This window comes from Chamaea fasciata, unplaced genomic scaffold (assembly GCF_029207755.1).
Source record: "Chamaea fasciata isolate MVZ Bird 193981 ecotype frontalis unplaced genomic scaffold, bChaFas1.0.hap1 SCAF_2, whole genome shotgun sequence".
Classification (NCBI taxonomy): Eukaryota; Metazoa; Chordata; class Aves; order Passeriformes; family Sylviidae; genus Chamaea; species Chamaea fasciata.
The window spans coordinates 2830227-2972362 of NW_027094087.1; the positions used below are offsets into that span (position 1 = coordinate 2830227).

The window sequence follows — 142136 nt, forward strand, 5'->3', positions numbered from 1 at the left end:
CTACCTGTGTTGGGAACTCCAATCTCACTGCCAGCTGCCTGGCAAACCGGGCCAGCGGGTCCATCCCTGATTCTGCACGTCTGCAGGAGGGTGCTCATGCACAGAAACTGCACAGCTCTGCCCAGAACCACCCAGAGAGGCTGAGACAGTGGAGCCCCAGCGCTGTAATAGCTCTGTGTGCTGTTAGACCAGGAGAAGGCAACCTTGATTTTCATATTGAATAGTAATGCTCCAAGCTCAACATATTGCTTTGAATCAAAGCAGCTCAAACTTGAAAGCGTTTATAAAGTGGAAACAGGTGTAGTCAGCTGTTTAAATACTTTGCAAGTTGTTTGACACATTACCACAGTAGTTTGAGTCACATTTGAAAGTTAGGCATTTGCATAAGCAGAGTGAGATCATAAATCATTTTGGACAGCGTATTATTATTGTGTTAGTTCCTGGGGACTGATGGAAACAAGTAGCTGGAACAAAGCAATGCAAGCCTGTTCTGGACATGTATATACATGTTTATGATTAGCATTAAAGCAAAGAAAGTAATAGAAAATAATTTTTCATAAATAATACAAATCAGATGAGTGTTTTGTTTTATTCAGCTGCATTATTTTTGTGCCTCCTTTCAGTGAGTTTGGAGTTGCTGAGTGGAAGCAGCTCAAATGACTGTTTAAATAAAATGTCAATCAGGCATCTAAATTCCGTGTCAAAGGGAGCTCAGGCATTGTATTTGCAGGATTGAATTCCAGATGCTTCAGAGCACTCCAGATCATGCGCTATCTGCTGCTCCTTGTTGTCTTTTGAATAATTGTTGCATGCCACGACCCGTGATCCTTGTCTCCCTAGAAGTTCCTACTACTCCATATTTTATGACATGCTGCAAAACGGATGGAAATATTAATCTTCTAAAAAGAAGTTAATTTAATAGAGGAAGAAGGGAGAGAGCCAGGCCTTATGTTACGCTTGTTTGATGAATGTTCTATATTTCATCTTCATGCACTGGGAGCCAAGAGAGAGTGACTTGTCTCTTTGCATAAACATATGGTGGCTTTGTTTTGAGGCAGATCTGTGACAGCAGTGAGTGAGCGACTTCCCAGGCTCTGACAGTTGTCATATTCCTGGGTAGCAGAGCTGCCAAAGAGCATGAATATTAACACAGCAATTCAAATTCCCTGTAACGCCAGAGCACTGGATTCACAAACTGCTTCTCCTAAGAAGTTGAGTGTTACTACGTTTGTTTGCTCAGGGGGGGTTCTGTTCGTTTGTTTGGGGCTTTTTGCTTGTTATTTTTACAGCTTTTCAAAGTCTTTATTTTGGAGCCAACATATACAATAGAAACTGATTGCCTTTGATCTAAAGTAGTCAAAGATACTGGATTTCAGCAACTGCTGTCTCTTTCTGGGGAATAGATCTGTTTGTGTTGTTTAATGATGGGAAGTGACTGGTGTGTTTCCTCAATAGACAATAAATATGGGACGCTGTGAAATGGAAAGCAAAAGAAACATCATCTCTGTCTTCCCCTTGACAAAGGCCATCTGACAGATCCACTCTGAAAGTAGGCAAGAAAGGGAAAATAAGGAAGAAAACAGTCATGAAAAACAAATTCATACTAAAGATTTTAGCGATAAGGCTATAAGAGTGTAGATAAGGGACTTAAAAGACCATGGCGTGCTGTGCTGAGAAACATTTATTCAAACACGTTAAAGGAAAACCAGAATGTTTTATTATTAAACAATTCATGTTTTGTAGCCAGTAAAACAATCGGGCAGTTGAGGTCAGATCTAAAGAAAACCGACTCCTCCATTTCTTGAAAACCATCAAAATTTTTCAAAGAGATACACCATCAGGATCAGAGCAGCTTTATTATACTGAAAAGGAAGAGGGGAAAGGGCACACAGATAAAAATTTGTCTTTCTGTGCTCACTTAAGTTCCCCGCTTGACATTGGCAGTGCCAAGAGCCACCAGCCAGAGAGACACAGCAGCTCCAATTTGATTATTACTCTCAAACTTGCTAGTTATGTTTCAAAATAGATGATTTCCCAGGAAAGTGGTCAGTAAAACAAAGAAAGTCAGCTAGCTCTTATATGTGTTGACTGTTCATAAGTGTTATCTGCTGAAATGTTGATGCTGTCTACCCAAAATCCAATTTTTTTTCCACACGACATGACGATTGGATGTGTGGGGCAAAATTCTCTGCTTCTAATCTCCATGCATCAAATCTTATTTAAATGCAAATAGTAACCTTAAATTCTTTCTCCCAATTTAGTTTTGCAACCCAAGAACACCAAAAGGTCTCACTGAAGTGAATTTTTTTCTATCAGCCTGACATTTGTAGAACCAGATCCAAATCAACTGCGTAATAAATAATAAACTGAGCATTTTTGTGTAATATAAATATCATTGAACATATAAATTAGCAAGCTGGTAGAGAAGCCAAATGTGATAGCAAAAGATGGCAAAAACCTCTGCTGTCATATTTCAGATTATTTCGCTCCCAATGTGATGAGGTTATTATAACCCAAAGCTGACAATGAAGCTGTCCAAGGAAAGCACAAAAAGATCATGTTTTGTGTTATATAAATATGTAGACGTTGAGTCAAAAGTGGAAGGAGCAGTCGGTGACAAAGTTTTAATTTCTGGATGTACTTCCACAAACTCTTCAAGTCCTTGATGTATTTAGAAAGCAGCCAACTGTTAATTCCTAATTTTATGGGGAGAAAGTGCACTGTGGAAAACAAAACAAAAATATAATTCTTACTTTTGATACAGCAAACCACTTAAGCACGTGTTCCATCTCATAATCGGGTTAGCAAAGCATTGAGGCATTTATTTCAGTGTTCCCTATAGTACTACTTAAAAATTAATTCAACAAGCTGTTGAGCAATCTTGCTTCATCCAGTAAAACACTCAAGCATGAGCAAAGTAAAATTCTGTTACAGATTTTTATTGTCCCAGTCATTTTTCCCAGCCCATTTTTATGCATAAACTTGCTCTTTGCCCGGCATCTCAGAGGATGGATTTGCTTTGGTATTAATTGCAAACTTTATCCTGAAATATGGAGTGAAATGATCAATAAGAATCACATGTGAATGAGGAATAGCAGCGGAAGTGATGAAGTTTTTATTTCAGGTAAAATTTGGGCTCATATTCAGACTGACATGAGATCAGCTCCTCAGTTGATAACTTTCTTCTTGGTACAACCATGTAAAGAATATTGTTCTTGTTTCCAGTTTCTTGAGTTGTTACTTTTTCAATAATCCATATTTCTGATATATTGTCCATTTTTTTCTGATGAGGATTTGGGGTTGAATATAGGGACATACACTAAATTATGGGAGCAGAGTGCTTTGGATAGCACTGGATAGTTCCAAATTGTACTGTCACTAAACAAAAGTAACGTTGCTGAATGGAAATTCACTTTGTCTTATCAGGATGTTTTAGAGGCCAAAACCATAAATAGGATCAAAAAAAGGATTAGGCAAACCCACAAAGGAGTCATGAGCTATTAAACACAGTATTTCAGCAGGTCATTGAGCGGAATTCCTATTCTGCTCTTCAAGGATGAGATAAGGAACACTACATTTGCTTTGATTATTCAATATTTCCCTTGAGTGTTCACTGATGATCATCATGACAGGAAGGATGGGTTTCTGTGTTGCATCTCTTCTCCTGATACACTCTGATGTCTTCACAGGAAAACCTGGCAGATCTCACCAATGGAAAAGCAATTTATTTTCTTTCCATTTGTGATTGTGGAGAAATAATTTGCCAGGGGTAAGAGGATGGAGAAGTCTTTTTGAAGAATCTAGAGAAGACACAGAAACATTCTCTAGATCATGTTCTGTTTGTGTTCTTCTCATCCAAAACATTTTACTTAACGTTTTGCATCTCCTACTTTTGATTTTCTCAGCCGGTTCCCCAAACTGGATGGCTGCTCTAATAGAGTCACACCTCCACAGGTGATACCTGAAATGGGGCAATGTGCGTGTCAGTCTGTTATTTCTTCTGGAGGAAACGGTCTTGTACTTGCTTGCAGGCAGTTTTATTCCTTATTTTAATTAATGATTTCCCAAACAATTAAACAAAATAGAGATCCAGGAATAAATAAGAAAGTCTGGTTTAGATGTTTCTTCCTCTTAGCCAAAGGCCAAATGTGTTTCACATTAGAAAATAACTTCCACTTTCCTTTCTAAACAAAAGGAGGATGAAGGGCTCCTTCTTCTGCAGCCACAGCCAGGCAATACAGTCATTATTCTCTTATTTTCGCCACTGAAAAATAAAATTAACATTTTTTCCCTACAAATCTATTTCCTAGTGAAAAACAGAAATAGATTCCTCTGGAAACTTACAGTTTTTCGTTTGCAACAGGGATACTGGGGGTCTGCGGTTTGATTCAGGTTGCATGTGTTGCCTGACCCTCACACAGGCAGTAACTGCAGTCACTGGGCAGTGACTCCCTGGCCATTATTTCCCGTGCTGTGTGAGCTGAGTTGTGTCATCTGAGACAGAAGACCCACAAAATTTCTAGTGAAGGTCCTCCTTTCCACAGCAGCCATCGGGGAGGGCATGGCCATGAAGAGCAGCTCTGATACGAGAGGTTGTAGGCACTCTGCACTGGGAGTTCAAACACTCAGGGATCTGGTGGGAAAACCAGCTCTTTAAACATCCTAAATTTGATTGACCCTCCACAAAGGACTGTCTTGCTAGCACAAAAGTTATCCACAGTGCTTTGAGGGCCAGAGGAGGAGAAGGCAGATCTCTCTAAAACAATGCTTATTATCATCTCTAGTTTGCGGGAAGAGTTTTCCCTGTTCCTTTGAGAAGTTCAATTATGTGAAGATTGCAGAAGTAGCTGTTGGATTTATTCTCAAGTGTCTTTGGTAATAATTCAAGGAGGAATGAGTGAAAAAATAATTTGAAGTCTGACATTAATCTTTGAATTTGTAGAAGAGCAATTGTTAGAAAATTCCCTACTGGTTTATTTTCCCAGTTCAATTCAGAATAGTTTTGAACAGGAGGTTATTCAGCACAGAGTTAGTACTTCTTTTCTGTACAGCTGGCATAAAATATTGCTGTCAAGAGTCAGTTTGGGTTGGTAAATATTTTTCTCCTGCAGTCTTCCAGTATGTTTTTAAAACTGACAGAGCAGGCTGAAAAGCTGAATCTTGGAAAAAGAACCATTCCGTGAACTTTGATTAACATCACTTGGTTGATGGATCAAAACCAGAATCTGAAATCAAACTTCTTTTTTCTTTAATACAGTGAAGCTAAAAGTTAAGTCTGTTTATAATGGTTTTTGACTTTAAAATGAGAGTGTTATATTCCATCTGTGTTTGCTAAAAGCCTTATGAAAGAAACTCAGTTTACAACAAGTTTACTCAGATCAAGATCATCAAGTTCCATCTGCATGGCCTGATCTCAGAATTATTCTATTTTAGGTTACTGTCTATGTGACAATAGCATTCAGATCTAGTGCTCGTGAACCTGACCCAAAACTAAACTATATCCTTAGGCAATCTCGGATCGTGAGCACTGAATCTTTCCTAACTGCAAATTATGTTTCCTCCATTAATTTCTAGAATTTCCCAAGTTATCAATTACACAAAGCCAAACGTTCAGTGTTGAAAAAGCCCAGTAGATTTGGATTTTAATTTCTCTTAGCTCTTTGTCATTGCTCAGTGATAGTGCATATGTGATTTACAGATGCTCAAAAATCCCAGGAAGCTCTCAGGATACTGGGAATCACTCTTCCACCCTTTACATGAAAGGCAAGGTGAGCACAAGGCTGAAACAAATGTGTGCTCTACTCTGACCAAGACAAGCAGCAACAGCTCAGGACAATACAAGAAATGTATTTTTCTCTGCTTTTCCAGATTAAATGAGTCTGTGTGTACGAGCTGGGACAAAGAGGTTCCTTTAGTTCAGCTACTTTTAATGTTACGCAGTTGCCATGCCGTGCAATGGGGAAAACCAGATTTCTATTTCCAATTACAAAATAAGAGGCAAAAGGGCAGGCACACACAGAGCCTGGCTAGGACACGTGGCAGAATACCACTTGCCTTGCTCTTAAACCCGTGTTCCCAACAAGGCTTCCCATCAGAACCAAGATCTCTTTGAAGGCTTGGAAAATTTCCTGCTAGGTTTGATGAAAAACAGAGCTTTCGCATGAGTTATTTTCACAAGCAGAGCACAGGGCACAAGTCAAATTATTGGGCTCCCCTGGGGATGCTGAGACAATTGGGCTGCTGCATTCAGGGTGTCCTCAATGCTGTGGGAAGGGCTCAGGCTCAGTTTGCTGATGCCACTGTCCTGTCCCCACGGAGCTTTTTGGCTTTTCCCTCCGGAGGGTAAGTGAAGGGGAGAATAACAAATCTCAGCACATTTGCTACTTGACATTTGAGCACCAAAATTTAAACAGAAAGGCGGAGCTACTGCTACCATCGTCTTGGCAAAACGTTTGAACTCCACTTAGTTCACTCAGAGGGTGCAAATGCCTGTGGTGCCCTTGTTGTGCCTTCAGCCTTTGGGTCAGGACTTTTTTCGGATTGGGAAGGTCCTCTTGGCATATTAAAGGAGGCACAAGGTCACTGCTTTGTACCTGTGTGGCTAAATGGAAACAAAGGCTGCACACTGTCTTTCTGGATGCTCTGCCTAAACATTTTTCCATTTTTTTTTTTCCTGGTTTTAATTACTCCCCTTTTGGGATGCAAAGTGTGCTTAGCACAAGTGGTTTCCATTAGAAGGCATTTTGCCAGGAGTGCCCACGCAGGTGCTTTTAAATAACATCTAAGGGATCTTTGCAGAGAACCCTGCAGACCTTCAAACTTGCCAGAGCATTATGGCAACAAATGCTGGGAATCTAAATAAAAGGTTTTGTCACATTAGGGAAAAAGAAGGGATTTATTCTGGAATCTTGAGGAAAGTTCAGATGTGCATTTCCACGGTTTTACTGGGGGTAGAGGGGTCAGGTTTGCTTTTTACCTAGTGCTTGCAACCACTTATGTACAATTAACCAGCAATATTTGCACAATCCTTTCTAGAGGTAATTATAAATGTTACTTTCATGGTGAAATGACACAGAACAGTCTCTGATCTACTCATGCTAAGTAACATTTTACTTGACAAATTGTCCTACTGAACTGTGAGGGAAAAAGTTGATTGAATACTAAGGTTTTGGAATCCGACCATAAATAAATGGTGACTTTTTTTTTAAATTTTTTTTTCTTCCAATTTCTTATCTCTGAAGTTTCCTGGGGTAGATTCAAGATGTCCAGAATTAAGATCATTGCTCCTCAGTGTAAATTAAAAGCGAAATTAATTATGTCTGAATTTATTTCCCACAACTTTAATGCTTTCAAGATGGTTTGCTCCACCTCAGCCTGAGCTTCACCAAAGTCAGTGGAATCAGGCCAGTGGTAAATATTGTCTAAGATTCCAAGAGGGAAACTTCCTGCACAGAGGATGACTGCTGCAGTTTTTAATTTAAGCTGCAGTTTTTCAAGACAGGGAGATATTTAGAGAGTCAAAGGCACATCTGGGAATATTTTATAAACTGTAGTATTCTCCCAATGAAAATGTAAAGCTTGTCTTGTGTTATATCCAAACTTTCATCTTAATTAGGGTTTGCATTCCCTACATGCAGCCATATTTTATGTTTGTTTTGACATCAGAGACATGGCATTAATTAAATGCCAGAAAAAGTAAAGGTGGCGGAGAAAGAGAGTGACATAAAATATGTACATATGAAAATATGTATATGTATGTGTGTGCATGTGAAGTTAAATGGTTCACTTTGCTGTAAGAGTCAGCATTGGGATCATTCTGAGGTTTTATTCCTTCCTAGACTTCACTGGGGAAAATTTACCTTGGGAGTTTAATGGAAGGGCAAATGAGATGAACTGATGAGAAGGTTTGTTGGTTTTGGTTTTGGTTTTTTTTTTTTTTTTTACTCAGCCTCTGGTAACCAACTTTTCAGTTTTCATTCCGAAGGTGCACTCTGATCACTCCTTCTGTTTGTAGTATGAGGCCTACAGGGATGTCTTCATGCATGTTTGGTTTGAGGGGGGTTGTTATTTAGTTATTTAGTTATTTATTCATTATTAGCTTCAGTTATCCTTAACCCAGCTGTCAGGAGCATAAGGACAAGATGCAGCAGCTGTGACTTGAGCTCTTGTTGTGGTTTTAGATTAGTGTGGTCTGAAGCTTGCAGATACAACCACTCCAAGCTTCTCAGCTGCAGCTAAATCTGAGTTAGAAGTCAAGATGGGAGCAAGAATTGGCTGGTTTTAACCATACATTGAATGTGGTCTATAATAATGGTGTGACAGGACACACAGTACTCAACTCTGCAAATGTTTATCAAATTCTTGGTGATGTCTTTACCTCCTTACATAAAATGCTCACTGTGCACTGAGCCCCATGTGGAAACTGTGTGTGTTAGTCCTGAAGGCTTTTCTAGATCCCTCCTGACCTGCAAGGATCACAGAGATGGAGTTGAACTCATTTGTTGAGTGCTGGTCCAGAAGACACTTGGTCCACTGGAGTTTCTCACACTTTTCCATGCATGACTTCTTGTTTATCCCTTTGTTGCCAATATATTGGTCCAAGTTATGCTCCAACATGTGAAGAATATTATTTTCCTTGTCCTCTGGCATTACAGAGACTTCTCTGACAGCAAATCTACTCCTCCTCCCCAATACATACTTGTTTTCTTATACCAGCTTGCAGTTTAGAGGGAGTAATAATTCCCTCTTGGAGAGGGAAAACAGTATCCCACTTGTCCAGCCATGTTATCGTCTGCTGAGTTATTTAATACTCCACACATTTATTTTCTGCCATTAATCACTGGAGCTGGATGACACACAGATTTTTAAGGTAGGGGAAACATCCTGCCAGAATCAAACCATGGGGTTTTTATAGAAGGTTTTTTTTTTTGGTGGGGTTTTTTTTTTTTTTTTTTTGGCCTGTGTCTGTATCCTGAGAAGGGAGACAGGCAAGTTCACTGCAGTATTTCAAATAATCTGATCTTGAGAATGCAAAAATCACAACAGACATCGTACTCAGCACCAGATAAGATCTGAGTGAAAAATTAAATTTAGGAACGGGGTCCTGTTCCAAACCCGTCAGGAGACTGCTCTGGATACCTGAGGAGCTGCTTCCCTCTACAGGAGCGTGCCTGACCATGACAGCTGTGGAATAACAGAAAGATTGGAGGAATGATTTTTTTTCAATTACTTCAAAGGCAGAATACGTGTTGCACTCAAATTATATTGATCTTTTGCAATTCTCTGCTTTAGATGGCTGTCCTAGAGTAAATCTCTGTGTAAAAATCTGTGTGGTACTCCTTGAGAAACCTGTTGGTAGTTTTCAAAACTTGTCCCCTCAAAGAAAATTTGCTCAGCTCCTCATTCTCTCTTCCTTGCCCGTAGGTGGAATTAAACTGTAAGGGAATTGTATTAAGAACAGGGTAAGAAGTGCTCTTAGGAAAGAACAGCACCTTCAGTTTAAAAATGGGGATAATCTTGATGTCATTGGGGTCTGAAAAATCTCTTTTGCCTGTAAACTTCACAGTGCTTTGCCAAACAGTAATGAGGCCAGTAAAAGAGTTGGATGTGTGAACTAACTTTGGATTAAATGATGGATGGTTAACTCTTGCTCAGCTGAAATTTCAGAAGTTAATAAATAGCAGAGTACCCTTTTGAGAAAGGCAAACTTCAGCAGGCTAAATGATGTGAAGTTTGGATTAATATTTGACATTCTAATATTGGATGAGCCAGAATATCTTTAATTATCCCACAGCTGTGATCCACGTGAGATTGTGGAGCTGCAAGAAGAATTTTATCTCCATATTCTTAAATCCAAAATCAATATGTGTAAAGAAAAAGTCGTTGAAGTCTGACTCAGAGTTTTTGCATTGTGTAATACACAGAAATTGTGTATTACAATAGGTAAGAAAAGGCTTTTCAGCCATATAAATAAAGAAGTAAGAGGAGATACTTTCAAGCTCCAGTGTCAGCATGGTGTTGCTTTAGATGTGGTACTAAAAAATATCTCAAAAGAAAACAAAAAAACCCGACAACATTTTGTCTTGTCTTTCCCCCACTCCAAAAACACAAAAGAGATATTTAAACAGGAGAGAGAAAAATGACTCATGTATTTATATATACATATCTACAGTACTGAAGGATCAAAAATAAAAATTGAAGTAAGCGTGGAACACATCGGAATAAACAGAAAATGTCTTTTGTTATAGCACAGCTGTAGATCAAACAAGATTAGTCACTCTGATAAATTCATACAGACATATATCCTTTGTCTAGCACAGTGCATCAGCCTGATATTCACACATTTCACTCATGAACATGAGCAAAAAATTGGAAAAGGCATGTTTAATATGAGAATTGCAAGATTTTAATGTAAATGAAGCATAAACAGATGATATAATGACAGGCACTGATGAAAAGTGGATTACAGTGCAGATTAGAGATGAACTCTGGATTAATTTGGGGATGGATCTTGTTTGCTGTTTTGACAGGAGCTATTCTGGCTGTCTGTTATTTCATTTGCTTTAAAACCACGAGGGAAAAAGCCTCTGTAGGGTGAAAGATCAATGCACAAAAAGGAATAGAAAAAACTGTCTGTAATTATATTTTGACTGAAAACAATAAAAGCAGTAAAATTATGCAGTACTTTCCAGCAGAAGTACTGAGACCAAACCAGAGATGTATTACTGCTAAAATAAATAGATGTCTGCATCAATAAGCTTGATCTTTTAATCTCTAATTGGTTTTAATGAAGGACAGAGGGTTTTTTGTAATATAAATAGACTGAAAGAAGAATTCAAACTGCTTGCAATGAAAGCAATGCAGGACTATGTTTGAAACAGCAAGGATACAGGAAAATATCAAATATTCAATCCTCGAAGACACCTTTGGCCTGTGCAATCATATGGGTGGTATCCTATTAGGGGAGAAAATTGAGTATATAATTACAGACTGTATCATAATGCAAATATTGGGGGGGTGAGGGTGCTGATTCAACATTTCAAAGGGCAAATGTAATTCAGATATTTTGCTTTTAGTTTTAATGCTGTAATGGTAGGTTTGGTTTTTAGGGTTGGTTCTTTTTTTTTATATGCCTGCATGTACAGTTCCTATCTGCGTTAAGACAGAACACCCAGCAGTGCTTTGATAAAACACTAAATAATTACTACAGGTTGAAAGTGTTAATTCGAGGATTATCCATCCAAAACAGTAGAAGTGATAAAAATTCCACCATTCCTTCTTTTGGTTTTGCTTTTTTTTTTTTTTCCCATTTTTTCCCCAACCTGGCAAATATTAGCTTTCTAAGTCAAAAATCACCAAGCAAATTTCCAAGCATTCCTCAATCTGTCCACACTCACCGAGCTCCAGGAAACAGAAAAGGCTGATACAGCTGCTCGTAGGAATTGGAAAATCTTGAAATCTTTTTCAGTAGCAAAAAAAAAAAGATCTTGAACCAGAAGTTTTCCACAGAAAAAAAAAATTTATCGGTGTAGAAGTTTCCACTCTCTTTAGAAGTCAAAGTGGCAGAAAAAGTTTTTAGATCTTTAAGAAGGACATAGAAAACATCCAAATATTTATAAATTTATAAAAACGTGCTTTTGTGTAGTAGATGTTAAAGAACAGCTCGACAAGAAATGCTCTGCAGTGAAAGGATCAACATTAATTTCTGTCATTTATCCTCGTAGAGATTTTTATGACTCTGGAGCCTGTTGCTTGCAGAAACTGCTGCAGCAAAATCATCCTCACTAAATTTCAGAGAGGATAAATAATCAGCAAGTGCTTGTCCCCCATTAAGCCACTGAAAATAAATTAGAGGAAAAAATGAGCCTCAGAATTCATGATCTCAATGCATCTCTCACGTTCTCTCATATAAATGGTAATAGGTATTGTGGGGTGGTATGATTTTTGCAATTCTTCTCTCAAAAATTTCCTACCAAAGCAGGAAATGTCCTGAAAGTACTTGCAGATTACAGCCACAAGTTGTCCTATTGGATTTCCAAATTGTCACTTAGCCACCCTAATTTCACATGGACTTTAGAAACTGCTCATAATCTCCTCTGACAGTCACTCCCCAAGAGATGTCTTGCAATTAAAAACAGCAGAAAACTGCACCTTTCAGTTAGAAATTTTGAATTTATGCTGTTTTCTTGTTGGGAAGCCAGCAAAACAAACAAATCTCAGAAGGGAGCTCTTCATACGTGCTGGAAATAATTGAAATCAGGCCGTGGCTACTACAGAAACAGAAACGTTCTTTACTTGATGAATGACAACTTCACAAAATCATCAGCTTCTCAGTAAATCTCTGAGGGACTTAATTTTCTGCTGAAATCTGTACAACAGTAACAAACAAACACTTTCACGCTCCTTGCTTGGTCCCCCTGCTGTCCCCGGGGTTTGTACATCATAAAAATTAATTTAGCAATGCCTCCTCTGTTTTGCCAAATATTACATTTTTATTGCGTTGTGAGCTTGGCTCACAACCCTCCTAATTAAAAAGGGGGAAAAAAGAGCATTCCTAATTTTTCATTTCTAATCCCAACATAGGTCCACTAGCCCAGACCATAAGGAAACAAATGTTGCCTGTCAGAAGTGATGTTCTTCAAGATAACAAGGAAAATGCCTTGCTCTACCTAAGGAAAACCTGATCAGTTCAAGATACATTTTCCGGGGCAGGACCTTTATTTTTCATTTTCATTTTCACCTTGCATGCCCTTAATTGATACAAGCTTCCTTGCTGAAGCCCCCAGTTATTAATTTTGCCTGTACTGAGGTATTTATTTGCCAGGTAACCCAGAAATGGTGCATGAGAGGTCTCCCTAAATTTGAAGGTTGACTTTGCCACATGCAAGAGTCAAAAATGTGTAAAACTTCATCTAGGAGCTCAGTGTAAAAATAGATCCTTGAAAGAGTTCCAATTAAAATATAATTACACTGTCGTAATTAAGAAACTGATTCTTGGATGAGTGCAAGGCTGAGCTAAATATTTTTATTTAGTTCAAGATTTCTAACGAAAAGCAAACAAGTTTAAAAGGGTATCATGAGGAGAATTTTTTTGTTTTTGTCATAAATGCTTGGAAACTGCTCAAAAAGAATGCTGGAACACCATGATATTGTATCTACTTCCCTAACTTATCCACAAAACCAGTGATCCTTGGAGGTTCCAAGTCCAGAAATGGATAGGAGAAAGGGATATAGTATTTCTAAAAGATATTAAATATGGAGTAACTCACACAAGCTGGGAATGCCTTAGGAAGGTGGACTTGTCACAGGAATGGGACATTCCCCATGGGAATTTTCTTTGCTAGAGAAGCTGGCCTGTGGATTTCAGATCCAGTGGTGGGGTTTTCTGACTTTTAAACTGTGTCAGGACTTGAGATGTGCTGTTCTGGAATGTTGGAAATATCCCTCTTTAGAGAAACCCTGCAGAACTGTTGGGATAGGAGAGACAATTGCTTAAAGTGTTGTCAATGGATTAAAAAACCCCAACAAAATAGGTGGGGAGAAAAAGGCACAAAAATCCTCAAAACTTCCAGTGAATATATTCAGCTACCACGATGGGAAGCTCAGAGATAAGAGATAAGCAAGCCAGAACCAGTTTGTTTTTTCCCATCAAGAAAGTCAGTGCAGATTTCCCATCCCATGAATGCAGATTAATTAATAGGAAGGAATTCATTAATGTGAGGGTGTTGAGGCTCTGGAACAGAAGTTGTGGAGTTCCCATCCCTGGAAGTGTCCAAGGGCAGATTGGATTGGGCTTGGAGCAAGCTGGGCAAGAGGAAGATGTCCCTGCCTGTGACAGTGGGGTTGGAACTAAATCTTTAAAGTCCCCTCCAACCCAAATCATTTAGGATTGTATTTATTCTTCTGATGAGGATGCTAATAAGTCTTCTATCTATCTATTTAACTAAATTTACTACTGTATTGTGCACTTTTGGCATGGCCTTCAGATTCCCTGTATCCCTGGCACAGCTTGATGGAACTGTCTGGTGGATGCTAAAAGCACTGAACAAATACTCAGCTTAAAACAAACCATACAGCAGAGGAAACTTAACATGATTTAGTCTCGGGATAAGCCTTGGCTGAAGCTCACTATGTGTTCTTAAGCCTTATAACCAGAGGAATTTTAGGTTACAGACAGAAAAAATTATGGATAGCATTTGCTATCAAAGGGACTTAGTAAAAACATCTTTAGTTCATCAGAAACAGAAAAAAATAATGTGGTTAAACTTTCTTAAAAAAATACCTAAATTGGAAAAAAAATCAGCTTTGGGGGAGTTTTTTCTCTGCTTCTTGCTTTTAAGGGCATCCAGAAACAGCAGGACAAGAAGAGCCACACAGTTTCTGGATAATTTTGCTGTTTCCAAATTCCTCTCTTCTCCTTCCACCTTTATTATCCTTCCTTTCTCCCACAAGTACCTTTTAGAAGCCTCTACCCTGTTCCCTTGAGCCTGGTACCTCTGGGCATGGATTTCTAGGGCTATGATGATGGAAAATAATTTTTATCCTGTAGAGGAAGCCTGAGGAAGATGATGCCTTGCAGAAGCTGTTGCACAGGATGCTGAGCTGAGTTTTAGGCAGCAGGCAGGAACTGTCCATCCTGTGAAGGTCCACAGCCTTTTTAGCAAAGAAAATTCATGAGCACAGTCCTCCAGTCCAGTTCTTTGCAGTAATGTTTCTTTTTTTCAAAGCTGAAGGGGACGTGGGTGAATGAGATGAATAATTCCTGAGAGAATCCTGTAATATCTTCCACGAATGATTAGAAATGTAAACATGTTGGGAAGGGATTCGAGGGACCAGGATTTGGAGGTGTGAGGGACATACGTTAGCCTTTAGTTCGTAAATCTGAAAAAGTTTAAAAAATTGCTAAATAAACTAGATGTAGGTGCAACTGCTTGGTTTGGGATTTTTATTTTAGGTTGTTTTTTTTTTTTCTGGGTGCAGAAGCTGCTGGTACTTCCAGCCTCCTTCTGGAAGAGCAAGGCAGAAGAGCAAACTCTTTCCATCAGGCCACAGATCAGGCAGCAGATGGCAACTTTGGACAGCCTCCGACCAGGCTGGCTCCAATTAGAGATGAGCCCCTTCCCCTTCCAAGTGAGCACAATGCTAGGCTGAACTGGGAATTGGATCATGTCTAAACATTGTGTCTGGACTCAGGATGCAGCAGAGTTTTTGCTGTACCTGATCCAAGGGCTCGACTCGAGCCAAGTTCTAATTAGGGCTCGTACCTTAACAGAGAAATGCTCAGCGTGCTGCCAACGGTAGCTCTGTGTTACCTATCTGCTCTGCTGAGGCTTTAGGAAAGATAAACTCTCTCCAGGGCACAGCTGGTCTCTGAGGGCTGCTCAAAGCAGTCTGTTTAACACCTGAAAGGCAAAAAGAAAAAAAAAAAACCAACCCACAACTCGTTATCTGATTTGGTAACTTGTTTTCCTTACCAAGCCCGCTGGACTTAGGAGACGCGTCTCTGAATGCTCTCCTAAAAATGAAGCCAGGTAACCTCTGAAGTAATCAGCAGCCTTTAAGTAGTTGTTTGCAGATCAGGAGCAACGTTGTGTGAAGATGAAAAGAGGCAATAACTTGATTATTAACTTCAGAACAGCAAAAGGCAAAGCCTGGGAAACAATTTTGAGGGCAGTTGTTAATAATGTGGATGACAAAAACCAGAGGAGCCTCTCTAATTGGTTTTCCGAGTCCCTCGTTCTCAGGCTGGCTGATTGGAGTTGTGCTGCCTAATGTTACTTCCCACTCTGTAATCCCTCGCTGTGCAGAGAAGGGGAGAAAGCGTTGTGGGGCTGCAGCAGAGGCAGCCCTGCTTTCTCCTTCCTGACAGCCCATGTGCTCTTGTGATAATAGCTGAGGTTTATTAAATGGTTCTGGTGTCTGCATCCCCTGGTAGGCAATCCTTCTTCACGTGACTCCTTGCTGTGGAGCCGAGCTCAGCTGCAAAAGGATCTCAGCACCTCATTCTTTTTAGAGCTCACCCTGCCAAAGCCCTGCACCAGGAACAGAGGTGAGGTCCTCCCTGGCCTGCAGCATGGAGAGAGGCACAGAAGGGCTGAGTCTGTGCAGTACACTCAGGGTAACATCAATCTGCCCTTATGTAGGTGTGTGTTGTCTCCCTCTCCTTCGTTTTCCTCTAGGAGCTATTGTTTCATGGGAAAAAAAAAAACCCAATTTTATTCTGTGCACATGCTCATAACTTACGTTACAAGCTAAGAGGACGTGGACGTCTCACGCTGTAGATTGTTTTATGATATGCTGTATGATTGTTGGGATTTATTTATGCCAAGGGCAGGTCTCAGCCATGCTCTACCCCGGTGCTGTGCTCCCCAGCCTGCCCTGGGAAGGGGATTCTGTCTTCCCCAGCTCCGTGTGCTGGGGAAATCACTCTGGGGGAAGCTGAAGGACAGAAACAAAGCTTCCTCATCCCCATAATACCCAGAGAGAAGCCAAACCCCACAAGGTCTGTGGGTCCTGACTCTCTGCCCATGAGGCCAAAAGAACAATCTCACATTTAGTGCGAATTTATGGGTTAATATCTTGAGTCTGACATAGCAGAGGCCGTGCAATACTTCAGGCTGCTTTAGCATGCACATCTTGTTAACATGCCAGCCTAATTCCACTCTTTTGCTTCCCAGACAAGCACCACTTTATTAGCCACAAATCCATTATCTTCTCATTTGAAAGGCTCTGAATAGCTTATGGCAACATTCTGCTTTTGTAATACAACAAGTCTTTTCACATCGGTTAAAAATACTTTAAGAAATGAAAAATAAAAATTCAACAGTGACAGGCATTCCAGTCGTGCCTTTCATCCTCCCTGTGTGAGCCAGCAGGTGCAACTTGACATTCTTTAAACAAACCTTCCCCCTGCTTTGTGGCTGAATAAAGGCCTTGACAAATGCTTATCCTTTGATATGATGTGTACTTGACAAAATTCACAGGGAGATCTGAACTGCTGCTTTGAAGCAAATACTTATTAGAACACTGGAGGACTAAAGTGCACTGTGATTTGGCTCGGTTGCTAGTAAGACATCAAGTAAAATGTGCCCATTATGTCAATTCAAAGCCAAATCTAAACACTGACTTCTGAGAAATCTGAAGAGAATTTGGGGCTGTGCAGCTCTCCTGCTTTATTGCATATCTAATTTGCATTTCCTCCTCTGTCTGTCAGTTCCCCTCTGCGTTTCTAGCCGAGCAGTTGGTGAATCATCTGGAATTCATTAAATATTTTCCATTACTTTATTTTGCTTTCCACTTTCAAGCCTTCTCCCCCTCTCCCCCAAAATGCAATGCACTTCCAGCTGGACAGGAAAGGGGATGGAGACTCGTCTCCCTTTCACAGCTTCAGGGCCGTTCCAGATTTGTGCTTCATCTATGCAGGTATTCGGTGTGGAATATTTGGTCTAGATTACTTGGAAAGGTGCCACGAAGAATGGACCAGCAGAGGGTCAAAAAAAGACTCAAGTTGGAGCCCAGTAAGGATTTGTAGGTGAAATGAAATTAATTCGTCTCTTTCTGCCCAGAAGCAAAGACTTCTGGAACGCCTTTCATCCTTTCTCTCTGTTAATGTCTTGAACAACGCTGGGAAAAGTCACAGTTCATTGCAAAAATCTTCTTTCTTTGTTGCATGTTAGTAACCCCGAGCCTGCTTTTAGCTGTCTGGGCACAAGCAGGCAGCTTCAGACATGATTCTCCAGGTCTAGAGAGCACTTAAAAAATGCCTGACCTGCCTCTTCCAGAGCAGGTGGCAGGTAATGCCATCCTGGTGGAGGATCTCTCTCTGATCCTAACAAGCTGTCTAGTTTAGCAGAGGTATTTCAAGATGCGGCTTCAGAGAGCTTAGGAAATTCAGGTTCAAATCTGAAATTTTGGTGTGAGTTTTAAATACTGATTATAAGTAACTACCAGGACAGCCTCCCTGCGCGTGTCATTTACTCACTTTACCTTGATATATTTATGGCAAGTCTTGATAACTTTTTAACAGATTTTCTGTAGTCTAATGACCTCAAGCAGAAAGATTTTTCTCACAGTTCGGGCTGAATAAATAAATGCATCACATAGCAGCAAGCAAGGAGAAAGGTGCTCCAGGTTTTTGTTTCCCCTGCTGTCACAGAAAGAGTGCTTGGAATTCTTGATTTGTTGATGTGTTCAAGTGGGAAATGACACTCATTTCTTTTTCTGAAATCTACCGTGTAAGCACAACAAATTTTATGTTTTGCTTCGAACATACAGGTTACACCCTAAATATTACACATTACAGCATGTGTAACCTCAGATATAAATACACAGAAAAAAGAATAATCCAATTGGAAGGCTTGCTGCCCTGGGGATTGGTTTTGGAGGAAACGAGCAAGGGGTCCGCAGGGCTTTCCATGGCTGGATGGGGATTGGGCCATTCAGACTTGGCACTGGCCTGGCCTCAGGTGTATTCAGCCTGCTCAGCCACAAGTGGAACTAATTTTAGGAGAGAGCTGTAGGTAACTTTCAGGTAATCCTGCTGCAGAGAGTGCAGTGCAGGCTGAGGTTCACGCACAGGGCTTGTTTCTGTTTTTCTGCCTAGACAACCCCAAGGGCTGAATCCCTTAGAAGCAGTGAGGGTTGCAAACACAGCAGCTGTCAGCAAGCCTGGCCCTCTGACACTGGAGGGAGCAGGTGCCACTCATGTCCCCTGGAGCCAGCAGCTTCCAGGTGATGCCTCAAGTTTATCTTTCCTGTTTTTCACATTCTGTGCTGCCCAGGGGTGCAGTTCTGAGCCTCACATTCGGTGTCAGTCAGCTCTGCACAGAGCAGGGAGACAAAACAAATCCTTTTCCTGATGAAGACCAAGGACAACTTTCAGGCCCAACAGCACAGACATTGGACTGAAGGGAGGAACAGGAAGGATGGGACCTCACAACCTCAAGCTGTAATTGGACAATTAAACCCCAATATGCAAATAGAACAAAACTTATAAAAATGTAAGACCTCGTGACCGCTCAGCCATTCTGTGACCATTTTGGGTCCACCTTGGGTGTAGCCCTGGCCAGGTCCTGTCCTGCCCCAGGTGGACCCTGGAGGCCTTTCAATAAATTCCTGCTTTATTCTCTAGCTCTGTGCAGTCTCTGTTCCAGGTCAGCCTTCCCAAGGCATCCCAGGGAGCACCAGCTGAGCTGTCAGGGTTTGTTAACCTCCTGCCATCCGCACACCCAACTACACGTGTTCAGCAAGAAGCCAGGAGCCCTTTGCCTGAGCTCAGCAGGACCAGAGTGCTGAGCCAGGGAGCTGGGCTGGGCTTTATCTCAGCAGGCAGAAGCTCAGAGCCAGTCCCGGTGCTGGCACCGGGCTAAGGAGGCAGACTTGCTGATGCTGCTGCTCTCAGATTTTGACTCTGTCCTGGTTTAGGGCAAATTTGAGAGGAAACCTCCGAATGGGGTCCCTCTGGGAAGCAAACCCAAACAGCCCCAGGGAAAAAACAGGTCCAGGAAAATATCTCCTCAGAGAAAAGTGGAAAAAACGATTTATTTAACAAACGAAATGCCCATAAACATAAAAAATGAATAATATGAAGCAATAAAACCTCTCATGGCTCTGAGGTGAGATGGCCAGGCCTTGGTGGGCCCCAGGTGTGAGATCCTGGTGTCTCTCTGGGTTTTTCAGTCCAGGACAGGTTTAAACAATCCCAAGAAAACAGAAAAAAAAAAAAAAAAAAAACAGTCCAGGGAGATTCTTTGCCTCAGCTAGCTAAAACTGACTGAAAGCACAGGAGATTTCTGTCCCACTGTCTGTCTGTGCTGCAGACAACACAGTCCAGGAGTGGAATGTGGAGGGGTGAGAGCAGTTTCTGAAAACAACTCTTTCTCACTTCTTCTTTCCCCCACTTTGCTCTCAGAACCAGTCTTAGAGGTAGAGCTTAATATCCAGCATAAACAGAACAGACAAATGGGGATACAAGCACCACAGAGTCACCCCAGGACAGGCTCCTGGACACGGGGCCAGAGCTCCGGAGACGCCGAGGCTGTGATATGACAGCACCTAAAAAAGGCTTGGCATCACCTCCTGCAGCCAGAGCTGCCCTGCTAATCACCACAGGGGCTCAGCAGAGGAACTATTAATTAGTGGTGCTAAGCCAGGGACGGCAGAGAGTCCTGCAAAATTCATATCGGTGTCAGCCCTGGAAGAGTTTTGCCTCTATTAAGGAGATTAATGGGCAAGGTGGAAATCCTGCTGCTGCATCTCTGCTTTGGCTGCACCCCTCGGTCTTCCATGTGATGGTGTAAGAGCTGTCATCCCTCTGGCAAGGGCTAAAGGAGGCTGCTTTGCCCTTTTTGTACATAACTTTGTTTCTTTCAGAGAACCTCTCCTTGCAACTGAAATAGATGCAGCTCCTGAATTCGCATGACACAAGGGGTGTAGCAGAGCATCCAGGGGAAAAGAGTGCATGAGGCTAAATCTGGAAGCCCTCAGAGAAATTCACTGAGAGGTTGGAGTAAAAGGAAAAAAAAAAAAAAAAGAGGAGCTGCTCTATCCATGTTTTAGTAAGTTTTTTTTTTTTTTTTTAATGTACGCCAGTGAGACTCTCCCATTTTCTTCCATGGGAAATACTGGAAAGAACCAAACTGAAATATGATTATATTCCTCAAACTAGCTGTTTGTAAGTAAAATGTATTTCATCTTCTCCAATGGAAACCAGGGGAGTAGGTAAGGTGATTTCTTTTCCTGCCATTTTCCACAAGTTTCACTCTCTTCCCACGTCTGGTAAATGTTTCTAGGAGTCTGTAAAAAGACATCTGGGAGGCTCCCAGGCTCCCAATATTCAATTAGCATTTAGTACTACACTCCTTTCTTTGCAAATTAAAAACTCTGCAGTTACCATGGCAACCTAAACAAGATAAGAATCTGAGTGAAGACAAGCTGATTTAAGGGAAGATAAACAGACAGCAGTGAAGATGTTTCAAATGAGTCTGGGTCTTTCTTGACTAGTTGTGGTTTTTGTTTGTTTGTGAGGGGTTTTGCTGTTTTTTGTGGGGTCTTTGGTGTTTTTTTTCTTTCCTTTTCTCAAGGTGTATTTGGAACAATAAACTGTAATCCTCACTTGAAACATCTCTGGTAATGACTGGGCAGCAAGAGACACTGGCTTTGGTACAGAAAATACATCCAGCACAAAACCATGTTCTTTCACAAAGTTCCTTGAGCTCTGCTTTTAAGGCTGGTTTTGTTTAGACAATGAGAAGTAGGTGCAGCCATCTCCCTGTTTTGTTTGGTTTTGTTTTTGTTTTTTTTTTTTTTAATTAGGGGCTGGGAGAGTGTGCAGAGACTTGCTGTGGGCAGGGAGCGCTGAGTTTTGTTAGGTAAGCAGGTGGGTTTATGCAGTGTGACATTTAAATTGCAGTCGATAACAAGTTTGCACAGTGCTCGGATCAATGCATGTCCCTTTGGACATGGGCAGATCACGATTAACATTTGGTTGGTTCTGCAGATGGAGCCTCAGAGATACAAACACACCTTCTGTAGTAGTTTCGTGAAGATCAACCACAGGTATGAACCTGAAATTAGAGAATTTTCCCCCAAAATTATGGCGCTTTGCTCCCCTTTGTCAGAGTGGTGCCCTTGAGCTTGAGGTGAATGGGACACTTCTAAGCCACAAAAAAACCCCCACAGAACAGTCCATAGAAACTTTCTGGCCTTTAAGAATAGTATTTCTCATGGTTTCTAAGGATTTCTCTTTTCAAATGAGGGTGAGGAGAGGGAACTAATTCCAAACTCCCATCCTTCCAGCGTGCAGTGTTTGCCTGCAGTGTGCTCCTCCACATCACCCTCCCTATCACCCTCAAGCTGAAGCTTCAGGGTCTGTCTGAGCACTGACTCTTCTCTGCCAACCATCCTGCTCCCTGTTGCTGTTTAGTGAGAATTTAACCCTGTGTTTGGAGCCCCTCATCAAAGTTTTGGCCCCAGTTAGCCTAGGCAGTGCTTGTGCAGCTCACTGCCAGTACCAAAATTACCAGTGGGGTAACAAGCTCAGGAAGATGTCACTTATGCTCAGCTCATGTTAGTGCAGAACAAATGTACCTGTAAGAGGTGATTCTCTGCCCTGCATCAGGTTGATTGAGGCAATTTTTTTTTTGCCGTGGCGACAATAAAAATTAAGGCAAAATATATTGCAATATTTTATGGACATTTGTGTTAATACACCACTAGGACAAGGTCCTGTGTGAGATTCTATATGGTGTGGATAATGAGACAAATTAGGTGTTCCAGCTGCAAAAACACAGTGTGCAGGGGATGATGTGCAGTTCAGCTGCAAAAATACGGCATTTTTGTGACATTATGTTCAGCCCTCTTCCCCTGAGACGTCTCCTTCCAGGTCAGTGTGGACAAGACATTGCCAAAATGATGGAGTTCAGTTGCTTGGCAGTCAGGAAATTTGCCTTTCTGCAGTGGCCAGTTTTGTGCTCCTAGCAAATATCAAAGTCAAATGAAGAAAATCGGATTGTCCAAATCTCTGTTAGCAGAGATAGACACAGTTTGATTGGGATGGGGAGGATTTTGTTAGAGAGAGAGTGAAAATATCTATGTTTTGAACATACTTAGTTCCCATTAAAGAGGCAATTTCACGGCTTAGAACATTTCAATAAGGGTCTTTCCGTTTGTGTCCCTTTCAAGTTAAAGTGTATCTTTTGTTGGGCTTTATTTATTTCCATAATTGTCATCACCATCTCCACCTTTCATCCTGGCAGGTTCACTGAGTGGTCCCTGTCAGAGAATTTCATTGATCCAACCCTGATTTTTCAGGTGTGTGTGTATAAAACTGTGCATTACACACTTGCACCACTTAGAGGTGAGCAGCAACTCAAAATTCCTGTGGGAACCACCTCTCGGATTTCTGTTTCTTATCATGCTCCCATGCTGGTATCATCATGGTGGCTGGATGCTTTAACAACTGTTTAAAAATGGGAGCTCATAAATGACAGGAATATTCAAGAATTGTTTAAGTTCAGTCAAGGTTTATGAGATTTTAAATTCTTATTATATAATTATAAAAACAGCTTTAAAGATGCACACTCAGAAAGTCTCAGCTGGTAGGATCAGGGGAAAAAAAGTCCTTTTGCAGCAAATCTACTGAAAGAAACAACTGAGATTTTGTGTAGTCTAAGTTTTCCCTAATCCAATACATCCTGTGTTCCAGCCAAAGCATCTTTCACAGTGTGACTCTCAGCTAGTGTGCATAATTCATTAACTAATGCAAATTGAATGGCCCAAGAAATAACTCTTGTTTAAGAAAAAAGAAAGAAAAGAAAAAGAAAAGAAAAACCTCTCTTGAAGGAAAACTAAACTTTCTTTGCTGAACAGTGAAATTCAGAGCTTTGTACTTTCTGTGCTTGTTTTTCTTCCATGCACATCAGCCTATTGCAAACCCCTTGGGGATATTTTATAGCCTGAGGTTGAGGTGATTTGGGAAAACCCCAAACTGGATGAGCTGCAAACTGGAGATGCTAAACAGATCCCCCAAGAGCCGATTTAGGTTATGGACCATGTACCGGTGGGACAGGCAGAGGGCAGAAAGGAGTGGTCCATTCAGAAATTCAGATTTTCAAGAGTCTTGGATCACAGTGACTGCTTTGATACTGAAACTCGGAGGGATGAGCGAAGTCGGTGAGTCTGGCATCTGCAAACATGTAAACACGCAAAAAGTGTGTTTTTAAGATGTTGAAAAATGGTGTGAATTGTGCCATCCTTAGTGCTGGATGTGGCAACTTGATGCAGCATCGATGAGATTTGTGTTTGTTTTTTTGGTTTCGTTTGTTTTGTTTTTCATTTCCCCGCTTTCCAGTGGGTCTGTTGCAGCTGCAATAGTTAATGAAGTGCTGAGAATGGAGCTGTTATTCAGCGCAGGGGGAAAAGCCTTCCCTCTGCCGGCTCCCCACAGGCTGCAGGAGTCCCTGGGATGGGTCAAGGGGAGGACTTGGCCGTGAGCTCAGGCAGCAGAGCCCGATGAGCCAAGCTGGGGAGTTTGACAAACAAACATCTGGGCAGCTGCATCCCACCCAGGCTGGGACGGGAGGACGAACTGCGAGGTGTGGCTGGGGCTCCCCTGGGCTCCTGGGCTCCTGCCTCTGCTCTGCACAAGTGGGGCCGCAGGCATTCTCCTGCGGGCAAAAAAAAAGGGACTTTCAGCTTAGGATAAAGCCCTTGGTTTTGCGTTTGTCAGCCGAGGTGTTGACGCTTGTCTTCTTTTGGTTTATTTCACGTGAGGCTCAGCCACAGACATTCTCACAAATAAACAGACGTGTAAGGCTTTTGCTAGCATGTTTACTTTTCCAGCGTGAAACTAATGAGTGACATATTTCTTTAGCAGCTGCCTTGCTTGTGCAGCCCCTTCCTGCAAAGATCATGCCCTGAGAATGAGGGGAAAAGAAAAAAAAAAAAAAAAAAAAAAAAAGGGAGTTCAAAACCTGGTAGAATGATAGCAAACATGTAAGTATAGATGAACACTTAATTGAAATAATAAATGACTCACTGCAGCAAGACCCCGAGTGAATCCCAGTCCTGGACTTCCTGTGCTATGTGAAGAGCCCTGATGGTGTTTATTTAAATGGGAAACATTCTCTGCAAGGAAATGGGTAAATAGGGACCTCAGAAGTTCAAAGCTAAGGTCCTGCAGAAGAAATAGCAAAGCTCAGGGCCATGCCCTTAATTTGTGTACACCATTGGTCGCAGTTCATATCAATCAAAGATCTGTCTCAGTGCTTGTTCACGTTATTTGGTCTTATTGAGCTGGCAGAAAATGATCTTGTTTGATTTTAGCTTGTAGAAGCTTCTGTCTCTTCAAGCTTTAGTGACAGGTGAAGGTAGCATCAGATTTACGTGATCTGGACAGTGGCTGACTGGTTTTGGTTCTGTCTTGAAACAAAAAAAGGAAATGGATGTATGCAAGCATAAAAGAAATTATCCAAGCAATTAAAGGAATGCGTATTTTAAACTGCTTGTCTCATATTCTGGAAGGCTCTGGAGAAACAATTGTCCAAAGATGTTTTCTGGCTGCAGCAATCAGTGGAGGTCGACCCTTTTATTTGCCAATACCTTCTGCAGTGTTTATGTGAGTTAAGTAACTATAATCTTCTTCAGCGTGGATGTTTCCAGCATGTGTGAGACAAATTTTGCCAAACAGATGAAACAAGAAGGCATCTCCAAAACGTGCAAGTGAGGCACAACGTCACATTTACAGCAGGGACAGCTTGTCAATAGAATTGTTCCTCTCCCAGCAGTGTCTGCTGGAGCTGCAGACAGAAAATCCCAAAGTGGTGTCAGCGATGACTAAAATAACGATAAAGTTATTTTGAAGTTATTTTCTAAGGAGGTATCTTCTTCTGCCACAATAAAGCTGTCAGAGATTTGAGCAGGCAGTTGGCCCCAGAGCAGAGTGCATCAGACCTGAGTGTTTGCATAAGTCAAGTGCAGGAGTTGTAGCACAAATATCTCTGAGAACACTGGGGCTGAGAGGGTCTGCTGTGCTCATCATAAGCTGAGTGATGGAGGAAGTACTAAACCCAGTGATAAATTCAACTTTCTACCGAAATTTCCAGCTTGATCATTGCTTGGACCACCTCTCTGTAGGATACCTGGACCCCACAGCACACTGGGATGTCTCCAGAGCTGCTGTGGAAGCTGAAGGGTGTAACACGGTCTGTGCTTGAGGGCCATCCATTAAAATGCTTGGCTTTAGCTCTGCAGCAGTGTGGATAACTTCAGAGGGCACTGCATCATTAATTAATCTCCATTAGGAACGGGATGAGCCCAGGAAGACCCCTTAGATCTGTGAATGCAACTCAGTTTCTCTCCTGCCAGTTCAGGCTTGGTACCTCTCTTTCAAAATCATGTAATTCCAGAGTGTAGTGGAAAGCAGTCTGGGTATGTGTGGGGGTTTTATTTCGGGGATAGTGTGGTTTTGGTTGTTGTTACTTTATAGGCTTGTTTTGTTTTGTTTTGTTTGTTTTTTCTTGTTTTGTTGTTTGGCTTTTTTTTTTTCCCCCTCTATTTTTAACAGGAGAGATATTTTTCATCCACTGTCCGTGGATGTGTCTGGGGAAATGCACCACCACACAGACATGGTAAAATGGCTTCAATTTAGTGACAATTCAGCACCAGATTTTGGCTGTTTAGAATGACTCCCAGGGAGTTTTCAGTCCTACTTTTCCCTGGTTTAAATCCAACCCCTGTTAACCATGTCACGGGATGACATCAGTGCCCATGAGGAAGTTTGCATAACCTGCACTGGTTTTACAGTGCATGTCTAAAGTGCCTGGTTGGGTATTGTTTGACAGGACAAAAAATGCATTAAAAAAAAAAAAAAAAAAGAGGGAGGCAAAAGCCTGTGAAAAATAATTTGATGCTTACACCAGCATGAAATTTTCTCACTGTTTTGCAGTGTTGAAACGATTTTAGCCCTTGACAAATTTAGAACCTTTAAAGGGACACAGCAAATGTTAACCAAAGTGCCTCCAGGGCATTGATTTTAAACACCTCAGCTTCACTTTGGCTTTCCATTTTTAGGCAGGAAGTTTATTAGAAAGGAAAAGTACACATTGCAGGAAAGGAGAGGCCTCTGGTAGTTTCCAAGTCAGCATTTACGTGACTCAGGTTCATTTGGAGGAGAATAATTTATGGTGGTGTGAATAAATAATAGCTGTGAGTTCTAACTGTCCAAACATGATACATAATACCCTGGGAAAGCTTCCTTTGCTGCGTGCTAATGACTGATTGTTGGCTTTTATGTTATGAGTGGCTGTGGCGAGTAACTCATTGGAAAAGAACTGATGTGCTCAGGTTTGCTTAAGCAGCACTTGTCAAACTGCATCTTCAAGCCATGGTGAGACAGGAGTTCAGCTCACTGCGGCAGTCACTGTGGTCTCCTTGCCTGCCTTTGTTAGCAACCATGCAAGATCAGCTGCTGGACTTGAAATGTCAATGGTTTGGTGTGATTTGCTTTGCACACAATTGCTGTTGTATCAGCCTCCCTCCTTGTGGAAATAAATTTATCGAGACATCAGATAAGCGACCAGATCATCTGGGGAGATCATCTGTCAACTAATCCTAAAGGAAACACAAACATAGATTCTCTCATGTGTGTGTGGAGAAACATTTTCAGGCTGGTGTCAATCTCACCATGTTGGCTGCTCCTCTATCAGCATCCACGGTGGGAAACACTTCCTTTTTTTCCTATTGCAGCTTTACTGAAATGCCTCTTTTTCTATAACTTCTCTAAATCATCAAAGAGAAGAGTGTTGCATGCTTTTCTCCCTGCTTGACACTGCTTCTTGACAGAGAACCTTGAAACTTTGTCATGAAAGGAAACTGTCTAAAATGTTGCTTTGATTCTCAGTTGCGTCTCTTTGTTGTTTCTATTGAGGGACCTTTTGAAAGGCAAGGAATTTTTTTTTTTTCTCTATCTCTTGCAGAGGACATAAAATCTTTGGGTAAGGAGATAACTGGACAATTCCAATTTTTTCCCAGCATGTTGAAGCCTACATTTTTTGTGCTTTCTGCATAAGCAGTTTTCTGAGCTGTTTCCAGGGAGAAAAACAAACAAACAAACAAAAATAGTGCAAAGGGTAGCCCCACACCTTACAGGAGCAATAAAAATTTCTGCCACCTTTCTCATCCCAGGTGACAACACATCCGTGGCATTTGTCCTTGGCCATCCTCCTTGTAATATCCAGGCACAGAGTTCACTATTAGAGCTGTTTGGTAAGGAAGTCTTGGCCTTCTTAATCTCAGGCCTTTGACAAGGACACGACTGCTTTCAATGTCACAAATAAGACTTAGGGTTTTTTTCGTGTCTTCCAGCCCTCTGAGAGCGCAGGTTTGGGTTCTTAATTGCTCAATGGGAACAACTGTTCTTAATTGGATTAAGAACATAAAGGCAGGAGGGTACCAAAACCTCACCCATGTATTGTGATGGCCGTGGGTCACCACGGGTTTGAAGCCAGTCTTGAGGTGGCGACATGGATTTCAAAGCTTTCATCTCTTATTTAGAGAGTTCATTGTGCCTGCCTGTTCCACTGCTCAGCAGTCACCTTAGTCAGATCAGCTCTTCTGGCCTTTTTTATTCCTCTTTTCCTCTCTTTCGCATGTATTCGTGGCAAGATAAACCTGTCCAGTGAATGATAGGGTGAAACCACCCCACTGATAGTGGATAGGTAGGTGGGTGTACCACTGAACCTGGTTTTAGCAGGCTTTAATTTCTCACAAAATATTTGTATTATTTTTAACAGGTTTTTTACCGGGGGGAAGTTGTTCCCTGCCTGCATTTGTGCTCAGTTCTGTTTGCTTTGGATCCAGTGCACTCATCTGAATTTAGCATTCAGTGAGCAATTCTCTGTGGCAGTCACATGCATAACTTCTCACCATCTGGCATCACTATGGCTACTACTGGCCCAGTGCAGTTGCCATGGTAGTCAATGGAAATTTCTGAGGGTGACTTCACAAATCCAACACAGGAAAGAAAACCTGTCAACCCAGAAAAGAGCTGAGCACTGAAGCAGACTCTTATCTTTTCCCTTTGCCCTATTCTTGTTTTGTGGAAAGTGTAATCCCCATCTGACAGGTGGGGACCACTGTCTCCTGATTCATCCAGTGTTTCTACAGGGGTGGAGGACTGTGAAAATAGGCCCAAGAATTGTAAAATTATGTCTTCCAAGAGCCAGGTGAGCAGCCTAACTCTGGTGCCATCCTTGGGAAAACAGCTGTGGAAGGAAAGCATAAAGGTAGGGGGGAAAATCAGCTATCACAGCATCGCATCCACGGATCTGGAAGCAGATCTTTGCTGTTACCAAGAAGAAAAAAAAAAAAAAAAAGAAAAAAAATCCCTCTAAATCCTTCCATGGTTAAGTTTGTTTTAACAAAGGTACGAGTGTGTTTGACATCTGATTAATGCAAGTCCTCCATTGTTGCTTTGGCTTTCTCAAGAAAAAGAGAATTAAAAGGTTACACTGAACAAGGTTCTTAAATTAGTTGAATGACTGTAATCAAGACCAGGATTTGGCCGATATCTTGGTTTTATTGATGTCATCTACTTCATGTGTCTCTAATACAATGGAAATACGAGAGTAGTTTCAGTCCCTGTGACCCTCTTAAGAGTGAGACCAGAACCTCACTAGGAAAAAGAGAGCTACAATATTTCAGAGTTATTTTCGTGCAGACTTTCTTACTGTTATCTTTTTCTCCTTTCTTCAGTGTATTCTTTTTCTGTCTATTAAAAACCACTTTCCCTCCTCTGGAGAGACTTTCCCTATCCCATGCCCTCCCTACTCCCAGCTTCCTTGACCCTCTTTTTACCTTTCTTTTCACACGATACACAATTTGGGTTGTTTTCAAACAAACGTGAACTCTTGCTTTGTTCTGGTTTTATTTGCGGCCTGAAAAACAAAGCACATTAACTTGAAACAGACACTGAATTGCCTATGGGGGTAACTTGCAAAGTACTGGTGCTTGGAAAGCTCCCAAAAGAAAACAAAGCCCAGCAGTCTTGCCTTGTTTGTAGAGCCGATGGAGATCATTGACTCCTAAACCTTTGCCATCTCCTTCCAACCAGCCCCCTAAAATAACAAATACATGGGTTATGTCAAACAGTTATGGTCTTCTGGATGGCGAGCCAGACATGAGAGTGACATCGGCACTCTTCCTGCACATAAACACGAGTAGCTCGTTTTGGGGGCAGCTCTGTCTGAGCTGTTTACTCCCAACGGGAATCTGGCCGGTCCAGGGAGAGCAATCCAAGTGATGGGTCTGGAAAACGAAGCTCCCTCCATGTGGCGTCAAGCGCCTCCGCAGGGTTTTTGTTCGTGGCGCGCCGATGATGTGCTCGGTGCTCTGCGAGCGCAGAAGTCGGTGCTGGAAGCCCCAAATCTAACCGAGAAAGCAAAGCTGGCAGGGAGTGTTCCAGGCAGGGAAACCCAAGGCCAGGCTAAGGGGGGGCAGTGGGATTTGTGGCTGTGGTGTGCCCGCACCTCAGTGGCTCAGAGCATGTGTGATTTAAATCAGCTTGTGGGGGAAATGCAGGCCAATCATGACACGCCAGCATTTATTCAGCTGACTTAAATATTCTTCTCTGCCTGTGTGAAAATAAGAGAATTAACACGGGCAGGTGCTGTAGTCTAAGAGTTATTTAAGACAGCTCGGAAGAAAGCAATTGCTCTCTCCAAATTAAAAATTTGACAGCAAAATTTCACTTCATTGCTAAAGAAGTTTAGCATTTTACACGTAGTAGAAAAATGTCATTCTTTATTGATGCCACGCTGTTCATGTAGTTCCAAAATTTAAACAAGGGAAACTTTGCAGCCGTAAGGGTGGACCCCAGCTAGAACTTGCACACGGAAACAGAGAAGGAAGAGGATACCCCTACATACAACTTTGTCTAAAGGCACAAAGGTAGGAGTTATTTTCCTGCTCAAATGGGAACAAAAAAAGGTATAAGAATTTCTTTCTGCTCTAAGAAATGCCATTTGTTTCTACTTCTGTTTGGGAAACGGCAGTGGTAAAATGCAGAGGCACAGCTTCTGCATTAAAAAAAAAAAAGAAAAAGGTGATAGTATGGATTCTTGCCGCTTTCTGTAGGATTTGCCACAGGCTGAATGTGTGTTTGCTTCCGAGGCTTGGTTGCCTTACCTTGATCCAGGAGAATGATTCCTGCTTTATCACAGAGCTCTGTGCAGCCGCAGTGTGCTGTGCCCCCCGTGCTGAGCCCTCAGATGGCAAAGGTTCCTCTGCAAAGTCTGCCATGTGTTTGAAGGGCTGCATGCCAGACTTACAGGGCACATTAATGTAATCTGTCCCATGAATTAATGGGGATATTGATCACGGAATACTTCCCTTATTGATTTTCCCCTCATATTTTCCTAAGGTATGTTTCTTCTTTTTGCTTGGGTTTCCTTGTGCTTCCTTCTTTCCCTGTCGCTTTTGCTTTCCTATGTTTTGGACATGATAGGTCCAACTATATAAACACCCATCTAACAAAACCAGCATGTGATAGACAGGCATCGTAAAAGAAAGATTGGGTTATTATCTCTCACTTCTTATACACAATAGATGACTTTGGTAAGGAGTGGGATGCTGAAAACCTCATTTCTCTCTCTCATGGCTCTCTGGAGTGACTCTAGAGCAAGCAATGGAGTCACCCTCCTTTAAACACTGACAGGAGACACCAGCCCAGAGAACTTCCTCTCACAGCGCTCTCTCTTCCACTGCATTATGCAAATATATTAGTTGTGTTCACTGCATTTCTTTTTCAGGCCCCATTTAGGCAGAATTACTGGAGTCATCTAGGTAATAACCTGTAAATAAACAGACTCATTCAGCGACAGATTTTGAAATTGCAATTGGCCCTTGAAATGTGGGTGAAGTCAGGGACAGGTAAGAGATGGTGGCGGTGGCTAATCCTTCAGCCTATTATTTTACCACATGGGGGTCTGAGCCACAGATTTTCATGCTGAAAATAAAGGAGAAATTAATCACTGCATGACAATGTATTGGTTAAATAGTGCAGTGATGTTTGCCTCCACCCAGAAACCATATGCAAGGAACTGGGCTCCAAAAAAAGAGTAAGACTGCTTTTTGTTGACTGACATCACACGACTTCAGAGGGAAAAGAGCTCCACCATTTAGTTTATACAGAAAAAATTAATTTTCTGGCTATGTTAAGGAGTCTGTGAAAGGAAACCTACATGAAAACACCCCATGGACTCTAATAGGAAATGATACCTTCTCTGTGGAATTGAACTGGGAATTACATCACATGCATAGGACTCTGTAGGATGGTTAAAACCAGAAATTATTTCATTCTGTGTTATTTGTCAGTCTCTTAGCTGGCCTTTCTTCGCTGAGGGTAGAAGTGCTTTGGTTGCTGCAGGCCTTTATAAGTAAACTCTATTCAACTCTAGTAAACTTCTACAGATATATCTATTAAATGTTTATTACATTTTGCAAGGTTTTTCTACAAAAGAAACACACAAAGGGCACTTCTGTCTGCTCTGTTTCTCTGTAAATGCCTCCTTAAGATGCTGTCAAGGTGAGGTTGTTTTTCCATTGGTCATCCAGAACTAAGGTACTAAACTTCCAGGTAACTTTCCTGCTGCCTTGACTCTTGTTAACTCTGGTAAGGAGAAGGACCGGCTCCAAAACACTCCTCTCTCTATCTGACTGCCAGAATGTGTTCCAGAACCCACTCTAGACAAAGAAGGCTTGATTTTAGAAACAGATGTTGGGAAATACGGGTTCACGACTAGAGAGAAGGTGGAACACAGCTTGAGCCTGCAGCAAATCCCACAGCCCTGCCCATGCATTGGCATACAGAGAGAGACTTAGAAGAGGTCAGGACGTGGGCCAGTGCTCTATAAATATAAATAACTTTCATCAGTGGGTTTTGGAGGTGCATGCCTATGTATGGGAGCAGGAGCATTAGGAAAGTTGGAGGTCAAAAACAAGCCATGGAATTTTGGGGGGCTAAAGAAAACAGGGGTGAAAGTTGCATCTCTGAAAAACAGTTTCCCTTTGTAGTCCCGATTTAATTTTTTGCAGAAAGGGCTTTTTCCTCTGTGTGTGTGTGTGTGTGCAGAAGGAAATAAATATGCACAATTTGCTGATGCATTTCACACATGAAGTGCTGACAGAGTTATTGGAGGTATCGATCACAATTTACAGTGCTGCACCGGGCCTCAGTGAACAGGTCCCCCCAGAACTTCTCCTGTGTCTCTACATCCAAAGAATAAAAATCACCACTAAAAAAGAAAGGGAATTAGTCAAGCCTTATAAAATTGTTGCTCAGATTAGCCTGATGTTGTGGTTAGGGGTTCAAACAGCCCTGGCTATATCTTCTTTTTATTTAACTTCCTTTAATACTGACCCCAGTGTAACCCAGGGTGTTTGATCAGATTTTTTTGTTACTAATGAAGGTGTAGACCAGGCCTCTGACACTGTCTTTCAAACCAAGAGGTGCAAGTGACTAGAACCTTAACATTACTCTGATTGAAATCGTTTGTAACAGAAATCCTAAGATTAATCTGAGGAGTTTTTTAGTGTTTCTTTTGTTTTTTCTTGCATCCCCCAGATTAATGTTTTCCTCATTTGGCATTTCTTGAACTTCTGTGTTACCTCTAGTCCTTTACAAACATCAGCAGAGACTTTGTGAATTCAGGTAGTGAAGTCGGTATTTAGTATATTTTAATACTAATGAAGCTCTGGTCTTGACAAAGAAATATGAAATACAAGCTTTAGTTTCGATAAAAATTGTAGTTAAAAGACATCATCTTTTCAGTACTCATCAATCAGATTTTATGGACAGACAGTTAACTGCTTCAATGCATAATATCAAACAGAGAGTCTGATCTGCTCGTCATACTGGTGATGTCTTTTCTTTCCCAATGGAACACTCACACGGTAATGGGATTAATTCCCTTGGATTTTTTTGAAGGGCTTGATTGTACGAACTTGAGAAAGTGTCCACACCAAACCTTTCCCCTGGTTCCTAGAGAGCAGGAAGGAAGGAAAGAATGTGTTCCCTCAAGAGGAGAGTCATATTTTGCTCACATTTCACTGTGAGCCTGCCCGTTGCGTTTGTGAAACACACTGAGGAGGCGAAAGCCGAAATTACAGTTTATCACCCAGCCAGACTGATTCATGGTTTATCTGCAGCTAATTGCCGACTACTTAACCTACTTTTAGCTGCATCCCCATATGCAGCCTGTTTCAGTCTTTAAATGCCTTCAAGTCAGTTGAGGAATATAATTTTGTTCCTCAGCACAGAAGGGTTCCTCAGCCCAATTGTTGGGTCAGCTGTTAAGAAAGGGAAAATAGTCATTAGCACCAGGCAGCTTGCTTTCTTCCATTTGATCAAATTACAAATGATTGATCAGAACTAAAGGCTCCCTACAAGCAGGCAGTTCCATGTTTGAGGAGAGTCCACGCTTTCCAGCTCAATGCATGCCTTTTGTGAGGCGTCAGTTGCCATTATTTTGTATTATTTATCCAGTAGCAGCCCCTGGATGAATTAATTTATATTCTGCTTTAACTTGTACCGTCAGAGCAAATAGTTCAAACAAGAACACACAGCCCCTGTGTTATTTAGGTAAGGGAAGTTTATTACTTCGCATTTATAGAGCCTTGGTTCTCCTGTGCCTTATAATCACAGAGGTCCTTTACTAGCACGACCAGGAAATGAACTCACATCCATTTCTTCTAAAAAAATTCAGACTTACAGATTGAACATGAAATCACAGATTCTCCGGCTCTGTGAGCATATATTGTGACTTTCATACTGTTGCCCTACAGTGTGTTTTAAAGCTGTTCCGGACAGTTTGATAGCTGTAAGAAATCGGTGTATCACTCTCAAAGCCAAGTGAGCTTCACTTGTTCACAGAGTGCACCGAGGACTTGGCCTCTTCCAGTTCCTCCAGAGCACGAAATTCGATGTGCTGCCTGATTTTGGAGCTGCCTGAGGTGGCAAATTTGTGCTCCTGAGATGCTCCATCGACTCCTATATTAAAAATGGATAAAGGAAATTAAAGAGCCAGGCTGTGCTTGTTTTTATCATGGCCAAAGTAGAATAGTCATGTTGCCAATTTTGGATGGACCTCAGTGACATTTAGAGGACAGGCCCATTACAGATGACCTGGTTGCTCTCTACAGAATCTCTGTGCTTGGAAACTCAGGTTTTCCTTCTCCTCGTGGGCAAACAAGCTCCAATGTTTCAGGAATTCTGCTTCCCATCGGTGAGGCACCTCCATCTCGATGGAGTCCCTTGACTGCAGCCCTCTGGGAAACTTTGCTTAGTTGAAAGTTCAAATACCTCTCAGGAATTCGATGTGGGCAAGTAATATGCAAAATTTCTCTACAGAAATGCAAGCCACAGGGCAAAGGCTTAAAATTCTCCTCCTCAGTGATTGTGCACGGGCACAATCAACACTTGTTCTTAATGAGGCTGGAGCTGGCCTGGAGAGAGGAATCCTGCTGGGTGGAAAGCCCAGCATCAGCACTCCCACCGAGCCCTGGAGCTGGCCTTGCACATCTCCACCCTCCAGAGAGTGTGCTGTAAAAGCCCACAGTCCTTCAGGGGCTCTGACCCAGGCGGTGTGAAAAGGAAAGATGGATTTTCTGAGCGCGGGATTGCCCTCAGAGGAACACGAGGGGCAGCTCCACGGGGCTGTGTGCAGCTACTCCAGTAAATCAGAATGGTTTCCGAGGGTCTCCAGCTGTGTTGCAGCCCTTCTGCTGCTGCCCCTGCAATACAACCACAGAGAAAAGCGGCAGCTTACACAAGGGCTGTGATCCTGGAAATGCTGCAGCTCAGAAGGCACCCACATGGAAGCATTTTTCAAGGAGGGAGCTGTGGTTTCTGCATCAGTAACCAAAATTGTAGAAGATGGGAAGAATGAAGGCTCCACTGCAGGCTGGTCTGGCTTCTGAGAAGAAATTCTGGCTGGCCACACAGGTCTTGCTCTCATCCAGCTGGAGTTTGTCACATTGCCTCTGCTGAGTGGCTTCATCAGTTTCACAGCATGGACTGAAATCTGCTTTTCACCTGAGTTTTTTATTGAAAAAGGGTTTTTGCCCCCCACCACTGGATTTTGAAATACGTGAATTTTGTATACTGTGAGTGCAGGTGGGCAAATGAAAAAAAACCCCATGCAATTACTGATTTTAGGCCTCCTTTTTAGCATTGCTCAGGAATTTTGAGGCTGGACATATAGCTCAGGGGTTTTAAAATGCTTTGAGATGCTGGTGGCGCATCTTTGGAACCTCTGATACATCACTGGTGAAAAAGGAAGACATGATCCTGCCCTTTGCGCGTGCCCTGTGTTATCTGGAGCCATACTGTGGAAGGGAAAGGGATTGCTTCTGCTGAGCAGGAGGTGTTCTTCTGGCCTCTGGCTTTGGGAGAGAGAGTTCCCGAACTCAAATTTCCTTTCTGTCAGCTCATGTAACCATAATTACCAGGCACTGGTCCCTCTCATCCCAGTCCCCTGTCTGACATCTGTGCAGAACTCTGAAATCCCAAACACACTGGTGTGAATCTGTGTGAGTAGTCTGGTTGTGGGAATTCTTTTTTTATTTCTTTCTCTTTTTTTTTTTTTTTTTTTTTTTTAATTTGAAGGATTTATTTCTCTTTTTCTGATCAGGTGCACAGCACACTCCTGGTTCCCACACCAGAAAGGAAGCAGCTTCTTGCTGCACACTCTCCTGGGCAGTAATTACAACTTCTCAGGAACCAAGTTTAGTTTGTAATTCAACATTTCCCCATAGCACAATTGTGTAGCACCTACACAAATATTTGTTCCTGTTAAATGCTTAGGGAAAAAAAAAAAACCCCGACACTATAGCAGAAGTCAGAATAGGTGTAAGGTAGTCACAGGAACAAAACCTTTTATCTCCCTGTCCTTGAATCTTGTACAACATTTATTAAGATTGTAATACTTCCATTGACTTCTGTAAGAATAATTCTTACATATTTGTAGTTCCTGGTGGATTCTGGATTGATATGCTTTAATCTATTTATACATTCAGTTGGCATTCAGAGGCACAACAGAACTGTCACCATTGCCTGGGTATAAATCTTAAGGAGCAGCAGCTGAGCATCAGCAGGGACCCCAATTCCTGTGCTCCTCCAGTCCTGGAGGATTACAAGTCTGATAAAGGAACGAAAGTAATTTTTTTCTGATTAACTTTGTACTCAATCTTCTTCTGGTGTCAGGCTAGTACAGGTTATACCATCTTTTATTCTGTGTCAAGCAGTCACAGAGGAGAGGGTAGCATGACAGATAAAGCTGTGGTGGCTACCGATTTTTAGTCTTTTTTTAACTCCTTAAGGATGAGCGTTTAGAGCAAAACAAAATCTGTGAGATCCGGAGGTTGCCACCCAGGATTTCTTGTGGTTATTGAATAGTTTTAGTATTATGCAAGTCCACAGCAAAAGAGAGAGAAAAAGGGAATGTACAGCAAGCAACTATGACTTTTCCCACATTTATATTTTAGTTTCACATGGAAGGAAAAAAGGCCAGGATAAAAAATATTTTAGAAAATTAATTTTTAAAAAATTGAATATTCATAGCCTGCTGGTGAGAAATGCTGGGATTATTAAAATATGTGTTTCTGTCATGTGGAAATAAGGCCATCAGATGTCTGTCCCCATCACAAAGAAATGCAACTGATATGACTGTCAAAGTATTTACATAGTGGTGGCTCTTATTTAAGCTGTCACCCTTAACACCCTGCAGCAGTACCCCCCCTCTGCCTGCATCGTGGGGCCCCCACACAGGCAGAGGTGCAGACTCAAAGATGGTTTTTGAAAAAGCAAACTTTCATGGGGACTGCGGAATTTTTGCCTGTGTTTGGGTCGGGCTGTGTGAACTATTTGAAATATTGCATTTTGGTGAGTGATGTTTCAATATCTCGAATCTATTTGAGTGGGGGGAAAAAAATCCCTCTGTGGTTTTTTTTGGGGGGAGGGTGTGTTTTTTGAGCACCTAATCGTTTGTATGAAATCTTAGTTTTGTGAGAGGGTCTCCTTTTTATTTTCACCATGTGGGGTAGGAGGCAACCTTAGCTATCCAGACGAAGCGACAAAATTGTTTTATCTCGTTGTGTTGGATGACAAGGGGCTCAGGAGCAATGAATTCATGATCACAATGTCACAGAATGGTTTGGGTTGGGAGGGAGTGTAAAGTTCATCCATTCTCACCCTCTGCCATGGGCAGAGACACCTTCCACTATCCCAGGGTGCTCCAAGCCCCGTCCAGCCTGGCCTTGGACACTTCCAGGGATCCAGGGGCAGCCACAGCTTCTCTGGGCACCCTGTGCCAGGGCTCAACCCCCTCACAGGCAAGAATTTATTCCTAAAATCCAAGATAAACCCGTTTTCTTTCCGTTTGAAGCCATTCCCCCTTGTCCTGTCACTATGTGCTCCCTCCTTTGGTTGACTTCTGAACCGGAGATTGTCCACGGGGTTCCAAGTAAAACAAAAATTGAGATTCATTTTAGCTTTTTACAGTGCAGCTGCAACTTCATGCTTTTGTGTCCAAAGAGGCCTAAAGGTAATGGCATGTGAAATTGTTCCTCTGCAGCACTTTGGGTCTGTGGGAGATGATCCACAATCCTTTATCTCTGCAGATCTTGCAGCAAGGGGAAGAAATTAGTTGTAGGAAGGTAAGTTTTGGTGAACTTCAACTGGAAAAAGAAGTCGGTAAAAAATAAGAACGTCCTCAAGTGCTCACTACTCAAAAGTTAGTCACAAAAAGTTCGGAAATCAAAGCCAAAGCAGAAATCTTAGCGAAATAAAAAGAGCTGCTCTCAATTTGAATTCCAGTGCTAAGCTATTAAGCAGCACATTTCCAAGTTTTTTTTCAACAACACTGAGGGTGAGATGGCAAATGTATATTTTACTGTGCTTTGATAGTAATTGTATTTCTGCAAAAGAGATTTGTTCTAGGTTATCTGTTGAAATGCAGCCAGGTCTTTGCTGGAAAAACCCCTGCCTTTTGTCTGTGTTTCACCTCTGCATCATCAGCCAGACTGTTTCCGTATAAAAAACGTGACTGGAATTTGCAGGTATGTTAGTTATTGGTGATTTCACACCTGCTGAGAAGCCAGACCTTTGACAGCTATAAACAGATGCCTCTGTAACACATTTGGTTCCGCTCAGAAAGTGGAAATGTTGTTTTAGTCTCTATTAAAATAATGATAGTGAAACCATTGCTTTACCCCGAGTAGTAAAACTTATGTATTCACAGTCAGGAAAAACACTCTTCATGACAAAAGTATTCATATGTTCATTCAGAAGAAATATTTTTGGCTTAGATTAACTTTTTAACTGCACTTTATCTGGCACAAACGTTCAGCAGAAGCGAAGTTGGACTGAGGATGTTAAATCCGTGATTATTCATCAAGCATGATCTTCACCTGGAGTTTCAGAACCAAATCCAGTGTGTCTGAAGGCAAAGATTGCATTACCTGAGAAATATTGTTTTTCCATCCTTTAGGTGTGAAACAAGAGGTCAGATATTCCATCTAATAATCCCTGGTTAGAGCATTTTAGCTTCTGAAAATTGTTGTGCTGTAGCAATAGAGAATATAGACACAGATGAGCCTCCAAATTGAAAATGACCCAGACACAGCCCCTGAGGCCTCAGTTAACTACAATCTTAATTAAAGCTCGACTGTGGGCAGAAAAAGAAAAAAAAAAGTTCTTAAAAAATGCTTAGAGGTTGTCACAGTGGCTGGTAATGCTTTGCAAAAATGTGTGTGCCTTTTCAGTAATAAATGGATTGCATAAATGGTAGATGTGGAAGCTCCCATAACCTGATGAGTTCATTATGGAATTAGATCTTTAACTCACGTGCAACACTAATCATAGAGGAAGAATGTTCGTCCTGAAGCTGGTTGAAAAGAATGGTTGCTTTAAAAGCTTTGGAAGACATCAAAAATCTTTAAAAATCAAGTTACACAGGTAACAAGGCCAGAATGTGCAGGGAAATCTAAGTTATGATTTATTTATTTTTAATTAGTGAGTGCTCTGTGCAGTGCAGTGAAACCAACCTTGTCTGCCGGTGTTTCCCCACTTAATGTACTTTATGAGAAAAGCCCACATCCTGAAACATTTAAATCTAATTGCCTCTGACGTGCCTATGTCTATTTTTATATTTTTAAATTCTATTTTATGTATTTCTCTTCTTGGTATCCAGTTCTTCCTTGATGTCTGTTCTCTCTCACTTTCATGTGACCTTTCTTACTGTTTTCAGCTTCCTTTTCCTTTCATCAGCGGGGATGTCAATGGGGGGGGGGGGGGCACTAAAACCTATAAAACCTCCTTTTGGGCGGGATGTTCTGCTGTGCTGTCGTTTTGAGGATGCCTGTTATCCTCTACTCTCAATACAAACAGGTATCTGCACACCTTCAGGTTCGGGTTGTCTTCACACCTTGTCTAAATCCTGCAGCAGCTTCCCCTCTCCTCCGCCCGGGCGAGCCCTCTGCCCTGGGAGAGCTTTTGGTTGTGATCTGGATTCACACTTCACGTGAGTGTGGAGATTAATTAAGTGAGGGACGGATACCCAAGACATTTATAATTAACGCCTTAAGTAAGTCATAAAGCAGGGCTCTGAAGATGAAAGCTCCTTGCTTGGCTGATTTACTGGATCACACATTCCCCCTTGACCACTGTTTTAAGGGCACAGTCTTTGCCAGCTCCGTGCACGTGCTTTGAGAATTATTCACTTCAGAGCTTCCTGCACTATCAACAGCTCAGGATTTTTATTTTTTTTTTCCCAAGCATCTTAAATCCTTTGAACCTGCGTGGCTTCATGAGAGCTGATTAAACCTTTTAGAGCTGCGAGTGGATGTTTTGCATGTTGAAGGACTTCATCTCAGCCTTGAATCTTGCTGGCTCACGGGGTTCCCCACATGAAAGGTGAGCTCCCTCAGCTTTGCAGATGCTTCTGTTTTCATCCTGGAAAACTGTGATGACTCTAAGAGGGAGCAAGTTACTTTGAACCTTATTTTCTGCTACAGGGTGGGCACAGTTTTCAGTTTCACTGAAAAATCACTATAAAAATAAATAATAATTCTGGCCTCTTTCATAGAGTTGCATACTTTTTTTTTTTTTTTTTTTTTTTTTTTTTTTTTTTTTAGAGAGAGTGTTTGGGGTCTAGTCCAACCCTCCTGAAGTCTAAGAGGACCAGGGACAAGAAGGGAAGCCAGCATGGGTAAAAGCAAACTAAGGAGGTTATTAGAAGTATAAAAGACACTCTTCAATAAGTGGAGTCCAAATGGAGATTGCAGAAAAGATAATAAACCTTCTGGCAAGCAGAATGTGAAGCCATAACAAAGCTGGCCAAAAATGACTTTGAGGAGGAAGGGTTCAAAATTTAACAATAAAACCTTTTTTTTTTTTTTTAATGCATCAAAAGCAGGAAATTTGCCAGCTAGTTGATGGGGACAATATATTACTGAAAAGTAGAAAGACCATTCTAGAAGGACAAGTCCACAACAAGAAAAGCTGGAAAGTACCACAAGGGGTGAATGCTCATGAAGGAGGGTTTCCCTGTTGGAGCCAGTTGCTGGGGGCTGTCCTGAGGAACTGCTGGTACTGGGGCAGTTGGATTGTAAAGTGGGTTAGAATAAATCAACACAGCAAAAGGGCTAAGGGCCATGTTGTACCAGTGCAAATTTTGCAAGAACTCTAAAGAAACTGAAGGAGCGGTCATCTTTCATGGCACCTCACCCCTTCAGTCAGCCTTGGTTGAGAGATTTACGGTATTTTGTGTCTGACTCTGCTTTTCCAAAAGACTTCAGGACAGCCAGGCAATGACAAACATGTGTCTGACTTTGATAGTTCCAAACTGATCTAATACTCCTTTCTTACAGTCAAAACAGCAACAAAAAAACCCCAACCGAAGCCCATGCCTATTGCAGAGCAAAACAACTCAGATTTCCAGCCTCAGTTCTCTTGCATGAATAATTGCTCCAAACCCAGTTGAAAGGTAATATTGGGATTTTATCCTTGCTGGATTTTGACTGGAGACCACTTTCTGTTCCAGCTTGAAGTCCCACCAGCTCCTTCAGTCTGATTCAGGCTCATGCACTGCCCTGCTGGGGAGTGGAGAGGGAGAAACAATTCCACCTGAAAATCAAACAGGGGCTGAGAGACATTTGGTGGTTCATATTTATGGGAGAAAAGCTTGGTGTTCCCACTTCCATGTGTATCAGTGTGGCTGGTTGGAAGGGCTGGCCTCAGCTCTGTTCCCTGTCCCCAGTGCTCAGGGGGAAAATAGGGATTTAAGTGATATTTTGGGTTAAGACACACAAGAGCCACCTGGTCCCTGCCTGATCGCCAGCGTAAGTCAGAAGAGGCAGTTCATATCCAATTTCCTCTGGTCCCTCTGGAGCTCTGGAAAGCAAGGAAAAATCCTAGAGATCTGCACTTCATCTCTTTCCCTGAGATGAATGCTGCCATCTGCATGGAGGACTGAAGTACACTTGAGGATAAAAATCCATTTTGCCCACCTTGTACCTGCTAAGCTTCTGCGCAGAAAATGACTTTATCCGGCCCTTTTTTTTGCCCTCTGTTTTTTACAGTCAGTGCCATAAACAGGCTGTACATAAACTTTCCTAGGAGTCGTGAGCAGGTAAGGGCTGTGCTCAGTAATAGCACAAAGCTCCCACTTCCGTGCAGTAAAACTCTCCCTGCCTGTGTGGTGCAGGGCTGGGACATTTTGTGTGTGGAGATGAACCCCGAATGCCTGTTGATATAAACCAGACGGGCTCATTCCAGCCCAGTGAATACAGAGAAATACAGACGATGTTGGTGGTGGTAATGTGTGGGCTTGCTACTTTCTGTTTAGGTCGAGGTTTAATTTTACTTTCCAGTTTTACTTTTGAGAAACAGGGTGGTCGCTCCTAGCTGGAAAACTTTGACAAATCTACCTGAGTATAAAGATGAGCTTTACCAAAAATGGGGAATTGGAACCCAGCTGGACTTAAGAGGATCTTTAACGCTGACTTCTGATCCCTAAACACATCTCACTTGTTTATTTGTTTGTTTTTTTGAGGCTTTGTTTTGGTTTTCCTCTTGTCATGAATGGCACAAGGAGACCGTAGCTGTAAATGAGCATCTCCAGGTGCTTGTTGCATTTGTTATATTTTGAGCTACTGGCTTTGGTCCTCTTTACTGTCAGACCCAAAACTTTTTGGGTGCTGTGGTGCTGGAATTTCCTGCAAAAACCTTCAGGAATGAGCAGGCCTTTCAGAGACACTTGAACACATAACTGGAAAGGATCACTTGTTTACCTGAGAATGCCTTCAGAGTATATTGCTGATAGTTTTTTGTGAAATATTTTGGGTTAGCTAAAAAGAGAGAAGTAAGTAGTTTCTCTCTAATATACTTCAAATATATCTTTTTTTTTTTAATTTATGATGATCATAGCTGTCTGCACTAATGAGTTTTTGATTTTATCTTTGATTGCAATTCATAGAGTGAGGGTATTTTTAATTTTAGGAAACTTGCATAATTACGAATTTTGTAATTTTTCAGGCTGAGACAGAACCATCTTAATTCCCTTTAATTCACAGACAACATGACCTGTGGAAGGGAGGATGAATTTAGTGAGATTTACTTCAGGTGTGCTACAGTTACTTCATGAAATCTTCACATGCCATTTCAGACGTTCATCTACACTAAACCTCCACCTTTTACACAGGTGGAGGAAAGTCCTCTTTGCCCATCAACCGAAATAGAATAAAAAAGTCATGTCTGTGTGTACAGAACTTCACAAGTCTGCAAAAGGCAGGACTCGGTTAATTTGTACCACAGCTCTTCCCGAGGATCACTTTGTGTTCAGTTTCCCCAGGCGGTGTTTCTGCCAAAAAAAAATTTACAAAATTAAAAAAAGCAGAAATGACCATTTTCGGACTGGTCTTTTTCTTGCTTAAAACACCGTGAGGGTTGTAGCTGCCCTGGGCGCTGCGGGAGAGGAGGATGAGAATGAGGAGGAGAGTGAGGGTGAGAGTGAGGATGAGGATGAAGGATGAAGGATGTGGATGTGGATGAGGATGAGGATGGGGACGAGGGTGGGGACCAGGACGAGGACAAGGATGAGGATGTGGATGAGGACAAGGATGCAGATGAAGATGAGGATGAGGATGAGGATGCAGATGAGGACGAGGATGAGGATGAGGATGAGGATGAGGATGAGGATGAGGATGAGGATGAGGATGAGGATGAGGACGCGGCGCTCTCCCGGTGCCGCAGCGCCACCGCGCGTCCCCTCCTGTCCCCGCTGCGCTCGTTCATCCCTGGGCGCGTGTCCGGGAGCGCATCCGCGAGCCCCGGCATTCCCAGCCCGGAGGGAGCGGGGACACAAACACCTTTAGACCGCCTAAAGAGCCTCGCAGAGGTGTTGGAGTTGGGCTTGAGCAGCTCTCGGTGCACGAAGCTGCGCTCTCTGTCCCGCTGGCGGGCTGGTCCCTTCCCTCTTTCAGCCGGAGCTGCCCGGGGATGTCCGGGATGAGGGACGAGCACCGTGTGTGCTGAGTTGATAGGAAACAAAGTGATGCTGCTGCCTCTGAGCTCCACAGCAGTGCCGGTGCCCCTGGGCCATCCCAGCACGGGCATTCCTGCATTGCCCGCCCGGGAAATTCCGTGCCCGAGCAGCCCCAGAGAGGTTTTTCGCAGATAGCAATACATGCAGATGGATTTACCCTACAGCAAATCTTACCTTTAAAGACCTAAAAATCTCACCTAAAACAAAACAAAACAAAACAAAAACCTTTTAAAGGCGACCTTACTCCTGAAAAAAACCACGATTTATGGAACAGCAAATGGATGGATAGATGATCCCCAGGGGGAATATCCATCACTGGGAAGCATGTGGAAAGATCAGCAAATTCCGAGGTGATGTTACTGGGCCGATAACATTATTAGCGAATGTTTTACATAAGCCTAGTTTGTGTGTTTGCAGGTAGCTGTGCCGGGTTTAACAGCTCATATGAACATAACGAGGTCTGGTGTATCGCATTGTATCAAAGCACTGAGCGACGAACTGGCAATTGCTTATCCAAAATAACGTAGTTTGACATGAAAGGATTCTTGCTAGCCAAGGTAGAAATTCTCCACTGGGGGGGTGATGTGTTTTGTCCCTAAAATACGGGATTCTCCACAAACACAGGCTCCACTTCTGTAGTCAGCCATGTGAGAAACATCCCTTTCTCGTTGATTTTGGTATCTTAATTAAACACAGTTGCCCAAGGAGGCAGAGGTAGAGTGTCTGAGTGGTCACCCCACCGTGGCTGGTGTCAGCAGACACATGGCACATACATTTTAATGCGGGCCATCCCCTTTTGTCGTGTGAGCAGGGGCTCCCCTGCCCCACAATTCAGAGTGCTCTGTAAGGGATTTCTTATTTGTGCTGTCTCAAACATCGAGTGTTTGTGTTCCTTTTCGGATGAACTTTGGTTCTGACCCTGCTGAGGGTGCATTGCTTGTTTTGGAAACACTCGCAATATCCCCGGACTGTTTGTTTTCCACCCCAATATGCTGCTACATTCCTGCAAGCTTTCTCTGGTTGTAATGCAATGTTTGGCTGGGAAACAGAGAATACAAATGAAAAACAGTGCCCCAGTCTTAGGGAAATGTAGTGAAACTGTGACAGAAAGTGTTTTACTGGAAACGAGACAAAGATTTCCAGAGAATTAATAAACAAGCAGCTGCTCAGCATCTCTGCAAGACCATCAACTCCAGATGTGTATTTCCTGGAAGGACCAGAGTATTTTGTTTAACTCTCTTCCTCTGCCCTCAGCAGGTAGGAGAAACAGAGGTCAGGTCTGGTGCTTATGTTCCAGAGGAGATAATTAGATCTTTAATAAGTGTAGCAACAGTACAATTTGCATGACCAGCTAACCATCTACAGATTTTTCCCCAGTAATAGATCCAAACCACTGACTTTCTCCAGGTATTTGTTGAAGACCAGCACTTAACAGCACATAAAGAGTCAGGCTCCAAAGGGGCAGCAGCACGAAAACGTTTCTCCCCTGCAGAGCTAAGCGGGATCTGTCTAATGTCGATGTTGGGTCTCTTTTGCCAGGGCAGTGGAGTTTTGGAAGGGTCAGGAGCTGTGTTTTCTGAAACAAGGGTCCAACTCCTCCACAGAGAAACCGGAGTTTCAAAAACAGTGATGGAGAACATGAAAGCAGACCCTGGTCCCCAGGAAGTCACAGCACCATCAGCTTCTTGCACTGGGAGAGACCGAAGTTCATCTCCTGAGGTGAGGCCAGGTACTGAATTCAACAGCAGCTGGTCATGTCCCTTCAGAGGGCCAGAAATGAGTTCTGCTGCCCTGTCTTCACCCTGACAGTGCCAAAAATCCAGGTTCTCCATGAGAGCTAACACCTTTCCCTTCAAAACTATGTCCCAAAAGGATACAACATCCCAGCACAACCCTAGAAGCAGATATTCCCTGTGGAGAGACCACAGACTGGCCCAGGGGAACAGCGAGGGACTCTTCTCCCAGAAGTACAACTTGAAGAGCTATCGAACCAAAGTATTAAGACCAAAATACTGAAACTGTTTGGATGCTTCGAATCCCAACAACAGGAGCAGAAAAATAAGTGTGAAGCAAATCAGGAGATTTGGAGATTTTGGAGCTGAGAAAAACTGAGTGGAAGAGATGAGATTTTGCAAAAGTTGAGAAAGGGGTAAAGTCCTATATGACCAACCCAGTTTCTTTCCTGGTTTTTGAAACAGCAAGAGAATTGGTAATTAAATATCAGTGGTGGGCTCTGCAGGACAGATGTGGCTGAGCCTGGCAGAACCCAGCATGCTTTTTACACTGCAAACAAAGCTCTTTTATTGCTAAGCTAAGCAGGTCAGGCACAGACACTCCCAGGGATCTCAAAAAGCTTCGTTTGCACTCAGGTGAATTTCTGTGGGAGCACTCAGTGAGCAGCAGGACATGCAGGAATCTGCTTTCTCTGGAGTGGCTGATGAATGGGTCACCTCAGACATAAAAGGAGGGGACTGACAGAGAGAATTTCAGTGTTTGAACAAACCTTTTCTTGAAAAGTAAGAGAGTCAGGAGGCAGGACTGGCTTTTGCCCTGTGACAAAAACTGGCATTGCACTCAAAGTGAAAAAGTGAACCTTGTGGCCAGCAGCACAAAGTCTTTGGGCAGACAAACCCTTGCAGGTAATGTGGGGACTCGGAATTCCCGTAAGTACATTTGCAGATCATCACATGAACGTTGCAGTGTCTGTGGAGACAAAGGACGGGGACAGGACAGCTCCAGAGCTACCTGGGCTTTCTCACCCCAGAACAAAGCAGCACAAATGGGCCGGCGGTGCCAAATAAACCCAGCTGCACTTTGCAAAAGGCATTGGTGTCATTGCAGCTTCCTTCATCTTCAGGAACTGAAAGTCTGGATAGAAAGTTCCCGGTGGGAGTTTAAACTTGGTATTGCTGCAGAAAGCCAGCATGGCTTCTGTTCAACACTTTAAAAGGTTTTATACTGTGCATTTATATATAGCAAAATGTACAGCAGACATGGGAAGTCATCAGATTTCTGGCTTGTCTGGAAAGTTGCTTTCTCACTCTCTGTATACATCATGCAGCAGGGACAGCTTGAAGCTGGTTGTCCCCCTGTAGGACTGCCACAAACACGTTTCATTTTTGTTTGAAGCCAGAGAATCTTTGGACTTCTTGCCTTTCTCCTCTGACTGCAAACATAAACCTCTGCAATTGCATCCAGGCAGGTCTTTGTTCTGGTGAAGAACAGCACATAACCTAAATTTTGGCTTTGAGATCCTCAGTGTAAGAAGATAGATTTCCAGAGGCATGGAGGGTGGTGGGGTGGTTGACTTTCAACAGCAAGGGGATGCCTAAATTCCTTCTGTGCCCTTGGAGATCATTCCTTTGTGTGTTCTGCCACTTGCCTAGAAAAACAGTTTCTGCAGTTTAGGAGTTAAACCCAGCATTAGCAGCAGAAAAATCAGTGCACATAAGGAAGAAAACCCATTTGGGTCTGGGCAGAGGCACAAGGAGCCTTGAGGCTCTGTTTAATATTCACTGTGCAAACTTCTGAGAAATTAATGTCCACTTTTTAAGTTTCACTGGTTGCTTTTTGTTTGTTTGTTGGGTTTTTGGGTGGGGTGGAGGGACGGAGGATTCTTTTTATATCAAGACCTACAACTGGGTGTAGAGTAAAACTGATTAAATCCATTTCATCCTTCATTAGCAATGATCTCTCCAGGCTCCTGGTAGCAGCTCGACATTTCAGGTATTGGCAAAGTTTGTTCTTACTTTCTTGTAGACGAGCTAAACTACATTTTCACCCCTTGAGATCATAGATCACAGCTCTGGTTCACCAGCTTCAGCTAAGGATATCACTGACACCCAAAATAGAGCAAGGAACAGCTAAATGCATCCACTGCTGATACTGTCAGTGGAGAGGAACCTGGGACTCCTGGGATCTCCACCTTTTGATGTAAGTCCAAAGCCAATTGAGAAGGAAGGTTGTTACAGAATGCAAAAAGTTGAGAGAGTAACCCTTGAAGTTACCTGCTTGGCAGTAACTCTAAAAACCATTTTCTTTTCTGTGGGAACAAAATATGGGGAGGTGACTCACATCATTCACATCAGTGGTTGGGCTTTTCAGTGACATGTAAAGAACTCACCAATCCCTCTTACCCCAAATTATTGTGATTAGATTCTGTTCACTTGTTGGGGAAAAAAAAAAATCAGCCTGTATTTCAAATTCTCGTCAGGCTCTTTGTTGAAAGTCTTTTGTGTGTAAATAAAGTTCAGAAAATAATAGTGCAAGGCTTAAAAAAAGACTGGCAGTGTGCTCATCTTTTGTGCAGTGTTTGTTTTTATAGGTTGTGTTTTTAAAGAGGAAGACTTTTTTTTAAAAAACAGAGCATGCTTGGAAACGCTGTTCATTTATCTGTATGAAATGCTGAGTGCCTGCAAGAGCAGCCTTCTCCTGTGGGGACAGGACACCAGTCCCTCTCTGGACTGTTTGACCCGGGCTGATTTCATTTCCCCAAGCCCTGGGGTCTGAGCCCACCCCAGGGGATGCAAGGGCAGCTTGGGGCACACCCTGATGTCAGCTTGGTTCCCATCCCTGGGAAACAGCAAATGCAGCACAATGGCTTCACCGGGAGAGTTTTGTGAAGCTGCCAATGAACTACTTAGGAAACGTCTGGAAGACTGTGAGAGTATAAACCTCCAGCAAGACACAAACTCCAGCTCATCTGTGCAGCTTGGGTAGTGCCTCCATTGCCCGTGGTGCTTGTAAAAAGTCAGGAATTACAAGGTGATGGGGTTTGCCTGCTCCAGGCAAATGGGTTTGTTAAATCCACATGACCTCCTGGCCCAGAAAAAAAAAACCAAAACACAAAAACCACCTTTAAGCACAAGGCTGGATTTTGCCCAGGTTTGGAAGAGCAGATTGCTTTTCCATGGGCTGAGTTCGCAGGAGTCTGTCACCAGCTGGCGGCAATGATCAAGCACTCTGTGATAGTCTAGGGAAGAGCAAGCCTCGCTTAAATGACAGCTGTGTTTTGATGAGGGCTTTTGTGAGCTAACTTCTGGCTGATGGAAATCATACCAGAACTCAAAGACAGGAAAAGCACTGCTGGAAAGGTAAGACATTGCTGAGTGCTAGTCAGAAATACTGGTTTATAGATGAGCTACTCTTTCCTGGGGTGTGTTTTAAGCAAAGCTATTTTTATTTGGCATTGTAAGTTACCCAAAACTTAAAACAGTTCACATGTAGCTTAGTATATGTCTTATATCCTACTAATGATGTTTTACAATATTTTATTTATAATAAATATGGCCACTGATGAATTCTAGAAATATTGCTCCCCAGTTCTGTAGCCCTCACACCTGCTCAGTTTCCTCGTGCAGGGTGGCAGTGTTGCTGGTGCTTTTTTTGGTGTGTTTTGGGTTGTGGGGGGAGGTTGTTTCGAGTTTAGTGTTATTTTTGAATGGTCATTTTGGTTCCTTGCGTGTGTCACTCCCCCCCAGTGCTCAGCTAGAGTGGACAGCAGCCAGTGCGCCAAGCTGGGTTGTGTTTCTGAATTTTTTTCCTTGTTTGCTTTGATACTAAAAATTCCTTAAAAAAACCCACAAAAACTCAAAACTTTTCTTTTTAAAAGCCACGTAATTAAGTCCAGGATTACATAAAGTTGCATCAATTTGCCCCCACTCAGTTGATCCAAGTGCCTGTAAGCAACACACCATCTCCCTTACAACTTAGCTACTTGTTCACCTACTCCTACTGAAATTTAGCTGCCCCCCGAGCAGAAGGATGTGCCCAGTGTAACTGGGACTGAAAGCATTTTTTTAAAGCATGAACATCCCAGTACCTTGGTTCTTACTCAGAAAGCGGTGCCTTACTTATCCACAGGGTATTAGCTGTGATGGTTTTTCCTGTATTTTCTCTTTTATTTTGGGGCACACAACTTCTATTTCTGGCACCCAATCAGGGTGGTAATTTTGATATAAAAAGGAGGTAATAAAATACTAAGTGTGTGTGATGAATGACATTAAAGGACCAATGCCCCAGTCAGCGACAGGCAGGACTAAAATGACAAAAATGAGTGTGGCCTCCCTTTCTTTGAAGACGATCTAGAGCCAGTATCGAGCATCAAGAGCCCTCAATCCACCAGAAAACACACAGGCATCAAAGCATGTAAACTAAACTGCTGTAGTGTAATGGAGAACCCATTTCAGGACTGGGTTTCACTTTCAAGGAAATTGGGACATGTGGAGATGTAGCTCAAGTGCACAGGAGCTGAAAATGCAGAGCAGGTCCAGCTGTTCTGTATAAACCCTGAATGGCCCTTGCTGAAATGATTATGCCTCAGAATACAATGAAATACATCTGATGGAGGAGAAAAAACAGGAATTGGTCACTTGCCCTGATCTTCTTTGTTTCCATGTGTAGTTTTAAGCAAAGTCTAACTGCCTCAGGTACTCTTAAACAATTAATAGATTTAATTACCTAGGGAGTATGGATGCCTATTTGGGTAGCATATTAATTGGAGCCAGTTTTTTGATGCTGAAGATGATCACAATCTCCTGAGTAAGGCAGTACAGCACTAGGACAAGCCTTGCACAGCAAAAATGAACAAAAACATGCAAATACAACTCAAAATGAAAAGAAACTTGCAAATCCTGCTTTATTTAATTCTTAAAATAGGGAGGCACTTTTACATTAAAAAAGAAGTGCAGAGGTTTCATTATTAACTACAAAACCCTAAAATATTATTCCACGAAAAGCGAAATAGTATCTGTGTGACAAAGTGATTGGTTTTACCTTTCATTTCTATACAATTTATTACATTGAAACAAACAAGACCTTAAAAAAACCCCTAAAAAACAACAGCAAAAACCCCTTTTTGTTCATGCAGGCCAGAAGCATTTAGAACACTGATGACGCTTGGCTTTGTGCTCCTCATCTCTTACTTTCTGTGCTTGTTGTACGAGGCAGAGTCTGACCCAGGGGCTCACCAGGATTAATGGGTGCCACAGAGATAATATAAATAAAGTGATTGTGTGTTTTATTTGATGTAAAAAGTCTCAATTCAGCTCTGCTTTGCATGCAAAACCTGCTCGTTTCAGTCAAGTTATTCTTCAGCTGAGACCTGCAGGCAGAGTGTGTGTGCTGGGATGGTGGAAGGGCAGGGAAGGATGACTGCAGGGAAGGACTTCCCCTCCATGGAGTCAGAATTCCAATCTTGTTTTCCATGCTATCCTAAAAAAGTGACCCAGTAGTCATGGCAATGAGCCCCTGGGTGTCAGCTTCTTGCTGGGCAGACTGGAAGGCTGTACTGGGTGAAAAGTTGGGAGCAATTCCTGTATTCCTCTACCCAAGCGGGAAGTGAAATGACCGAGTTCAGCCAAAGCAATAATAACACTGAAAGATGGGCTCAGACCCTGCAGCACTGACCCTTGCATTTAACACTGGAAGAAATCTCACTGATGTCACTCAGAATTCCCCTGGAGAAAGGCAGTCCTCCAAAGGAATATTGTCACAAGCCACCCTTCTGGACACACATTTCCACTTCAGTGTCTCAAGTGAAGACAGCAGAGCTGGGGTCAGGAATGGTGGCAGATATATGTCTCTGTGCTTGATGGATGAGAGGATATATTTATACCTCACAGCAATTCTCTTGCTATTTATTTGGTTTGGGGTTAACAAAACCGCCAGGTGAGCTGCACAGGGAGGCTTCTGGTGCTGTGAAAATGAGCTTGGAAGTGGAAAGAACACTCAAAGGATGTTCAGGAAATATTGGAAATGCTCAAAATCAGCACACCTGAGGAAAGCAATACTTTTCTAATTACCTGGTGGTTTATTAAAGTTGGCTGAGCAGAATATGGCTTTACATTCTGATGTTACTGGCAAAATTCAGGCTTTCAACGGCAGCAGGGCTCACAAATAAATCTCTTCTGGAGCTCTCTGAAGGCAAGGTTACCCTAAATAATGGGAATATGATGGATCATCAGACTGCTTACGTTGAGCAGTGCTAGATTCGATGGAAGAAGTATATGCTACTCAGCAAATTCCAGTTTGATGTCCTGTGATTCAGAGCTCCTTCCTTCAAGCCACTTCCTCTGTTTTTCAAAATTGCCTGGGCTGTATTTTAACCCACTTTGAAAGTAAATGGCCTGTCCTGATCCAGAACTCTTTCCAAACTCTAAAGCTGGGTTCTAAAGACAAAGAAATTAAAGCTGGTCCAGTAAAAGCAAAACTGTTTTCAAAAACTGAGCTACTTTAAGAAACACTTCCATTCTGAAGTTGCTTTGCCAACATAGGTACAACCTGTAAACATATTCTCAGGGAGTTTGGGCTATAGATTCCAGGGTATTTTTTTTTCCTTTACCAAAAGCACATATTATAAAACCTGTAGAGATTTTTCTTTGCATGTTATGCTTGAAAAAGTTTAATAAGTCTCGTTTCATTTAGATTCTGATACATTAAAATGATTTGCAACTTGTAAGTTTGTGCTGATATATGAAATATAAGATGTAAAATTCTTTCTAGACGGAAATTCCTAAACTTTCTCTCCAAGCTAAATATTTCAAGGACATAGCATGAACATGGAAGATAAATCTAGCTTTAAGATTTCCCACTGATATATCAAAGAATGTTTTACAAAATTTTGATTTTGATTGTCTCTTTCCAGCTAAACAGAGAGGGTTTTTTTTTTTCCTCCACTCTGCATTAAAAGGGAGAAAACCACGCTGCTGCTTATTTCCCTGGCACATCTTGCATGAAATAATGCAAGCTCCATAATGGCATGAGACTAATTACACAAATTATATCTGAAAGGAAAAAAAAAAAGTTCAATTAAGATCCGAACAGTTACTGCATGATCAGTGGGCACGAGTGAGATCTGATGTCGTTGTGTTTGGAAATGGCTTCATCCAGATCCAGCTGTCTGCTGTTGACCTTCACCTCCATGCAGCCATTATAAAAAGCAGTCACTGGTGTAGCACCCAGAGGAACATCTGCACAGAAACACATTCAGTTTTTTAGGCCAAGGCATGCAAATTCCCGTGGACTTTTCAGATCGGTCAAAACATGGGGAATACTCCACTCCCCATCCATTATTTAGTCACGGGAGAAAAGGAGCAATTTGGCAGGAAACACTTGAGCTCCTCTCCCTTCTCTTTAAGATCAAGTCAGCAAAGCTGAGAAGGCCAGTAAAATGTTAAATATGCATTAGAAGGCTGTTCCCATCCAGAAACTGAACTCCAGGAATGTTTTCCATAGCAGCTTTTCCTGTACGAACAACAGTGAACCAGGAGTTTGTTTCCCGGAGCCCACTGCTCTTGTCCTGAGCTACAAACAGATGTTGTTGGGCTTGGAGGTCACACAAAGAACTGTCTTGCCTTTGCCAGGAAGCCACTCTAGATTCAAATTTGCAGCTTCTCACTTGGGGCACCCCTGGGAACTTCACACATTTTACTGCTTCCAGGTGAATTCTCTGTGAAAAACTCACTTTATCTGCTCCTCATTTAGGTGTTGCTTGGCTTAGGGCAGCATCAGATCATGGCTATGCGTCCAGGAAGGAATATGTTAAGTATAAAATCAAGCAGGCATTGGTCTCAAGTCTTAGGGTACAACTGGCTTCTTACAAGCCAGACCTAAGGCAATGCAAGCACCTTCAGCAATTAGAATAAGGGTGATTAGGAGCTGATCTCAAAGGAGCCCTCTCTTTTTTTGGGTGTTAATCACCCTATCCTTCCTTACAAGATGGATTTGGCTATTTTATTTTGCTGTAAGCTGAGGTATTGCACAAAGAGTCCTGTAGAATTGTTCCCTTCTCCTTTTTCCCCCCAGCGAGGAAAACACTGCTGTCACAGACCCATGGAAGTTTTGTTTAAGCTGCACTGGTTGTGCTGAAATAACAGGGGAATACTCCCACCACTGTTACTAGTTTGTAGAAAGGGGTCATCAAAAATGGGGACTTAGGGTCTTCATGAAATCCAAGGGGGTTTTTGAATACAGAGGCTCTTTTTGGGGGAGGTTGTTTGTTTTATGGTGTTAATTTGCATGTTTAAGACGCCTTTTAAAACTTATGACAGAAAACTGAGATTAAGGAGCAGCAAGTAACTAATACTTGCTTCCAATCTCTTTGAGATGCCTGAACAATGCAAAGCTCTGTGGCTCTGTCGATTTCTCTGTGGCTGAAAATGTACTAAAAAGAATCATTTAAGCATCACAAAAAGATGAAGATGCCCAAGAAACGACTTGGATCTTAGTTACAGGCTCTGTTAAACTGCTGACTCACCTATACTAAGTAAACACTGACTCATTCCTTGTCAATTCAAGACGTGTCAGTCAAATTTGTAGCATTTTCTTAGGAATTGTGATTCATTCTCCATAAAATAACAGAGGATACAGAAAATCTCTACCTGAAGCAACATTGTAACCATGGCACCATTCCTCTAGCAATTTTCAAGTTTTAATTCAGGTTTTGAATGTTTCTCACCTGGAGCAGCGCTATTTTTCCTCTTGATTCAGCCTGAAGTCAAAGTATTTATACAGAAGCATGTGCACACTTCCTGGACAAAATAATCCTTGTGATAAGGATAATGTTAACATTATGTCTCGATAATGTTAACTGGAAGCTTGCTTTGATCAAAATATTCGCTGTTTCAACACATTCTCTGTCTCATAAAGATTGACAGTCATCTCTTGTGTGGAGTTTGTTGAAACCATATTCCTGACTTCCCCTTCTGCGCCTCTGACACTTGGATTATTTACAAATGTTTGCTTTTCTGATGTTTTTGATGCAGTTCCTCAGCTGTGCCAGACGGTGGCATTTCAGAAACGTGCAATGCTCACCCAACTCAAAAACCAAGACATTTTCCAAATTCAAAACAAAGAGAGAGAGCCATGTCTTTATGTCCAAATAATTCTACTGTTGAAAAGCTGGCTGCCTCCAAAGCTGAAATGACTGGAGGAAACAAGAGGCACTTGAGGGGGAAAAAAAATCCTTTTTTTTTTTTTTTAATAATTGCAGAAACAATCAAATGAATGAAAAGAAACAGGCCTCACCTGGCAGGCCACCCAAGTAGGTGACAACATTTGCCATCATGGCTTGATGCAGAGTTGAGAGCTGCTCGGAATTGCTTCTGTCTGTGTGTGAATCAACAGCCAGTTCAAGCTCCTGTCTGGTCACTAGGAGCCCAACCTGCACTTTTCTGGGGGTACACAACTTCTTTGATTCCAGCTGTGCAACAGTGATGCTCCCAATGGTCACAGTGATTTTCTAGACGGGAAGAATGGTAGATCACCAAAGATGTCACATGTGGCTTTAATAAATCGTTATGCTTGGTTCTGGTGCACTTTGTATTTGCACGTAGAAGAAAATAGTAAATACTGGTAGCTTCAGGTGGAGAAGCTGATGTGTTAAGCATCCCTTCTGATGATGAATACCGTTCTTAAGTTTATAAGTGAGAATGTTTTGCAGGGAACAACTCTGGCTACGGTTCTGAGGTGAAATCCTGTTTCACCTAGAGTTTTAAAGGTACCCAAGTGTTCACTACAGGTTCAAATTTTGAGAAAAAGCCTGGACTAGCCACGGTGCATAATTATGCTCTATCATGGCTGATGTAGAGGGATGTAAATGGAAACGTAAGGACAACAAAAGCTGTTTATAATTTGGAACTAACACGATGCCATTACTGTACGTGCTGCTGTCATAGCTCCCTTTGTGATCTGGGCATTTGGAAGGAAAGGTTAAAGAAAACATGATGTAATGGATCTGAGCTCAGATGACATAATGTAACCTCCCTGGCATGAGTGATTAGTGCTCAGTCACTGCTGCAGCAATCATTAATAGAGATATTTTCTGCACATTATTACACGACCTAATTTTCAAAATCTTGAGGCAACCAGCTCCACTGCAAGTGTGAGTAGCCCTTTTTTTTTAGTTTGATTTTTCACCTGGCAGCCACTAGGAGAATTGTAAGATCACCTGTGAGTCAGAGGAGTTAGAGTCCACTATGGACAAGGCAAGAGGCACTGTTTCATTAGAAACCAAGGCAAACATAACACCAGTGTCTGTGGATGGGCGGATAGTCAGAGTCACATTTATTAGCCAATCTTCAGCACTGTCAACATTATCTGTTTTAAAGAGAATAATTGAAATTAGTAAATCCACCTGCTGATGAAAAATTAATATGGGGTTAAAAAATTAGTATTTAATCTCCTCTCTAGTGTGGAAAAAATTAGTGCTCATTTTTGAATTTTCAGAAAGAACTATAATTCTAAAGAAACCCAAGCAAATAAAACAAACAAAAAAAAACCCCAGATGACTTTTAATCCTGGATCTCCAATAGTGCCCAACCTTTGCAAATAAACTCCTGAAAGTAAAGCACTCCAGAAGCTGAACAGATGACACTACTGGGATCAGAATTCTCGTTCAAGCAAATTCCTAACAGAAGTTAAGGGAATCACTGGCGGATGCAGAAGTGCATAGCTTAGTTTGTGTGCCTATTTTTATTTCCTTTCTTTTAAAATTTCATCAGCTCCACCACCAATCCAACAAAAACCACAAGGACAGAAAAAAATACTTACTATAGTTTATCTGGAATGCTGCCATTCCAGTGCCAGGGTAGAAGGATCCCCTCCCCACTGCTACTAAACAGTGTTTGCTTTGTTTTTCTTGAATAACTTCGTTTACTCCTGAATGTCCCTGGTTCATCAGGTTCCAGGCCCGGATACAACCATCCAGACGAGGGTTAATCTGTAGCAGAATGACAGCATTGGGGGTTTGAGTCCAAAGTTGGCTTCAAAATGTAAATAATGAGGCATTATTTTACACATCAGCTTATTTCTGTGTAGTCAAAACCAAACTTATCAAGGCTACAGGTTACAGCAGTGATGCTGGGGGAAAACAAAGGGCAGGCATTTGGCATCTCTGGTTTAACATTTCCCACTTTGCTGCCAGGGACCTGGACAAAAAGATTGCTTCCACTTTTAAAGCTGGTGTCGTGACCTAGACAAAAGGACAGCAGATTTTCTGTAGCTGAAAGAAAATGATCACTAGCAATGCTCCTTGTTCAAAGCTTTATCTTTGTACCAAAGTACAAAGAAATTACAGGAATTGTTTTCTCTTGGATAAAGGGATGTTATTGTATTGTTCCGTAATTTTTTTCTCTGCTTTGCTTTTGAGCAGAAATTGATTTTTTTTATTTTTTTTTTCAAATAATCTAAACTCTCTGTTGAAATTGCCAATTAGTTTGATGGCTGCTGGGCTGTAAAGAAGACAGGTGCAACAACTTGACTGTACCCATCCTTGGGGCTGGGAGACTGAAAGAATCATGGGCCTTGTCCAGCCTGGGCTGTTGTGGAACCTTGTAGAAACGAAAGCTCGCTGTGCTGCCTGCACAGTGAACGCTGCACTTATCTAGAGCTTAGCAAAAGGCAGGGCCAGGACATGAATCACCCTGAAATGCACTCTCAGCAGCAGCAGTGGGGATGACTTAGGGAAGCCAAAGCTATATTAGGAAACAGGCTACAGAATCCTCAAAGATTAGACCAGAAGTGCTGTGTTTTTACAAGTGAAGCCTCACTGAAGGCAGACTGAAAAGCTTCACACGTGTTTATTTTCCAAACAGTGGTTTAATAACCACATTTTCATTTTCTAAACGGCTTCCATGCCTGGCTTGCTTCTTCTGTGACTCCCAGGAGTATAAAACTGAAGAGAGAACTATCAGTCAATATTAGTTTTATTATTATTTAATTACCTGTTTAACAAGAGCACCGCCCACTCTGCGAGGTAATCCTGCAATGTACACCTTGGTTTCCAAGAAACCCTGGGATTGTTTAAACAGAGTTCCTGGGCTGTTAATACTCATCACAGCCTCTTTAGCTATTTTTACACTGATGCTGTGTTCTAATTCTTCAACTGATATCTGGAATAAAATACAAACAATTACATATACACACACAAAAAAAAATGTAGAATATATTAAATACAAATCACATAAGCCCTACAAAGCATGACTAATGTTTCTTTAAATATCTACCTTGAGAAAGAGTTTTAGTGCAGGAACTATTTAAATTGTATTCAAACTTGATGCAGGACAGCTGTCCATATCCAGGGACATTCACAGGAAGGTAACAAACAAAATCTAACTGGCATTAAGGATTTGGTGTGCTCTATAGATTGTGTAAGTGTGACATGCTTTTCATCTTTGGTGCAAAGGCTTGAAAAGCAAGATGAAATTTTGGTCTAGCAGATGTAAAACTTGCTCTAAATAGTATCCAATAACTGTGCACTTGACCATGCAGTCAGTTTTGAATATTCTGCCACTTTCCTTTTCATTATTCAAATTAATAATTGCTAAGTTGATAGCTGGGAAGTCTTTTCTTTGATTTTTAAAAGGTAGCAGAATTTCCTGTGCATTTCTCAGCTGCTTTTTAAATCTGGGACTTGAGTGCATAATTTTAAGCCTCTCAGTAGTTGCTCAGTTTCTCCCTACTTTATTTATCAGCATCTTTCCGCAGTGAGTAAAAGGAAGGGAATGGAGAAGAAAATCCAACTTACTATATGCCACAGCCCATCATTAATGGCTTTGCCTCCGCTGGTGACTTTTGTTCCAAACTCATTCTTGAACTGGATCTCAATCTTACCATCCCGAAGAGCCAGCAGGATCCAGGCTGAGTTGTCCAGGGACTCTGCGTACAGGATAACACCTTCCGCGTCGTATGTCCGGAAATCGAACTCTGCTGTAAATCTGAGTTGTGAAGAAGGAATCTTAGTAAGAAGACAGGAAAGGTGAAATACTGCACAGCCTAGGATAACTCGTTAGTAGGGTTAGAGAAAGGTTCGCAGATGATAACTTTTGGTGTCCCTGTATCTGAGCAGTGGTGATTTTTGCACAGTCAGTCAAAAGCAGAATGGCACATAAGCCTTGTTCACCTGAATCCAGTGGGAAAGTTTCCAGGTTAACACCCTGACCTGGGATTTGAAAGAACCTTGGTGCAGTTCCCAAATCCACTCTGAGCTTTACTTGCGAAGGATATCCCACTCCTCTGAGTAAGAAGAGAGATGTAACATTCCTATTGCACTTTGTAGGGATGCAGCGCAGACAAAATAGAAGATCTATGATGTGGTTCAGTACAACTGGGTTGCCAAGTGTTGTCCTGAAAGAATTATAACCTAGAAATTCGCTCTGCCTTTTATATGCCATTCTCTCATTTGAGGATTTGTTGGCTGGATCTAGGGTGAATGTGTGTACGTAGCAAAATTAGGATTTACTGTGCAGTGGAAGAGACGAGAGTAGAGTAAAAAACAGTCTTTGGGACTAGACAAAACAGATTAAGGGTGAAAGGAGAAAGCATTTGGAAGCTGAGGTTTGCCAACGCAGCTGGAACTCAGAACTGGGGTGGCTGTCCCTTGCAGTGCTGCTCTGTGTCCCTTAGATGGGGCTGTCCCCTGCCAGACACACCGAAAACCGCTCTGTATTTACACCAGACTTCAAACATTTATCATCTCAGAAAGCTCTTCCAGGACAGCATTAGTGCCCAGTCAACTTGGAACAGCGACAGAGGACAGAGTTCTCACTATTTATGTCCATCTGTACGCTTCTGAGGCTCTGGGGATCACCAGCCCAACAGCTGCTGCCGCTGTTACCTTCCAATTGTGCGGTCACTAAGTCAGGGAACGCAGCAATTCCGGCTGCTGCGGCAAAGGAGTCCAAGAGCAGTGAAGGGGTCAGTGCCGCGGGCAGTCGCTTTGACAGCTGTAAAGCAAATCATCCAGCTGGTGCCCTAGACAGGGTACTGGGCGCTGTGGGTGTCCTTGGAACACTCTGGGTGTGAAAGAAAGCCCAGGGAGGGGCAGGGGACAGTGGCCTGGGTTTGTTGCTCAGCAGGATGGGCAGAGCAGGTCCCACCTTCCGCCCGGAGCAGGGGTGAAGCAGCACCAACATCCAAACTAAAGCCATTCCCACCTATAACTGTATATACTGTAACTATTTTCATGTAACTTCTGAATTTTATGTTGATAGTTCTAAATGCCTTCCTTTTGTTTCATTCATTCATTCATCATATAAAGGTATCTTATCCAAAGGGGAGATGGTGATATAATTCAGGCATGCAATGCATTCTTCCTAAACCCTCAGAAAATTAATGGAAACAAATGTCATTCCAATGCATACTTTTATCAACAGCAAACGCTTACCTTGTGACATTTGGCAGTTTGAACTTTAAGTAGAGAACGGGAATTCCTATAAATTGCTCTGCCAGGTAAAGCAGTTGATAATTCTTTTCAAGATTCAGTGGGATACACTCAGTAACAGACTGAAAATGGTAGAGAAGAAAAGGTTTTTTGGGTTTTTTGGAACTTGAATACCTATGTACAAATGGAACGGTGTGGTTTTGCTTTTGCTTGAAACATCCATTATTTAAACTGCTGGAGGATAAGCCAGGTTGACACACAGTACTGCTGGATTGAAACTAATAATTAAATATTTAGGTTTTGAATTAAGAATTCCAATCTTCCATCAGGCACTTTTCTTTCACCAGGGATATATGACACCCACCTTCTAGGGAACAACCAAGCTCTGTTATTAAAGTTCTGCAGAATCTAAACCTGCTCAGGTGTTAGAAGGGAACAGACCAGAGCTGTATCTTGGGAAGACTGTGTTAAAGAGAAATTAAAAAATCACAGTGCTTATGGACGAGTAGGAGTTTCAAAGTCTCTTTGGTCAGATTTGAATCCCTCAAAACATTCTGTGACTGTCTTCTACTCTGCCTTTGCTCTTCCTGATTAAATGTACAGGTGCTCTTCTTGCATTTTACGGCTGCTGGCGTCACCAGTCTTAAGATTGAACAGATTTTCAGCAGACTGAGCTTTTTTTCCCCCCAATTAAAAGGCATGAAACTAACTTCCAGACAGAGAATTAATCACTTTTGAACAACAGCACTGAAAATAAGAGCATCTTCCAGCCTCATTACATCTCACCATTTCAAGGATGAGCAAAATGAAATAGAACGACTGCCAAGTGTTGTTCATTAAATTTCAGAAAGTACAAATAAGACCTAACACACAGACGCTGGAACTTGTGTCGGATCTTGCTCCTGCAGTTTAAGCCAAATTCTGTTATACTCTGTTAGAGGTGTTTTATTGTTGTTAGAAGCGTTTTATTGTTGGCAGTTATCTGAGCTCACTTCACATAAAATCTCAGACTGCCTGAACTTTTCAAAGAACACAGAGAACCACTGACAAAAAAAATCCTTGGACTTCAATCCTTGAATCTGGATTCTCTGGAGCTCCAAACTTTCTGCCCCTAAGAAGTGTAAATTTTCAAACTGATCAAGAGCAGCCAGTTTTGGCTGCAGGATGTTCTCCAATGGGCAAGAATTACTGAGTGCTTTTCCTTAAGCTATGGCAGATGAGAACTGTGGAAAACAATCCGAGGGTTTTTTTTCAATCCAAACAGAGTAATTCCAAAATAGTGAGTGAAAACTTTTGCACAGCCTAAGGAAAGCTTGGGAACATATGGACGAAAGGAACAGTCTGTCTCTGAGTAGGCTGAACAGGAATTATTTGTTTGATAGGAGAAAGCTGAGGCTTATTTTGGAAGCAGCAGGGAATAAAGATGCCTGGCTAAAGCAAGCTGCTTTTGACAGGACTCCTGTAAATGAGCATGCATGAACTGAATGGCATCCAAATCCCTGCTGCTCTGTGAGCCAAACCATAGATCAGAATCCCCAGCATTTTCTCAGGAATTTTTAATCAGTTCTCAAATATCTTCCTATTTTCCTTAATCTAAGCTATCCTCTCATCAAGAAGGACCCAACTTGGTGATCTTCCACATGGAATTTTACATAGCACAGTTTTACCTCACAATTCTTCATGTCCTTAGAGAGCTTGAACCCTTTCTTGCCATCACAATAGCATCTGTAACTTCCTGGTGAGTTCACACAGAGTTGAGCACAAATATTTTCAGCACATTCATCAATATCTAGGGGAAATTAAAGCAGACAGATTTTTGTTTTTTTTCTTGGCACAGAGTGAAAACTAACACAAATGAATGGAATAATGGACAAGGGAGGTTCTCTGGAATCACATGAATCCAAAAGGTGATTTAGTAATCTGAAAGAGGCCTGGAGTGCAGAGCTGGAGACAATTTGGTCTGATTTCTGAGGCTGGATAGTGAGAGACCTCATAAATTGCTACCACAGATGGCACAACTCCCACTCCCGGGTTTTGTCTCTTCCCTTCCTTGTAAGATACAATGAGAGCTCAGATTATTAGAAGTATATGTGGCAAGTATGTGAAGAAAGGATGTGCTTTATTAATATAAACCCCAAATAATCTCAGGGCAAAATACCTTTTAAAAAAACATACAATGATCTCCTAATGACTAAGTTTCAGACAGCATCTACTTGTGAAGAAGAACAGTCTGATTTGAGCTGTGATTTAAGCTGAATCAACTAAAAGAACTTCATTTTGTATTTAGTAGGTTGTACAAAATAAGTATTTTAGAAATGAAAGGCCGTTTAAACCGCCAATGTACATTTTATGTTTCTAATATAGAAACAAAATCTCTCCTTGACAAGAGACTCCAATGAGGGTGATTTGGGCTTCAGATTGAAGAAACTGCAACATTTATTCTGAAGCAAACAGCCCTTCTAGTGGGCAGAAAAAAATTTGTACCAATGCAAGCGCTTAAATCTGGGGGGTTTTAAGACTAACATGCTTTTTTTTTTGATGTTGCTGGGAGGAAGAGAAGTAAGGAAAAAGATAACAAACCCTGTTCTGTTTCTTCAGTTTAATAGTATCTGTCATCATAGAGATAGCTGTGCACAAACGTATGTAAATTCAATTTTCCTAATAAGCATAATTGAGTTTAGCCACCTACAAGCAATGCGACCATGAAGGGCTCATGTCATTTAGTATTTCTGTTAAGGCTACATTCCTGTCAGGCTGCACAATCCTGTCCTTAGACAGGATTTGGTGACTCATTTAATGTGGTTACAACGAGGTCTAAAAGCTTAGCAGCATAATCCTCCTGCTAGGGAGGTAAGACTTTCCCTGCTGGAACATCGTCATCTTGCCACCTCCCGAATCCGTGCTCCAGTAGAAACACAACACTTAGGTGGGTTGCATCAAATTGAATTTATCTGAAGGAAGCCCTAAGAGGAGTAAGAATTAATTACCATGAAGTTTGTCTCACTTTGGTGCACGCAGGAACAGAAAATTGTCAGTAGTGTTTTAATCCCGTAGTAACTGGACAAAGAGCTGACACCTGGATATGTAATCACTGCCACTGTGCGGAGCTTTGTCACAAGAGACTTGCAGGAATAGCCAGGGAGCAAAAGATTCATGGCCACCAAGAAGCTGCTTTTGTGTCCTTTTGAGCAGTAATATAAGGCAGCTTTTAAAATAAAAACCAGCCACTGATAGGTTTTTCTTAAACTGACAGTGTAGAAGACTCATCTGCATTGTAAAACTCCAAGAGCTTTCCTATCTGTTTACAACTGAAATATAATTTCTGATGTGCAGCAGACAGAAACTTTAATAAGCAGAGAGAAATAAAACATATTCTAAGACAAATATGCAAATACTTTCTGCACTGGAGAAGTTATGGTCTTAGTATGAGTGGCCTCTCGCTATTTCACTGCTAGCCATCAATACTTCCAACTTTGCTATAATTGGTACAGAAGTTTGGAAACTTTTAGTTTCAGTTTTTTATTTCAGGAAAGATTCTTTTGGAGCAGCTCCTTTTTTCACAGTTCTTTTTCTGGATATTTAGGAATAGTTTTATTTGCCATTTTAAGTCTTTATAAAAAAACCTTTAAAAAATATCTTTAACGAACTTGCCACGCTGTCATGTAACACAGCCTGACAACCTAAAAACCAATTAATTCAATAAAGAATATGAAGATTAAGAAATACACCAGTAGATGAGCAGCTGAGTTTGGTATAGCAGTGGATTAGAAGAAGCAAAGGGGAAGGGAAAGATGAAAGATATGAAAAAGGGGGAGCTGGGGGCAAAGACCCACCTTCGCAGTTCTTGGAAGTTGAATTATATTTATAGCCTTCTGGACATTCACACTCGTATCTCCCCTGGGTGTTTTTACAGATGGCTGTCCCACAGATGTTTGGATGTAGCACACATTCATTTATATCTAAAAACGCAAACAAGTTATTAAAAAACAGCTTCAACTCTTGCACACCATTTTTTTTCCCAATCTTATCCAACACTGCACAAACTGAGTGAGGCTGGCAAATTTTCTTGGTAGCTCTGCCATGCTGTGCCAGCAGACTAGAGCTACAGCCAGAAAGATTTCCAGAGGGCCGTAAAAAACACTTCTGCATGCCCCCAGTGAAAAAATTCTATGCCTGCCTCTCTTTCCTATCTCTTCCTGCCTTCTGTGGGTAACAGGGAAAGGGATGCATGTCTAGGAAGGCAGAGAGAGAAACAGGCTGCAGGTTTCCCATAAACTGAACCAGACTGCACAGTAAAATTCCATCTTAGAAAAAGACATCCAGGAAGACAGGAGATAATCCAATCAGAGGTTCTTCCAAGCTACAATCAATTCATGTCAGTTCTCTTTTAATTTGCCATGCTGAGAGGTGTTCAAGTCCCTCCCTGTCTCTCTGTCCCTCAAACCGTTTTAGTGCCTATCTTCTGTCTTGTTTCCAATTTGTCAATGTCATTTTCCCACAATGCAGATGTGACAACGGGATTTAGGGTATAGTATCAATCTTACTAAGTGTCTTTGAGACAGAAAATATCAGATCCCTGCTAGTACTTCACTCCCACTCAGGAATGCAGGGATCATTCTGGTTTTCTCTGTGGCTTTGCAGCAGTTGTGGAAATGGTGCTGCTTGGAGATTCTGGATCTGGAGATTCTGTCACTGGCTTGCTTGGAGTCCTGGAACTGTAGTAAGTCAGAGCTGCCCTGAATCCAGATCACTTCTCTACAGTTAGTAAGTGTATTCGAATTCCCGGTTGTTTTAACTTTGTAGTTGCATGTAATAAAATACCTGAATGCAATTTATCAAATAATTAAACTAACACTCAAGGCATTAAGGTATATTAGTCTATTTTTATCTTTGATTCATTAATAGTTTCTTCTCCAATGAACTTTAATCTGCAGAAAGAGCAGCATGGCTAATTAGGAGTGATTCAGCCTAAATCAGTGTTTACTAGAGACAATTTCCATGGTAACAATATCAGCTACCATCATCACTTTAGATTCCTGTTTCTGTGTGCTTAAAGGACTTTGGTGAGAGACCAAAATGAGCTTTATGGAGCTCCAGTAATGAAGCAAAATCTCATCTGTAGCCATTCCCTCTTTCCTTCCTTGCTTCTTCATCTGGTTCATTATCTGGCTACCCAAATGCCTGCAGTGTGTAAGGAATGAGCAGCCAAATTAAACCAGGACTGGATCTTTCAGAGGCAATGCAAGAGCATTTCTGGAACTACTGGATCAAACCCTTCTCTCTCTCTGGTCAGCAGGCACTGTGGTGGCATGGAAAGGTGTCCCCCTGAAGCCTCCCTACCTCCACAATCCCGTTTGTTGGAATGCATGAAGTAGCCATCCTCACACAGGCAACGGAAGCTCCCAGGGAAATTGGAACAGCGCTGGCTGCAACCTCCATTCAAGTCCTCACATTCATTTATATCTAGAAAGAAAAGGGAGTAAAACTTCCTGCTGAGAAGAAGGCATCAGCTGATCAGCTCATTGAAGTCTTCACATTCATTTATATCTAGAAATAAAAGGGAGTAAAACTTCCTGCTGAGAAGGCATCAGCTGATCAGCTCATTGAAGTCTTCACATTCATTTATATCTAGAAAGAAAAGGGAATAAAACTCTCTGCTGAGAGGAAGGCATCAGCTGACCAGCTGCAAATACTATTCGACAGTAGAAATGCAATTGTGCTTCTGAGAACCAACATCACATGGAACTGAAGGCTGTACCTTCCTCACAGTTCTCTCCTCTCCATCCTGCTTTACAGACACAGGTATACTTGGCTTGTCCATCTATGCAATCCTTATATCCATCTTTATGGCATGGCAGGGGGCTGCACTGGTTTGAAATTTCTGTGGGATGGAAAACATGGAAAATCCTTGTTATTTGGGGTTATTTCTCCTCAAGAATCACTTTAGTCTTTCTTTCTTCTCTTCCTTACAGGTACCTGTCATGAAATAGGAAAGGTCTTGATGAATAACATGAAGCACCCCCACAACAATCTTGCTACTCATTCTGTCAGCAAGAATTTTTAAGTGAGTGAGTACATACAAAACCAGCAGTACTTTTTCTTTGTCAGGCAGAAAACAACTAGAAGACAAATTACTAGCAAAGCTACTCCCTGCAAGATGTGACCAGACTTGATATTATTATATTTAGAAGACATATTTCAGTTTTTAAAGAGCAGTGCTCTGCCCCCATCATACTACTACAAATTTCACTAGAAAGATCGAAGTTTCAAGATTAGAAAGTTGAGTTTCTCTGTTCAAGAGTAGTCAGACAAACTGGTAATTTATTGCATTATTACAAACTGACCTGGAAAACATGTTCAGTCATGACCATGTGCAGTGTAATTATTAAGGATTTTTTTGCCTTCCATTGCTTTCAGTGATGAAAACAGTGTCAGATGGTTAAGGAAAAGTATTCTTATTCAAACTAACTGAAAGTTTATTTGATATAACCAGGCTGTGGAAAGTTTAGAGAGATGTTTAAACTGTGACAAGTCGAAAACATGGTAAAGTGGCTTGCTATGAATTTACTAGAAGGAACGTAATTCATACTGGACCTGTGACTGTATAGGCATAAAAACCAAACATCTGAGAAACATCTCAAGTTTCATGCTTTGGGACTTTTTGTTTGGAATCAGTGACTGTGTTCCAGATAGTGTTTTGATTTTGTTTTGATCTTTTTTTGGTTGGTTGGTTGGTGGTTTTTTGGGTTTGTTTGTTGCTTTGTTGTTGAAAATTCAAAATTTTCAGCTGGTAATGTAACTGTGGGCCAAAGAGTGGTAGAAACGACAATTAACAAGAGAATCTCTCACTCTGCCTGACAGAACATGACTTGCTAGAGGCAAAGGCTTTGGCATAAGTGTTAAAAGATGTGGTAGAGTACAGAGGACACACTGGGGAATATTGCTGAGTTGGTGTAGGACATTTCTGTTTGCAGAAGAACTCTGCCTTCCATGTAGCAGTCATGTTGTATTCCTTTAACTTTATAAAGTTAAAAGCAGTCCCTTAAACTGGTTTCTCTGGAAATACTCTGTCTCACCTCACGTTTTTTGGTCAGTTTCTGGTTTTGATTATTGAGTTTGCCTGAGCTAAATGGTTATTTATCTCATTTTGTGTCCCTGTGAACTGCTTTTTAGGCACTGTGTGCTCTGATGTCAGCACTTACCCTTGACACAAGCCCTCAGGTCAGCTGGAGAGTCTGGAGTGACTGCAGCCACCCTGAACACCCCTGCTCGATGGGAGGCAAGGCAGTCTGCAAATGCAAAGCCACACAATCAGCTCAGGATCCAAACAACTCATTTACACTGAAATTACACCACTTGCTGCCTGGCACCTTCAAAGAGCCTGTTCTCACAGCCTGAATTGCAAAACTGGTCTGGGCACGTTAAGGACAGCTGATCACAGCCCAGCCTTCAGAGTGCCTCCGTGGGGATCTCAGCACACAGGACACTCTCTGCATCATAATCAGCATGGAAATCATCCCAGTGCTAGGGGCAGAAAAACTAAACCAGTATCACCCAAACGAGAGCATCACTGAATCATACACTACAGTTCTGTTTGTTTTGTTTTTTATACTTACTTAAATATTTGGGATAAAAATATTCCTGCAGAAAGAAAAGAAAAATAAAAGCTAAGAAAAATTTCAGGTAGATAAAATGACAGCAAAATACATCACTGAATATATTCTGAGGTACATTGGTATTATAACCACGAAAGAAGAAAGAAGTTACTTGGAGTGACAGAATACAGGCCTGGTTTTCTATGTGAGTGTAGTTAGGGCTAAAGCAGAAGTTTATTTAATACGGAAAAGATTCAGTGGAGAGATTAAAATACTGCAGTGAACTGGACACTTGCAAAGTGAAGGCAATGCAAAAGAACTGGGTGTCAAAATTACTTTGAAAATTATCTGTTTAAATGGGAGGATCTTGCCCAGCGCTGTTATTGGGAGCTGTGAATTCCACGTGCTTCTGTCTTTCCCTCTGCAAAGAACTACAATCTATGTCATAGATACTCATAAAATACTTACAGTTTCAGGATTATTTTCAAAGATTTCCCTGGCTTCTTCCCTATTGCATAACTCCTCAATGCATTCTCTCTCTAGATTTCCCTTCTTACTTTCTTCCATGAAAGAGTTTGCTCGGCGTTTCCTCAGCAGGAACTGAGAGGCATACTGCTGGGGCAAAACTGGGGAGAAACAAGGCAACTCTGTTATTGTTTATCTCTTTCTGCAACAGCTGAAAAATGCTGTAAACCCCGAGGAAACATGAGAACTTCACACAAAGTTCTGAGTTAAATGCTTAGTCAGCATTGTTGATGTTTGCTGTTGTTTTGAAGTAGCTTGATGTTTGTTATTGCTTTGAAAAATGCGAGCAAGAAATTCTAGGATTCTGTGTGTGAGCTGCTTCTGACCAAAAACTCCTTAATCCTTAATCTGTGCTATTAATCCCTAATAGCATCCACGCCTGAAGCATAATTTCCATGTCACACTCAGGACAAGATTTATTTTTTTAGATTACGGTTGTTACAAAGTGAGATATGTAACCAACAAGTAGATACAAAAAAGCTGATTATATTACCGGTTTCAGTGATCTGCAAGTAAATATTCTGACCCTTTTTAATTTATGTGACACCAAAATTATGCCTTACAAAGTCAGGCTACCTGTTATGTGTAATTAACACAAATGTCATTTTATTTTTCAGAACGGTGAAGAACAAGACAAAGGTGAGAATGCTATCCTGGGAATATCAAGGCAGACAATCTATAAATACATTCACATTTTACAAGGTAAAACAATCCTTGCCGGCCTTTATGTTTTAGATCCATGGGTGATTATTTAATTTTCATGTATCTGGTTATTGTCATTTTAGTGACTTTTAACAAGCGGTGAACATTGAGAAATGACACAAAAAATGAAAGATGTCTGCTCCAGTGTTCTTTGCTGAGCACATGATACTCCAGGAACAGCCTCTGAATTAGTCTGTCTGGTTTAATTTCTGGATATAGCCTGTGATCAAGAGAAAAAATGGATGAGCACAACTGGAAAAAGCCCAGCTGATTGAGTCAAAGAGTGCAGACAACAGATGTTAACTGGAGAGCACCACACACACTTCCACACCTGCCCTCCCTCCTTCCCTCAGCCTCTGCACAACTCAGCCTTTCAGAGCTGCCCGGCTGTGTGAGGGCTGTGACACCCACAGCGCAAACCAGCTGGGGTGGCCATCCCTACCCATCCCAGCTCCACAGAAAAGAGCCATCCAAGCACACAAAGTCAATCCAGGGCTGCCGGAGACAATTCCTCAAATTCCCAGGGCACCTTCATGAGCCACACCAGCAGCCAAGTGCCAGAGAAGAGCTCCCACTTTCTCTGCACTAACAGGAAAGGAAAAAAAAAACCAACAAACCAAGGAAGCTGACAAGAAAGAGCAGCTAATGAGCTTGAATGGAGACAGATTGAACATTTAACTAAAACCACACCATCCTAAACACATTCAAGGTCTCTATCAAGTGGCAGGGAACATTCTGAAGTGCTGCAACATTGAGTGATGATCTGAAGAGATCTTCCTGCTACAGACTCCTGAGTGAATTTGACATGGGCTAAAATCTATTTGCTCTCATTCTGGTAAAACTAATCATCCTGGTAAGGCAGTGAATAAGATTTCCTGAGCATAAGGTGGATGTACCACAGCTCACCTCCAAGGTTTTACAGCACACCTCTATCTCAGAGAGCAAGTTGCTTAGAAATGAAAGAAGTGTCAATTAGTTAGACTAAATGCTTTATTTCTCACTAACAAGAAAGATGCAGAAAGACCATCCCTCCTGAGGCAAAAGGAGTGGCAACGAAACCAGGAAAACTGTGTATTATAGCGGCTGGGTTTATTTCCACGGGAGATTTCTACCCCCACAAAGATAGCTGTGGCACACAGGCTCTGTGGTGTAGATGAGGCTAAATTGACAGCTGACTTTAAACCATCTTGCTCTGACTTTTAGCTACATCATTGTCATTTTCGCACGGTTTCACAGTAAATAAAAGAGAAGAATTTTTCAGTTGTTTACAAACAGATGTAACACTTTCTACTTCATGTCTTCGATGCAGTGGGGCAACGGGAACAAGTCTTTTCTCCTACATCAGAGCAGTTTATCCTTCTCCCAAGTTGATTTCCTGTAACTTCTGACTTTAAATAAAACATGCACTCAGAGCAAATTCTGTGTTTTTTTAGTGCAAATATTTCAATCCCCATGCACAGAATTAGCAGCGTGTTTATTCGTCTGTGTTTTAATCACAAAGATTATGATAGGACCTTTATTAAAAACAAAAAATCCTGACTGCTGCTGCTGCTGCCAGTCTGATTACAGGAAACTCCGGCCCGTTTCTGACCCTGCCAAACCAAGTTAACCCTTAATGCACTCGGGGTGCTTCATGTGGTGATCACTGAATCCCTGTGCAACTCCAGAGCCTGACAATTGCCAGAGGCTGGGTACAGCCGCTGTGTCATCAAGCATCTGAAAGTGATGCTACTAAAAAAGAAAAAAAAAAAAAAAGAAAAAATTAGGGAGAGGATGAGATCCAGTGGTTTCTTCCAGCTGTTCTGTTTTGCAGATGCCACCACAAACCTGCTCAAAGTGGGCCACTCAAACATAACTTAGAGCTGCTTGCCTAAGACCCCAGCCCAGGGAAGCAGCTGAATAAAACAGAGTAAAAAGTGACACCACTGTAGGAAGGGGCACAATCTTGTCTGCACAGCTCTGTAACTCCAGTGACGGGAGTATCCTGACAAGCTCCTCAGTGACATTATGCAGCCAACAAAATAAAGTTAGCCACTCGTATTTACCTGCACCTTCTGCAAAATGCGTCCCTCGCCTGATGTTTCACCAAATCCACCTGCACTGAGGCTTGCAGAGGCAACTTTGTGATTATTGAACGGAATGAGCTGCATTATAAAGGTGTTTTTTCTTCTTCCCCCTCTCTCTTGCCATTCCAGAAATCCCTGGCACTGTTCAGAGCCAGGAATAGGAAACTGGATGATATGGACCCACTAAAATTTTGGATGAGCAGGACGGCTGATTTCCTGCTGTAATGCAGTGGTATGCATAAGGTATGCAGTAAGAAGGTAAGGTATGCAGTGGAGGAGATAAATGGAACCGAAAAGGTGACAAAAACAGGAGAAAAGATCGTTATGAAATATTTATTAGAAGGTTTAGTTTTAGGACCTGCTAGAAACGTTATAAAATGAACTTTCATCTATAGATAGAGCTCCCTTCCTAAGTCAGAAACCCCAGCACCTTGCAGAATAGTAAACATTCGGTTTCTCTTCTGCCAGTTTAATCATTAGTAAAACAGGTCAGAACCAGGCTAACTTCGAGCTGCAATTCTGCTTGTTTCAGCTACGCTGTCTTCTTTCACTACTCAGCTCAAAGACTTTTGTGTCAAAGATAAATACTTTTTTTTTTTTTTTTTTTTCATCAGTATGTGACAGCAAGTAGCTCTTATCTAGGCTGAGATAACTTACAAAAAAGGGTCGGTGCCGCTTGCCTGGACTGAACAAAGCCACTTTTCTGAGCAGACCACGACCTCCGGAGGGGTGTTGTGGCAAGGGAAGCAAGCTCCCCGTGCGCACCCGCGGGCGGCTGAGCCGCGCACAGCCCCAAAGCCCCAGCGCGGCTGCCCCGCGGGAATCGCCGCCGAACCCCCGGGGCCGCGATGCCCGGAGGGCCGGGCAGGGCCGCCCGCCCCCGGCTCCGCTCCGGGCCGCCCCCCCGCCCCGCGCCTCCCCCGCCTCGCCTCACTCACAGGTCGCCGCCTGGGCCAGGGCGATGGCCAGCGCCAGCAGCGGCAGGCACCGCGGCCCCATCGCTGCCGGGGACTGCGCGGCCGCAGCGCTGCGGGGCCGGGCGAGGCTGCGGGGGCGGAGGGAGGGGCAGCGGCGCGGCGGGGGGAGGCCGGGCCGCGTCCGGGCAGAGCTGCCCCGCGGGAGCGTCACCAGGGCGCCGCGGACAGCGCCGCGGGGGCGCGGGCGGGTCGCGCCCGGCCCGCCCCGCGGTGGGAGGCGGCGGCCGCGCACAGCGGGCTCGGCGGGCAGCGCCGGCGGGAGCGGAGCGGAGCGGGGCGGGCGGGCGGCGCCCACAGCCCCCCGTGGCCGCACGGTCGCCCCCCATGGCCGCGGGCCGCCCCCACGGCCGCCGTGTTTACTCCGGGACGGCGCGGGGGGCGCGGATTCTCGCCGCTGATTGGCTGAGCCTCCGCGGGCGCCGGGCGAGTCGCCCCCTCCTATTGGTCGGCCGCGGTCACGCCCCCTGGCGTGTGCGTGCGCACCATTAAGCGTGTCCCGCGCCGGCCGCCGTCGGCCGTCTCCCGGGGTGACGGGCTCGGTGCGGTGGCGTCCCGCGGCCGCGGAGCTCCCGGAGCGGCCCCGCCCGAGCCCCTCGCCGGGAGCGGCCCAGCGCAGCCGGAGCGCGGCCGCCGCCACCGGGGCTGACGCCGGTCCCCGCCGCCGTGGCCGTGGCGGGGCCGGGCCGGGCCGCGCGTGGCGGAGCGCCCCGGGCCCCGCGCTGCCGGTGAGCTGCGGGGCCTCGGCGGAGGCAGCGGTGAGCGGGGCGGGGGAGGCGGCGGGGGTCGGCAGCCTTGAGGGCTCGCTCTCCTTCCGCGTCACAGAGGGCATTTTACAGAAAGTATTTTGCAAAAACTCTAAAAGTGTTGCGCTTTTAGAGCAAGTGACACATGCGGGAAGCGAAGCCGCGGTTTTGGAGTCGGTGCTCTCTTGGAAACGGGAAAGGAAGGTTTGGAACGTGGCCGGGAGGTGCAGGTGCTCTCTAGAACTGCTGGACTTGTAGTGGCATCTCTTTATAGAAAGCATGAGAGTCCTGAAGCTGTTCCGCACAAATATTTGAATGTTTCGGACTTTCAGGGTGTCACAGTTGTTGCACCATATTCAGCTCTCAACTACAAGTTTGGCAGAGGGGGTGGTGTTCACCAGTTTTTGCTGTATATGCTAACTTTGCTGCTACTGTTCAAAGTATCAAAGTAAAGTTGCCCTTATAATTGACATTCAGACGAGGAACATCACAGAAGGAAGTTAAAAAATTAAATTGTGTGAGGAGGGTCAGCTCTAAATGATCTGTTTAGCTGCGTTTCCAAGAACGTGAACGCTTGCTGTGACTGAAATAAATTTTTTATTGTAAAAGCCTCTGCTGAAGGTGGTGTACTAAATGTACTCTGCTCAATGGTGTGGAGGCTTCCCTGCTAAGTTTGACGGGTTTCTGGGCTTGGTTTCATTTGTCCTCAGCAAGCTGACAGATGTAACACCCGGAACAGGTTTGGGATGTCATTAGTGCAGCCTATAGAATGCCTGTCACATGTTCCATACATATTTCAGGGATCCAGTCTCTCCAAACTGGCATATCAGAATGGGATTTGCCTCCCTACCAGAATGTTTTCAGCAGTATTGAGTGTCCTTTCCTCCTAGAGTGGCTTGTTTCTGAAAATTTTTATCTGATTTGTCAATTCCTGCCCACCCCTTTTTGGGGTTTTGTATTTAAACAAAGTCCTTGTGCCAGGGCAGAGTTGCTCTCTGCTTTTCCCTCTTGATTACGTTCTGTTCATCTCATGAATCCCATCTGAATGCTCTGGGCCATATGTAGGCTCAAGAGCAATTTTGTGATGGTTTACAGAGATACTCTCTATAAAATGGGATGGGAATTGTCCTGTGGGGATGCTCAGGCGCTGAAAATGTTACATTTTTATCATTTAACTAGATGACAATGGCACAGTTTGTTCGCTGAGCTGTTATATTTTGCTTCCCAGAAATTTGTGTCGCTCTGTGCTCAAAGTGAGCTTTGTTCAGACTTGCTCGTGGGCTGAGGCACCACAGCCCACTGCATGCGGGCTTTTTTCTTTCTTTAAATGATTTGGTATTCTTCAGAGCTGGGTTTTAGTACCTGTAACAGTTGTAATCATCTTGCTTTTTTTCGGAACTTCTCTACTCTGCATCCACTCAGCTCTCCCGTGGAGAAGCTCAGGTTCTCGTGGATAATGGAATATAAATGTTTAAAGAGTGTCTGTTGTCTCTGCTTTGGATGAAACCTGACCTGTTTCTGACACTGAATGACAGCAGATCCATGCAAAGGCATAAAGGCATCCTTGAAAATGAGACTCATAAGATCAGGAGTTCAGTTCCTACCTGTATAAATTATCTAAGCCATCACAGTTTATTAGGATCGTTATAATATTTAAGTATTCCCTTTTTGGCATCATTTAAAATCACCTCAGTTTGAGGTTAGTTATAATTGAAAATATGAAGGGAATTTTGAGATACAAGCTTTAGGAGATCTGCTATGGTAATTCTCAAAAAGAAGAAAGTTCTGGTTTTTTCTGCTTGAAGAGTGGAAAGTGGGGTTGTGGAATGATGGAAGTACTTGGTACTTCTATTTAATTTAGTGACAACTACTAGATACCATTGCCAGCTCCTCAAAATACTCACTAGAGAGCCACAGTTCCCTTGCTGTGGGATCTCTCTGTGCAAAAGAAACTGGCAGTTAAATGAATACACTTAGCAGGTAGGGATGTTCTTTGTTTGCTTTTAATGCCTTATCCTCTTATGTTCCTGTAAGTCTCACTCATGCTTGAAATTGCTCCTTATTTTCTGTCAATCAGCAGGGCTGTGGGAGCTGCTGGTGAGACAAGCACTGAAATCTTGTAGCTGGATGTGTCTTGCTCCTCTAACTTGCAGGTTTCCTCCTGTGCTGTGGCCTGGCATGATTATTTGGGATAAGCAGTGTGTGGTGGCTGCCCACATCTGTGAGAGGGGGGTGGATGAAGTGTGAGAGGATGGAAAAGGGAAGGATAATGAGGCTGAACACAACACACTGAACAGCCAGGCTGCTGCCTTCTTTGTGCACAGTGCCTAACTATATTTTTTTTCTTTCTAGGAGTGACAAGACAAGACCTTGGCTCTGCAGTGTCTGTGCCAGTCTCCTTGGGTTGCTCTGGCCTGCCCACATTATCCCTGTAGCGTTGGTGGCTCTGGATGGCTGGTGAAGAGGGATGTTCAATCTAATGGCCAATTGCTGCAACTGGCTGAAACGGTGGAGGGAACCTGTCAGGTAAACATGGGGAAGTATTTCACATTTCTCACCCTCCCAAACTCTGTTTCTCCTCTGTTTTATTCATTGTCCCATATTTGATCATGTCCAGCCTCTCGCCCACCAGCACTCCCAAGTTCTTTCTCAAGTATAAATTGTTTGGTTTTGGGGTTCTTTTCTCAGAGGTTTCTTGCTCTCCTGAAAGAACTTGTATAAACAATACTTCATGTTCGATACTATTACAGTTCCAAGTTTGCAAATAACCATGTGTTTTAGAGTTCCATCACTTAAAGAGGCATAAAATGGAGCAAATTGATTTGACCACTGAGTCTTTGCAAATAGGAGGAAGAACTGAGGTACACACACATAAATATGGTTCTCCTGGGGCTTTTAAAATCCTCTCCTGGTAAAAATATTTACCTGTATACCAGTTTGCTAATAAAGTGTGCATTCCCAGCACCACTGGTTTGCACATTTACAGCCTAGAAACAAAGGCGTGGTAAGTCCCACATGTTTCCAGCATCTGGTGTTGTCAACACAAGTGTGTGTTGTTCAGGCACACTGATAGAGACAGAAATAATTCTCTAATACAGGAAAAACTTTGAGATAGAGAGATGGTAAAACTACAGGGGAATGGAACTGCAATTACAGAAATTGTTAAAGGGACCATGACCACACCAAATAAAATTTAAAGCACCGTGAAATTAAATTGCAGCAGGCAAGTAGCAGTTAAAAGCAGAATCGTTGCCTCATGTGAAACTTAGACCATGGTTTGAGACTTTTCCTTTCACACCTTGTTCTATTTAATCAGATGATTGGACATATTAAACACCAGACACACAGTAGTAACAATGCCTTGGTATTGTGATATCTCTTCTTTCTAGTATTTGGTGGTAAATTTGCTTTGCACGTGTTTAAAAAATAGAATAAATGATGTTTAGCTAGAGGAAAAAAAATTAAATATCTTTCTCTTTTTTTTTTCTTCTTATGGAGGAAGGTGACACTAATAATGGTGGGTCTTGATAATGCTGGGAAAACTGCTACAGTCCGAGGAATTCAAGGAGGTAAGTGGTGAATTTATCATCCAAATGAGAGTATCATTCCTAATTTTCAGTCATTTCAATCTGAAAATATTGCTTCATCTCTTCATGGATCCCTCTCTCCCATATTGTTGAAAGAAAATGTTGGTGGTTGTACCATCCAAATATCACATATATCGCATCTTAATAATACCACATATATCACATCTTAATAATACATATATCGCATCTTAATCCAAACATTACAATGGACAATACAATCAGGGGACTTGATTTTTTTTTTCCCTTTTTTCCTTGTGTGCATGTGTTGAAGTTGCTTTCAGGTGGCCATTCCAGTAATGTGCACACAACAGTAAACTTTAGATAAAAATCAGTGTTGTAACTAAGTATATATAAGCAGAAAAGGTTCAAAAAGAGGAAATTGGTGTGTATAGCATTAAGGATGTGTTAATGTTACGTATTTTTTATCATTATTTATGACAAAATGATGATAAATAAAACAGCCACTAAGAGACCACTGGATTTTGAAGGGTACTTTGCCCTGGCTCATGCAGGCAGGATATAATTTGAGATAACACTTGTGCTTATGAAAACAAAATATTCTGTATTTTTTTTTCCCTCCACTTGTGGGATTGTCTTTCTAAATAACTTTCATCTTGTGCAAGAACAAGAGTTTACTTAGTAGTGTTCTGGCAGACTTGGAGACTCCACCTCGAGTTTGTTTACTTGTGTTATGTAAGTTCACAGACTTGCTAAAGCACAAATAAAATCATGAGTGTTCTCTCCTATTCCTCCATCTTTGCCCTGGAAGCAGGAGTGTTTCATGATTTAACCTTCCATTCCAGCTGAAAATCACCTTTGTTACATTCAGCTGGTAAAGATAATAGTTATTTCTAAAAGTCCTATTTTTCAGGGGAAGAAAAAGAGATAAAGATGTGTATTTCTAAAGGAAAACTCAAGGAGAAGACAGTTCTGATTTCTTTGAGTGTCCCCCAGGGCTTAAATGTCCTGAATGCCCATCTTGGCTGTCTCAAGGGTAGGAGCAGAAGACTGGTGGGGATTCAGTTTCTGCACTGCTCTTCAGAGCTCAGTGCTTTTAGCCAGGCCTTCATTTTTTTTCCTCTCCACAAGCTGAATTTGACATGTTTCTCTTGCCTTGTGCTGCCCAGCTGCCTAAAACAGAGATCCAATTATCTCACTGAGCCCTGCAGGCACAGCTTAGTGGTGTGAGGCGACTCCAGGCTTTCTTTGCCCTCAGGAAAAGGGAGACAGCAAGCCAAAAAGTATTAAATAGAAATCTATAAATTTTTTAGCATATTGCATGGCAAATTAGGAAAAAAAAAACCAAACCAGCAAATAAAAATTAGCAAACAAACAAAGGCTAAAACCTTGCCTCGAATGAAGGGAATCAAATAATTTACATCTCAGAAGAATGTGGTTTCAGTCATTGCGTCTCAGCCCTCGGTTTGAACTTCTGAAGCTGTTTTTGGCAACCATGAGGGATAAAAAAATAAATTTGGCAGACCACGAGGGCTCCTAGGTCATAATGCATTAACTGTTTTGGTTGTTTTCCTTCTCAAAGTTGGATTACTACCATGGAAATGAGAGTGGAAGTGAAGATGCAGTACAGTCGCCAGCACTGCAAAGGAACTGTGGTGTGAAATATTAAAATCTGCCTTTCTTTTCTCCCCCTTTCCCACTCCCCCAGTGCTCTTACCTAAATTAATGTAAAGTAACTAATTGAGAGACTAGTTAATTTCAAATTCCCCGAGGAGAGGGGAAATCTTCATGTCAGCAAAAACACGGTCAGCAATATTTAACAGGCAGGTTTCCCTCCCTGTTTTTAAAACGCAAATTTTGTTACACAAACCCCACTATAAAATCCTCTTTGAACTGAAGGCATCCTTCTTTGACAGAGTCTCCTGAAGATGTGGCTCCCACAGTTGGGTTTTCCAAAATTGACCTCAAACAGGGGCGCTTTGAAGTCACCATCTATGATTTAGGAGGAGGAAAAAGGATCCGGAATATCTGGAGGAATTATTACGCCGAGTCCTACGGTGTCATATTTGTGGTGGATTCCAGTGACATTGAAAGGATGGAGGAAACAAAACAAGCCATGATAGAGGTTCTAAAGAGCCCCAAGATATCAGGAAAGCCTGTGTTAGTGTAAGTAATGTCATAAATGTTCGTCAGATAATCTGAAATTGGGTGAATTTAGACCTAAAGAGCTATTTCTGTTGTAACTAATGCTGCTGTAACTTTAGCACTAGCCACTATTACAATTAATTTTATGGTTTTATGTTTTATTTAATCCTGCTCAGGGATATTTATTTCTCTCCTCTTTCATTAGCCATGGAAAAATACCAAGGTGGGATTTTTTAACACTTGGAAATTTTAATATTGCTTGAAATGCCAGGTTAAAAGGCTTTCCAAATTTGGCATGACAACGTGATGTAAAAATATTGTTGCTGCTTAATTAATTAAATGGGAAATGGTTGTTTATACTCAGCAATAGTGTGATCTCTCAGCAATAAATGTCCTGTTCACTTAACACATGGTGCTGCTGGTACATGATCAGCAAAATCTCTTTAAAGGAGGTTTGTTTTAATTGTATCGGGCATGTGTTTTTTTCTCTGTTTAATAGGGTTTGTAAAAATATTGGAAAGAACACGCTTTGTTAAATTCCCCACCAAAAATATTTGATAACAAATACTCTTTTGAAGTTGAAAAATAAACTTTGAAAGTTTAAAATGGTTTAGGACGTCAATATCTTTATGTCTGGTGAGCATAAAACCTCCAGGATGCATAAATTGCACAACATTCCTGTGCTATCTTAAGGAATCTGTAGAGGTAAGAGGAGGGACCTCTTATTTTCAAGAAACAGTGATGCTCTGCTGGTTTGAAGCTGAAGCTGCTTAATTGTGTTGATGAAGTGGAGGATAATTCAGCAAAGTAATGGTGTTAATGTTGAAAATAGATTAGATTTCACCTTTGAGTGCACTGAGTGTTACTGGCACAGAGAAGGCAATAAAGCCAACTTAGTTTAACTCAAATGTGTTTTGAAAATGCGGCTGTGACAGTGGTAAACTGTGCTTTTTTAAAATGAAATACAACTTTATGGGGGAGGTTGGGTTGTGGTTTGGGTTTTTTGTTGTTGTTTTTGAGGTTTTTGGTAGAAATCTCTATGCTCTAATCCCATAATGGAGTTTGTTCGGGTGGCTGACTGGACCTGCAGAGAATCCCTCACTTCCCTGGATTTTGATACTGCTTTTTCATCCTATCAGTAGCTAATCAGAAGGCAGAGTGTATTTATTAATTCCTCTAAGGGTGACTAAACCAAGTTTGTTGATGTTATTATTTTTTATTAGATTAAACGTCAAGCCTTTGATCAGGATTTGCTTTTGCAGTGTCCCAGTTCTGTGGAGGGATCCAGCAGTTCTGTGGTTTATGCTCCCTGTGTGAGCCTGCCTCTTCAGAATCCTCTCCCGTATTGTCAGATTTCCAAATTTATGCTGAAAACTAGCCTTTTAAAATATTATATTAATTTGGATGTTCAGATTTTGTTTGTGAGTTTTTTTTTTGTTTTGTTGGTTTTTTAAATAATGAGATACTTGCTACCCATGTAGCAATAAGTTCCCTAATGCCTTGCTACATTTTTTAATTAATGCATTTTAATCTGTGCAGAGTAGGCTGAATTGCCCCAAAAATTGGACATAAGATTGGTGCTAAATACTCCATCTTACACAAAGATGGGAAAATGAGAAATCTGATGTTCAGTGTGATACTTTCTGCAAATCTAATTGCTGCTCTCCCATGTTGTTATTTATTGCTGCCCATGGATTCTGCCCACGGAACAATTTTAAGACAATTTTCCTCAAGTGTTGATAGTATTATCTTTTACTGTCTCTTGGTATAAATGACTTAGAGATGTTAAACTTGTCATTTGGGTTTTTTTTACTGTTCACTGTTATCACCTAATTTATGTTTATGGGTAAATTCTTCTGGCAGCATCCTCAGGACTTACCTAGGCATTCAAGTTTAAATTTTCTTTACTTAGGATTATTTTTGTCCTTTCCTTTATCAGAAAGGAGCACACAGACCTCATATTATGCAGGCAAATGCTGGTTTTGTTTGGGATTAGTTGTGTTTGTTTTGAGTCTTTGTTTGGTTTTGGGGTTTGTTTTTTTTAAGTTAACATGGAGCATGTGCAATGGGAAATGCAAGTCCATGTGCTGTGACTGATATTTTATAGCAAGGAAATTTTTTGGGAAGGTATTTTGTCAGGAGAAAGCTACTTTCTACCTGTTATTTTGGTGATAAGGGATTATAGCTATTCATGTTTCACTTTTCTTCATAGAACACTTGCAGCTGGGCTTTAATTTGTTTGGTTTTCTGCATATTTATGTAACTGCTGATAACACTGCAAAGTTACTTTAGTGATTACTGCAAAATTGCTGCTGCTAGTGATTTTGAATGCTCAATATCAAATTTGGGGTGAACTGTAGTTCAGACTATTATTTCATACTGTTTCTTTTCAGTTAATTGTAACCTCTATCAAGGAAAAAGTTTCCACAAGTCTTTCTCACTTCCCAGTCCTCCAGTGTGTTTTATCTGTTTTGCCTGTTTCTAACCAGTTTCCAGCTGGGGATGATCTATTCAGACAGCTGTTTTCTTAAGTATTAAAACTTGGATTTTGAAAACTTGAGTTTTATTCTGCTATTGAAAGTACACCTCTTGTTTATTGGCTGATTTCTACTCTGCCCTTGGAACATAAAGGTATTTTTAATATATGCCGTTAAGGGAAGAGTATTGAATGAAATAGTTTCAGTGGTGTCATCATCTATGTTTATTTTTTGTTGCTACTGGGTAAATAATATTTTTCACTTCAGATTCAGGCATTTGACTGTATTTTGATAACAGTTAATTTCAGTTGCAGTTCAAATCTGGGGTGGAAGGAATCCAGCTATTTCTAAATATCACAATGTGAAAATGACTTTGATAGTAGATTAATTTTTTTTTCCCACTACATGCAACTAAAAATATCCAGTTCACTTGGTGTCTTGCTGTATTGCAGTGCAGTTTGTTCTGCCTTCTCTGCCTATCCAAATAAAGTGGTATTGATTGTGTCTTTGCACAGCACAAAGCAGTTCAGGAATACATTTCTGATTCGCTGTTTGGTTTTACTGTGGATTTTTTTTTTTTTTTTTGGTAGTTTCTTTTTGGAAATGACTTTTTTTTTGTCTCAGTTACATTGCTACTGTCTGTTAAATTGCATGGAGAGCTGTTTCTCACTCCATTCCAACAGGAGCTGGTTACAGGAGGTTTAGGTTACCTAAATCATTCTCTGGTTCTAGATTATGGGGGAGGAGTAGGGGGTGTAAGGATGGAGTTTTCTTTTTTATTCTATTTTTTCGTTAAGTTTTGTGCTAGCAAAAGTGAGACTGCAAATGTGACTGTGTATTTAGGTAGGAGAGGCAGCACTGAGAATGTGCTTTGTGAGTGTGTAATTAAGGATCATATTCCCCTATCCTGGTAGGGCTCTGCCTGTGGAGCTGAATAATATAAATATCCCTGTTTATGAAAAGTTGATGTACTTTTCCTGTAGAGGTAGTATTGAAACATTCCTGATGAGTTTTCTGACCTCTTATTTCCTTTAGGCATCCCATTCTGGATTGTTACTAATGGTGTCTGCTTCATGTGTGGACTTGTTTTGTAGAATTTCAGATTCCTGGGGGGAAAAGACCATTTAGAATTAGAGCAAATAAATATAAATGCTAAAAAAACCACAAGGCAATTAAAAATACTTATTATTTTGTGAAAAGTAAATAAAACATTTTTATGAATCCTGTCTTTGAGATTAACAGTATTTTCAATGCTTCCCAACAGCACGGGGAGTTTTTTGCCACACCGTTTTAGTTTGAAGAACCAAACTAAACTTTAGAACTTCTAAATGTTGAAGAAGTTCACAAGAACCGAAAAGTGTCACTTTTTTCCTTTGATCTTATCCTGTAGTTCATGTGTTTCTGTGAAAACCGTAAAAGTCTTTACTGTGTCTTGAAAAACAGATGCAGTTTTTCCTGAGAGCTCTGCTGAAGGGAAAATGGGAAGCAAAGTGAAGCAGTTGAGGGATCCCACGAGAGCTTTCCCAGATCAGTTTGGCACGGAGGAACCACACCAACTTTTGATATTTCAGTCAGTTCATTCCTTGTGTCATCTGCAGCACGGACAACACCAGCAGCAAATTGCTTTGCAAGGGTTTCTTTTTTTATACCTGACTGCAAGCCCAAACTTTTCTTTGGATACTTGAGTGTATTCTTGAGTGTTGTTCATGCACATTTCTATGTTGTTGATCATCTCCCCTTGCTCCTCCACCAGAACTGAGATCTGGATAAAGAGTTCTTTCACGTCTTTGATCTGGTTCTCCAGATTGACCAGCTCTTTGTGCCTCTGCTCAATCTCCGACAGCTGAGCTTTAGTAATCTTGACTTCAGTGAGGAGATTTTCATTGAAAACCTCCCATTTTCCTTGCTGGAGCATGTCGTTGACCTCCTCCTCCGACACGTCTTTCCCGGCCACCTCGAGCTGGCGGCGGATGAAGGTCCTGCACTTGTCCTGCCTGGCGGTGATGGCGTGGTTGTAGGAGAGCATGGCCTGCAGGTAGCGGTGGGACAGGAAGGCGTGCTGGGCTGCCAGGATCCTCACCACAGCCCGCGCTGGCCCCTGCTCCTGTTCAGCTTTCCTCACTGTCCTTGACAGCTCATCCAGACACCTGCGCACGTGCTCTGCTTGAACCTTGATCTCCCTTGCTACGTTGGATTCCTTCTTGAGGACGCTGAACCTTCTCATGGAGGACACCAGGCTCTTCTGTTGTTGGCTGAACTTATTGACTTCTTCCACCAGGTTGTTAATTTCGTTCTGGAGCTTCTGGATTTCGTGCAAGTGCCTTTCGGTTATGGGCTCTTTTTCATAAATAATGGCCTGCTGTTCAAACTCTTCCTGCTCTTCCTCTTGTACAGTTGCACCATTGTTTTCCCCAGCTATCTGCAGTTCCTTAGCCCTCAGTTTGAGCTCCTGCAGACGATCTCTCATGGTTTTTGTGGTCAGGATTCTTTCCTGTTTATTGGGTTTTGTTGTTTATTTTTTCCCCCTCTTGCGACACAGGAAGTTAATTCCAATATCCTTTTTGTTTGCCTTGTTTCATTGCACTGTAATCAAAAGGTAACAACAATCAATGTTAGTGGTTATATGTATATATGAAAAGTAGTTTTGGAGATTAGAGCCGCTTCCCTCTGCACCAAAGTGAAAGTAGCAATGAGTTGGAAGTGGAGGGGATTCTGAGCAAGTTGTGATTTGTTGCCCAAGGCCATTTTTGTGGTAAATTTGTGATGCAGAGCACAGAACTTAGAAGTGTGGAGAGGACTTTTATTTTGGGGAGGAGGAGAGAAGTAACTCCAATTATTTTATCGTTATTCTTTACTTGATGAAAACTAATCAGCCTATAAATCTTTTTGGAAATAGAAATAGTGCTGTTTTTGGATTCTCAGTAGGAAATATTTCAGTTTTCCAGATTGAGACAAACTTTGTAAGAAAACTGTTCTGGCATGAATTTAGATTATTAATTTGGCCACATTCAAAAGCCTTTCTCCATTTTCCTTGCCTTTTCTTGCCTGGACAGTTAGATAGTAACTGAAGCAGTTAGCTACAACAAAACAGAACTCTGATCATTTAAGAACTCTAATAATTTAGCATGAAAATAAATTAACTTTTTATGTTTGAGTTTTTGTGGAGTTGAATCCACATCACTAATGTCGCAGCATGAAGAATTTCTAAGCCTTTTTTGAATTACTGTTACACTGTCATTTACATTCTTCATAAAACTGATGCAAATGTGCATTGTGAACCACAGTGGGCTACCATTCAGTGCTGTTTTTTATTTAACAGAGAACAGAAAACAGAAAGCAGTTTTGTTTTATTCCCTAGCTGTTGTGCAAGCTTTACTGGAGAGATAATTAAGAGCGAGATATTTCCTAAACCACGCCCGATGGAAACTAAGTTCAACTATTTTTAATCACAGGGAAGAAGGTATTTTTCTCAAACTCTACATAAATTGTTTCCTTGGACTGTGATCAGGAATGGAAAATTTCACTAAGAAGTAGCATGTTCAGGACTAGAAGATTATGGGATTTTTTACTTAGGGTCTTCTGGTTCAATCAGATGTGTGTCTTTCAAAGGGCTGTTCAAGCAGAAAGGTTAAACAGCACAGTGGTGTCTTCTGGCTGCTTCAGAGCTTTTAGGGCATTAAAGAGGTGCAACTCTTATTAAACCCTGGTTCTACAGGTATTTTTTCTTAGCAAGCAAATGTAGGATTTTTTAATAGTATCCAAAAGCTGCATTTTTAGAATTTGCAAAGGGTCTGTGCAGTAACCTGTCAATATGCAAATGATTTTCTTGTATTTGAGCCGTTCCAAATGAAACTGCTGTGGTGTCTCTGCTCCCCTGTGCATATTTAAAGTCTCTAAACAGAATTTTGTGTAACTCATGGAGTTGAGCAGTGTGGACACAGACTAAAGTCTGGCTTTCTGCAGGAGGATTAGCTGAGAAACAAAACTTGAAATGCTTCAGAGGTCAGTCATGAGAAAGAATGTTGATATTCTACCCTAGTGTGGATTTCCCTTACTGCTCTTCCCCCTCCCCCCCCCCCCCCCCCCCCAATGCCTTAATATTGCAATTTAGTGTTTGTTGATTCACATCAAGACAATCTCAAAATCTTGGCAATCATCAGAAGTTCCAGTAATGTGCTGAGACTTGTGATCAGACAAGTGGGCAAGTTATTTATTGGAGAATGTTATTCTGGAGTGGGGAAGATGCAAAATGTATTAATTTCATGACAGTAATGCCTCTCTCCGTTGCTGAACTTTTCTGGGGATGTCCCCATGACAAAAGTCAGGCAGTTTCTCCCAGGTAACATTTTTCAGGAATGTTCCAGAGATGCTTGGCACCAACAACAGGGAAAGTTCAGCCTGGGGCATGTGAAAGGACCCAGGGCTGCTGAGCAAGGCTTCCAAGAACTGACCTGAAAATCTGTTCCAGTCCAGCCTCACGCATCTGCTGATCCATGTTAATTTAGCAGGGCTGGGCAAACCTGGGATTAAAAGCAAGTTCTAAGGGCACCATAAATGCTTATGCTATGAGGTGACAAGAATTTCTTGTGTCTAAGAGCATTGGTTTGCTCTTGAAATAGGCTCTGTTCCTTGGGGCTGGAGGGAGGAACCTCACAGAACTGCAAAACAAATCTGCAAATATTGTTAAATATCAAAGAAGTGAGCAGAAAATACGGGAGATTTTTTTTTTTCTTGTTTAAAGATCAGTCTCACAAAAGACTGGAATGTAAGCAATCGAGTCTTAGTTTCATATCTTCTCTGCTGTTGGGCCTGCCTTCAAAGCCTGCCACTGAACAGCCTTGCCAATGATTGTGCTTGATTATACTGGCAATTGGAACATAGGCTGGTTTCAAAGAAATGAGGATGTCTTCGTGACAGAGATAACCTTGGAAATCTTTGGCTTGGCTTCTCGAGTGTTCCACCACAAGCTCTGTTCATTTACTGACTCCTTGTTTTGTCCTACGTGTTTGTGTATAGGGGCACATCCTGTTTTTCTTCTGGCTGAGATGAAAGCACCTCACTTTCCTTGAAGTGTTTTTTCAGTAAAGGGAGAATATGCCTGTTCTTTGGAGTGGAGTAAATGGAATATGGGGACTGAAAGCACTCCAGTGACTTAGTGTGGCCCCTACATTCACTGCCCATTGCAGTGTTATTATCATGCAAACCTATCGGTGATTAGGTCTGTTCTTCTTGAAGCATCTTAATTTATAGCTATGTGTAGTTATAAATAGTTGACAGGTTCAGAAATACAATTTTCACATCCTTGTCAAATCTATTTTGAGAGTCTTTGCCTTCTGATAACTTGGCTGTGTTGCTTCTCAGGTACAGGGTTACGTGAATCTCTCCATTTAAACAGATGCCACATGGGACTGAGGAAGTCTTGATAAAAACTTTAAAAAATAAAAATTACTTCAGCACACTGACTGGGGGAATAATGGGTCCTGGTAGCTGGACCACCATTAGAATGTCTCATGATGGCAAAGTATGTCCAGAATTCAAAGATAATGAGATTGACAGAAATGAATTTTTTTATATTTTCATCTCCATTAAAAAAAAAACAAACAAAACATGGCAAGTTGAAAGGTCCACTTGCTTAGTTGCATCCACACAGAATATGCTTCCCCCTGTCTGATAAATTTATCAGTAGAGCCAGGAAACATGGAGCCTACATCCAAAAATAAGATTTGGGCTACAGTAAGTTAAAAGACATAATTGGATATGTGAAGCAGGAAAGTTAATTGTATGGAACTCTTTTGTTTCTGCTTGTAGTTGGGTTTAATGGCTTCTTATTTGGCTTTGCTGGATTGTTTTATTTCTTCCCCAGTCCCCAGATTACCAAAGCCTCCTGCTCATTTAAATTTTTGCTTTTGTTCACTATTTCTCGCTTTTCAGCGCTTTGATTGAAATGCCTGACAACAAAAGCTCTGTTTCTATTTGATCTTTGATACCATTAGCCACCTTGCCTTGGTTTTAACGTCCTGCACTCTTCTGGAGAAGAGGACTTGCAGGCAATCAAGGAACAGAATCCTGTCTTTAAGAGCTCTTTGAGATGTATGATCTGTGTTCTGGCTCATGCTGCCTTCTTTACCTCTGCTGAAACTGATGGGGTTTTGTTTGTTAGTGGTTCTTTTTGGTATTTTTTTTTTTTTCTAATGATTGCACCAAAAATAAGGATAGGTTTGTTTTCTTGACCCTTAGCTATGAGTCACTTAAGGGCACTGGGTAGGTGATGCTTTCAGGCAAAGGAATTTCAGGTTACATGTAATCTGAAACATTTGGTTTTGCATTATTATTATTAATAATAATAATAATAATAAGAAGAAGAAGAATTCATTTCCAAGCTGCAGTGAAATTATGTGGCAGCTCTGTCATGTCGTGCCAAGAAACCCATCTAACATTTTTGCAAGCACAATAGCAATGAGTAAATCTTGGAGTCTTACTCTGGAGCTTGGTTACTGCTTCAGTGTCTTAAGTCAGCAACAAAAAATTAGTGAGAGCCATATACTATTTAAATGAATATAGTTCAAAATCCTTATAGTAGTCTTTGGGGAAAGCTGGTATTTTGAGTTGAAATTCAGTTTGTGCTCTCTCGTGTTCTCACAAGGAAAGAAGGAACTTGTTTGGCAGCGTTTTGGAATCTTGCCCTGTTACTCAAAGATGTGTCTGAAGTAACTAGAGTAGGATATCCTGCTATAAGTTACATTTATTTTCTCCTTTGTTTAAAAAGTTTCCTTTAACTAAAATACCTTGTAAACAAACGTGCCTAAACCAAGGACTATGAGACACAAAGTGGCTGGATGAAAATATCCTCTTAAGCATCGCTGTTGTAAGATAAGTCCTTGGAAAAACATACTTTAAAATAGTTTTAAGTTCAAGTTTCTGTTTGTGGAAAGTGTGGGAGTGGTGCAGCAAGAAAATACAAAGGCAGAGAGCTTGACCTGCCTAAAAATATGCCCCAGATGAGATGATAATGCAAAATCAGTAACACTTTCAGCAAAGGGGATGATCACAACTTCTCTCTGGGCAACCTGTGCCAGAGCCTCACCACCCTCACATGTTAGGAAGAATTTCTTCCTAACATGGGATCTAAATCTTTCCTCTTGCATTTCAAAGCCTTGTCCTATCACCATGTGAAAGCTGCCGCAAGACTCCCCAGGGAAACCAAAATTACCAGTACGTACGAGAATAGAAATGCTGCATTTGAAGCAAGGTAGCTTGGGAATCCTCTAATTAATGTGAAATGGATTGTGGGAGGTGGAGAAACATGGATATTGAGTAAAAGCAAGAAATTCAAATGTAGTAAAGCAGACCTGAGTATTCAAAGAATTCATTAGGTGGGGAAGAATTAGGCCAGAGTTGCTGCAAAAGTGCAACCAAATCATGCTGCCCTGGAGTGAGTTTTCCAAGATATATGGAGAGGGGAGAAACAGACTTAAAATACTTAAAAGATGTTCTTGGGCCTTTGACCACAAATCTGTAACACAGTTGTGTTGTAGGAGATGCAGCTGTCTTGTGTTGGTGTTTTGCTATTTGTGAAATATTTGATTCTAAGATACATACAGTGAATCAGCTGCAAATCTGAGCTTGTTCCTTGGGAGTTTTGAAATCTTTCTTAGGATTGTGTGGCTCCAGGTGTAGACTTGAGGAAAAGCATCTAGCAGAATTTCCATGTCTGCAGACATTCCATGATAGTTTGGGTAATAGGAGGTGAGGAGTTCATGCTTTTGCAGTGACATTAATCCCAGTGAGGGTGATGGACGCTGCACCTCACTGACAAAACAATGATCTCACTCTGCAAGTGGCTTAGTCTGCAGCTAATTCTCTGTAATTGGTAAGAACTTCATGTTTTGATGGGGATTTTTTCACCTGTTGAACCAGAGATTTACTGTCAGAAAACCTAACAGAAACCTAGAAAGAAAGTTGTGATCTCCTCTGCCCAAAGATCACATCGTTAAAGTCCAAATATTGATGTATTTTCAAGCAGTATTTGAAAATAAAATAGGAGCAAGAGAAAGGGCTGCAGCAGAACAGAGTACAGGTGGAATTGTTGCCATTTAATAGGATATATAGTTTGAACTCACACTTAACAGGTTTGTATTGCTCTAAGTGATGTGAGAGATTTGTCTTCCTGACAGTAGGACTGCAGACTCGGGATTTGTGCCGTGCACCATCCCACCTGCTTTACATTCCCATTTCATCTCTGTCACACCACAGAGCCGCCTGTCACAGCCTTGGAACTCACCTGTAACAAATGTGAGGCAGGGCTTTTAAAAAAACATACAAGCAATTTGGCTATACTTAGTTTGCCGAGGGTTTGATATATCAAGCTGAAATAGAGTATAAGAAAGCCATTTACTTTTTTTTTTTTTTTATCTTGTCTGAAAGTATATTGCTATATCATTTATTACCATTTGTTTGGAATTACACATCTGGAAGCTGAACATGACTTTCTTTAGGTGAGCCCAGACATCGTTGGCTGCAGCCTGTTTGACTAAGGTGGGATTGAACCGATAGCGGGGCAGCGTGTGTCAAGAAACATTTTCAGTAAATAGGAATATGATTCAGCCCTGCGGTGAGAATGAGGGCCACTTAACAAAATGAAATCAATTATAATTGCTGGTGTTCTTGTGACCAGTTCAAAAGCTAATATGAGACTGAAGTTGCCTAGAGACATTGTAAACAGGAGTTTAGAATCTTAGTTTTAACTGTTCTCTTATTTAGATGTGACCTGGAGGAACTGTCTGGGGAAAATGTTGACTTACAGAAAGGTCTCCTACAGCTCCCTGAAGTTGCATGAAAGCAGGCCGATAATCTTGTAGCACTTTATTCACCTTTTTTTTCATTATAGTTTACCATAATAGTCAAAGTATTGTTTTGCATAAGAGTTGAAGGCATGAGTTCAAATAAGTCCCTTTATTTGAGAAAGAGCCACGTGTCAACCATCATATTTACTGGACCACTTGAAACTGTTCGTCTGTTCTCCTGTTTGTTTGTTAAAAGTATGAAGAATTTCCATGACTTCCTCAAAATGCTCGTGAATTGACAATAGTTGAAGAAGGAACAAGCAAAACAAGCAGACAAGTCACTTTTTTTTGCCCCTGTGTGGGTCAGGAGTTTGATTTTCACGGGTGTTAACGTAAGCAAAGCATAAAGAGACAAAGCTTTTCATTCTGCATCTGCTGAGGCCTCGCTTCTCTGCAATAAAACATCCTTCTGATGTCCACAGGATTGCCCAAGAAAAAGGTTAATGGATGAGAGATAAAAGAATCTGAAGGGAAAAAGGGTAGAGGAGGAGCATTTTTAAATAGAAGATTCACTGTAGAGTGAAGAATATGGCATTGTTCTTTCCCCTTGTTTAGACTGCTGTTAATTTCAAAGATTCTGTCTTTGTTTTCCCAGCAAATTCCTTCCCTCAAAGCTACGGCTCCTTGAAGTAGCCTTAAAGACTAATTCTTGATCTTAGCCAAACCATTCTCAAAAAGATCATTTGCCTACAGTTGCTTTCAATCATGGGGATAATTCTGACACTGTAATATTTTGACCTCAAGGATGCTTTGCTCTTTGTGAATTTTGATGGACACTATGCAGATCTGACCCAAAATTTTGGGGTTGTGATTACTAATTCGGAGTAAATATAACCCCCAAAGCAGCACATCTGAGACATTTTTACAGATTTTGTATTGCAAAGTAAACTTTTAATACTGGTTCGGTTTCTGTTGGTTTTTTTTTCCCTCTTTGCTCAGTAATTGAGATTTTATAGACAGGTCAAGGAACTTCCATAGCATTCAGACGTTTTTCTCTGCCAGAAGTGGCTTCTAACAGAAATATTGCACTGAGCTGTAGATGTCAGTTGTGCCAATGCACACATAACACTCCCTTTCCACTTTGTTTCCCGTGACTCTTGAAGTTCAAAAGCTCTCCAGTTGCTTAGAAATATCCTACTTGATCTAAAAGCAGTAGGTGCCAACTTTCTCTTTATTTCTTGCACATGACGTACGTTTGTTACACTTAGACAATTCAAATATACTTTATGTGAAACTGAAATAAGCCAAGCATGATTTTATAGATGAAAGCTTCTTACTCAGCAACCTTAATATGATAAACTAACAGCCACTCTGCTGTGCTTTCAAGTATGTTTTGATATATACCTCCTACAGGTTTTTAAACATGAAAAATTGCTATAGATGAAGTTCAACTGACTTGGAAAAATAAAATCAAAGTCTGTCTTTTAAGATAACTGATGTATTCCCTAAAGAAGGTGCATTTTTGCATAAAACTTGCCTGAAACCCTGGTGTTTGTGTACAAGAGCAGCAGAGCTGTGAGTCCATACTCACCCACAGAAATACTTAACTTTTTGCAAGGCAGACATATATTCTTTTTAAGTCTTGACACTTTGGCACATTCCCGTTCTAAACCCCACTACAAAGCCTTTTCCAGATATTTGCAAATTTAGAAACATTAAGTAAGAGGAGAGTATTTACCTCTGAATCCTGTGCTGGTGGCTTTTACCCTTTACACAGGAACTCCTGAGGTTAAGCTTCAGTATAATCCCCAAAACATTTTTCCAGAATATTCCCTGAGTAGCATATCTTGAATAACATTCCATGAAGTATTTCCTTCTTTATTCCTGCTTCTAGTTCTTGTCTCGTTATCCAAGTGTGATCATCCTCAGGAGTGGCTGAGTGAGAGAGAAACTGCCTTCTGCAAGTGCAGGGCCAGGCAAATTGATTACTTTGTGCCTGGGGAATCTGGTTGTGCCTGTTCGAAAGCCAGCCCTGCTGGGAGGCGGATCCCTCTGCAGTGCCCAGGAGCAGGAAGTGCCTTGGAGCAGCTCCCCTGAGAAGCTGCAAGTGGAGCAGTGGAAGCACAAGTGTTTGGCTTTCTTCTGCACCAAAGCATGGAGGGAAAAGGTATTATTGAGGGTAGATGGATCTGTTTATAGGGGACTAAAAAGGCTCTGCAGGATAATGCATTTTACTCCAGTATCTTAAAAATACTTGAACTCCATTTAGAAGTTTGACCTGAAGTCTGAAGTGGTCAGGGATGTCCAGCAGTGGATGGACCTCAGCAAAACCACTTCAGTTCCTTAGGGAGATTAGGCAGAGACAGCTGCCTTTCCAGGTACAGCACCTCAGCAGTATTTTTGGAATGCAGTCAGTATTGCTGCAGAGAAAGTGAAAGCTAATTGACCAGAAAGACAAATCTGACACCTTTCAAGGTGTTAGAGGTTAAAAATCAGCAGCTACTGCGAGCTGTGGGATGTTAGTGTCAGATTGCCACTGAGCTATGCAGCTTACCAGCATTTCATTCTGCGTCAGCTGTGCTCTGTAGGCTGTGCAGAGCAAGAACAGCAGAAATAGTGGAGTTATTTAATCTTCAGGTGAGAGAGGAATAGGCTGTGGCAACAAACAGTGCTCGGAAATATTTCCTTCAATTAGATCTAGATGAATTGTCAGCACTGCTGAGGAATGCTCTTTGAGACTAAGAGGCAGCACAGTAGGATTTTCAGACTGTAACAAAATAGGTTATGTGGGGGAGGAAAAAAAGTGGAGGTAATTGTTTCTGGCCTTTTAATTACTTTCTTGCATTGCATCTCAGTTTTTCCCTGGTCTAGCTTTGGTTTCGTAGCTGGATACTGAGGGGACAAGTCTTGTTCTGGCTGGTTGGTGAAAAGCAGCAGTGCCAAAGTATTGCAAACATAGTGAAAATACCCCAGGTTCTGTATATGCATTGAGCAACAGTTTGGGGATCCCTGCACTAAATCATGCAAAGCACTGTAGAAGTTCTCTCTTTTAAGAAGTGGGAATTCATTATCGAGGAAGGGCAAGGAGAAGAAGGGCTTTGTGCTCTTTCCAGCTCTGCAGGCCAAGCCAGCAAAGTTTGGATTATCAGTAGGACAGGGGGATTTTGTCCTCAGGATGGTGATAAATAAGTGAATGGTTTGGACCACAAATAGTTAAGGATGGTGAAGATTGAGAGAGACTGGACATTTGAGAAGCTGCTTTTCTATGGCCTCCATAAACAAATTCTACTTGGAAAGGAAGATGAAAGATTAGGTAATGGCTCGTGGCTCATGAGGGTAATGGTGACAAGGAGTGTGGGGGTTTGGGCTGTAGATGCAACAAAGCTTTTTTTTCCCTAATGTTTTTGATGCTGAAAAAATCTCTCGGGAGTAAAATAATTAAGAGTGGAAGCTCTCACACTGGCATTCTGGAGAATATGGAAGAATAAGGTCTTAGATCAGATTAAAGTGCTGACAAGTTCTGGTAACTATGGAGTGAATTCTTACCGCTGTTCCTTCCCAGCAAGGAATTAACATAAATTCAAAGTACAGGCTTTGGCCTAAGTTCCCTAGAAGTCATTTGAGTTAATGATAATGACTTCAGATTTCAGGAAGAAGACTATGATGTCTGGTTCCAAAACCTTCTGCCACTGAGCCTGTGGAAGCCAAATATTTGTCTTCTTGTCCAGAAAATTGAGTCAGAGTTCTCATGTCATTGAAATATTGCTGAATTTCAGAGGAACGTTATCTTAGTGGAATTCCTTTATTAGAGGGGAGCAAGTAGATACTTCTTATTTTTAATGCTGTGCAGCACTTAACTTGGATTATTAATGTTGTAGAAAGTGCAAAATGCGGTTGGATTGTATTTTTGTACTCCTAAATGAATGTTTGTCTTCTAGAGTCCTGTTTCCTACCATACATCAGTGACAAGACAATGATCTTCATCTTACAGAATACTTATTTTATGACATATGTGGGGTTTTTTACTTTCCACTATTTAATAAAATACAGGTTTTAGATCCATTCATGCAAGTTCCTCTCTCTACACTTTAGGTTTTACTCAGGAAAAACAAGTTCAAAACATTGGTATCGGAGAGAAATGCTGGGTAGCAGGCAGAGCTGAGATGATCCTGAAGCAGTTTTACACAGGGTTTGGGAAGTTGCAAAACTGTGAACTTACATCCAGAGGCTCCAACAGATTGTCCCGTGTTGCTTTAGGTGTAAAGCAGGATGATATTTTTCATTTTCTTAATTGTAAATATGATTGCTTTCTCTAGAAATAGTATTAAACTATTACTAGACACCTTAGTTATTATCTAACGTGAGTATCTGCTGCAAATGGTGCATGGACTAACATGCTCATTAAGTAGAAAAAAATAATTAAAGCTGAAACAAGGAATTTTATCTTTTCTTTCTCACTCTTCCCCTTCTTCTTCCTAGTTCTGTCACAAACTCAGCTTTTGGAGGTGTGAGAGTCTGTCCTGTGGCAGGATGCTGAGTGTTTCTCTTGATCTCCCCTCTAGGCTGGCAAACAAGCAGGACAGAGAAGGAGCTCTGTCAGAAGCAGACGTAATCGAGTCCTTATCTCTGGAAAAGCTGGTTAATGAACACAAGTGTCTCTGTCAAATTGTAAGTAGATTTTAGGATGCTGTATTTTCTCCTATCTGTGTAAAGCTTCTATTTTAGGTAGGAAATTGTGCTACATGGCATAAAACTGAAATTTAGATGTAGTATTCGCTGTCTTGTTAAGAAAAAACCTAGCAGGAAGTCATTGTGGCAGGAGCCAAAACCAGAAATCTTTATGAAAGCTAATTAATATTGGTCAATATTTCAGATAGTATATCCAAATTAGTAGTCCCTGAAATTTTTCTTAAAGCTTTTGTTTTAATCTACCAGTGTCTTAGGTAGGGCTTTACTTCCACAGTCTTTTTCTCATGGCAGTAAAAAACATTTTGAAAGATAATGGGAGTTATGCTGTTATTAACCAAATTAAGACGGCAGTTTTACAAAACCATTTCAACTTTGCATTTTAAAATTAAAAAATAATTAAAATTCATTAGGGAGATTTGCAGAATTTATAGAGCACTACACATTGCTATTATTTTCTCTAATAGCTGAGTTAGAGCAGGGCTTAGCTCTGTTTATTATGTCATGATTATCTGAGTGCTTTCCTTCAGTTAGCGCACTTTGCACATACAGCAGTCATAAAAATTAAAATTGCAAGTTCATCCTTGGTTTTTTCCAAGGAACTTCTGTGCCAAAAATATTTTCTTGAAAAATACTCAGTAGGAAAGGATACTAGTGTATTCCAATACCTCTGAATTGCTTAATTTCTGACATGTGCCAGTAAAATGCTCTTCTTGTTCTTTATTTGTATTTTCTGTGTGATTAGGAGAGACGCCAGATCACACACTCTGTGTGACTGTTTCATACTCTAATGGACACCTTCTTTGCCAAGCTCTTTAAAGGTGAACATGATCCCAAATTCCTTCAGTAGGATGTCTCCTGGGATCAATTTAAACAGAGGCATTGTAAAACAAGAAAAAAGTTAGGCAAGGACCCAAAAACCTTTTGTTCCTTCTTATTCTTTTAGTTAGTTTCCCACTGGATCTTTAAATTTCCTCACAAAATTTTAAAGCAAATGGAAGGAGTCATTTGTCTTGCTGTTGGACAGTGTCAGTGAGAATGACCTTCTTCTTTTTCTTATTTAATACGTCTGTATATTTCTAAATTTTTACAATTTATAACCAAACTGCAGTGCTCCAAAACATTCTGGAAAACACTTCCCAGGAGCTCTTGAGAGAATGTCTTTTCCACGTTCCAAGCTTGAATCAAGCCTTGTCTCTTTTGTCCCAATTAAAGCCTATTTTACTTGTCCTCCTAACATGAAAAATTAAGAGGAAATTATTCTTTTCCTATTTGCAATTTCACCTTGTGTTTTTGAAGGCTATTATCCTATCTCCCTGAAGTATTTTAATCTCAATAGAAGCACTCTTGGTCCTTCAATTTTTTTTTACCAGATGTGTTTTCGTAACTATTTTCAGAACTATTTTCTCAATGAGGTTTGCATTTCTCTTTCAACAGATTTGCCTAGATCATATTTCTCTCACTTGCTGCTGAGAGTATAATGACTAAAAGTTTTACTCCAATTGAGGTGCAGTGCCTGTTCTGATGTAAAAGATTTGTTTGACAGCTTTTCTGACAAGTTCACAGGAGATTTTATTTATCCCCCAGGTGCTTATGAACTTGCTGAACTTTTTTTCCATGAAATGAAGCAAAGCTGATTCTCTTTCATCTCGGATTTTTCCATTTTGATTGATAAATCTAGCATGGACTATTTATAACCCACACTTCTCAGTGTTTTACAAGCTTCACAGTAAACAGTAACTGTTCAGCTAATTTCTTGTTTCCAGTCAAGGAATGTGGTCTGAACCACAAATATTTCTTCCCTCCTTCTCTGTATATTTACAGGAACCTTGCTCAGCCATCATGGGCTGTGGGAAAAAAATTGATAAATCAATAAAAAAGGGATTATTTTGGCTTCTCCATATCATAGCAAAAGATTTTGATGCCTTAAATGAGCGTATCCAGAGAGACACCACAGAGCAAAGAGCACTTGAGGAGCAGGAGAAACTGGAACGAGCTGAGCGAGTCAGGAGGATACGAGAACAGAGGTATTTCCTACTCCATCCCTTCCTCCCTTCTCTAAGAGATTTGGTTCATTCCTGTGCATAGATCTTCAGGAAACCAGGCTATCCAGGATTTAAATCTTGCAAGCCAACAGTCTTCCTTGAAGTTTTTTGCCTCTTCATCCCCTTTATTTGATTTGCTGCACGCTGGAAATGTACTGTGAATGAGAACTGCGAGGTGGTTGTGGAATAAATTTGGCCTTACTAATAGAACTTCACAGAAGACTGACCTAAAAAAATAATTCCTGTGATTTAATCTGAAGTTACTTTCTAAAATAAAGTATTAAGTTAGACTCTCTAACCCATATGTAAATAGCGAAGACTAGATATGAAAATTTATTCAATACTATGCTTAATAAACTTCAGAATAGCCAACAGGTGAGGCATGAAGGAACTAAAGATGATGCAGTGAGGGGAAGCAGGGTAAGTGATTTATTACTCCCCTTCAAAGCCCTTCCTGGTCTTTAGCAGCCTGCTGTGGTGACTGTGAAGAGCTGATGTGAATCGTTTTGCTGGGTCATTCCTAAGATATTTGCTGAGCACCCCCATCCTCTGCTCTGCCTTATATAGGCAGAGAATTTTGAGTCTCAGTAAACTGTGAGAAGTAGCTGAGAAGTGTCTTGGACTATATTCTGGCTGTTTTGGTTTAAATAAGCAAGTAAATTACTAAAGAACATTTTAAACAGCTGGAACTTGACATGATCTTCATGTATATTTCATAAATTTCTAAAAAAAAATTGGTTTGCTCCTAATCTGCCACGTGTCTCTGCACACACAAAACCTCCTGACCACGTTGGATTGTGTTGGGTTTATGCCACACTGAGAGGTGTGGTGGGGAGGGCTGACATTGCTCTCCATAAAATTTATGGCATCTTCATAATTCTTTATTCATGCTCCCTCTTTCCCCTCCCCTTGCCCCCAAAAACCCCCCCCCAAAACCAAACCCTAAAACCTCTGGAACAACATAAACCCAACAACAACGCCAAAGGGAAAAAGAAGAAGGGAATGCAGCTGAGGAGGAAGACCCTGAGCCTGGGAAATGTGGAAACCCCTTCCAGCCTATCTCTGCCGTCATCTCGGAGGTAGGAGGACAGGTGGAAGTCTGGGTGTGTTTAGAACTACCACTAACAAATGTCTGAGAGGCAATGAGAACAATGGTCATTTGGAAAGAGTTGTTCTGTCTGCACATCACTTTCTTTATTCTTATTTTAATCTTGGCAACCTTGCTTTCTGTGCATTGAATCAATGTTTTCTTGATAAGAAAACCCCAATTATTGATTGGGGAGCAAAAGTTTTGTAGACACAGTAAAAGAAATGTAAACACATGACTGAAAATGTTTCCTAATTAAACTCCTGGGCTTCAGAAGTGGAAAATATTCAATGTCTATTAATTTCTTCTAAAGTGTTTTATAAATGTGGTGAGTCATATCAAATCTTCCTGACTTCTTCAGTTATTCAGATTTGTAAGCACAACCTCTTTCCAGTTGAAAATAGACTTCTGAGAATTTTTATTAATTTTGAAATATGAAAATCACATTCATATATTAAAGTTTTCTTAACCTACATTCCTGAGTTCATTTTTTTTTTAATTCAGTTGCTCAGAGATAACACAATCTAAAAAGAAACAGGTAAACTTTTCCAGCAAGTAATTCAAACATTTGCTTTTCAGCCTGTCATTGAGGTTGTATGCCCCAACAGGTATTTATCCAAACTGGGACAGCATTTTCTGGAGACTTAGGCTCTGTGCATCTGTATTTTTTTAACTAACGCATTAAAAAATAATTGAGGAGAATGAAAGTAGAAGGTTTTTATGGATTTTTTTAATAGGACCAAAAATAACACAAGAAAATGGGTAATAAATCTAAAGATCCTTTTGTTTTATAATTCCCCCACCCTTCCTCTGGATAGGATATTGGAAATTTAATTTCTTCATCTATTTGAAAATAAATTCTATCCTAAATGTAGGATATTTGGAGAATACTTTCATTTTTTAATAACCTTCCTGTCTTACTAGTCGGTTTACAGCATTAGAAATCATTAAAAAAAAATCTTGTCCTTTTTGTTAGAATGAAAAACAGCTGGAAAAGGAAAAAAAGAGGCAAAAGTTGGAGACTGAAAAGACTACAACTGTCTTGAAATCCCAAGGAGAGCAGGACCACTTATCCAGCAGCAGCAGCCAACACACCAATGACAGCATGCTGGAAAGGTGCAACTCCACAACTGCCCAGCTTTTGCAGCATGCAGAGGAGAGTGACCAGCAAGCCTCAGAATGCCTTGACTCAGGTAAAACTGCTGCCTTTTAAGTCATTCCATGGGATTTTTCACATGCTTCCTCCTTCTGTCCATATTATTTGTCATCATACCGCATACCGATGTCATCTACGGGAAACACAAAAATTCAGGAATAGGTTATAGAAGGTAAATTTCCTCATGGAAACGTAGAGTTTACAAATATTTTATGCCCACAGTTGATTTTCTAGAGCAAAACGCTGTGTGATTTACATTTCCCATAATTTTATGTCTAAGCTTGGACTGAAAAGTCTGATGCATCTCCCCAACAATTCAATTAGAATCTAATGTAGGATATTACCTTAATACAACTGCAGGATATGTAATGTCTTATTTCTGTTGGATGTAGATAACAGTAAGAAAAAAAGTAAAAAACCAAGATTAAAAAGGGGCCACAGAGTAGAACCTGTTAATGCAGAGGACTCTCTTCCCAAGAATCCTACACCACCAGCAGCTCTTCCACCAGGTAAGTGTCAAAACAAGAATTGATGTCTCAGTTTTGTGGTTGGTAATCCTTTAAAAGTCTCACTTGTGAATGATGAAACTGGACTGGTCTTCATACAGGGAGGAGCTACTAAAACTTCCTCTCTAGAAAATCTTCGATGCAGTTTCCCACTTCATGAACTTCCAGCAGTGTTGATTTGGCCTCTTCCATGGGGGAAAACATCATTTTCCCAAAAAAGAGCCAGAAACTTGGTTACTCACTGAAGTGATTTAAAAATCAATATTTTTAAGGTAAATCAGTTTATTTTTGAAGTATTTCATCATTCTTCACCATGGATGCAATGTAATGCATAGCTTGGGCATTTCTAACTGCTCTTGATTTCTCCCAAGGAGATGTGGTGTCTGTAGAGCTCAGAATAATCCAGTGCAGTCCTGGAATGCTCTGACAGTTTTTGTTTTCCTTTAGTTGGATGGGGATCTCCCAAACTCAATAGACTTGGAAAACTTGAGCCTCTTGGTGAAACACATCATCCTGGTAATGGAAAGTATTCGGGGTTTTGTACCTTTTTAAACCATTCTCTATTGTCCATTCACTTCTGCATTCACTTCATTCTTCGTCTGTTCTTCATTTCTAAATTCCAGTTCTCATTGACCAAGGGCTTTCCCTTTTGCTTAGCAGAAAGCATCTTTTTGATTTTTTTCAAGTCTGATTTTTTATTAGGGAAAAACAACGAGTTCTCTCCGATTCCCTCATAAAGTTTATAAGGGCATGAGATATCAGAAGCTGTTAATGATCTGAAGTTATTTGCACCTAAAAATTATAAAGTGGCACATTGCAAGAGTAATGGGGGCAGTTACTTGAAGAGTCCAAATACATACTGCATTTTAAATGAAAACTTTTAACTGGAAATATCAAGGTGCACTAGGCAGAGTCTTGATTTCTTGCTTCACTAGTGACTAATTTCTATTTTTGGAAGATTGTGAAAGATAATAAGAAAATTGTTTCTCTTATATTGATATTACATTTTTTTTTCCTGAGTTTGAGATGATAGCGTCTTCATTTTTCTTATTATTTTCATTTTTTCAAAATTTGAAAAGTGTATTTGGAGACATCTGGAACACGAGAACAAGGAGCTTTTCTGCCAGGGAACCAAAAGATGCCGGAAGGGGAAATTAGATCACTAAACTGAAAATATTTATTTCTCGCAGGAATGAAATTAATGTGATTTTTTAATCTTAATTGTAAACCCATCTTGCTCTTTTTTTTTTTTTTTTTTTTTTTTAAGGCAAATAGAGAGAAGGTGACAAGAAAGGAAAGCCAGATGAAGAGGTAGGGAGGGGAAGAAAAGAAACTCAGTTTTTATCTGTGCCCAAGGGAGGTGTTGCATTCTGTAGGAAGAGCATGGGTGGGACAAAGAGAAAAAAACCTGCTTCACTTAGGTGTTAATTTGTAAAATAAGTATAATTATTAGATAACTTTGGAAGTTAGCAATGGCAAATATGTTGGTAGGGAAATTATCTCTTGAGCAGAGGTGTACGAGCAAACTTGAAGTACTCAGAATTTCCAGCTGAATTTAAGGCATTGCCTACTCTGTGGGAGATTTATTCTTTTTTTCCAGGAATTTTGAACCACTCACAAGGTTCACACTTGCAAATCCTAGCAAGAAAACAGCTATTAGAAAAGCACTTTTTATAAATGCAAAGAGTTCTTTGCATACATAGCCCAGCACTGTCAAACCTACAGTTTGGTTTGACAGTAATATATATAACAACAATAATATAAAAGTGTTCTCATTTTGCTGATTAAATGTTAAGGATAATTAAAACCTCGATCCTACAGACAGGTCCACGTATTCTTAAAGCAGTGCAGTTTGCTTTGTTTGCTTTTGTTAAACTTAGCTCGGGAATGCAATTTTAACAGAAGTTATTGCACCTGTAGAACAAGTGGGATGTATTCTTCTTGGGAAACGATGATTTATTAAAGCTGAATTTTGTGTTGGCAGGCCATCAAGGCTTTGCTGGGGAAGAGGTGGTCTGTATAAACAAAACTGAGTTTTGAATGCTTCAAAAAGCTGCTTTTATTTTTTTCCTGATTTCTACCTCTTTCCTCTTACCATCTTCCATATTATTTTGCTTGTGAAGTGCTTTGCATGTTCCAGTCTGCATGGGGTTTTTTATTTCATATCCATTACAAATGTTTGAGAACATTAGTTACTGTCCTCTGACGTACTTAGTAACTTTGTCTTGTACAACTTTACCACTTTAAATCCCTTTATTGATGAAAGGAAATGGTGCAGTTTCATCTAAAAATTCTGAAATAGTTCTTGTAGAAAGTTATTTGAGCTTGCAAGATAAATGCCACGCATAGACGGTCCCAAAACTTTGGATTTTGCACAGTGTTACTGTCGTTTAAAACTAGATTGCAGTGCAGCCTTGACTACAGCAACGTACAAATTTCAGTGCTTCATTTTTTCAGTTGCTATTTGTACACTTTGGATTTCTCCTTCCCTATTTTTAGGGATGTTTACAGATCCCCTTTGAGCTTGATCTTGCAAATGCTGATGCATGTATAACAAAATGTAATTAAACCCTCGTTTGGCCAGTCCATCTCTAGACGTTAATTAGCACTAGGATTGAAAGTTTGCTTGGAGGAATTAGCTCTAAACTCATGGAATACCTGAATTTCATTAAGAGAGCAAGAATTTAGTAAAGCTTCTTTGAGCCAGGAGGGTGGTAGGTGACAGATTGATGTGGTTTTCTCCTCTGGAATTTCTTCCACAGATTTCTATGGAAAGCCTCTGCCCCCGCTGACTCTACGCCAAAGACCCAACAGTGATACCCATGATGTCATTGCTTAACTGGAGCACAAAGAGAATTAAAAAAAAAAAATATCTTTAAAAATCTGTCTTTTTTTTTTTTTTTAACCTTGAAGGAAAAATTTTTACGTGACATTTTATCAGCATATGACAACTAAACATGGAGTTCATCCTGTTGTACTTAGGTGGTCAGACTTTCTAATTTACTTTTCACGTCACCAGCTCTTCTTCAGGATTTATTTGGTTTCCTTGTGAAAAGACATGGCTGTAAACCTGAAGAAAAACACCTTCAAGATCCCATAATACTGGATTGCACATTCCCACTGAGACCTTTCTCCAGGTGCTGTGCAGGGGTTGGTATTTTTTCAGGGAATAAATGATTCTAAAGCATTTTGTAAGATTCCTGTATGATAGGGTGAATATAGAAAGGTTAAACAAATATTAAATATATTTTTCTACCTTTTTATAAAATGAGTTGAAAGTTTTGAGTGGAGCTGTGTACCTACTACCAATAAAATGATACCTTAGGGAGCATTAGAAAGCTGATAGTCAAGTGCATAAAAATCAAGTGTGTTTGACTCTTATATTTCTCTTACCAATACCTTTTCTTAGGTATTACATTACATATTTCATATTTCTGGCAATCTGAAGCAGAGGGTAAGATAAAAAGATTTAAAACAAATACATTTTATACAAAATAACACTATTTGAACTGTCTGGAAGTTTTATCTGTTGTTTTCTTTGTTTTTTTAACTGAGTTTGGCATAGGAAATAAATTCTGTGGAAAAAAAAATAGAGTTGAATACTGTATTGTCTACGACAACAAACGAGGAAATTGCACTAGTGGGGAATTTGCACTAATTAAGTCATCCATTTTGATGGGAAACTGAATCAGCCAGTATGCAGATGACCTCACACAGTTTTTAATCTCAATGATACTAAAATACCATATTTCAAACTAAAGAAACCACGAATTTTTAAGGATTTATGTAACATTCCTTAAAATGTGTTGAAAATCACATACAAGTGATACCTAACCAACAAGGGTTACAATTTGTTACATTGCTATTTAAATGTTTTTTTACTGTTACGTTGGAGACAACCAGTGGTGTATTTGTAAAGGTTCATTGTTCTGCCACTAAATGACAGACAGGATGAAGCTCCCATTCAGGGGGGTGGTTTGGAGAAGCAGAATTTGATAATTTTGTATCATGCTCTGTCAATAACGTGGTTTTCCCAAAGGAGTTTAGATGTTGAAACGATGTGGTGTGTTAAATGTTCAGCACTTTGGCGCTGGAAATCTTTGCCATACTCCCCTTGCAGCAAGGAGTTTCACAAATATCTGCCATGTTAAAATGAAATGATAAAGATTATTAAAGAGTAAGGTGGAATCTATTCCAAACTTAGCATCTTAAGGACGCTAAATTTGGAATAGGTGGAGAGGTTTATTCCTCTGTGTTTGCTAGTTTAGAGAAAACAGGAAACAGTGTCTATGTGACTACCAGCATGAGAATACTTTTGTTGTATTCTAATACTGTGACATGATTCAGTTGAATTACTCTCAGGATTTGGTCATTTTCCCTTCAGACAACACGAATACTAAGTGGAGGGGAGGTTGCACAAAAATTTTGATGTGCAGTCTCAACTTTACTAACACTAGCTCTGTTACCATTTAAGTTTTTGGCTTAAAGGCTCTACTTTTGCAGACTTACTTTTTTACAGCTTCAATTTCTAGGAATGTATTATCCTTTTGTTTTCCCTCTTTCCTAAAATAATATCATGGGAGTCTTTATTAAAAATAAAGCTAAATACTGCTGTGGTAAGGAAATTTGAGAAACTAAAATGTCGATGTTTATATATGAACTGTGCGTTCTGTGTGTTGTGTGCGTGGGCACATGTATCATTTTTGATTTTTGCTTTTAAAATAAATTTTATCAGTATGTCACCAAGGTACTCAAAAATGTTTTATAAGGTTTTGTTTTATTAATACGCTTTGTAATTATTTACTATGGTGGGGGTTTTTTTCAGTAATTTATACTGCTCTGACTTTTTATTTGCTCAAGATGTCATTTATGTATAGAATAAAACTAATGGAAAGCATCAACATGTTGCCTGTATTACCATAAATTTACAGTTTTTTGGAACTAAGTCTAGACATTAATATTTAAGGGCTGCAAGTCTCACGTTTTTAAAAGTATGAAATAGAGACCTTATAGACAGAATCTTTGCGTATTTTTGCAGGAGAGATGTGATCAAATTTAGAATATAGTGAGAGATTGGCAATAAGTTGGGTGTATATGTATACCTATAAAGAGCTTTGATAGTGCATTTAATATTTGAGAGATAAAAGTTTTGCCGCTGTAAATTGAGAGCACAAATTAGATTTTGTCATCCACAGCATCACATTTGAAATGTATCCGTGCATGCAGCTATTTAAATACAGGAGTGGTAAGAACACAGAAATTCACTATTTAAGCAGAATATTTTGCATTATCTATGTGTAACGTCTTAAGTACATTTTAGACAAAATGTTTTAAAGGTAAGTTAAAAGGATCTTCTTAGAAGGAACAGTAATGTTCACGAACTGAATTAATGTGAGAGACTCAGTGCTTCAAAGTAAGTGTTTCAGATTGTCTTCCCTTTTAGTTACATCCTAGAATCCACAGAAAGACATTACTCATAGATTTAAAGGTTTTAAAATCAAAATTATTGGAAATAGACATTGTTGGTATCCATTAGGTCTCTGATGGACTGTAACAAGGTAAACAACATAGATTCTTTTTTTCCCCTTTAAGTGAGATTCAAGCAGTATTTTTTTCAGCAGTACATTCCAGTATTTCAGTGGAAAGTTTAGCACTGTAACTTCAGGATGCTGCCCAATAACTTTGCCATCATGTTAACTTCTTGGCTCCTGGGGTTCAGTCAACTCGAAATACTATTTTGAATAAAACATACCCACCAGTATTTCAATAGATGCATTTGTAGATGGAATAAGTAATGGAGCCTGTTGTAAATGTAATTCGAGAGAAGTTTATCTGCAGTAGCACAGGAGAGAGATACAAAATGCGTTTTTGCTGTTTGGCTGTGATGGTGCTGATGAACTGATGAGGCAGAGTCCTTCCTTTGCTTTGGTGCAAATCTGGTTTCAGACGCAGTAACACCGATGGCACCATCTGTCATATGATGGAATATAGCCATAGATTTAGGGGAAAGTGACTCATTCAGCAGACATTTTTGTGTTATTGGTAGGGTGAAATTCAATTCTTGTGTATTTTTGCTGGTATGGTAGTGGCCTTGGCAGAATTACAGCTGCAGAGAACTACTTTTTATACCAGTTCTGTATCCATCAGTAAAATTCGCTTAGCTTCAGCTTTCCTTCACATTTGATATATAGGAGGTCTCCGTTTTGCCTCCAGGCCCTTTGTCACTACCCTGACAGAAGCATTTTAAATAATCTTTCAAGTGCTAATCTGCATGAGGTGAGCAAAAACACACAGTCTTCATTAGCTGGTGCCTGAAACTCAAATATTTATCCATACAGTAGCACTCCTGCCTTTACCTTTGCACTCCTTTCCAGTCCAGATTTCAGAGGCTGAGTTCAGCCTGCAGAAGCTTTAATTAAGCTACTCTTAAACAAGTTTGCTGCTTGCTCTCAGCGAGAGTTAGCACATGGGCACGAAAGGGTGTGTGGGGATTTGTTTCGTTTTGCTAGGACACAGGGATTGCAGCAGGAGATGCCCAACAGAACATCCTTGGATTCCTCGGAGGAGCAGTTTGCAGGTCTCAGCTTCTGTCCAGATGAAGGGACCAGATGAAAGCAGCCTCGGATTTTAGTGCTGCTAAACCAGTGACAGCTGAACTGGGGTCCAGTGGTCCTCCTGATGTTTTATCTGAAAGCGTGCGTGAGAAATTTCCGTGAGTAATTCTCAAGCTTCCAGCAGTTTCTCACGGCTGTAGCAGCGAGTTAAGCTGATCTCCGGTGTGGTTCAGGCGAGCTGAGCCTGGGCCAGATAGGAATAAAGGTCTGTGGCAAGGCACAAGCCTAGACCTGATGGTGAGGGGGGTGTGGATGCCATCAGACCGTCCAGCAGGCGCTGGGATGAAGATCACTTTTGTAAATTGATGGAGAGCCCAGGTGTTGTCTAATCCTGGTTTGGTGAGGCAGAGGAGTCGGGATTGCTGAAAGACAGAAAGAAAGAAAAAAAAAAAAAAAAGGGCAAAAAATTAGGAAGGTTATTTTGTTTTGTTTTATTGTGAGAGTAGTGAGATACGGGAACAAGGTGCCCAGGGAAGTTGTGGGACGCCTCAACCCGTGGCAGTGTTCACAGCCAGGCTCGATGGGGACTTGAGCATCCTCTACGGCGTTGTGTCCCCAGCCCTGGCCGAGGAGGTTGGGACCAGCTGCTCTTTAAGCTCCGTTCCTGCCCCTTCCCGTGGCGCTGTGAGAAGCTCTCAGCGCCCGGCTACAGCAGCGGCAACGAGCGCGGAGGGGCCGGGCCCGGCGCTGCCCCGCCCCGGGGAGCGGGGGCCATGCGGGACCATGCGGGGGCCGGCGCTGCCGCTCGCCCGCCGCGCCGGGGCCGCGCTGGGGCTGGGCCCCGCCACCGGGCGGGACCCGGGGCAGGTGAGATGGGGCCGGGGCTGGAGCCGGAGCCGGGGCAGGTGAGAGGGGACCGGGGTTGCGGCTGGAGCTGAGCCGGGGCCGGGGCCGGAAGAGCGGTGGGAGAGCCCCGGCCGCTTCCTGCGCCCGCCGTGCCCGGCCCGAGTGCGCTCCCCGCGTCTCTCCTCCGCACCCCCGGCTTGCTGTGCCTCCGCACCCCCGGCTTGCTGTGCCTCCGCACCCCCGGCTTGCTGTGTCTCCGCACCCCCGGCTTGCTGTGCCTCCTCACCCCCGGCTTGCTGTGTCTCCGCACCCCCGGCTTGCTGTGCCTCCTCACTCCCGGCTTGCTGTGCCTCCTGCGGGCAGCTGCTGCGGCACACAGAGAGAGAATTCCCGGCCCTGGAGCCCCAGCTCCGTCCTGCCGCTGTCCCCGCGCCGCCTGTGGAAGGAAGGCTGCTGGGTGCCCTTAGGGAGGGAATTCAGCCTCTACCCTTGGGGTTTGCTTAGGAGCCAAAAGCTCTTTCCCTTCCTTTCGTGGGTTAAACTCCACCAGAGCCCCAGGAGCCGCTGGATTATGAGCACAGTGGATGTGGAGGGTATTTATTAACCGGCCGAGCAGGGAGGAGGAGTGCGCTACGGCTTAACTCCTTTGCTCTCTGAAATGCCCATTACATCTTGATCACGTAAAGATGTGGTCTTAAAGTTTGAGCGTTCTAATATCACTGATACCAAGTTGATGTAATTCTAGTGAGAGCTAGAGAGGGTTTAATTTGGCTTGATTACTTTTCTTTTTTCTTCCTTTCTCTGAAGCTGGAAAAGAGAACCAAAGGGAAGCTGCAGAAGCAGATCTGTCAGGTGGTTCTGGATCACTTTGAGCAGCAGTACGCGGCAGAACTGGGAGATGCATGGAGCGGTGTCAGGTCTGTGGCTTTGGGGAGATGGAAGGAAGGGGAGACATTAGGAATTGAATTAGCAGTGACACGTATGTCACTTAATTTGGGTCTTGATCACACAACTGCTGAAGAACTTAATTATTAAAAACCAAAAAGCATAGATGCATAGCATTAGTTTTAATTGAGTCAACTTAAAAACTCTTCGATTGGATCAATGTGTTTTTCCTGCTTTGAGCAGTGAATACTCCTGAGAATACTTTTTTTTTTTTGGGGATTAAATGAAAAATTGCTAATAGGAGTTCAAACAGAAAGGGGGGAAATCCGTGCAAGAAAGGCCTGAAAGACAAAGAAGCATCTTTCTATCACATACCACTGCTGTCTGTCTTTCAAAAATATCTATTGATTTAAGTTTTACTGGCCCAGTGTTTACAGAAAATAAAATGTAAAAAAGAACATTTGTGAAAATGGCACTTTAGTGTTGGCTGGAATGAGCACAGTAAAGCCAGTGTGATTATTTTTGTTGTTTACAACTAATGTTAACAGTTATGCTTTGTCCCTAGGGAAGTACTTTATAACCAGGAATACCATTATGCTTCATCATTTATATCTTCTACATAAAACAAGAAAAATGAAGAATGTCTTGTTGCAGGAGAAGTTGGTGTTTTAAGTGCAGTAATTGCAAAAACCAGTGGCTTGCTTTTCTATTGAAATAATTTTCCTGCATACTTTTCTAGCCCAGATGACTGATTTCTGATCACACCAGAATTATCCCGTGGTGAGATGGTGAGTGAAGGCTTCCTGCACTGTTTTATTTGACGGGATTTTGAGTGGCTTTTCCTTTTTCCACCCTAGAGACGTGCTGACCTCCCCGTGGTGCTGGCAGCACGCCCTGCTGCTGAACAGGTTCAGCCCCAGCCCCGGCCTGGAGAGCAGCCTGGCTGAGCAGGGATATCATCCTGCCTTCCCAGCAGCTCTGCCCTACCTGCCAGCAGCCTTCAGGTGCTACAGCAGGGCAGCTCCTGGCAGATTCCCTGCTCAGAAACACCAGCCTGGCAGGCTCAAGGGCTATTACCTGCTCAACGCTGCCTCGCTGCTGCCCGTGCTGGCCTTGGAGGTGCAGGATGGGGACGATGTTCTGGATCTCTGTGCAGCACCAGGGGGAAAGTCTGTGGCTATCCTGCAGTGTGCCTGGCCAGGTAATGGGGGAAGAAAAACCAAACAGCAGTTGGTATTCCACCTAGTTCCATGCTGTTTGATGAGGATTTTATGAAATCTGTTGGCCTAAAGGAGGATTAAAAATGCAGTCCTTACTTTAACATAGGTTACTGCAGAGTGACAGGCAAAAGTGGGGTAGCTCTGTGGATTTTTTTTCTCCAATGTTGTCTCTCCAGAAGTTACTTAAAGCCATGGCAATTTGTTGGCACAGGGATGTAAATAATCCGCAATCTTGGAATACTTGTCCTTTTTTGCTTTTCTTTTTTTCCTCTGTTGCCTCTTTTGCCAGTGCTGTGCAAATATTACAGGTAAATTTAAGTGTGCTGATGCAAAGCAGAGCATAGGAAATGAAATGTGCATGGTGTGGGCAGAGGGAGCAGGTTTATGGTCAGGAATTGGTTGGAGAAGGATTCTGAGATGATCAGAGCGTTTAGAAGGCAGCAGCAAGCAGCAGCTTGGGCCAAGGAGTTAAAGCAAGCTGGGACTGCTGTTCCAAGTTTATTTGCTGCCTTGGGTAATAACTGTTTCAAAGTGTTCCCAGCACCTTATGCTCCTGCTGATAAGAACATTACTATAACCACCTGCCCCAGCTGATGACAACTGGTTTCCCTCCCTCTTCTAGAGGAATGAGTTGATGCTAATGTAATAAATTAAATAGTAGGAGTTGTCCTTTCAGAAGGTTTAGGAAAAAAACCCCAACGCTTTACCCTCTGTCTGCAGAGAGTGGAAAATGTGAATAATTTGTTTCTTAATATACCTCAGTGAATGCTAAGGTGTTTCTTAAGACACCAAAATTGATGCTTTATTGATTTAAAAGGCAATTTAATAATATGGGGCGTGCACTTCATTTAGATGGTGGCTCAAGGAGCCCAGGAAGCCACTCACTCTTTGGATATGGATCATGATGAAAATTTGTTTCACTGTGCTATAGAAGGATTTGCTAGTAAATATTTAGGGTTTGCTTTGTTAGGAGCATGCTGAAATTTATTTAGGTTTGTAAAAATTCAGTAGTATTCTAAAAAGTGCAGTAACACAGGCACGTAAGGTGTAAACTCCATGGTAGTCATGGCAATGCAGTAGAACTTCCAGAATGGGTCTAACTCCTTGTATTTGTAAAAACAAAACAGAAAAAAAAAATTATAAAGACTTCTCTTTGGGTGTTCAGTTTGTTTGTTTTTTCCTTCATTTTCTAAGGTCATTTTCACTGTAATGAATATGATGATTTGAGGTCAAGATGGCTGGAGCAGACAATAGAATCCTTCATCCCACATCCTTTGATTAACTTGATAACTGTCTCTCAACTGGATGGTCGAAAGATTGGAGATTTTCAGCCTGAATCTTATGACAAGGTAACATTATTATTGGCAAATTATATTTCTGCATTCTTACTCTTATTCCTATGCTGCTTTTTAATTTATTTTTTTTTTCACTTGGCCCCTCACAAAAATGCCTGTCTTATCCAGGGGAGTAAAGTCATGTACAGGATTTGTAGAGCCTCAAGAAACACTTTATGAAGCTTGCTGTGCATTTGTTCCTGTGTTGGGTGATGCTGCCCATTCAGCCTTGGGAGCGAATTCTTGAAGACCTTGTAGCTGAAATCTTTGCAGGGTGTGTAATTAGGAAGGGGAGGAGAACAGGGGGGAGATGTTACTTTTGGAGCACTGATTTTTTTTTTATCTCCCCACCTGCTAACCCCATAAAAACATCTAAAAATAGCAATGGGATCATTTCACCCCCAGAAGGGAAAATAAAATTTTCTTAACACTCGCAGAAGAAAATTGAATGTATTTTGGCACATGATGTTCAAAAAGTGACCGTCTTTGTTGAGATTTTTTTTTTTTTTATTTGACTTTAATAATTGTCTAGGTACTGGTTGATGCTCCTTGTTCAAATGACAGAAGTTGGCTCTTCTCTGGTGACCCTCAGCAAGCTGTGCTCAGGCTCATGCAAAGGAAGGAGTTGTCTTCCCTGCAGTTCCAGCTTCTAAGGTGAGAAGTGCAAAAAGTTAAAGGAACTTCTGGCAATTAATAAAAATTACTTGGGGGCAAGATTTAATAAAAAACCCCCCAGGATTCCTCCTCTGAAAATAATGTCAGGAATATGTGGTTGTGATGCTGTTTAGAATAACCAGTGGGTCTGAGGTAGTGAGGATATGGAATTTGGTGTGGGTGATATCAGTGAGGCCTTGGTCCTCTTAACTCGCTTATTCGCAGAAATGTCCATTTGCAGATGACTCAGAGCAGTCTGGTGTAAAATCAGAGTATTTGAGGTGGACACGGCTAAAGTGGGTTTAGATATATTCCGTATTGATTGTTTGTAGCACAGAAAGGGTCCCACTCCTAATTACAGGGTAAAAAAGTGAAAGAATGTGAGGTTTGGTGAGGGAAAGAGAGGATTGTTTATTTTTGAGAACATCCCCCCAATAATCCAAAGCCAGGCTGTCGTGTATTACACATTTTAATGCCACCAACCATGGGCTGGCATTTGTGAAGCATTTCAGATTGCACAGTTTTTCTCATGGGGACAAAAAAAAAAAAGTGACTTTTCAATAAAACCTTCTAAACTTGAGTGTTATCTGTGGAGTAACAGTCGTGCCTGAAGTCCATCTGTCAAAGCAAATTGAGGGAAAAATAACCTATTATAAAAAAAGAAAAGGGAAAATTTTTTATGGAAAGTTCCCTTTGCAGTTCAAGATAGTTTTGCAAGACTTCCAGTTGAAAAAGGCCTGGCAGAAGCCTGTGATTTATAACAGAAATATGAGGATCTTATTGCAGTAATGCATCATGTCATCCATTTCCTTTGAAGAAATCAATCACATTTAAAACACTGACCTGTTTCAGTTTTCCCTTTTCAATATCTGACATAGAAAATCCAATTTGTGAACCCCTAGCAAAAGGAAGCATACATCACGCAGAGAAATTTTGAGAATTTGCATAAATCATTCCACAGTGTAATCCTGGAGAGCTCATGACAACAGAAACCTTGTTTGATTTTTTTTTTTTAAAATACATTCCTGTCAGCCCAAATCAGGTTTAATTGAATTATTCCTAAATGGAGAGAGAACTTTTTGTTGAAAATATTCTTTACTTTAGCAACAGTAATAAGCATTTGTAAAGACAAAATACCTTTGCCATGTAAGTTGTAGTAAAAGGAGCGTTGCTTTCAAGAGTTGGAGTTTATGAGGGTTGTTGGGTAAAAGGCTTATTGGTAAAGGATATAAGGGTTGTTGATTGGGTTCTTGGGTAAAATATTTGAAGTATAGCTGTCCACTGGCTGCTTATTGTTCTTTTTACCTGATCACTTTAGAATGAATTCCCAGTTCTAAGGACATCTCAGATCCCATGTGAGAGGGGGAAAAGGAAGTGATGAAGCAAGATCAGAAAAGGCCAAGTGCTTCATGACAAGTGCAGTAGAACTAAAATTCTGGAGTGCTTCCCTTTTCAAGCCTCTCTTTAGGGACTAGAGTGCATAATTATAAACCAAAAGTTGAGCTGGAATCCCTTCTCCAGTACTTGCAGCAATATTCAGGAGGGCTGAGCCTCCGTGGGTCAATCCAGCTGTGCTGCTTTTGACACGAGCCAGCTCCTGCGGGGCTCAGCCTGGTCCATTGGCTCAGATTTCCTGCTGCTTTGTGCTCCCAGCTGTTCCTGACCTTGGCTCCTGTGTCTGGAAACAAAACCAAGTGTGAGGCTGAGTCCCTGCAGTTTTATTGAGAAAAATGTCACAAATACGGTATAAGAGCAGGAAGCGACAGCACAAGGGGAATGGCTTCAGACTGAGAGGGAGTGGGTTTAGATGGGATAGTAGGAATAAATTCTTGCCTGGGAGGGTGGTGAGCCCTGGCACAGGTTCCCAGAGAAGCTGTGGCTGCTCCTGGATCCCTGGAAGTGTCCAAGGCCAGGTTGGATGGGGCTTGGAGCAGCCTGGGACAGTGGAAAGTGTCCTGCCCATGGCAGGGGCTTGGAAATGGATGGTCATCGGGTCCCTTCCAACCCAAACCATGATTTGAAGGTGAAGCTTGAGGGACCAAGCATTATTTCAGTTTAGCAGGAGGATAAAGTATAACATAAAAATGACATAAGTGAAATGCAAAGTGGAGTTCTGGTTTTGTTTCTGTCAAGCAGCAGCCTGAAATTGGACATTCCCTCCTTCTTAATTGAGGAAATGCTTCACCACTGATTTGTTTTTATGGATCTGTTTTGGAGGAAGCTGGGGTCATCAAAGAGGGAAGTGAAGGAGGGAAAAGTAGCGTTTGCAATACAATGTAATTAATTAAGTGCATGGAGGCTTCAGAGAATGAAGATCTGGAAGAAACTGATGCAACAGTCTTCCTCCTGCAGCCTGCGTAAAATCTGAAATGTAAATAAGTGATATAAATGCTGAGCAGCAAATGTTCTAAGCAATGAGGGCACCACTGATTTGAAGGAAATTGAAATTGTAATGATTGCTTGTACCCAAACCAAAGCATCCCTGCTGAGTGTTCTAATCCAAGAACACAGTGCAGATCTTGTTATTATTTGGTGTTTCGTGCAGAAAACAAATTGCAAACTGGAAAAAAAAACAAACCCAAACTGGAATATTCATTTCCTGATGCTAAATGCTAACACAAAACACAGCAGTTCCCAAAAGGAAATTTACCAACGTTCTCAGAGAGAAATTAAACTTTGGGCTAAGCTTGAATGCCCAATTACGTCGTGGTTAAACTGTTATGGATGTTGTAATTATTCTTAGGCCGGTTTCTGCAGCTGAAAGGAACTTGTGTTAGGGCTCAGCAGAAAAGGAATCCAACAGAATGCAATTTAGAAAGCTCAGCAAAGGCATTCAGAGTGCTGGAACTCTTCTATGCACAGCATCTCTGAGTAATTAAGCAGCTCTGTATTTTCACTGAATCGTGGAGTTTTCCACGGGAGAGGAATTGTGTGCTCTTAGCTGGGCTTCTTTGTGGTTATAGAGTGAAGGCCAAAATTGTGTTTATAAATATGAAGTCACATATTTAGCCTGTGTCACCACTGTACCATTTCTGCTGTGTGGAATAAATTGGGCTGAGAACTGCTTCATCACATCTTCAGCTCTTTCCCCCTGGAATTTTTCCTTTTGCTCCTCTGTAGCTGCCCAGTTAATCCTTTCATTGTCCAAAACCATCTTCTCAGTTAGCTCCACTGGGAATGTTTGAGAATTCCGGTTGTTGGCCCAACAAATCTGCTGTGGGTTGTGTGTGGCTGATAGGATTCTTTAGCCACTTTCTGTCTTACAGAAGCTGAATATTTTGTGTGTGTTTGTGCTGTGCCGTTCCCCACAACACTTTTGGTTGGAATTTCTTCCCAGAGAGTGGGTGCTGTGGCCACTGCTGTGGTTCCAGGTGTTCCATCAGAGACGTTAAAATAAATGTTTGCTGATTTTAAGTGTGGCAGCACCCTGTGAATAACTTAGGGATCAAGCCCCTTAGGATTCGTTGCAAAGCCAGGTTTATTGAGTATATAAATAACTGTAGGACTAAACAAATAAGCTACTCGGCAGCTTTTGGGGATCACATATTTGAATTCAGGCACAAATTTTGCTTTAATTCCACCTCCAGCCCTTTCTCTGTGTGTGTTCTGAGCTGTGAGGAGGACCACTAACCCCGAAGTTCTTTTTAGTGGGCTTCAAAGACATTTCATTCTCCCTCCTGGGCTGTCTCATGTCCCTGTTTTACCAGGATGAATATTCCTGAAGTCACCGTGCGTTAAAGGAGAAAGATCGATACTTCTCCAATCAAAAGCTGTTTGTTTGGTCTTTGCTTGAGAAGAATTTAGAGTTATTTGCAATAGAAATGTTGCTTATCAGGATTTTCGGGACAAATTTTTTCTAGGGTAGAACAGACTGGGGTTTTTTTTTTCCGGATTCGTGGGTTTTGGTTGTTGAGTTGAGGGGGTTTTGATGCCTTTGTCTCCTTTTATTTATAATTCAGTTTAGTGTTGAAAAAGGCAGTTGATTTTCAGGGTGCTCCTGTTACTCTGAGCTGCAGTGTTTCTCCACGGGAGCAAAGTTTACTTTGAGAGGAGCAGAGGGAGTGCTTGAACTACTGTCATTGCCCATCTCAAAGTATTAAAAATACTACTATTTTTGACACTGAAGGATTTTCTTTATCATTTTGTCCAGGTTCAAAGAAATCAAAGCAAAACCTTTAACATGCAGGTCATATTGCCACAAAGTACCCGGGCTCTTGTGAGAGGCAAAAGGTAATGTGGGTAGTTTTAAATCCATAAAAAGAATAGAATTGTCTTTTTTTTATTCTGATGAGACATTTTGCTGCCTACTGAGCGGAAATACGTCGTAGTTGCCAAAAGATGGCACTGTTGAAGTGTTGTGTTAGTTTGAAATTGCCCTAAAATCGTGTCATCTTTTCACTTTAATATAGAAAGATGTCGAATGATTAACATAATGAATGCTGCCCCTTCCCGTGGCATGCGGCGTAAACCCAGGCACAGGAGGATAGGCTGGACATGCAGGTGCGACCTGAAATACATACCTGAAATGCATATTCTTGTGTCTGCCCATTTTTAAAAGCACGTTTGAGACACCAAGGCTTTTCTCTGTCAGTGGGAAAAATCCTTTTCAAGTCCTGACCAACTATATTTTAGTTGCCAGGAAGAGTTTGTTGGGTTTGTCACGTGGCTCTAGCGTGATCTTTTTTTTTTTTTTCCCCCTGAGATATTAAACAGTAATGCTGTTTTCTTTTCCCTAATTCAGTAAGTCTTGAGAAATAAACTGAAAATAAAAAGAGCTTTGAAATAATATGTTTCTTTCCAAAGTCTTTTCTGGTACTCCTGTATCCAGGGAGTTAGGATAGATTAATGCATCTGTTGTACTTCTGACTTCCACAGTACAGTATGAACCTGTACCCAGAGACACACCCCGCAAAAATAGAAAGTGTTTTTTACCTGTTTTCTGTTAGTGCTGTAAAATCTCATTTAGAAAGAGGAGAGGAGCAATCTGCATGTGTTAAATTTGCTTTACAGAACTTTGTTGAATGAGGTGAACAGAAAAAGGCTCCAGAAGAAGTTTCCAGGGTTTCTAATGTGTGTTCTGATGTTTCTTCATGTGAAGCATGAAACCTTGCAGTAGTAGTGCCTGTAAACTTGTAAAATCCATAACAGGAAATATATGTACCTGAAATAAAATTATGACATTAACTAGATCTTTATTTCAGCTGAAAGTTTTGGCTCTTGAATAAACACAAATGTCATGTGTGCCACTAAGAGGAAAAGAACTGCAGATTAAGTGCCTTTAAATAATGTGTTTTTTTTTTTTTTTAAACAGGGCATTGTAATAAGAGGAAGGTGAAAAAGTATTTTGGTATCTTAATCATTCCAGATTTGACTTCCCATTTTTGGGAGTCACAAAGTGTCAGGCACTGAATTCCTTCAGCAAAGTGTCCATAATTAGGATTCCAAGTGAAAGAAAAGTCCTAATTCGTAGATGGTGGAGTTATAGTAGGAGTTATGAAGTTATGCTTCGTCTCCAACCTATCCCTTGGATGAGTTTGTTTTCCTGCAGTGATTAGAGAGGAAGTTTCTTAAATGTATTTCAGCAACTCTGATGAACAAATTCTCTGACGATCAGACCCTCTCCTGAAGAAATTCTCTGTGCTGCTGATGAGGAGAGGACCAAACTCCCCGGCTCTGCTGGCCCGGCTCAGTGTCATCCCGTGTGACTTTGAGCCCAGCACTTCCTCAGGTGGAATTTTGCAGCTCCCTGCAGGTTTAATCGGGGCTGGTGGGCTGACTTTGAGCACGGGCACTGAAACAAGTGTTGCTGCACTTGTCGGGACGGGTAGATACATTGATTAACCTTGCTGCCTGAAGTCATTCTCCTCAGAGATTTAAATTCCAAAATAAAGAGAGCTGCACTGACCTTTTTGGGTCGCGGGCCAGTGAAGATTCACCGGCTGAGGTTTAGACATGGGGGGTGTTTTGAGGTGAGATTTTCAGGTTTTCCTTCAGAGGAAAACCTGTGCTGCTCTTCCTCTGCTGGACTCGGCTGGAGGAGCATGGTGCCCTTGGAAATGTTGTCTTGAGGGATTCTTGCTCTCTGTATGGGGAAAAGCAAAGGACATGTAGCAAGCATCCGGGCTTTTAACCTTGTAACCTGTAGCTACATCTACTTTTTCTCTCTTTTATCTTTCCCACTTTACATGGTAAAAGAATTTTCTCTCTTGTCTAGATGCTGTCTTCGAGGTAGGAAAGTGGTTGCCATTATCTGCTTCTCTGAGTGAAATTCTCAGGTCTGCTAAAAGTACATCTCAGTTGTCACATTAACACGTTCCCAGGCTTGCTGGCTGCCCTCAGGGCTTGGCACTGCTATAAGCATGGAAAAGGTGCAGCTGGCAGGGGAAAGTCTGTCAAAAATGAGTTATGTAGGTGGATTCTGATAATAATCTGCAGATCAGCTCGACTTTATGAGAGCCCGTTTAGACTTCGGCTCCGTTCTCTTTGACTTCTAATGGGAAACATAAAAAGCAAGATCCAGTACTTGAGGGGGGGAAAAAAGTGATTTCAAGTTTACCTGGATGTGTGTGAGGCCGAGAGACAGGGCATCAGGGTCTCTTGCTGGTTTGCTTGATGGTTTTTCATGAGAAGAGAAGGTTACACATCCCTGTATTGCGTTAATTTAGGAGTTAATTCCATATGTGTGGGTGCACTGTGGTTCCTCAGACAGGCCAGGAGCAGCGGCATGGGCGAGCCCTGCCCTTTTAGATGGGCAGCTGCCAGCAAGGAAAGGAGCTGGAGAGAAACGGGAACAACTGTTGGGTCCAGAGCTGCTGCTTTTGGAGCCCTCTAAGGAGTAAATGTGCGTTGGGGTGCCAGGATGAATAATCTGGCAATTCAAATGGCTGCTGTTAAGTGCAGAAATTGAGAAGGTGAGAGCTGGGAGGGATGTCAGGCTTCCACCTGCTCTCTTTCACTCTCTCGAGGTGGCTGTGTGAATCGTGCTCCACCAGCCTGTGGCAGGAGCATTCTCAAACATTTCCCAGGAGTGCGAGACAAGCTTCTAGTTTTAACTAACTGACAGGTTTAAATGGTTTTTTTTCAGAGTAGCCTCACTAGGCCCAGTTAAACTGAAAACCTAAGTGCACTGTGACCTGGTTTTGCCTTTAACAGGCTGAACTTGGGATTGCTCCCTCATTAAGGCTGGATATGCTCACTCTCTCCATCTTTCTGTTGAAGACTGATGAGACAGAGGCATTAAAACACGTGTTTTTCTTAGAGCACCATCAGTTAAGAGAGCTCTGTCCTTTTGCACTGAGTAAAATCATCGACTTCGGTAAAATACATACTCGGCTTGCTGATTATCATAACCAAGACTCATAAAAGAATTGAGCGAGGTAGTGTGTATGCTCCCAAGAGAAATAGCTTTGGTGTAATTCTCAGGAGTTTTCACCTGCTCTTACCACTGAAGCAGTCTTTGTCCTGGTGTTCCCACGTTATTTTGGACAGGACTTTCAGAGCAGCTTTGATCTGTCATCAGCTTTAATCCTCCTTGTGCTGAAGCTTTTCTTTGTTGATTATTTCCCCAAAAAAGTTGCAGTTCTGTTAAAAGGGCTTATCTTTTCCCCCCTTGTATTTTCCTTTTTCCTTTCTCAACTGTTTTTGGTCAGCTATCACCCTTGGGAAGTCCTCAGCTGCTTTCTGGAGGAATTGCTATTTCCATGGCATCGTCTTTGTTTGTCTAGACTTGGAATCAGACGTTCTGCATTTGGGGGCTGCTCACCTCATCTGGTTTGAGGAGAGGGTTGTTTCTTTTCTTCTTTTTATTTGTTCCAGGATGGTTTTTTTTTTTTCCCTGGGCTGTGGGGCGTGTGTGAGCACAGTTCTGTCAGTAGTATCTACAAATCTCTCATTATTCAGTGTCATTTACACCATTCACCTTTTCTGAGTTTCTTGTTATTAAATAAAAGAAATCTTATTGAGGGAACAATTGTACTTGATGTGGTGTTTGCCTGTAGTATCTGTTGGTATACCAGCTTACAATTCAGCCTTTGAACCATTTTTGGCTCAAAAATATATGATTTAATGGGATTTTTCTTCACACAGTGTTCTAATAGCAAATGAACTTTTTGTGTAGCTGCTTCTTTTAGAAATGTTATGGTACCAGGTCTGAAGAATACTCTCCTGTGGTGCAAGGTTTTTGAGTTTTCTCCTTACTCCCTTAATTTGGAGTAGGTGAATATATCTTGCATATGTCTGCACTTGAAAAGCAGTGGCTCAGTGACACCCCCAAATCCTCTTACCTGCTAAATAAGTTGCAGAATTAGCAGGAATGTTTCTAAAATGACAGCCCAGTCATTAATTCAGGCTGTTACTGCAGGTTCACACAGGCATCTTGCCAAGAGTGTCCAACTGGCCCTTTTGATGTGGGGTACCCCATTCCGTGTGCAGTTGCAGCATTTCCGCAGCAGTGCTGGGCACAGGAATGCTTGATGTGTGTTCTGAATGGATGCTGCTTTGTGCTTGTCACTGTGGTGTAAAAAAAATAACCTTCAGCCAGCTGAGAATACAATAATAAATGAAAAGCAAGATCGTGTTGGTGGTTTCCTGACCTGTCAGTTATATACAGTTAAGACATTTCCACAGTGTTGTTTTTGTCAGATTTATTTATACTCTGGATTTATAAGTCTGCACGTTCTCCCACTAGCAGCATGTCACTCGTGATGTTGATTTTCACTTTTGATGTTGATTTTTCTCCCCTTTTTCCTGTTGTCCTTTGCAGGTCTGCTGTGAAAGCCCTGCGTCCTGGTGGGTCCCTGGTCTACTCCACGTGCACCCTGTCCAGGGCAGAGAACAGTGACGTGATCAACCTCATCCTGAGCTCCTGCAGGGATGTGATGCCTGTGGATATCAGTGGGCTGGCCAGAGGTGTTTCCCAGGAGTTCACTTTCCTCACTGGGACACAGCAGCATGAACTGCTGGTTCTCCCAGAGAAAGGGAGAGCCTGGGGTCCCATGTACGTGGCTAAATTAAAGAAAGCGTCCTCCCCCTGATGCCCGTTGGTTGTATATAGTTTATATGATAAATTAATAACGATTTAAATGCGGTATGTTGCATATGAGCACATCCAAGGCAACTGAATTTGGAGTGTTGCAGTTTCCTGCTCAAAAGGAAGCAAGAAGTTTTAATTTATTTTAACTTAAAATACTGAATGTGCCTTCCAGTGTGGGCTTGTGGGCTTCTGAGAAGTCCTCAGGGAATCAGGGGAGCTTTGTAGTTTGTTCAAGGTGGTGCTATTACAGAGATTTGGATTCTAGAATACAGGCCTAATGTGGTAGGTTTGCACCGGTTTTGGTGCTTTTATTTACTGACTTGGTTCTAATACAGTGTGTTTTTTAAATAAATGGTTTTCAGTGGTCTGAAGTCGGGGAAATGCTGCATTCTCTCTAAACACATCTGGAAATTCTGTGTTTCTGCAAGAACTGCTTTGTATGTGCAGTGTCATCTTCACTGGCAGAACAGGTCTCCTATTTGCTAAACTGTTTACTTAAAAAACAAAGGTGTCTTTTGTTTACACATGCAAATGGCGGCAGTTAGATCAACACCAGCTTTTTTTTTTTTTTTAATTTATTAATATTTTTCTATTTAGAGCTTGCAAAAATATGAATTGAAAGAGTAATGGTGTACATATTCCAGACTAGACTTGTCTTGAAGCAGAGTGGAACCCTTTCATCCCCAGGGGTTCTTTCCCAGATGGAAAGTGATCATCATTGTCTTTAAAAACGTTGTTTTAAAGAACAGAGGTAGACGGGTTGCTCATGTGGAAATATCAAATCCAAACCTGCCTTCCTTCAGTGTGAAAGCATTTGGTATATTTTATGTGTGCATTACACAGTTTGTCCTCAGAACACTGCTGCACCTTCTGCTGAGGCAAACAAATGCATCAGAGGTTCTGAAACCTCCTCCTTTGCCGTTTGAGCTTTCACAGTTTTCCCTCTCTCCCGCTTTGGGATGCAGAATGTTTGAGGTGGCCCTGTAGGGTTAAATTGTCAGCAATGTCTCTGAAAACTTGAGAGGCTGTGAAGTTCATGCAATTTGAGTATGCAGATGATGCTGTGAAAAGGCCTGACAGCATCTGTCCCAGGAGCAGTAAATGTAATAGCTGGATTTGGAGTCACGTCAGGCTACTGGGTGAAAAAACCATGCCTCTGGCAGATAGCTTCCCATCAGTTTCATCTGCCCTGTGGAAATTGAAATGGAAAGGCAAGAATGTAACTTGCTCAGGGCTGGAATTGGAAAATGGGCTTGAATTGGATGGTTGAGGAGGACATGGACTGGGTAATCACAGGAAGAGCAAAGAGACCCTGGAAAGCTGAGCTTCTCCCAGTCTCAGCAGATAGGCAAATCCCTGGGAGCTGCTTCAGACCTGAACCCTGCGGCAAGGCCTCCTGGTGTGTCTAAAAGCTGCACTGAGCTCTGCATAACCCTTTGCTGCTCTCCTGCAGTCCCTTTCCAACTAAAAATGCACCAACGAGAGAGGTAAGAACAAGGCAAATTAATTTTGTTTGTACTTGATGAATTTTGGTTTGTACTCTTCTCCAGAGTTCTGTGGAGTTGTTGGTTTGGCATTTTTTCTTCTGTTCTAGTTAGTTCTGGCTGGTGACAGGAATTTGGTGAGCACATGTGGGGTGAGAAGGGGAAAGCAGGAAGGATGGAGGCAGCCTGTAGACGTTGAGGGGCAAAATTTGCACGTGTTGACAAGCAGTGTCTGCTCAAAGGCGCTACTTAAAGAGGCTTCTTGTCCATTCAAGGATCTCTTGGATACTTCTGACTTCTGCTCCCCTTTTATTACAAGCCTGCAACATCTTTCCTTTTTACACTTCCCCGCCCCCCAGGTAATTGTAATTTAATTCCTTGCCATGTCCTTCCTCCTCTTTCCTGAGCAATGCTGATGGAGATGGGTGGAGGACAAGTCAGCCTTTCTCTCGTAGGAGAAATTGCAGCCCCAAGCAAGATGAGGGCAGGAAAATGACCAATTTTGTTGGACTGGGGAGTCCCAGAGAAATCTTCATGATCTCTAATGAAACTGCCCACCGTTGCACGTGTAGCACACACCAGTGGCAGCACCTCAGAGGCAACAGAGATCTCTGGAGTTCACCTGCCCTCCTGCTTTTCCTCCATCCCCTTTTCCAACATCCAAAAAAATCACTTCCCTGTTTCAGGGGGGTTGGCACTATGAGAAACCGGAAAGCCTTATCTAAAGGCAATTTCAGTATTTACCAAATCTTATCCTCTATTCAGTGGCATCTGAGACAGTTCGATTATGGCTTGTCAAAAGCATTCTCCACTGTGGAGTGGAGTGGAAAAACAGATTACACAATGGACTGATGCAGCTGAGCAGGGAACTGATGAACTCCTGGCTTTCTCAGTAAGGTGTGCCAAGAGGAGGTGAAGCACCTTGAAGGAGGAGCAAAATGAAAAGATCAGGACTGCAGCAGTGGGTGAAAGATGAGAAATACTGGAGAAGAGACTCTGTGGCTTTTAGCATGGAAGGGCAGCAGTGCTGCAGCCTGTTCAGGGGGAGCTCTGTGAGTGGAGAGAGGAGATTTCCTCTGGAGGAGAGCCACGGGTGCCTGGACTGGGCTGGGAGGATCCCCTCACTTCATTTGACTATCTTAAAAGGAGAATTGAGGACAGCAGTTATGAAAACTGCAGTGGGATTGATTCAAACTTGTAGGGTCTTTAACTTAGCTATGAGCATTTAAATCAAACGTGTCTACCTGTTTCTTGGCTGTATTGGTAGGTGTTTCCATCAGAAAAATTGATTTGGTGAGTGGGAGGAAAAATTGAGAACCAGGCCTGGATGTAGTAGAATATGGCTTATTTCTAAGTGATGTAACTTCATGCAGTATTGGCTCTAAATGAGATTCTTTGTTCCAGGGGAAATTGGAGCAGCACATGCTGCTTAACTTAGCCTTAACTTCCAGGGAAAAGTGAAATTTGGAGTTCTCGGTTTGCCAAACCTGGGTCAGAGCACACAGGGCACCCACAGTCACCGGTCACAGCTTTTAGATGTCACCACACCAGGTGATCCCTGACGGAGGGCTGGTTTTTATCAGACAGATCACAGCCATCATTTGTCAGAAAATGTTTTCCTTGTCTGATCTTCCTGTCTGCATCCTGTGACTTAAGGTCAAGGGCTAACGGCCTTGGAAGTTTTTTTATTTTCATAGTAGTTGTACATTTCAACAGGGCCAAGCATCATGCAGCTTCCACAGCTCCATTTCAAAAATGTTCTGTGTGCAAAATGCCTGGATGGAAGAGTCACAACTGCTCTTGAGAGGAAGAGATGGAACACAAACCTGGGTCTATTTTTGTACTCCACTGGGGAATTTCTGCTCCTTACAGCTGAGTCCAAGGAGGTTCTTCACATCAGTTTTCCGCTGTTTCTCTCTGAGATGGCCCTTTGCACATGGTCACCATGGTGTCGTGGTGATGTGACCCTCTGTGGCCTCAGAGGAAAAAAAATGGATCTGCTGCCCTAAACCCACAGGTAACAATCCTGTAGTGAGAGATGCCACGAATATTGCTGCAGAACTGGTTTTTTAAGGATGATAAAGGCACCAGAAGGAAGCTTAGCAACCCAAATTTGAATGGAGGCAGCACTTCAGCTGGTCAGTGACATTCTCAACTCATTCTTTCCAAAGCGTTGCTTCCCTGACACGAGGCTTTCATCTTTAAGGACCACAAGCTTTTGGCCTGACCTCACTTCTGACAAGGCCAATCAAATAAAGCAGTCAAAACAGGCAAGGGGCTCGTTTGCATGCAGTGTCAGAGCAGATCCTGCAGCCATCCACGAGAGATTTAGGCTGATGCTGCTGTCTCAGTCCCCTGTGCTGCTCTGGGGTAATTCTTGTCCAGCTGCATCTGCGTTGGGGATGGGCCCTGACACGATTCCTGCTGATTCTCCCCATTCCCAGTAACTTCCTTTGCTGCTGGGGAGATCTTTAGAGCCACATTTCTTCAGCGAGAATCTGGGAATGGCTCTCAAACCACCTTTGGATGTCATTTGGCAAAAACTTCTGCCTCAGAATGTTGTTGTTGCAGCACCTGCTCGAGGTCCCTTGATCTGAGGGTGCACATCTTTTAGATCTACCTTTTCCTCTCTGATTTACCAGGTCCTTATTGAACATCCTACCCGAAAAAATAGAGACTGGGTGCTCTCTGCCCTAACCAAAACAGGGTAGAGCCCAGAAGTGTGATGAGGCAGTCGGGAGAAGGTGGAAGAGGAACAAATGAGAGTAAAACCAGAAAGGTGGCTTCCTTTTTTTTTTAAAATGATTTCAGCCTTTTTGAGAACCATCCCACCACTAACAAATGAGCAGCTCCTCCAGCCTGCATTTGGATGTGTTGGGCCATGAAAAGCAGGGGAAAACGTCACTGATAAAGTTCTCAAAAAGTATTTTCTAATCGTTCCAAAGTGGAATAAAAAGCTAAATGCAAATTCAGAGCAATATATTTTTTTAAAAATATCTTTAGGAGGGTATTTTGCTTTGTTGATTTACTCTGGGAAAACATCTATCTTGTCTGAATGTGTGATTAAGCAGCTGATGGAATAATTCTTTACAGGGAGGAGAACATGCCAGAACATTTGAGGGGTGTAAAACAGGGCTGCAGAGAGGATTAGAGAAGGTGCAAGGAGGAGTCATTTTGTGTTGGCAGGAAGTAGACTTAATAGTACTTTTTTATCTGTAATTTTTATGATTCTGTGGCTAACCAGGGAAATGTTTAATGTTCCTTGTACAGCAAGTGAAGGTAGAAGGAGGCAAATTGACATCCCCAGCACTGTTATAACTCATTCCATTACTTCAACAGGGCTTTTATATTGTCACGCCCATAAAGCGCCGGCGTGCACGCTCAGAGCCAATCCATCTTTATATACTGCTGCTGATCCCATTGAAGGCAATGGCAAAACTCCCATCAATTTTAATGGCAGTGGGATATGGCCCATTTTGTAGACATACAATGGATATTTCCTGCACACACAAATTTTTTTTGTGTGTATAACGTGCCCCTCATCCGAGGTTAAGAGAGTGTTTTATAAAGTGGCGAAGTCGCAGCCACTGATGTAGTCTCCAGCTGATGAGATAATGTGATCTGCCTTCAAAAACAGGATTTAAAGGTTGACTTTAATTTATCTACCTGGTTTTTTAATTTGTTAGGGGCACAGGATGCAGGCAGAACGTCTCCCTGTGTGGAGTAGTGCCTTTGAAAAATTTGCCCAGATAAATTGCAGCAGGTAACTGTGTTAGAAATAGATGCTGCACTTGCAAGGTTAACATTATGCTACAGCACTTAAAAACTAGAAAGCATCAAAGAAAATTGAAGGCAGTATGGATCAGTGGGTTAGTACATAACGCAGCAGTCTGCAGCACCAGAGGCTAAGAAAGGTCCCTTTTGAAAAGCAGCTGTTTGGATAGCGACTCACTCAATCAGCAAGGTACAAACAAACAAACCAAAAATTAATTGGATGAGTATTTTAACACATGTTCTGATTGGGAAATCTTTTGAACAGAACTAAGGTGCCCGTTTCCTGCAGAACCCATCGTCCTTGACCCTCTTTAAAGAAAATGCGCAATGCATGAGGCACGTTTCAGCGGCTGTAAACCTTGTTGGTTATGCATTGAAAGCTCTGGATTCATAGCAGCTTTCAACATGTGCACAGTGGAAGTGGAATGGCCTGATGTTTTCACTCAGGAGGCTTCCTTGCCTCACCCTAATGTATGCTGGAGAGCAGCACATTCCCACTTTAATGCAGGAGCAGGGTTTGCGGAGGACTCAGACAAGAAGTTTGCAGTGTAACTAAAACTTTCAGGATGTAGCTGTGAGTTATGTGCTGCTAGAGAGTAAATAATTCAGCAGGCCTTGCTGTACAACACTCTTCCAATTAATGCTCGCTGCACTCACAGCTCCTGCAATTGGGTGATGGAATTTAAGAACTCTCTGCTTAGCTGGGTGTACACAGGAACATATCCAGCTTTTGTTGAAGCACACGGTGCCTCAAGCAGTGCCAGGACATTGAGGAGTCCCTCTTTCTGATGGCGTTTAGTGGCTGTGCCGCCTGGGGGTGACACAGCAATTGAACAGGCAAATGCCACCGTGCAGGAGCATCATCTCAATGCGCAAGCAGCCCTCTTCTGTCCGGTTCCTTACAGCCCTCCTGGAAAACAGCACTGATCTAGGACATGTGAATTACCTGGTTTTGGTGAGCTGGTTTCCACCATCTCCATGTTTTCAGGTGTTTTTGTGTTGTTTATTTAAAATATGTGAGTAGCAGGGATATTTTGCTTTATTGGTTTTTTATTTTGCTTTATTGGTTTTTATTTTGCTTTGCTGGTTTTTATTTTGCTTGGAAGGGGTTGTCTGTTTCTTTGTTTGTTTTAAGTCACAGATACAAAATTGACCTGAACTGCCAGGCTGGGGTTTATATTCCTCAGTGGTTCTCAGGAGATTGCAGACCTTGAATTCCAGAGCTGAATTCCAGTTCCAGGTGGAGCTGTGTCCCCGGTGCTCAGCTGTGCAGCACAGCACCTGCAAACCACCACTGGGGCTTTGTGGAGAGGCTCAGGGCGGCTCAGAGTTCAGTCCCTGGTTCCTTTTTCTATTGATTTCCTTCGGCAATTTGCTTCTGCTGTGATTTTGAAAAGCACCTAGTGTTGGCCTAAGTGCTATCAAGAATCAGATTTTCCCATTGCCATGAGAACAGAGTTAAGACTTACTGGAGCACGTTTGGTGGTTTGGCCTCAAAGTCTCCAGGGTTTATTTTTTCCTCTGTCTCCTGATAATTATGCACACCAGTGAGCCATACAGATCTTGGAGCAACAAGCCCACGTTTGTCCCAGTGGCATTTGCTAACTTCCACAGAATCACAGAATCACTGAAGCTGGAAAAGACCTCCAGGATCATGGATTCCAAACTTTGACTGAATCTCCACTAAACCACGGCACTGAGTGCCACGTCCAGTCACTTCCTGGACACTTTCAGGGATGGTGACTCCACCACTTCCCTGAAATATCTGTTCCAGTGCTCAAGAACCCTCCCAGTGAAGAAATTCTTCCTGATTTCCACCCTGAGCCTCCCCTGCTGCAATTCACACCTTTGTAAAGGTCTGGCTCGTCTCCAGCAGTTTTCAGAAGACAGCTGATCTGGGAGTTTATTTTCTAAGTCACAAGGCAATTCTTATTCTGTCCTTACAGAATTCACTGGTTTTGCTGAGAATGTACAATGCTTTAATAGCAGAGGGTGGGGACGAGGAAAGCTTTTTACCACACTTTTTCTTTTTTTCTTTTTTTCCCCAATGTAAGCCCTCAAATGACAGCCTGGCAATCCACAGCAGCTGTCAGTAACCTGCAGATCATTTCTGCCCTCCCTAGCAGATGTCACAGTGGCTTGTTGGCAATACACTGTGATGTCCAGAGATGACAAAGATTAGAATATGTGGAAGTTGTTAAACAAAAATTGTATAAAATGTTCTTTCTTAGACCAAAAAAAACCCAACACAAACAAACCAAAAAAAGACCAACCCCAGAGCACAGATGCTTTCTGACAAAAACCTGCCTCCTTTCTTTTAATTATTATTTTTTGCAGAATACAAAATGCTTTAGCTTCTGAACTCAGCTTTGCTTTAGTCTAAGATATAAGTTGCTTTTTTAAGTTATTGATGCTTGACCCATGAAATAGAAAATTACACATAAAATGAATTTTGAGCCCAGATTTCCCGTGCTGGAAACAAAATATTGTAGACTGAAACAGCTATCTAGAAGATCAAATAAGAAAGAAAAATAAGGTAATTATAAAAATGGCTGGAATACCGATTTTCCAGTTATTTCCAGGTGCTTTCAATTGGCAGAAAATTCGGAAAAAAGAGTTTCAAGAGTATTGGGAACAGAGCTCTGGGTTTGTCCCCTTTCAATGGTCTGATTTGCATAAATTTGTAGCTGTGGGGCTTTTAGCAATATGCAAGCAGCACATTCTTTGTCATTAAAACTTGGGTATGTTTTGTTTTGTCTGTTTCATTGAATATGTTTGATTGTTGATTTTTCTTCATAGACTTTGAATAAGTGGAATATTTGGAAAGAAACAAACCTAAGCATCTTAAAGTTCGTAAAGCTTCTAAAGTTTCTTCTTTTCCCTTTTTCTTTCTGTTGAGGAAAAGAAAGCGGGAAAGATGCTGTTTCTGAAATAGGCTGGAAAAGAAGGATAATATAAAAACTTCCCAGGAAAGCACATCCTCTGTTGAATTAAAAGGAAAATGGGAATTCCCTTTCCCTCTTTACATGCTCCCTTTAGTCAGTCTGCAAGGTTAACAGTGGCTAAGTGACCCTGTCAATGTCCTTCAAAATCATTGCAGCACTTTGAAAATGTCAAACTTAATGCTCAAAACGGAGAAAGTTTCAGTTCTATGTGACAGCTCTGCAGGTACACAACTGCTGGTGGAGAAAAGTCTTGTTGATCTGCTATGGGGGCATTTTCATAAAAATGTTGTGTAGACCTGTGTGGGAAAAGCAAAGGAAAAGTTTTGTTGGAATACCTGCAACTGGTTTACACTATTTAATGAATTATTCTTATAATGAACGAAGCAGGATCAGGCATGAACAGGGGTGAAATTTTGCAGTCCTACCTACCCATCCTATCACTGCTAATATTTTCTGGCTCTCTTCTCAGAATGGAAGAGACTTTCATGCTCTCTTCTTGGTGAAAACTGCTGTTCAAAATTTATGCAGGTAAAAGTTTTCTGTCTAATCCTATTTGAATTCTTGCAGCTGTAAACCTCAACTTTTAGTGTCTGGAATGGTAATAAGTTGAATATATATATATATATATATACAGAGAGAGGGATGTATATTGGTATGTATATTCACAGGAGACTGTATTAAAATGTAATGACACAAATGTAATTTTCACTTCAATTTCGGAGAATAAAGCAAACCCATCTTCTGTCGGTCATAGTTCCCCCACAACGCCCGCCTCAGAAAATGGGACCTGAATTTTTCCAGTGAAATTAGAACGTCATGGCCTTGACCTGAATAGAAAGAAACGTTAAAAAAAATATTTATACAGAAGATGCCAGTGTAATCCATGGGGCTTCTCTGGCTGTTAATTTGTGAGCCTTGTTAATTCGGTGGCAATAACCTGTATTGGTGCAGCTGAGTGTCAATATTCACACATGTGATTATATGCATTAAAAATGCTCCATTTGCCGTTTTTTCCCCCCCCTCCTAACATGCATGATCAGTTTCAAGCATAACACTCTCAAATTTGTATTATATTCAGCCAATCCAGATCTCATTATGTTGGACAAACACTGTACAGGAGGAAAGTGGATCACATAAATGCTCCTAATATTATTCATGAATTTTCCTACAGCAGTGGTTTGGAAATATGCTACAAATATTCTCCTATAATTTACTTCGTTTAAGCTCTGGTATTGTATTTCTGTGGCGCGTTTTTTGTTTGGTTTTTGTTTTGGTTTTGGTTTTTTTATGGGTTTGTCTTTTTTTTTTTTCACAGCAGATTGCTGGGCAGAATATTTTGAGTCACGGCTTTATTTCCCTTCATCCAAAAATTTTGCAGTGAAGGGGGTGCAAATAAATCTGGAGCTGGAAGGGCAACACCAGAAAAAAATGTAGAAGTTTTGAGGTCAAACCATTCACTGTATGGGGCTTTCTAGGGCAATTGCCACCTTTTGCCCTCCTTTTCTGATGTTTCTGCAAGGTCTGACAAAAGAATCTTTCTGGCTGTAGTTAAGAACGGAACATATCTAATCCTGATATCCAATGAGATGAGAATTCCTATTTGAGAGAGCAGAGACCAAGCAGAATTTTAATCCTGAGAGAACGACCTAATTCAGATGATGATTCCAAAATCAGAAAAAAAACACAGGCTGGAGATGTCCAATTTGTCATGCCAAAGAAATATTTATCTTTAAAGTCTAAACGTTGTCCCACACCCAGTTCTGCACATTCCTGGCTGTGATTAAACACCCTTGTCCTTTTCCAGCTGTCAGCCAGGATCCAGACCTGCTGTGTGAGGTTGGACAGTTGTCACTGAGTTTGCTGTCCCCCCACTGTTTCCTGTGGGTCTCTGATCCTTCAAGCTTAGGATAACGAAAGTAATTAGCTAAATGGTTGTTCTCTAAATATAGAGAAGCCACCTAAGTAAGGGCATAGAAGGAATTAACCTTTTTTTGCCTCCACACACACCTCCTAAAGACTTGAACAATTGATTTCACACAGGTAACAAATTAAAGTTTAACAGCAGTGTGACAAAGACACTTTAGTTTTGCAGCTTATTTCGCATGCTCTAGGAAAGGAGCGCTTTGGCAGATTATCAGTGAGGGACGGATTTGGGAATGGACACAAACACAGACCCCGAGAGGCTGTTTTACTCCTTCATCTGTTGATTCTTTGGGTTTGTTTTGGGATTTTTTTTTTTCTTGGTTGGTTGGTTAGATTTTTAGATCTGCACAGCTATTCCCCATATCAGGATCTGTTTCCATGTAATTCTTTTCTGGATTCTGAACTAACCATGTAAAATCAAATTAAGAAAGAGGATGCACTGCTTTGAGGTAGAGTTGCTCAAAGGCTTTTAGGTATTTTTGATCTCAATCTGCTCTACTCAAGCGCGATAATGGATAATTCATTTGCTAAACTGGCATAAGATTTTATTACTAAAACATCTTGTCAGAAAATTGGTAAACTGAAGCCAAGAAGTCAAAAGACAATGAAAGCAGTCTTGTGTGTCTAACAAAAGATGAGTGTGCATGTGCTGCTTTTAAAACTCAGGAGTATAAACATTGAATGAAACTTTCTAAACGGAACCAAAGTCCCTCACTGAAGGAATCACCCTATAAACAGGAATTTGCAGTACAAATTAAAGAAGCTTACTTCACAAATCTTTATAACTATTTCTTCTGTACAATTAACTGTATTTAAAATGTGTTGAATCAGATAGACAGATCTCAGCTTGAGATGTAATTTCCATCTGAGCTGGAGCTCTTCACTTTGGTGTTTTTTTTTTTTTTAAATATACATATGTATATGCTTCATATCCATCACTGATTAAACATATGTGCTTTGCCTTTCAGAAAATCAAACACATGATGTGTGATCCAGAGCTGGCTGAATCAAGAAAACAACTACACTGACTTTAGGCATCAGCTTTGATGTGTAAATGTGAGGGGGTTTGGCACTTTTGAAAAGAAAATTTTCCTTTCTCTTTTGGTAATCCATGACTTCCTTGCCCTTCATCAGAGCAAGAAATCTTTGCTAATTTGCTGCGGTGAATGAAAAAAACAAACTTGTCCCCTAATGACCTTTGTGCTCTAGCAACGATGCAAGGCCACTGCTTCAGTACACGGTATTCTGTTGTTCTTTGATTCTTTTTTGTCAGTGTTAGCTCATCTTGATTTCGGATGCTTCATCATTTGCTATTCAATGTTCTGTCCTCTGTCTGCAGAAATAATGAAACAACAATAAGAAGGATCTTGAGTGCAGCACGTGTCCTCTGAAAGGTGAGAAGAGTTCAGAAATGCTGTTTTATCCAAACAGTAAGCAGTGCTTTTTAGGAAAGTGCTCGTAAACAAATGTCTTTGCACAACATCGCTTTTAAAGGTTCTGCTTTTGTCAGAGAATTAAGCTAATTCTGCTTAATTAGCTTAATTCTCTGACCCACTGGCAGACATCCACTTCGCATCCATTTACACAAAACCTTCCTTTACTGTTAATGCTGTTTATCTGGGATTTTTAATGTTTTAGGACATGATGAGTAGCACCTGATACCCACATGTATTTTTATTGCTGCGCAAATGCAGAGTGGGTTGCCATTAATGACTTGGAACTCTGACACCAGATTGCCCATAAGAGTTTTCAAATCATGGAACAGGTTCTGTACCTCTAAACTCAGATGGTGCAGCACTAATAATCCAGATTTTAATCTTGCACGCTGCTTTTATAATTTTATCTCAGTGGGGGTTTTTTTGTCTGTTGTTTAACCACAGAAAAACACTTATGGTTACGCTTAGCAGTGGGTTTGTAAAATGTAAAATTTTCAGGGTCCCTCGCTTTTCCTTGCAGCCTGCACAGTGCCACTGCAAAGCTGCCTGACTCAGGCCCCTGGGCCAATGTCACCCCAGTGCTGACAGGAGCTCTCTGTGCTCTTCTCAAAGGTAGAAGGGGGAAATTGCTTCTGTGAGGAATGCAAGACAGATGGCTGCAAGTGCAGCAAGCACTTATTGGTGGAGGGAAATAAAACCTGCGCCTATTGCACTCTGACAGATTGGTTTGAAAGGGTTCCATGCAGTTCATTACCTCCAACCTGGTAAAAAGAAACTTATTTAGCATCAGTGACACCCCACGTTTAATCCCAACCCTTTCAGTGGGGAGGCAGGAGATTATAAGTAGTGGTTTGAGAGCCACCAGCAGCTCTTTTAGGCATCTTAAATCAATTCATCCGTAGGCTCTCTGTAATTTGCAGGACGAGGGAATACTGGATGTGAGAGACAGATGAACAAAAAGGTCAGAAAAGAATTGCTTGTCAGGCAGGTATATAGTAAACATAAATTTAGCCTTGTGTGGATCAATATAAGGTGGTGTGTTCATATCCGATTACCTTAGATGGATTAAGATGTTGGATGTTATTAAGATAATAAAGGACAGGATTGGCATCATAATGGTGGCACTTTGTCCTTGAAATTCTGTGGCTGGAGAGGTTCCCATTTGTAGATGCCAGATGGTTCTTGAAACCCAGTTGCTGAAATGAGGGAAGAGTTGGACCTGAACAAGGTTTTCCTGTGAAGTTTCCTTTGGATATTTTCTTCCTCCTGTTTTTTATACATTTTTCTTCTTTTGTATTTTCATTTTCCGCCTCAATCCACTTTCCATCTTTATGTTTTGTTAATGAACAATTACTAGCACGGTATCTTGCTTCTGTAATCTTTCTGTTTTTATCACCTAGCACACCTGGCCGTGCTCAGGGTTACCCATAATATTTTTGTGGCAATTTCCTGGAAACTGGGCTTAGAAAACTGAGAAGACACACTTTACTGAAGGTCAGGTAAAGCATCCATCTCTCCCCATTGTCGAATCTGGTTTGTGAATGTGAAAAAATACCTGTTTCCTCATTAAAATTAGCCTGGGGTTGAACGCTTTTCCTACTCCTTCCACCCGAAAGATCAGGCATGCTCTAGGCTCCCCTCCCTGCCTTTGCACTGCCCTGTCGAGGTGTAATTGTTCCTTTCTAAAGTGTCATTGTAAGGACAGGATTCTTCTGGGTCATCTTTCTCAGACAATTATTTCAGGCTACACTGTTATAATCGATCTTGCTTTACGGCTTTGTTCTCTTTGGGAAAAATTATTTTCATCCATTTTAGATTGCACCTAAATCTTTGCTTTTTCACTCTGCATGCAGTGTGTATTTCAAACACATTATTTTCTTTTTCTTTATATGGCATCTACTAATGTCTTACGATAAGAACAAAGTTTAGTTTGAACTTTGTCCCCCTTCTGATTAAACTCCTGGCTGTAGTATTCAGTGGGTTTCATCTCTCTCCGTTCAGGTTTACCACAAAAATATTAATATTAAATATTGATTAAAACATATTGCATGTATGCCCTGGCACAGCAGTTTTCGGGTGCCTCTGTGAGAATAATTCTGTTTTCTTCCTTTGACTCGTCTGCGATGAAATCCTGGGGATCACTTACGATGAATCATTTTAATTGCGCTGTGATTTGTAACACAGCAAGTGGAGGCCTCTTGCTCTGCTGTGTCTGATATAAATGCAGGCTTTCCTTCCTCTGAGTAATGGGGTAAGATCAAAACATCCAGCACAAATCAATATTAGATACAGCCCGGCATCACCTGTGGACAGGCACTGCACGAGAGCAGTGAACATAAAATGAGTCACTCTTTCTGTGGCTTCCTTTCCCCTGTGTGCTGGGTGAGTTCTGACCTCTGAAGAGGTGATGCTTGTTTGTTCGCCTGTTTGTTTGACTTCCCAATTGTTTTATCTCTGATTAGAAGACCCAGCTCGCAGTCACAAGCCCGAAGTGTCAGAAGAGTCTGAGGGCAGAGCGTTACAGATGAAAAGTGGCTGGAGGAAAGGAGGTTTGCCTTTCCAAGGAAAGGATGGATGTAACCAGAGCAACCTGTAATGGCTCTGTGAGCTTAGCTCTGGCCAGGAGAGAGGAAACGAGAAGTGGCTCTATCAGTGTAACAGCCACGATGGTCTGGGTCGATGCTAATGCAGCTCTGACCTCGTCTGGCTGCAGGCTGACCCTGGGAGGCTGTTCCAGGTCTCAGCACCAGCAGAAGACACAGACCTGTCCCACTTCTCCTGGAAAACAAGGGCTCAGCTGGGATGGTGACAGAAAAAGTTCTGCTCTCCAGGCAGCTTTTCTTCCTTGCTTTTCATATTCCACAAGGATGTACAGCATAGAAAGGATTTTTTTTTTTTTTTTTTTTTTTTTTTTTTGTGTTTGTTCGGGTTGTTTTAAATAGCCTTGCCTGGCGGTTTATCTGAATCTAACGAATGCATTGATAAGGTGCCAGCTATTGTAATCAAGAGACGGAAGGCAACCAACTGGTGCAGTTGCTCCTCTGTAACTTGAGACCACAAAATGAGTGTAAGGATTAACATTCGTGGTTAGATCAGCATTTCAGGTGCTGAACTTTGCAGTCCCTTCACACTCCTTTGACCCTGCACACCTCACAACCACTCCCAAGCGTCTAGATTGGTGGAAATGGATGTAGGAAGTGGGTGGGGTTTTGTTTGTGGGGGTTTTTTTGGTCTTTTTCTTCTTCCTAATTTTGGTGGTGGAAGTTGACTGTAATCATCTGAAAAGTGACGGCTTGTGGCCCATCAGACTCCTGCAGATTTTGCTTTTGCTTCCTATTTTCAGCATGGCTTTGGATATTTCTGTGAGCCAAACAAAGGAGACCTGCTTTGAACACCCTCGTTAGGGAGGAGGAAATATTTTGCTTCCAAAAGCCCGTATTCTGTTGTTTGTTACTGCAAGCTCAAAAATAACAACCTTAGAAACATTTCAAAGTTCTCTAGAGAATGAAGCCTGGTTCAGGAGACTGATGGCCAGATTATACTACCAGGTATGACATAAATCAGGAATAACTCCACTGCACGCAGGGTCATTTCTCCAGCCTTACCAGGAGCAGAATGTGACCCTCAGTTTAATTTCTGAAATGGCATCTGAATTTATTGGAGCCCTGCATCTCTGCAGGACCTTTCTTGGCTTTGCTGCAGTGGTAGCCTGATGTAAATCAGATTTCCTTGCAGCTGAGAACAGTGCTGATTATATATGAAGCTCTATTAGTGCTTGCTGGAGTTTTGTGTGTCCTGAGACCACGCTAGGCATGCAAAGAGCTCACCCTTCTGCCTGTGACCTGCAGAAGGAGTAAAGTGTTTTACCGTAGTAATAAAGAGATTACATTAGATGAAGTTATTTTCAGTAACTATATCAGGAAGATTGAGAGTCAATTATCGCGGCCAGGTTCATCTTTAGGACACCAGCAAAGCAGAGGGAGCAGAGGTTTATACTGTACCAGCAGAAAAAGATTTAAAGGCGCTGTGTTCTCACTGAGCACTTGGGCCTGATCTGCAGGAGCAACCGGGGAGGTCACTGAGCACATTTTGGGAGCTGCAGGCACTCTTGGGGTGCTCTTTAACCCCTTGCACTCATTTCCTCAGCAGCAAAAGCAGGTTGTGTGGCTTTTGCCACCTGTGGAAGTGACTGGTAGGGATGCTAATGCTGAGGCTCCTGCTATTTCTGGTTTCTGTTTTAACAATTCCTACTCTGTTGCAAAATCTGCTCTGATTTCAGAAAACTTCCCAAGACTTTTCTCTGCTGTCTCCGTGTGCACTCTCACATCTAAGTTGCACATGTATGATTTTCCTACGATCAGGTGTTAAATGCATTAATTTTTTTTCCCTTTCTTAAAATAATACCTACAAAGATGCAGAAAACTTGCTTTCCAAAAGAATCTTTGCTATTTGAGAGCCCTGGATTTTTTTTTTTTTAAGTGAAGCTGAGTGTCCTGTAAGTGTAAAGATTCTGTTGCTTCTCTCATGCTTCATCTGCAGAGGGAAATGTTGCTTGAAGAAAGGCCATATGCACTGATAGATGATCCTGCGAGCTATTTTTAAAGAGAGATGTCTGTTCTGAGAATGTGACAGCTGAATCTGTCACCTCTGCACCTCACAATTAAAAGAAACTGATGATCAGCTGGTGGGTGGGACTAACACTGGCAAAGATATGCTGACATAAATCCAATCCATGCCTCAGTTACTCTGTCCACAAGATTTTATCTGTTTGGTCACCCTTTACTTACCTTGTGAAGGAGATGCTTCTTTCTCTTCATTCACCTGTGGGTTTGCTGCATTTTCTATAGATTGAATTTTTGCCTGTTGGAGCACTGAACTGTGTTCCTGATCAAAACGGGTCGAGTGATTCCTGTTTGACTGAATGATAGAAATCCCCAATCCGTGTAGTGTGCAGTGGTGTCAGAGAAGGGTTATTATGTTTTTCAACAGCTCACGGTGTACCCAGAAACCTGTATTGTTTTCTCTTTCCAGCCCTTTTCCTTCCTTTCTGGGGGCTGTAATGCATTTATGAGTTCAGGTGTTTATAATGAGGGGATTTCAATCTGGTTTGAGTTAATTCTAGCAGGTGAGTGCCTTTACAGACTCACCCGTGGCACAAGTTAAAATGGTCTGCTTATCCAAAGAATGAACCCCAAAAGTGTGATCACCACTTGACCTGCCATCTGGAATCAAGACTGTCTGTTAACAAGTCACTGCTTTGTTTTGATAGTATTGATTCCCCAGAACGATTGATTCCCCTGATTACATTTCAGGAAGCTGCACACCTATTTCTTGCTCAGGCTCTCCTCAACAGCCACTTTGTCTTAGCAGTGGTGGCTGAACTGCTAAAGCAGCTGCCTTAGAGAAATAGGGAAGCCTAAGGAATCAGTCTGAAAGAAAAGAAACGAAAAAAAACCAACCCCAAACCCAAAAAGCCACACCCCTCAAAGAATTTGCTTTACCTTCACGTGGACCAGTGTACTGGAATGGTTATCAGTGGAATTGATACACCAGGTGAGGAGAAGTCATGGAGCAAAGCAGGAGGTGTTTTTACTGAGATCCAGAACATGAGCGTGATTTATCCCTGTTTTGCTCCTCTATGGCTCTGTTAGCTGCACTTAGCGGTCTGAGGGCTTTACTGTAAAGATGTTTTCTCCTGGTTCTGTTCCCAGTTGCTGTAAATCAGAAGCGCTTTCACTGAGCTTGCGACTTGAGATGTAAAAAAACCAGTGCAGATGAGGAAAGAATTCTGCTTAGTGCGTAGTATTTTTGGCTGTCAGCAACAAATGACTATTTCTGGATGAATTGCTTCTTCCATACGTGAGAAGGTTGGATGCTGCTTTAGGGAAAGTCCGGAGAAGGATCCAGGTAAAATTGCTCAGGCCAACAAATCTTCTGTGATTTCTGGAATTCTGTCCCAGGGTCGCCAGAATCAAGCTTCAACTTCTGTAAAAGAGTCTTTCAACAGCTTTTGTAATGAACAATTTTTGTTGAGGAAAGGCAAAGGTTGGAGGGGAATTATTCCTTGCCTTGAGGCAAACTGAAGTAAAACAAAACAAAACAAAAACTTAGGAGGTGTCCTTCTGGCATTCAGGTGTTGACAGAGAGCTCCAAACATCTGGCACGACTCTGCAGGGTTAGGCAGCCTTACATTCTGAAACAGCTTACACTTTCAAACAATGGCATTTACATGCTTCAGAGCTTTCCTATCTCCTTATCTTGTCCGTGAGCAATTAATAAGTTGGAGCCATTCAGCTGAGAGTGGTGCCTTGGTTGTGTGCCTTTTATAAAGCAGCTGAGGCGTGAGGAGACTGTGGCTGCCTGCATTTACATGGGCTGCAGCTCACGGACACGGAGACTTTCCCTTTGATGCACTTTCTTTTGATCCTCTGCACTCTGACTTAGCCAGCAGGTGATAAAATACACCTGCCCCTTGCAGTCAAAATATTATGCTTTTATGTGCTTGACTTGTCCCCCGGGATCTCCAAACACTTTGCAAACCTGTTGGCTAAGCTGTTGTGAGGAGAGAGGATTTATTCTTATTTCCTGCTTAAATAAATTGAGGAAGAAAGGAGCGAAGTGATTTGGCCAGGGTTGGTGTTTGAGCTGTATCTAACATCCATTTCCTAATTTTATGTAGCAGTGAATCTTTCAGAATGTTTTGGGTGTTTGGTTTTGGGGATCGAGGTAGAGGAATCCAGAAAAGTCCACAGCATTTGGAAAACGCTTCTCAAGACAACCTGTGGGAAAGTTATGGGTCCTAGGCAACTCTGGCTTAGCTGGTGAAGGTTGTGAGTGTATAAACTGGTGAGTTTTAAGTCCTTTAAAAGTATCGTTGATCAGAGCTTCAAAAGTTGCAACACTTTTCACTGCCTATGCTCGCTACCTATGTGTTCAAATATTCCCCCAAGCCCATAGTGCTGTCCCCAGGCTCACCCCAAAGGAACAAATCTGCTCCCATTACTTTCTGTCTCTTGGAGCACTTTTCCTCAGATGTTCCTTTTCCACTTTCCCCCCAATATAGAGGAGAGACAGTCTGCTTGTTTTCTGTTTAAGGCTCAGGAAAAAGAGTCATGAAAGGACCATGACATTCATTTATGCTGGCGTTTCGTGTGGTAGATTTCCTTTTCTTCTCACTGGCAAATGAGAAGCTTGAAGAATCCCCTAAATGATCTATAGATACAGTGACGGCCACATAGTGGCCCACTCTGACTTGTTCATGGACTTATTTTTGACACAAAAAATTTAACAAAAAATTTCAATGAGAAATTTGTACAAACATGATAATTTTGTGGGATTTCCCACGTTAATTTTCAAGGTGATCATTCATGTTCGGGTCTTTCCTGATGCTTTTGCTTCAGAGTGATTGATCTATAGTAAATGAGACAAATACATGAAAATATGTCAAATGTGTGCACAAGGACAGATAATTCACCAAGATAATTTTGAAGTGTCCCTGGCTTCTGCATTTATTGCAGTCAACTCTGTAGCTTATGTTTCATGAATTTTTAGTCCCGACCTAATAATTTTCAACCGCAGAAGCGATTTTAGTACTGAAACTACCTTAAACTTACACCACCGTACACATGAAATAATAAAGCAAATTTTGACCTGGAGAAGAGGGAAATAGTGTGTTGATCCAATCTGGAGTAGTTAGTTTATGGCGGGAGATTTTTTTTTTTTTTTTTTTTTTGCTGCTCGTGTCACAAGCAGAAATATGGAATCATAAGGCAAAAATGAGTAGCACCTTCAACATGAAGGCTCCCTACATAATTGGAATTCAAGGAACTACCCAGCTGCAGAGAAGGAATTGGTAGGTGTGGGATGTTTTATGAGAGCAGCCTTGTGGCGTGCCTGCAGCAAGAAATGCAAACACATTAAACTCTAAGGTAATGTTGCTTAAATAATTTGTGTGCTTCTGTATATATCTGTATGTTTGCACAGCAGCAGCAGCAGTTATTGAAACTGATGCTGGATATTTCTGGAGCTTCCATTCAGTGTAGGGGTTAGCTACGTGGAATTTTGAGAGGTGATGGCATTAGATATTTCTCCAACACGTGCCAAAACAAACAACCCAGTAATTGCTTTTTTGCTTTTCCATTGTACTCTGCTATTGTAACTTCTTCCTTGTGTTTGCCCTGACTTATTGTCATCTGTAGTGGTTTTTTTTTAAATTATAGAATATACAAACAACTGAGACAAACTTAGGAAATTATAAAAGCTGCAAACACTTGGATCATCCAGCACAGTGATGCGCTAGGATACCTTGCATAGCTTCTCTGAATCAGCCATATTTATGTTGCTGTGATCGTCTAAAGCAGGTTTTGTAACTGGGCATTTTTGCTCTAAAGCATTCTAGAGCAGCGCTGTTACAGCCAAGAAAAACAACCTGGCTTTCCTGGGGAATAAAACATTTACAGAGAAGAAGCAGGTGTGAAGTCCACTGGCAATTCCTTGGGCAGAGAATGGAGCACAAAGCAGATGGGTTTCACTTCCAGCTCTTGGGAGGCTGTTCAAGGATGTTGCAGGTGGCATCAGTGTTTGAAATGCCCGCAGACGCATTCCCCAAGAAAGGAAGGGCATGGAGTGCATTCCCAGGCTGTGCAAGGTTATCAGAAAGTCTCACCCTTCTGCAAAGCTGGGCTCTTCCTTGGGATCTGGGCTTTTTCCTGCAGGGCACCATGGAAGGCAGGGCTCTGGAGGTGCCCCACGGCACATGAGAAGCACAGGGAGCTGTGAGGAGCTGGCCTGAGCTCTGCTTTCCATGCTCAGGATGGCAGCCTTTGGCCCCCTTAGCCAGGTATCAGGTAAAGGCCAAATTTTGGTCTGCTTGAATTCACTGGTGTCACCAGAGGTGGGCAAATCTGCACCAGAAAGGATTCCCATCTATGCAGCATGTTAACTTTGGATATCACGACATGCTGCCTATCACAATGTACTCCAAAGTTAATTCCCATCTGATCACCCAGGAAATGTCAGATTTTGCAATGTCTGTGATGGATATAATAAGACTTTATCATCAAATGTCTCCCAAATGCTAATGAAGGCAGAAGAAACAGTAAAGCAAACACCTCGTCAAATTAATCCGTATAAAAAAATCTGTTCAATTAATAAAACTGGCAAAGCATCTAGGAATGTGGGATGAATCCAGAAGAGTGACAGGTTTTTCATCCTCAGCTTCACCCTAAGTTAGGGAGAAAGTGGTTATCAAGTGAGATGGAATCAATGAGATCTTTCCCTGCCCTTTGTTCTGTGGAGAGCCCAGCACTAAAAGAGATTAGGATTAGACTGGTTTATGAGGGAAGAGAATGAAAATGGTAAAAACATCTAAGGCAGTCTGGGAATGTGGCAAATAGCAGCTCTTCACAACTTCTCTCCCCTGATAACCAAATCTACTCCACCCAAGAGAGGAGAGAGAAGAGCAGCAGTGTCTGAGGTGCAGCTCCTGAGGTGGTGAGTTGTTATGTTTTATTTTATTTTTTTTTTTGCTAGAGTCGGGATTAAATGAGTGAAACGGTATTTCTTGTTTGGACTCAGATGTTTATTAATTTTTATCTATATTACATTCTCACAAGCTGTGAGTTCTACAGCACTTCCAGCTATCAAACTAAAAATGGAGCCGTGTCTCTCTCTTTACAAGGCCTTTTAATGATAAACTGTCCAATTAAGAAATGACACTTAAATTATTTTTACTGTTAACTTAATAACTGACTACCCGTGGTCTGCAATGTGGACTTTTTGATCTAATTACAAAATACTACTTAGACTCACGAAGAAGAAGGTGAAAAAGAAGGACTGGCTTCTACCCTAAAACTTCTATCTTGCTTTACATGTGTATTACTATATTTTAAAACTTTAAACTCTAAGTTTTTCTGCTATGTGATATCACACACTTCTATTTAAGCTACACATTCATAATCCCAGTTTTGTCATTCGATTTTGGAAGCCTTCTCCACAACCTCAGGTCAAATGCAGTGTTTTCTTGGGGGTCAGTGCCTGTCAGCACAGAAAGTCTAAAATTCTCAGTGAATGTTGGCCCAGGAGCCTGGAGAGCACCCGCCAAGGCTCCAGCATCCATGTGGGACAAATGGAAAGACCCATCCCACCTGCAGGGAGCTGGAAAGCTGAGGGGGCTTTGCATCAGCCCCTCTTGGCACAGAGGCTTGTTAGCGACAGGCTTTGCATTTCTACAGGTGGTTTGTGGATTTCCCCCAGAGAGGAGGTGGATTTCCAAACTCCATTTGAGAGCAGAGAACACACGGCGCTGAGCTCCCATCTGCTGCCTTACACAGAAATGTTCTGCTTTGCAGTTAATGTTCTGTGTTAACACAGCTGAAGGCTGTAATGGATGTGCCCGTGTCTGCAGGATGCTGGTAGTTGTGTTTAATAGGCACTTATGTGCTTAATATGATGTAATTGTTAACATAGGATTTCTACGCTGTAATAAATCCACTTGTTCATAAAGCTTCTTGGGAACCGACCGAAAAAAGAAATGTTGATGGTTTTCAAGAGAAAAGTGAACAATCTCCTGTTTGGCAGACTTAAAATAGTAAATGCCCTCCCCAAATGGACAAAAAGAGTCCCCTGGAAGTTTATTGACTGAACTAGTACCTGAGGGACATAAATTTGATGCCCATTTCTTTCCGTGGCGTTTAAGAGAGTCCTTTTCCGTGTGAAATGGGACAGCTGGTACAGAAATTGCACTTATTGTTTTCCAG

The 142136-nt window shown here is 41.6% G+C and overlaps 4 protein-coding genes and 1 long non-coding RNA gene across 14 annotated transcripts; 3 read left to right on the top strand and 2 right to left on the bottom strand.

Moving 5' to 3' along the window:
• Positions 1-49104: 49104 nt before the first annotated feature.
• Positions 49105-69539, top strand: LOC136304109 (uncharacterized). Of its 2 annotated transcripts, XR_010724386.1 has the most exons (4): positions 49132-49189; positions 65549-66057; positions 66228-66319; positions 68993-69539. It is a non-coding gene; the product is annotated as an uncharacterized lncRNA (long non-coding RNA). The 2 variants fall into 2 exon arrangements; XR_010724387.1 differs by lacking the exon at positions 65549-66057 and having other exon boundaries at positions 49105-49189.
• Positions 50709-72286, bottom strand: PROS1 (protein S). Of its 2 annotated transcripts, none has more exons than XM_066207753.1 (15): positions 72082-72286; positions 68319-68476; positions 67872-67896; positions 67458-67544; positions 66014-66136; positions 65596-65718; positions 64089-64214; positions 61923-62044; positions 60259-60377; positions 58621-58810; positions 57818-57985; positions 56646-56814; positions 56044-56192; positions 55122-55335; positions 50709-53065 (listed from the first exon to the last, which is right to left on the bottom strand). In XM_066207753.1, the coding sequence occupies exons 1-15, from the start codon at positions 72140-72142 to the stop codon at positions 52920-52922; spliced, it is 1980 nt and encodes a 659-aa protein (XP_066063850.1). In that variant the 5' UTR covers positions 72143-72286; the 3' UTR covers positions 50709-52919. The 2 variants fall into 2 exon arrangements, with proteins under 2 accessions (XP_066063850.1, XP_066063858.1); XM_066207761.1 differs by lacking the exon at positions 72082-72286 and adding an exon at positions 69448-69547.
• Positions 72287-72659: 373 nt separating this feature from the next.
• Positions 72660-104051, top strand: ARL13B (ADP ribosylation factor like GTPase 13B). Of its 7 annotated transcripts, XM_066207785.1 has the most exons (12): positions 72661-72875; positions 75216-75389; positions 76362-76432; positions 78325-78574; positions 94376-94481; positions 96324-96526; positions 97530-97623; positions 98608-98824; positions 99180-99296; positions 99741-99809; positions 100561-100604; positions 102056-102076. In XM_066207785.1, exons 2-11 carry the CDS (start codon positions 75331-75333, stop codon positions 100566-100568), a joined length of 1194 nt encoding a protein of 397 aa, XP_066063882.1. In that variant the 5' UTR covers positions 72661-72875; positions 75216-75330; the 3' UTR covers positions 100569-100604; positions 102056-102076. The 7 variants fall into 7 exon arrangements, with proteins under 7 accessions (XP_066063873.1, XP_066063878.1, XP_066063882.1 ...); XM_066207776.1 differs by lacking the exon at positions 100561-100604 and having other exon boundaries at positions 72660-72875; positions 102056-104051; XM_066207781.1 differs by lacking the exon at positions 100561-100604 and having other exon boundaries at positions 72660-72845; positions 102056-104051.
• Positions 79480-91789, bottom strand: STX19 (syntaxin 19). Its single transcript, XM_066207822.1, has 2 exons — positions 91552-91789; positions 79480-83613 (listed from the first exon to the last, which is right to left on the bottom strand). The coding sequence occupies exon 2, from the start codon at positions 83495-83497 to the stop codon at positions 82619-82621; it is 879 nt and encodes a 292-aa protein (XP_066063919.1). The 5' UTR covers positions 83498-83613; positions 91552-91789; the 3' UTR covers positions 79480-82618.
• Positions 104052-106386: 2335 nt separating the features above from the next.
• NSUN3 (NOP2/Sun RNA methyltransferase 3) lies at positions 106387-120184 on the top strand. Of its 2 annotated transcripts, none has more exons than XM_066207812.1 (6): positions 106387-106714; positions 107501-107610; positions 108436-108779; positions 109993-110147; positions 110665-110786; positions 119548-120184. In XM_066207812.1, the coding sequence occupies exons 1-6, from the start codon at positions 106631-106633 to the stop codon at positions 119816-119818; spliced, it is 1086 nt and encodes a 361-aa protein (XP_066063909.1). In that variant the 5' UTR covers positions 106387-106630; the 3' UTR covers positions 119819-120184. The 2 variants fall into 2 exon arrangements, with proteins under 2 accessions (XP_066063909.1, XP_066063903.1); XM_066207806.1 differs by lacking the exon at positions 106387-106714 and adding an exon at positions 107036-107286.
• The last annotated feature ends 21952 nt before the right edge of the window (positions 120185-142136 follow it).

What these genes read in the sequence shown, in the direction of transcription:
- PROS1 (XM_066207761.1), bottom strand. Translation starts at nt 69,547, where the DNA reads ATGGCTCTTTTCTGTGGAGCTGGGATGGGTAGGGATGGCCACCCCAGC. An exon ending in AGGAGAGAACTGTGAGGAAG is followed by an intron (nt 65,719 to 66,013) that starts GTACAGCCTTCA and finishes TTTTCTTTCTAG; the next exon opens with ATATAAATGAATGTGAGGAC. An exon ending in AACTTCCAAGAACTGCGAAG is followed by an intron (nt 62,045 to 64,088) that starts GTGGGTCTTTGC and finishes AATTTCCCCTAG; the next exon opens with ATATTGATGAATGTGCTGAA.
- ARL13B (XM_066207776.1), top strand. Translation starts at nt 75,331, where the DNA reads ATGTTCAATCTAATGGCCAATTGCTGCAACTGGCTGAAACGGTGGAGG. An exon ending in CGGTGGAGGGAACCTGTCAG is followed by an intron (nt 75,390 to 76,361) that starts GTAAACATGGGG and finishes CTTCTTATGGAG; the next exon opens with GAAGGTGACACTAATAATGG. An exon ending in TGGTGAAACACATCATCCTG is followed by an intron (nt 99,810 to 102,055) that starts GTAATGGAAAGT and finishes TTTCTTCCACAG; the next exon opens with ATTTCTATGGAAAGCCTCTG.
- STX19 (XM_066207822.1), bottom strand. Translation starts at nt 83,497, where the DNA reads ATGAGAGATCGTCTGCAGGAGCTCAAACTGAGGGCTAAGGAACTGCAG.
- NSUN3 (XM_066207812.1), top strand. Translation starts at nt 106,631, where the DNA reads ATGCGGGGGCCGGCGCTGCCGCTCGCCCGCCGCGCCGGGGCCGCGCTG. An exon ending in AGCCTGAATCTTATGACAAG is followed by an intron (nt 110,148 to 110,664) that starts GTAACATTATTA and finishes ATAATTGTCTAG; the next exon opens with GTACTGGTTGATGCTCCTTG. An exon ending in CTGCAGTTCCAGCTTCTAAG is followed by an intron (nt 110,787 to 119,547) that starts GTGAGAAGTGCA and finishes TGTCCTTTGCAG; the next exon opens with GTCTGCTGTGAAAGCCCTGC.